At 44.8% G+C, this 121896-nt stretch overlaps 1 protein-coding gene across 2 annotated transcripts; it reads left to right on the top strand.

Annotated features, from left to right (window-relative positions):
* The first annotated feature begins 32783 nt into the window (after positions 1 to 32783).
* WWC1 (WW and C2 domain containing 1) lies at positions 32784 to 114401 on the top strand. Of its 2 annotated transcripts, none has more exons than XM_003404646.3 (21): positions 32784 to 32987; positions 40841 to 40917; positions 42478 to 42557; positions 50462 to 50591; positions 52307 to 52453; positions 53721 to 53794; positions 57122 to 57364; positions 64446 to 64535; positions 65325 to 65860; positions 70411 to 70519; positions 70675 to 70755; positions 71439 to 71525; positions 73359 to 73551; positions 82860 to 83012; positions 86358 to 86449; positions 96909 to 97026; positions 98461 to 98625; positions 106172 to 106264; positions 109462 to 109734; positions 112143 to 112264; positions 113430 to 114401. In XM_003404646.3, exons 1-21 carry the CDS (start codon positions 32837 to 32839, stop codon positions 113494 to 113496), a joined length of 3081 nt encoding a protein of 1026 aa, XP_003404694.2. In that variant the 5' UTR covers positions 32784 to 32836; the 3' UTR covers positions 113497 to 114401. The 2 variants fall into 2 exon arrangements, with proteins under 2 accessions (XP_003404694.2, XP_003404693.2); XM_003404645.3 differs by having other exon boundaries at positions 109501 to 109734.
* Positions 114402 to 121896: the final 7495 nt, after the last annotated feature.

Consider the following 121896-nt stretch of genomic DNA (forward strand, 5'->3'; position numbering starts at 1 on the left):
AGAAGTAGATTGCCAGTCTTTTGTTCTGGGGCATCTCTGGGTGGACTCGAACCACCAAACTTCCTATTAGCAGTTGAGCGGGTTAACTGCACCACCAAGGGAAGGAGAGGGATTTCTGGAAATGTTGGATAACATTTTTGAAAGTCCCTGCATACTGAGTTTCTGTTTGATGAACAACTTTTGAAAATGGATGGTGGTGATGGTTGCGCAATATGGAGAGTGTAATTAATGTCACTGAATTGTACAGTTAGAAGTGGTTAAAATGCAAACTTCTCGTTATATATATTTTACAAAAAAAAAAAAAAAAAAGTCCCTGCAGTTTTGAGGTAGAATTCTCTCTGTATTAATAGTTCCAAAATGTGGTGCTGGGACCAGCCACATCAGCATCACATGGAGCCTGTTAGAAATGTAAATTCTTGGCCAGCCCAGAATCAGAAACCTATTGAATCAGAAATTCTGGGGGTGAGTCTGGCCATCTGTAGGTTAACAAGGCCTCCAGGGGATTCTGATGCACTGCTCAAGTTAGAGATTCAAACTTGAGTTTGTGTACAATCAGGTGTGTTCAGAGAACGGGCAAGTGTGGAGAAGGGGAACTAGGGGAAGAGCCAGGAAACCTGGGTGCCCAGGAGGAGCTACTCCTCTGTGGCCAAGTGACCTTGGACAAGTCCTTGGGACACAGTCATGAAAATTCATGATTGAAAGGCCCATTGGCAATCACTACATCTGGTCCTCTCGTGGGAGTGGGGAAATAGGAGCCCAGGCCCGGTGTCCTTGGGTATATCAGTTAATGTCACTCACTGTGCCTCAGTTTCTACATCTGTAAAATGGAACTAATAATAGTGCTTAGATTATTTTTAGTGAGCTAATATCATGTTGAATCTAGCATTTCAAAGAGTTTTTTTCCTTACGACTTTATTAAGGTATAACTAAAGTACCACAACTGTACATATTTTCATGGAATTTGATGAGTTTTGACATACACACATACCCGTTAAACCATAGCCACAGTCAATATAACAGACATTGCCATCACCCCCAATAGTTTCTTTGTGCTCCTTTGTAATACTTTTCTCCCTCTACTCCTGCCCCCAGGCAAACCCTGATATGCTTCCTGTCTCTGTAGGTTAATTTGTATTTTCTAGAATTTTATATAAAGGGAATCATACAGTATAGTCTCTTTTTCCCCTGGCTTATTGTACCCAATGTAATGTTTCTGAGATTCGTCCATGGTGTTGCGTGTATTAATAGTTCATTCCTTTTTATCGCAGAGTAGTATTCCATTGTATGGATGTACCACAATTGCCTATCTGTTCACCTATTGATGCAACGCACATTTGGATTGTTTCCACTTTGGGATTATTGCAAATAAACATAACACTTGATTTTTTTAAAGCACCATTGTTTTATGTACCACTAGGAGCCCTGGTGGTGCAGTGGTTAAGCGCTCAGCTGCTAACAGAAAGGCCAGCAATTTCTAAGTGTTGTAGGGGAAGAAACATCTCTAAGTTTAGAAAAGTAAAAAGAAAGTTTTATTCAGCATATGTGTAAAAGGACAAAAGTTGAGAAGTGGACAGAGCATGTTGCCAGAGTTTCGTCTGTTTGAGTCTAAAGAAATATTATAGAGTAAGTAAGAATGGGAAAACGGACAAGCGTGTTATCACAGCCATGTCTGTCTGAGTCTAAGGAAATGACAGAATAGACAGAAGTGGGAAAACGGACAAGCATGCTGTTACAGCCATGTTATTTCCTAAATCATTACTCACCAGTGGCTCCATGGGAGAAAGATGTGGAAGTCTGCTTCTGTGAAGATTACAGCCTTGGAAATCCTCTGGGGCAGCTCTGCTCTGCCCTGTAGGATCGCTATGAGTTGGAATCAACTCGATAGCATCAGGTTTTTTTGTTTAATTTTTTTTAAGAAAGAAAGAACTCTGCAATTAGACTATGGTCTACAGTTTTTTAATTAATTAGAAATTTTATTTTATACTTGTCGAAATAAATCTTTCAAACCTTGGTTTTTTTTTTTTTTTAACTGATCACTTTTAGGCAAATAACAATCAAAAAATGAGTATACATGCAAAATAAATTAGTTCCAGTGTTCCTAAAACATCTTCTAATCCTTGTCAACTCAGAGTTGTTGATGATGTCTGAGCTTTTAATATTGTCCTTTGGGCCCTCATGAGTGTTGGTGATGCAGTGTTGTGAAAGGGAACCACAAAGGAACTTCAGGCCTTTGGTGCTGGGCTCTGAGGCCAGCTCGGCAATTATGTAGAGTCAGCCTACTTTTGACTCCTGCTTGGGGAATGTTGCTAAACCTGTCTGTTCAACAACGCCTCCTCCGCTTCTCCCCACAACCATTTAGTTCCTAGGGGTTAAAAGTACTCCACTATTGTCTCTGGGATTTTGCTCCAGGGCTGTTATGACACCCATTCTTCCCACTGTTGCCTTTGATGTTGTACCTGCACAGGCAGTGACAGTGGTAACATACATCCCCATTACAGAGGTGTTAAATGTTTAAAAAAAAAAAAAAAAGCGTATCTTAGAATTGGTGAAATCGAGTCTACATAAAGTACCTTGGAGGGCAGTGATGGTTCAGTGGTAAAATTCTCACTTTCCATGTCGGAGACCTGGGTTTGATTCCTGGCCAGTACACTTCGTGAACAGCTACCACTTGTCGGTCAGTAGAGGCTTGCTAGTTGCTGTGATGCTGAATAGGTTTCAGCGGAGCTTCCAGACTAAGATGGACTAGGAAGAAAGGCCTGACAATTTACTTCTGAAAATCAGCCAATGAAAACCCTGTGGATCACAGTGGTGCGATCCTACTGTGCACGAGGTTGCCATGAGTTGGAATCTACCTCGACAGCAGCTAACAACAACTAGGTGCCTTGAACAGTGCCTGGTACTTTATACTCGATGAAATGTGGATGTTTTATAATTACTATTACCATTAAGCATCAGTTTCCTTGGTGGTCAACAAGGGGTGATAGTATCTGCCTCACAGAAATACTATGAAGATAAGATGGTTTATATAGAGCCCAGTACTTAGCTGGCCTTCAGTGAAAGCTGTTTAATTATATATAATTTCATTCCGTCATCATGATGCTCTCGACCTTTGGGAAGACAGATCGGATATTTGACCTGCGAAGGTTAAAACTGCAAAGGGGGCCTGAGAGATGTTGTATCCCTGTCCCTTCACTTTGCAGATGGGAAGCAAAGGCACAGAGAAGAAAGGCTGCTTGGCTGAGGGCATGGCAAGGCTGGTGGCCACACCAGGACTTGAACCCAAATCTCTTTATTCCCCTTCCAGTGGTATGTCTAAACCATACTGTAATGGGAGGGGCCCTAGGTCAGGCAGCATCTGTGAAGTCTCATAGGCCAATTCAGTTTCTAGAAGGACCAGCTTCCCCGGCCAGGTAGCTGGGGTTAGGGCCAGAGCCCCCAACTCAACGTGATTCCATGCACAACAGAACAAAACGCTGCTGCCCGGTCCTGCATCATCCACGTGATCAGTCACAGATTTGACCGTTGTGATCCATTGGGTTTTCTTTGGCTGATTTTTTGGAAGTAAGTTTCCATCTTAGTCTGGAAGCTCTGCTGAAACCTGTTCAGCATCATAGCGACACGCAAGCCTCCACTGACAAATGGGTGGTGGCTACACATGTGGCGCACTGGCCAGATTGAAACCAAGTCTCCTACATGGAAGGCGAGAATTTTACCGCTGGACCACCACTCCTCCGCTTTCAGTTTTAACATTCTTTAATATCTCTACAGAAGGCGCTTGGTTGGACAGCAATGTAAATAATAATAATTGCTCACATTTTTTGAGCACCCACTGTATGCCGAGCATATAGTCTCATGTACTATCTCAATGAATATTCAGAAACACTGTGGGGTAGGTCTGGATGGCACCTACCTGGAAGGGTTGTTCGAAGGACGAAGTGAGTATATGTGAAGTGCTTAGCACAGCTTCTGGCACATGGTGATATGTATACTTATTATTCCTGCTTTGCAGGTGGTAAAACTGGGCCACAAACAGTTTAAATATCTTGCCCAAGGTCACAAGCTAGAAAATGGCAGAGCCTGGATTCAAACCCAAGGAGTCTGGTTCCAGGGCCCTGTGCTCTTAACCACTACTCTATGCTGTCTCTTGATAGGTCAGGAGATGGGTGTAACACATTAGAGAGCTGTGGGGACTATGCACAACTAAAGAGGGCCTGTCCCCAAAGGCATGCTGATTCTGTTTTAGAAATGAAGTTTTATTGTAGTGGCCGACTTTGGCCCTCGGGTAGTCTGTTTGCCATGCCTATTCAAATCTATGATCTGGTTCTCAATGCTTCTTAAAGTCCAGCAGGGGATATACTGTGAGCACTAACAGCCCAAATTCTCCACTGGGTCAGCAAACTGTACAGTATCAGGGAATGAACAGGCATAGAGACATCGAGATGGAGGCAAAGGAAGGAAACAGGCCCAAGGCTCAGGTGTATGATCCCCAGAACTCAGCAGGGGTTAAGTGAAGACAACATCTGAGATTTGCAGAGGGAGTGAGCCACTGGCTTGTGGGGGCCCAGTGAGAAGGTGGGGGGAAGGTGGGAGGTGTCTGGAATCTTCCCTCCAGCTCTCCCTCCTCTTCTTTTCCCCATAAAAGAATTCCAGGAGTAGGAGTGACTAGGCCTGGAAAGCTGGCTAGACCAGCCCAACCAAAGTTCAGAAACGAGATCTGGGGGTCAAAAAACCAGAATGTTGAGACGGGTGTTTTGACAGTGGGGAACAGGAAGGAGGGCGTGTTGAGGAGAAAGAGAACTTGGGAATTCCTGTACAAATGCCTCCTTCGGAGAGCTGACAGAGCTTCAGCACTGACTCTCCCTCTAATTATGAGAACCAAGTCCATCTAGCTGCCATCTCCTACCTTCTCCAGTTTAATTTCCAAAAAGAAATTTCCGCTCCTCCAGCAAAGGAGGCTGATCAGCTATGTAAGCCTGGACAAGGATTTAACCTGTTCTGTTTCCCCATTATGACAACAGGGATATAAACCAAACCCATGATAATAGCTGTAATGGATTGAATTGTGTCCCCCCAAAATATGTGTCACCTTAGTTAGGCCACCTGTGGTTGTCCTCCATTTTGTGATTTTCCTATGTATTATAAATCATAATCTCTGCCTGGGGTTAAAGAGGATTAGGGTGGATGTAACACCCTTGCTCAGGCCACATCCCTGATCCAATGTAGAAGGATTTTGCTGGGGTGTGGCCTGTACCACCTTTTATCTCTCAAGAGATAAAAGGAAAGTGAAGCAAGCAGAGAGTTGGGGACCTCATACCAAGGATTTTGCTGGGGTGTGGCCTGTACCACCTTTTATCGCTCAAGAGATAAAAGGAAAGTGAAGCAAGCAGAGAGTTGGGGACCTCATACCACCAAGAAAGCAGCACCAGGAATAGAATGTGTCCTTTGGACACGGGGTCCCTGCGCCTGAGAAGCTCCTCGATCAGGGGAAGATTGAGGACAAGGAGCTTCCTCCAGAGCTGACAGAGAGAGAAAGCCTTCCCCTGGTCCCTGGTGCCCTGAATTTGGACTTGTAACCTATTAGACTGTGAGAAAATAAATTTCTCTTTCTTAAAACCATCCACTTGTGGTATTTCTGTTATGGCAGCACTAGATGACTAAGACAATAGCTAATGTTGGTTGAGCCCTAACTGTGTGCCATGTGCTCAACACAGCTCATTTTAATGAGGCAGTTACTGTGAGTGTTCCCATTTTACAGATGAATAAGCAGAGTCAGAGAGAGTTCTTGCCAGAGAGGACAGAGCTACTAAGTGACAGTACCTGTCTTGGAATGCAGATAGCTGACTCTAGAACCTGTGTGATTTAACCACTCTATCTCCTGGGGTAAAGAATGGTGGTGACGGTGGTGATGATAGCTAATATGTTGGATGCTTAAAATGAAAGGTGACATGTTTCTCACAGTGTACAGAGCACACAAGTTTCTCAGCTGCTCATGTTAATACCCACATTCATTGTGGGTTTATTATATGCCCCACTACTCGTCTGTTACTTTGTCGTACTCTGGTAACTTGTATGTTGCTACAATGCAGGAAGCTATGCCACCAGTATTTCAAATCCCAGCAGGGTCACCCATGGTGGACAGGTTTCAAAAGACCTTCCAGACTAAGACAGACTGGCAAGAAAGACTGGTGATCAACTTCTAAAAATTAGCCAGTGAGAACCCTATGGATATGGCACAGGACCGGGCGAGGTTTTGTTTTGAAGCTGGCTAGACAGCAGCTAACAACAGGGTAACAACACTATGTCCTAGGCCCTGTGCTAAGGACTTTATATGGGCTATCGCATTTGATCCCCACAACACCCTTCTGAGATAGGGACTTCTCATAAGTTTAACAGAGATGAAAACTTCTCTTAACGTGGTTACATAACACCCCCACAGTTGAGGAAGAGGCGGAACATAGATTTAAGCCCAGCATCCAATTCCTGAGCCTTGTGGGTAACATCTACCCAGCCTTCTTATTAATCATGAAACTGTTCTCTGTCTTCCTCCCTAGACTCCTTCCCTCTCCATCCTTCCCTGACTTTGATGCCTTTAGCTGCGGTACTGCTGACTTAGCACCTTATTAAATATCCCTGCAACTTCTAATTACCTGTGGTTCACAGCCTCAGGTAGCATTACAGCCACATATACTGTCATTGAACGAACGTCACAGGAATTATTCACTGTCTGTTATGCTTAAGTGCAACCCTTGTATCTCAAGCCAGACCAGCTGCTTCTTGAAGGCAGAAACAAGCTTATTCAAATGTCCGACCCCTCATTGTGCTTAGGGCAGGGCTGGGCCTGCTGTGTCCAAGCCATAAATTCTTGTTGTTTTGTGGACTGACTGAAATGAGGGGGAGAGGAGGAAAATGAGGGTGAGGCTGAGAGCCACTCCAGTCACCTTCCTCAGCACTTGGCACACAGCTGTGCACAGAGAAAGTGCTTAGAGGAACAAAATCGTTTGAGATTACTGGGGGCCCCAAAGCCCTAAAAACCTGGCCTGTGCCACTCTCTGCTTCTACCCCATCACTCACTCCTCACCCAGTGTACTGTGTTCCAGCCACACTGGCTTTCTTTTCTATTCCTTAAACTCACCAACATCATTCCTGCCCCAGGGCCTTTGTACTTGCTATTTTCATTGCCTTTCCCTCCCCATATCTTCACATGGCAGGCTGCCCCTCACCGTCCGGGCCCCCCTCAAAGATCACCTTCTCAGAGTGGCCACCCCCCCCTCCTTTAAACTTGAACCCACCAGCCTGTTTAATTTTCCTAATAATGTGAGACTCTCCGAAGTAATCATGTTGATTTACTTCCTGGATGGGGTGTGTCTCCGCCACTAGAATGTAAGGGCAGGGCCTTGTCTCTCTCGGCCACTTCTGAGCTTGGTGTTTATTAAGGATCAACTGTGTGCCATGCACCTAATCCTATTCTTAACCCTCCTAACGAATTTGTGAGGTAGATAGTTGGAGGTTGAAGTCCACCCAGGGGTGCCTTGGGAGAAAGGCTTGGCAATCTCCTTCCCCAACATCAGCGCTGAAAACCCCCTGGAGAACAGTTCTTCTCTGACACGTGGGGTCTCCATGAGTCATAGTCATGGAGCACCAGTAGGCATTTTTTTTTAAGGAACTTTAAACCCCATTGCACTTTCTTCCTGTTCACCCAGCCTTCGTGGTGGGAAGGTGAAGGAACTGCAGCAGCCCGGAGGTGAAAGAGTATAATCAGGAGGGGTTGTGAAATCTAAGCTATGGGAACTATGTGTGTGAAACACCCTGGGGCAGGAAGAACTGGCCTGTCTATTGTGCCTGGCCGGGGAGAAGTTTGCCTGAAAAGTTTGGACAGTTCTTGGCCTGGAGTCTGGAGGGCCCTTTAGAAAGTGATTCAGCCCAGCTGGCCTGCAGAGAGAGCAGCTTCAGGGGCCAGCATCCTGCTGGATGGCAATAAAGAGGTTACTGTGGGAAGCATTTGGATTGCTGGGGAAAGACTAGGAAAATGAAAGATACGCTACACGCTCTTCAGTCCCAAGAGAATCACCACCCAGTGTTAGACTTGGCAAAAGGCTTTCCGCTTCTTCTCTGGGCTGCTTCCTTAGAAAAGACGCACTGCCTGAATGCCGGATGCCAGCCGTGGCAATATGTTCCCTACCCCTTTCCCATAGGCCCATAGGAAAGCAATCATGTTGCCCAGTGATGATTTTCTCCTGAGAGGAGGGCAGGGAGCCTGTGGGAGCTTCTAGCTCCCGGGCAGGTGTACAGGGCGGTTTTCCTGGCAGAGCCCACGTACTTGCTGTAGGGTGACCCTGGCAGGACCTACCTGTCTCCAAGACGACATATCCGGGCCGATTTTCCAGGAGGGACTGTTGTGAAACATTCAGGAATGTTTGTGTTCCTCCAGAGATTTGTAATTAAGAAGAGGCAAAACTGGTTCTTGCTTGGCACCTTTCCCTCCCTTGCTCTCACCCCTCTAGAATTTGGGTCATTTGATTGCATGATTGGGGTTTTAAGCAGCTCAGGACATGGAGAGGTTGGAAGCAGGGGCTAGACCAGACTGGATTGGGGTGAATCGCTTCATCAGAGGGTGGGGGCTGGGAGTTCTAGGTGGACCCCCAAGCACTCTCGCCACCTCTGATCTGAAAGCAGATATCTCTTTCCAGCTCACATTCTTGGCACTTGTCCGAGGTGAACCATCGTAGGCTAGAGAAGCACCCACGGTTTTCCAAGGGGGGACTGCAGGAAATGTGTGTATGTATGTATACATGCTTGTGTGTGTGTGTGTGTGTGTGTTTAAATCCTTGTGCAGCTAAAAGCACTTCTTTCCATCCCAATTCTCTAAATGACACCTCTCTGCACACTGAATAATTCATCTCCCTCTTGGCATTTGTTCCAGAGAAAATCTTGCTGTCCAGATTCCTTGTAAGTTGCAGAGTCTTCCCATAGAAGCTTTCTTCTTTCCCATGGAAGAGTTTGGATTGGACTTAAATGGGAAAGGGTGTCAGGAGTTTGGCCCTCCAGCTTCCCCCCCTACCCCCGCCCTCCAGGATCACATTGAAGGGGACTCTGGATATCAAGCCCAAAGCCTTCCTTTCTCCCCTGGCTCTCCCCTTCCAGCTTTGCATCCTCTGTCTCACTATCCTTTATCCCTGTTGGAGACAATGTCTGCATTCACTGTAAGAGGGATTTAGCATCTCAGGCCCGGTAGAATAATCCGCATGTCTGTCTCATTGCTGATACTTGCAGCTCATATTTATTTGAGTTCTGACTTCTCAACATCTAAGGCTACGTCAGTCAGTGGGGTTAATGGCTTTCTGGAAAAGCGCTGCATTTTTTGATGTTTCAGCCCACTTCTCCCTCGCCCCCATTCCCAGCCTCACACACAGAGAACCTAGTGAATCACTTGCCTTGATGGTTTTTGAAACATGTTTGCCTTTTCACTGAGCAGCTGTGGATTACCCACGTATGTTGAATATCTTTACACCCAGGCATAAATAACTGAGGGTACCAACTACATTGAAGCTCAAGCGCCTTTTGCCGGGTACAGTCTTGCCTATAGTCCAGCTTCATCATTTGTACCTCCGGCATAGCTTACTCTGTTTTCTGAATTGTTCTGAGACTCATTTGGTCTTGTTCACTTTTATTAGCAAAGTTCAGGCTTAGGAATCAGACAGTGGGGCTTCAGGATCTACCTGTGGCCTTTTACCAGCTATGTGATGTTGAGCACGTTTTCTCATCTGTAAAATGGATGGGGGTGGGTAAGAGTGCCCACTACCCAGGGAAAGTACATGATATACACAGCATGCTTTCTAGGCATAGATTTAGCAATTATTATATATTTTAATTACAGTTAATATGTGAGCGTTATAGAGAAATTGGGTTTTTTTTCATAATTTTAAAAGGAAAAAATAATTAAAATCCCTGTACCCAGATAACATATTAGTGTATAGCCTTCCAGCTGCTGTTCTACACACAAATGCACACACACTGGGCAAAACATCATACTGTAACAACAGCCTGTGGCTTTTCTGCCCCCAACAAGGTAGTTTTTCTCACATACTGGGAGTATCCTTCCATGTTAGCGAAGTATAGAACACTCCATCATTATTTTTTATAGTCAGGTAATTTTTGCTTCTGTGTTTTTTATTTTTCGCATAAAGCCAAGTCCAAACATCTTAAACAGGATAGATACGTGCAGTATGTAGACCAAGGTTCATGACTATATTCCTAAACGCCAGTTTGCTGCCCTTTATGAAGTTATTAGACATTTCCATAACGACTTCATCTCTGGAACTACTTCAAGCGAATGATCAATTGATATATATGTTTTCAGGCAGGATAATAACTAGACATCTTTTTCTTTCTTTCTTTTTTAAATTGTGGAGAAACTATATAGGTAACAGAACATTTGCCATTTCTACAGGCTTCACATGTACAGTTCGGTGACATTAAATTACCTTCATTATGTTGTTTAATCATCACCATTAACTGTTCCCGAATTTCTCCATCATCCTAAACAGGCACTTCATTATTTTTTCATCCCTCATCTTCATTGGTGGAGCCAATGGCAAAGTGGTTAAGAGTTATGGTTGCTAACCAAGATGTCGGCAGTTTGAATCCACCAGCTGCTCCTTGGAAACCCTATGGGACAGTTCTACTCTGTCCTATAGGGGCACTGTCAGTCAGAATCGACTCGATGGCAACAGGTTCAATGGGTTACATCTTCACTATTGTATTAACCTACTCCACAAATATTTATTGAGCACCAATTGTTCAGGGCATCGGATTCCATTGTTTGGATACACCATTGATTAAAATGGTTTAATTAATCCCCAGTGAGAGAACTTGTCTTGGTTTTTCTGGGCTGCAAACTGTATATTCTGAGATTCTCTGCAGCCAGTCTGACCGGAGGCACTTCTCCAGGCAGAGTGCAGGGAGAGGAATGCACTAGAAAGAGAATCTCTCTGTGATGGTCCGAGTGTACATGTTCTCTCATAAATTTTTCAGTCATCGGTAATACGGTAACTCACCATGGAGGGGTATGCCTGTGTGTGGAGCTTTTTTTCAGAGACCCTTTCAAAGATTTGCTGGGTAAAATGATATTGGACAAGATTTGGCTATTGGTCTCTGGTCTCCATTCTCCACAAGGAAGAAGGAATGAACCACTTAGAGAAGTTTGAGGAAGGGGAGGCCCTAAGGGAAGTGCCCTTTTGTTTCTGAATCAGTCTAAGTGGGGTGTGGTAGTGGTGGGGTGGGCTGAAGATGGCTTTGCCAAAATTAACCCAGACTGTCTAGTGCTGGTGCTCTTGAATGAAGAGCATTTTGAGCTGGTATGCGGAATGTTCCCATCATCCTTTTCTTCCCCATTTTTCCCTCCTTTTACTCCAAGTTAGTAGTTTTTGGTAATCTTCCAAGGGCTCAGGAGATATGTTGAAGATGTCAACTTTTAAGAGAAACTAGTAGCTCCCAGCGGGGGGTCTGGAGACAGACCTCCTTTGGTATGATTCCAGTCCTGTCGCTTTCTAGATACAAGACGTTGAGTTTGTTATTTAGTCTTTCTTAGTCTTGGTTTCCCCTTCTGGGAAGTGGATACAATAATGAATTTGTTTTTTAGTGCTTCACACCAGAATTTGTGTTAAATGTTCTTACAAACATGATCTTGTTTAACCTAGCCAGCGACCTGGAAAGTTATTATTATGCCCATTTTACAGGTAAAAATATTGAGGCCCAGGGAGGTTAAGTTATTTGCTAAAACAGCACAGCTAATAAGTGATGTTTATTGACTCCTCCTTTTTTAGTTATTAGTCTGTTCATGAAACTAGCCAACTCCCACAATGCAGCAGTAAGTACTGGCTAACAGAAATTTTGGGGCTATCCATCCATTCAGTCAATAGATATTTTTAACAGCCTACCAGACCCTGGATATGCAGTGGTACATGAGACACACTAACTTCTATCCACCAGGGGCTCTTTTTCAGGGTTTCTTTTTTCCCTGTCTATGTTTTTTAAAGTTTGATTTAGAATGGATTCAAGAGGGAAGGAGATTATACAGCATAAAAGAGAGGATAGTTTCCTGTGGCTTGGAAGGAAGTTCATGGTCAGGAATTCTAGACTTCATCCCAGTCATCTTTCTTCCTGTTCCGTTGTGCTTCAGTTTGCCAGCCTTTATAAAGGGTGGTGAAGCAAAGCCCATGTGGACTTCCAGAAGTGGGAGGGGGTAGGGAACAGAGATGGACTTAAACATACCAATGATCATGAAATGGCACAGGACCAGGCAATGTTTCATTTGGTTATATATAAGGTTGCCAGGAGCCATAGCTGACTCAATGGCAACTAATAACAGCAGGAAACCTAGAGAAGTGGGAGAATATTAGCATGTGTATTTTAGGCAGAGGGAGCAATGGGGAGAAACCAAATGGCTCCCTGGATGGGCAACTGAGGCTGACTCTCATGTACCTAGATTTCTGACTCCCCATACACAAAAAAAAAAAAAAAAAAAACCCCACACAACCAAACCCATTGCCATTGAGTCAATTCCAACTCAAAACAACCCTATAGGACAGAGTAGAACTGCCCCCCCCATAGGGTTTCCAAGGCTGTAAATCTTTACAGAAGTAGACTGCCACATCTTTCTCTCAAAGAGCATCTGGTAAGTTTAAACCATCAACCTTTTGGTTAGCAGCTGGGCACTTAACCACTGCACCACCAGGGCTCCTTTTGCTCCCCATACACAGGCTAAAATACTTGCCATATAGTTTGTGATCTATTTCTCCAACTTGACAAGCTTTGGTAATCTAGCTAGATGATTTAATCATTTGTTTGATTAATTTAGCTGCCAAGGCTGGGTGATTACCACTACTTTACCCTCCCCCTGGACTGGAGATCTAGGGGTGGTTATTACTAAGAGGCCAGTTTGGCCTGGATGGTCTAGGGGAGGACAACAGTGGGCACAAGCATTTGGGAACGAGCTCGGGAGGCAAATAAATATTGCTTATTGGCCAAATTCACAGGATGGGACATCTGTTATTCTAAACGTTATAGTTAGCCAGCTTTCCAAAGGGGAAGTGGGCATGACAAGCAGGGAATAGAGCCAGGAGGAAGATTGAGGGGTGAGTAGACAAGTAGTAGGGAAGCCAGAGAGGGCTGGAGTCAGAGTCAAGGAGGAAGAATGGAGCTTAGAGCCCTTTCCTGTAAACCCATCACCTAGGGATGCAGAAACAGAGGCCCAGAGGAAAGTGATTTCCTCAATCACTGTCAAGTTCATGGCAAAGTTGGGACTGGACTTCAGATTCTCTGCCTCCCTCCTGGGGTGATCTCATCCTGCTGCTGCCATGTGTCTGCCTTCCCAGGGATAACGGGGACAGCCAGAGCTGGAGTTACAGGGCCGGCAGGGAGGAGCCGACAGGACAAGAGAAGCAGCGAGTCTTAGGGGCTTGGCAACTGTGGGCTGATAGAGTCTGTCTCTCCTCTCCTTTGCCAGGTATACCAAACCACTCACCTTTGCTGACTGCATTAGTGATGAGCTGCCACTGGGATGGGAAGAGGCGTATGATCCACAGGTTGGAGATTACTTCATTGACCACAACACCAGTAAGTGCCTGTCTGACCTACGTTTCCAATTCCCCACTTCACCCCTCCGAGTCTGGAAGAACTACCTGCAGGGGCTCTTAAAGCCAGATTGTATTTTGTTTTGTATAGATTTAGATAGAGACATCATGTGTGTTCATATAAAAATAAACTTCCAGCTTTACAAAGGAAACCATGCTAACAATTTCTCATGTCATTCCAGAAATTTCCCTATGATGTGTGTTTGTGCATGAATGTATATAACCCATTGCCATCAGTCGATCCCGACTCATAGCAACTTTACAGGACAGAGTAGAACTGCCCCATAGGGTTTCCAAGGAGCAGCTGGTAGATTTGAACTGCCTACCTTTTGGTTAGCAGCCAAGCTCTTAACCACTGCACCACCAGGGCTCCAATGAATGTGTGCATATATTCTCTTTTACATATATTGATTTCTCCGTGTATTTCTTTTTTTTTTCCATAAAAGGCAGACTTAGCATTGTCATTTCCAGGACATTTTGAGCAGCCAGAGCCACAGCACAGCACCATGTATGTGTCTTTGTCCATAGTGTGGAGTTGTTGATTCAAATGTGTGTGTTTCTGGCCCACCCTCACTTCATATCTGCCATCCGAGTAGCCTAATCCGGAACAAAGGGTCCTAGTGGCTTTGTCTCTGAGACTATGATGGCAGAATCAGTTGGGAACGGGGAAGCATGTGGCCTGACAGGTGCAGGAGCCCAGGTAGCAGAGCCGCTTCTGGGGAGAATTGATATGTGTTGGGGCCTCACCCACTGTGCCTCCTCTTGGCTAAGCCCATGTCTGTCTTTGGCAATTTGCTGCCCCATTTGTCCGTGTCTGCAGAAGAAAGATCTTTCTGACTCCCATTCAACCTTAGGAACTATAGGATTTCCTCTACCCTTTCAGGCGGGAGGAGGAAGGGAATGTAAGGGGAAGTCTCTGGCAAAGTCTGAAGGCTGAGAATATGGCAGCAAGTCCTAACAGCCCCTGTTAACTGAGCACACACTCTGTGCTTGGTGCTTGATATGCGTTATCTCATTTAATCCTCCCGGCTGCCCTGTGGGGTGTGCCATCGGTGGGGGCAGTGGTGATTCAGAGGTAGAATTCTCGCCTTACGTGCGGGAGGCACAGGTTTGATTTCAGGTCAGCACACCTCATCATACACAGCCACCATCTGTCTGTCAGTGGAGGCTTGTGGTTGGCTGTTATGCTGAATAGGTTTCAGCAGAGCTTCCAGACAAAAGGCAAACTAGGAAGAAAGGCCTAGTGATCTACTTCCAAATATCAGCCAATGGAAACCCTGTGGATGACAACAGTCCAATCTACAACCAATCATCGGGATGGTGCAGGACTGGGCAGTATTTTGTTCTATGTTTTGTTCTGTTGTGCAGGGGTTCGCCATGACTTAGGGGCCAACTCCATGACAGGTAACGACAATGACTAACTACTCAAGACTCAGAGCTAAAACGTGGCAGAACTGGGATTTGGACTGCCATGGAGGAGCAAATTTGTTCTCTGACCACTTCCTCCTCTGGGTGTCAGTAACGCTCCGGCCATACTTATGTTGTGCACCTCATCACTCTGTTATAACCGTTTACCCATTGTTGTGAGTTCATCTAGAGTAATGACTGTGTCTAATGCATTTCTCGAATCCCAACCCTTTGCTTGGCAAGGCACATAGTAGGTGTGCACTTAACCTTTGCTAAATGAAAAAGGGCATACGTGCATGAATGCATGGCTAAATGGATTAATGAGCGAACTGTTGTTGGCACCAAAGCATAGAAGAGCTTCTGAGAGACAGCTAATGGCGTTAATTGCATTGTCGGGGGTGGCAAAGGTTTTTATTAGCACTCGTGATTGCTTATTGGATAATGAGAAGTAAATATGCCTAATTGAGTGTGTATGGGGAATGAGGTTAATGCTTGGATGGTTGCATGGGATGCTGGGTTAAACACTGATGTACAGGAACCCTAATCAGTCTTTCCCTGTGTCTAATTGCTGAGGGCATCCCCTTCGTTAAAATCTGATGGGGGTAGAGGGATTCTAAGGTGCTGCTGGGAGTTGTTAGAGAAATAGGAGGGAGGAAGGGCTTGCAGACAGTGGCAGAAGTTTATTCTTGAGGGTCTGATGGCAGAACTAGGCTATATGGGGAGTGAGTAAATGGAGCCACAGCAAGAAGCATTCTAGCTGGTAATGACTGGTGGTTTCACCGGCTAGCAAGCTGCTGATTTCCTCTGGATTGGAAGGTGGCCTCATTGGATGAAGGGCACCACCACTCCAGATGGAACCAGTGAGACAAATACAATATGAATGTGGCCACCAAGTCCTGGATATTCAGCCCCATGGACTCAGACTAGTTTCATGTGTGTGTATTGGTCATTATCTGAAATCCCTCATCCAAAGTTATAGACACACTACCGCTGAACACCAAACTGCTCATAAATCCATCATTAACATTCCTTCCACCAATAAATATTTACCTTCTGTGTTCCAGGCACTGTTCTAGGGGATTGTGATACATGAGAGCATGAAACAGCACAGATCTTTGCCCTTATAGAGCTTTCATTTTGGCAAGGGAGACAGACAATAAACAAGATAAGTAGATTGTAGAGTATGTTAGGAAATGATCAGCTCTTTGGGAAAAGAGAAAGCAGAGTGTGGGGCTGAGGTAGGCTGGGGTGTGTTTGAGGGTGGTGGGGGAGGAGTGGTGGCAGGTTGCAATATTAAATATGGTCACTGGGAAGAAGACCTTATTGAGAAAATGAGATTTAAGCTAAGACTTGAAGGAGATGAGAGAGCATTTCAAGGAGAGAGGTTAGAGAGAGCAAAAGCACTCAGCTGGGATTATATTTAGTTTGTGCAATAATATGAAGGAAGCGTAGTTCAGTGAGTAGTGACTGATACCTTAAAAGCTTGCGAGTAGCCACCCAAGATACAATGATTGGTCTCTGTTCACCTGAAATAGCAGAGGAAGAAAAAGATTCAGGAATCAGGGAAGTAAATAAACATCAGGTTTAATTGCCTCCATAAACTATTGCCTCCAATACCATGAGTTCAGAAGAAATGGATGGTACCTGGCTATCATTACTGAACATTTTGATCCAGGACCCAATAGATGGATCCTAATCAATAGGAGGAAAAACATGGAACAGAACTTCATATGGAAACCAAACTTACCAGATCCACTGAGACTGGGGGAGCCCCCAAATCTAATGCCCAGAAATAATCTTTAAACCTTGAACCAAAACTATCCCATAAAGCTCTCCTTAGCCCAATTAATAAAGAATGTTTGCCTCGAGTATAGCACTTTTATAAAAAAAATTATCCATATGGAGCCATGGTGGTGTAGCAGTTAAGCATTTTGCTGCTAACTGAAAGGTCAACAGGTCGAAACCACCAGCCACTCCTTAGAAACCCTGTGGGGCAGTTCTACTCTGTCCTACAGGGTCATTCTGAGTTGGAATCGACTCGACGGCAGTGGGTTTGGTTTTTTTGGTTTTATATGAGTGTAAACTGACAACAGTTAATCTAAAGCACAGATAAGAACTTTTAAGGGGCAGAGAGCCTAAATTAATGGTGATGAAACAATATGGGTAGAGATAGAAGGGTGAGGCAATGTGAAGTATATAACCAGTATAGAACTGTTCATGTAGAAATTGTGAATGGTTATGTATAGTTATGTATTTGCCACCAAAAATAAATAAATAAAATATTAGTTTAAAAAAAAAAAGAATATCAAGCAGGCAAATGTGCATATAGAAGAACGAGTGAAGGGAAGGGAGAAGGACACCAGGCCAGAGGGCAGCAGGGCATAGATTGAGTAGGAGCCGGTAGTCTCTCTTAAGGCTTTGGCTTTTACACTGCATCAGATGGGAGCCATTGGAGAGTTTTAAACAGATGGTTGACATGATCTGACTTACATCTTAAAAGGATCTCTCTGGCTTCTGTGCTGATAATAGACCTGTGAGAGACCACTGCAGTGGTCTAGGTGACAGACAACGGTGCGCCAGCCCAGGGTGGTAGCAGTGGAGGTAATGAGAAGTGGATGTGTTTTCAAGGTAAAGCCAATAGGCTTTTCCAATAGATTGCATGTGAGGTGTAAAAGAAAGAGGAAAGAGTGACACTTATTTGGCCCGAGCAGTTAGAAGAATGGAGTTTCCATCAATTGAAATGGAGAAAACGGTGGGAGGAGTAGGTTTGAGAAGGAAGAGCAGGAGGAGTTCATTTGGACATGTTGACTTTGAGATGCCTATTATACATCCAAGAGAAGATGTCACTGGTCAGTTTAATATAGGAGCCTGGAGTGGGGAAAGAGATCTGGGCTGAAGATATGTATTTGACAGTTGTTGGCACGTGGATAGTATTTAAAGACATGAAGCTGGATGAGATCATCAAAGGTATAATTAAAGACCAAGGAGAGAAGAGGACTACGGAATGAGCCATGGGTGTCTGGGCATTAAGGCAACGAGAGAAGAAGAAAACCAGAAAGGACTCCGAGAAGGAGCAACGAGAAAGGTGGGAGGAAAGCCAAGAGTGCCAAGAAGCCACCAGGTGAAGGAAGCATGTCAAGAAGAAGAGAGTCACCACCTATGTCAAAAGCTTATGACAGATCAAGTGCAATGAGGACTGAGAAATGACCAATAGATTTAGCAACATGGGTGACACCGGTGACCCAGCTTTGGAGGAGGACTGGAGAGCAAAAGCCTGACTAGAGTGAGTTTAAAATAAAATGGGACGGAAACCTTAAATCAAAAATATCCCTGAAGTCTTCTTAAAACCAAACAATGGTTTAGCTTAGCTAGTAAAAAATGTCTATGTGGTGCAGTGAATTATTTAATATGGCCCGTCTAGCCATAGTCTTTGTAATCCCCACCAAACAACTGGGTAAGACTATGCAAATGAGGTGCTTGTAGCTCACTAAGGGGATTGGATAGCTTACTGATGATGTAAATAAGGTACCATTTTGGGGGTGGGACCATGCAAATAAAGTATATGAAACCCTAACAAAGGGATTGGTCAGTTTTGCCATCCCGCTAGGCTTAAAACGAGCCATCCCAGAGGTGGAAAAGGGGGACCACACTACCACCAAAAAGAAGAGATGGGAGCGGAGCACATCCTTTGGACCTGTGATTGATCCCTGCACTGAGAACCTCCTAGATCCAGGAGACGGAGAGAGAGAGCTGTAACACCAGATGGCACAAGATGGTGAAAAGCAGCAGCAGAGAAACGGCAGCAGCAGAACCAGAGACTGGCAAGAGACATTGCAGTGAGCTACCCAGCCCACAGAGCAAAGCGGTTACAGTGGATGTGCCAACCCACTCAACGAGAGAGCTGAGCGCCTTCAGGCCAAGGCTTACTGGCGAGTGGAGTGCCTCCAAACACTTACTGACAGAGCTAAAGAGCTTTGTAACACTTGCCCGAGCAGGGAACAGGCCAGGCCGAGGGGCCAAGGGCCGAAGAGAAGTGTACCCATGAAAACAGCTGAGCAGAGGCTGTCCTGATCAAAGAACTGCAATGCATTACTGAATTGTAACCTGTTAACTTCCCTAATAAACCCGTAACTGTGAGTACAGTCTGTGAGTTCTGTGTGGCCATTGCAACGAATTATCGAATGCAGCAGAGAGGTAGAGGGTGCTGTGGGAGGGTCGGCTGGTGTCAGAATTGGTAAATAGTTTGGAGAGAGGAGGTATGGCTGACCTCTGCCTCATAGGAATCAGCTTGGGCTGTTGATCTTGATTCACCTTCCCCCTTGTGAAGTTAGAGCAGGTCTGATGCGTCCACCACACCATTTTTACAGCTGGTGTCAAAAGGAGGAAGATGAAGGCATGAAGGTCTGACTCACAAGCCTTCACAAGTGTATGCTCACACTTGACATGAGGGGGCAAAGTGAAGATCAACACTAGACAGATTCCTGTGCTTCTCTGGGGGTCCTGGGGAAACGGAGATGGGGAGGACCCTAGTGACACTCTACAGTCTTTCTCCGCATCATCTAAAGTTGATTTTTTTCCCACCAGATGCTGCAATCCCAGGAACAAGGATGCATCTGCAGGTGCTAGAAGCAGGGGTGATCCCTAAGCAAGAGACTATAGCTTTAACCCTGAACCTGTGTGCCAGAATTCCCAAGGGCCTGATGAGATGGATTGTACCTTTCCCCATCCGGCAAAATTGAGGATGACAGTGAATATGGCTGTATTGCCTAGTGGTGGAAATAGCCCGCTAGTGTTGTATCTATGTAGCCCTACCCAACGTGAGTGGAAATGGACTGAGGGGGAAGCACTTGCTAGACTGGTCTTACTACCAGCAATCTGGACTGGCTGCTGTTGCAGTAAGTTTGGTCAAAAATAAATGACAAATGGAAGGAAGGAGAAATAATAGCTGAAGGTAAAGGAACGAATAAATGGGTTATGTAGCGGGAGAAATCTAGTATTATGCTGATACCTCGAGAGAGATTCAGAGCAAGGTAATAAGCTTTTCCCAGTTAAATTCTATCAGAGGCCAGAGGGTGAAGCCAAGACCACTTTTGGAGAACCTGACCAGATCAGATAGATACCTGCAGCAGATGTGAGTGGTTGGTACCTGAATAACTTCACCCTGAGGACTCTTTGCCCTACTGAAGGATTAATTGTTAATAACTGTTTCGAACTGGTAAAATGATTGGGAAGGGGAAATTAACTCTTCAAGGATGAAAGGGCCAATAGCTAGAAGGGCCAGGGGGTATCCCGCAGTGCAGTGAATTACTTAATATGACCCTTCTAGCCATAGCTAACACCACAATTCAAAGGCGTCAGTTCTTCTTCAGTCTTCCTTATTCATTGTCCAGCTTTCACATGCATATGATGCAATTGAAAATATCATGGCTTGGGTCAGGCGCATCTTAGTCTTCAAGGTGACATCCTTGCTTTCCAAAACTTTAAAGAGGTCCTTTGCAGCAGATTTGCCCAATGCAATGCGTCTTTAAATTTCTTGACTGGGTGTTGATTGTGGATCCAAGTAAAATGAAATCCTTGACAGCTTCAATCTTTTCCTGTTTATCATGATGTTGCTTATTGGTCCAGTTGTTAGGATTTTTGTTTTCTTAATGTTGAGGTGTAATTCATACTGAAGGCTGTGGTCTTTGATCTTCACCAGTAAGTGCTTCAAGTCCTCTTTGCTTTCCGCAAACAAGGTTGTATCATCTGCAATATCAAAGGTTGTTAATGAGTCTTCCCCCAATCCTGATGCCCCATTCTTCATATAGTCCAGCTTCTTGGGTTACTTGCACAGCCTACAGATTGAGTAAGTATGGTGAAAGGATACAACCCTGCCCCACACCTTTTCTGATTTTAAACCACACAATATCATCTTGTTCTGGTCGAACGACTGCCTCTTAGTCTATGTACAGGTTCCACATGAGCACAATTAAGTGTTCTGGAATTCCCATTCTTCACAATGTTATTCATAATTTGTTATGATCCACACAGTCGAATGCCTTTGCATAGTCAATAAAACACAGGTAAACATCTTTCTGGTATTCTCTGCTTTTGGCCAAGATCCATCTGACATCAGCAATGATACCCCTGGTTCCATGTCCTCTTCTGAATCCGGGTTGAATTTCGGGCAGTTCCCTATGGATGTACTGCTGCAATCATATCTGAATGATCTTCAGCAGAATTTTACTTGGGTGTGATATTAATGATATTATTCAATAATTTCTGCATTCTGTTGGATTTCCTTTCTTTAGAATGAGCACAAATAGGAATCTCTTCCAGTCCGTTGGCCAGGTGTTCCAAATTTCTTGCCATAGACAAGTGAGCTCTTCCAGCATTGCATCTGTTTGTTGAAACATCTCAGTTGGTATTCCGTCAATTCCTGGAGCCTTGTTTTTCACCATTGCCTTCAATGTAGCTTGGACCTCTTCAGTACCATTGGTTCTTGATCATATGCTACCTATTGAAATGGTCGAACATCAACCAATTCTTTCAGTACAGTGACTCTGTGTATTCCTTCCATCTTCTTTTGATGCTTCCTGCATTGTTCAATATTTTGCTCATAGAATCCTTCAATATTGTAACTCAGGGCTTGAATTTTTTTTCTTCAATTCTTTCAGCTTGAGAAATGCTGGGCATGCTCTTCCTTTTGGTTTTCTAACTCCAGGTCTTTGCACATTTCATTATAAAAATGGCTTGGTGGCAGTGTCTGAACTCCTCTAACTTCACAAGGGGAAAGGAGAATCAAGACCAACAGCCCAAAGCTGATTCCTATGAGGCAGAGGTCAGATGTGCCCCCTCTCTCCACCGTCTTTACCAATTCTGACACCAACTGTCCTTCCCACGACACACTCTGCTTTTCTGCTGGATTCGATAATTCATTGCAGTGGCCACGCTGAGCTCACAGACCATACTCACAGTTATGGGGTTTATTAGGGAAGTAACAAGTTATAATTCAGGCTCAGGAACACTCAAGGATACAGTTCTTCATCAGGACAGCCTCTTCCCAGCTGTGCTCACAGGAACACATCTCCCTGGCCCTAGACCTCTGCCCAAAGGCACTCAGCTTTTTTTCTCTGTGAGTTGGGAAGCCCACTGAGCCATCTCCTTCCTGTGGGGTCTCTGCCGCCACTTCTCGCCATCTTCAGGGTTACAGCTCATTCTCTCTCTCCTGGGTCCAGGAGCTTCTCAGCTCAGTGATCCTGGGTCCAAAAGACATGCTGGCTCCTGGCTCTTCTTCCTTGGTAGTGGTGGGGTCTTCTCTTTATTGCCTCTGGGGTGGCTCATTTCAAGCCCAGCGGCATGGCAAAACTGACCAGTCCCTTTGGTGGGCCACGAGTACCATATCTGCACAGTCCTGCCCAGTCATTCGGTTGGAAGTTACAAGACCCATGGTGAGAAAGGACACTCAAAAGCGATCCATGGCACCGCAGGCCATCCCCTGGCTTTTCTAGCCATGGTTCTTTCATACTTGGAAGATAACTTCCTCCTCCCAATCATTTTACCAGTACAAAATAGTCATTAACAATTAGTCCTGCAATAGGGCAAAGAGTTCACAGGGTGAGGTTACTCAGGTACTAGCCACTCAGGTCTGCTGCAGGTTTCCATCTAATCTGGTCAGGTTCTCCAAGAGTCATCTCATCTTCACCCTTTTTGGTGCCTGATAAAATTTAACTGAGAGAAATTATTCCCTTGTTCAGAGCCTCACGGGCTATCAGCATAGCAAAAACTTTAAGGGACCTTAGGTGCAGCCACTATATTCCAGTCCAGCAGTGCCTCCACTTTAGTCCACTCTTTCACACACAGTTACAGCCAATTACAGTTTTTACAATCACAATTAAGCCTGTTAACAAGCAACACTCACAAGTGAAACATATAATCCTATCAGCATCTTCCCTCACCCTTTCTTCCACGGACCTATCAGGAAAAGAGGAATCTATTCAGTGGGGGTCCTCCCATGCCCCTCTCATTTAAAGTAAGCACACTCATGAAGCATGTAATCCAGCCCCTTCACGCCTTTATCTCCCTCCGTTTTAGATAGCCAATGTTTAAATTGTCCCAAACTGGTACTCTGAGGAGACAAGCTTTTTCCTTGGTCTTGAAAAATCTTCTGTTTAGGTTGGAACTTTGAGCATCTCCATCCAAAAGCACAGTCCAGCCCAGAGCAAGCCATCAAACTGCGCAATCTACACTGGTGGCATAGTGGTTAGGAGCTACACCTGCTAACCAAAAGGTTGGCAGTTCGAATCCACCAGGCACTCCTTGGGAACTGTGTGGGGCAGTTCTGCTCTGTCCTATAGGGTCGCTATGAGTCGGAATTGACTCGAAGGCAATGGATTTTTTTTTTTAATACCAGCTCATGATGTCAAACATCTTTCTCTTCATTTGGTTGGGTTCTGGTCAGCTCTTCCCTAGCCATCCAAGCTAGATCACAATGGATAGCAGCCTTAGGCTCAAGAGTTCAGGGACATCTCCTGGTACTTCATACAGCCCATTTACACTCATCACTAGCCCTTGGGCTAGGTCAGTGGGTTCCACCTGTAAAATCAGGAGCCCAACAACTCCTTTTACTTCTGATTAGCCAGCCCATCCTCTCACTCTCTCATCCCTAGCCCGCATGGACTGGGTCAACAGGTGTCAACGGGACATGTCCAAACTCAGCCAGTCTCTTCATTGCTACACTTCCCCCACTTCCACTCATTGAATGGACCTAGGTGGTCACCACAGCTGTCTACTTGCCAGCTCCCTTTAACTTTCAGTCCTGAAAGGGGGTTCCTTCTGATGGGCACTGACTTTTCTTGCCTCGGTGCATTCAACAGCAAACCATTCGCTCAAAATTCAAAAAGCAAACAGACACTTTTTGTTTTCCTTCTGAAGGCCCTGCCTTCAAATGCAATTCTCCAATTCTAGCATTTCTAGGCGGTTCTGCATCTCTTTTCAAATGCACAACTGGGTGGGGCTCAGGTTTTTCAACATCAGCCCCCACTCTATACGCAGAGCCACTCCACTGAAACAGCCTGTGTTTCCCTCCACAAATCCTAGTTCCTCTTGTAGCATAGCCAATCAAGTATTGGCTGAAGGTAGAGTTACACTCTCTTTGTAATCTGTAATAAAGAAAAAAAAAACTTACACCCAATATTTATTTTGACCATACATTTATGTCTGCTTTACAACACTAGGAAACCCTGGTGGCATAGTGGTTAAGTGCTACGGGTGCTAACCAAAGGGTCAGCAGTTCGAATCTGCCAGGTGCTCCTTGGAAACTCTATGGGGCAGTTCTACTCTGTCCTACAGGGTAGCTATGAGTTGGAATCGACTCGATGGCACTGGGTTTGGTTTGTTTTTGGTTTTACAACACTAGGTAGGAGAAACATTCAATATCCATAGTACACTGAATTAAACACATAATCCTAAACACGTAACCCTTTTTTAAAACATTCAGGTTGCATCTTTTCTTCTCCACACCTTAACTATCTTCCCATTCACATGCATATGGCCTTGGGGCTCTGGCTGGGTGGAACCAGTCAACCCTGTCCCCCTATCAGTCATCCTGCTTATCTGACCTGGCTTTGGCTCCATGCTTTTCTCCCTTCAGGTACAGCAGAACATTCCTTTCAGCCATGAAAGGTAACAAAAATAAAAGCAACCATCTAGGAATCAAAAGTTTCACTTCCGAAGCCCCTTCGTTCTTTCTCTTACAAAGTTCCATGCTTCCATGAGTCTGGAGCCATTGCAAAGAATCCCACACCTGATACCAACTGTAAAAACAGCGTGGAGGATACTGTCTGATCTCCTCTAATTTCACAACGGGAAAAGAGAATCAAGATCAACAGCCCAAGGCTGATTTCTATGAGGCAGAGGTCAGATATGCCTCCTCTCACCACCGTCTTTACCAGTTCTGATACCATCCATTCCTCCCACAACACTCTCTACTTCTCTGGATTTGATAATTCATTGCAATGGCCATACAGAACTCACAGACTGTATTCCCGGTTATGGGGTTTACTAGGGAAGTGGCAGGTTACAATGCAGCCTCAGGAACAGTCAAGGATACAGTTCTTCCATCAGGACAGCCTCTTCCCAGCTGTGCTCTCAGGGATGCCTCTCCCTGGCCCTAGGCCTCTGCCAACAGACACTCAGCTTTCTCTCTCCATGGGCTGGGAAGCCCATTTTGCTGTCTCCTGCTGCCAGGTATCTGCTGCCGGTTCTCTGCTGCTGGGTCTCTACTGCCAGGTCTCTGCTGCCAGTTCTGTCTTCAGGGTTACAGCTCACTATCTTCTGGATCTAGGAGCTTCTAAGCACAGGAATCCCCCGTCTAAAACACGTGCTGGCTCCTGGCTGTTTTTCATTGGTCGTGGTGGGGTCTTCTCTTTACCACCTCTGGCATGGCTCATTTCAATCCCAGCAAGATGGCAAAACTAACCAATTCCTTTGATGGGCCACAATTACCATATCTACACAGTCCTGCCCAATCACTTGGGTGGAAGTTACAAGACCATGGCTAGAAAGGCTGTACAAATACGATCCATGGCACCACAATTACAGTACTTTGTCTTCTTGAGCTGCCCTTTGAAATCTTCTGTTTAGCTCTTTTACTTCATCATTTCTTCCATCACGTTAGCTACTCTACTTTCAAGAGCAAGTTTCAGAGTCTCTTCTGACATTCGTTTTGGTCTTTTCTTTCTTTCCTGTCTTTTTAATGACCTTTTGCTCTCTTCATGTATGATGACCTCAATGTCATTCCACAGCTCATCAGGTCTTCAGTCTTTAGCGTTCAACACATCAAATCTATTCTTGAGGTGGTCTCTAAATTCAGGTAGGATATATTCAAGGTCGTACTTTGGCTCTCGTGGACTTATTTTAATTTTCTGCAGCTTCAACTTGAACTTGCATATGAGCAATGGATGGTTTGTTGAGCAGTTGGCCCCTGGCCTGGTCCTGACTAATGATTTTGAGCTTCTCCAATTACAGAATTATGGAGTCCAAAGACAGGAGGGAGAGTACTGAGGGGAGTATTGAGGGGAGAGGGAGTAGTTGATGTTAGAGATGATGAAGTGGTATAGCAGTTTGGAAAAGCTGGATATTTGGGACACCTTTAACCGCTGCCACATAGGAACCAGCTTTGTGCTGATCCTTATAAAAAGAAATTATTCATTTAGTCTGCCTTGAGCATTATGCTCTTTTAAGAACTATATGGGATCAAATTGACAACAGCAACTTGAAAGATTAGGTAGAAACCATAGGGGCCAGTAAGTTTATGTGAATGGGGGAGGAATAACTCAGAAAAGGAGGGTTAGAATGATTGCACGACTGGAAGAATGTAATCAGTATCACTGAATTATTCATTGAGAACTGTTGAATTGGTGTATGCTTTGTTGTATATATTCTCACCAACAACAAAGTAGATTAAATTAAGAAAAAATAAAATTGGAAAGTGAGGAATTGGAAACAGCAAATATAGACAACTCTTCGTAGCATATAATCATTTTTATTATTTCAAATGTCAGTGTTAAATATTCCCACTGAGTGTTCACAGGCATCATAATTATATGGTTTTAATCAGTGCTCAAGTTATGTGTTCTGCTTTGTTCTTTTAATACTATGTCATGAGTATTGGAGGGATGCTACATAATTTTCACATTTTTAATACAGCAAATAGATGAATAAATACATTTTAACACATACAATGAATGTACCATAATGCCCTTATTAGTGACTTTTTGGGTTATTTCCATTTAGTATTTCATTCTGTATATAAATAACACAGTGAGGAAATTCTTTAGGCATATTGATTTTTCTTTCTTTGATAATGCCTGAAGATAAAAATATTCCAAATGTAGGATCACTGGGTCAAATGTTATGAACACTCTTGAGGCTTTGGTACATGTTCCCAGACTGATGAGTATGTCTAAAGGATTGTATCAGTCTGTATGGCCACAAGCAATAAGGGTACCATTTTTCCCATACCTTTATCAATATAGAACTATTTTCATTTGTTTTTATTTTTGCTAGAGTCATAGGTTTAAAATGGTACTTCACTGTTTTTAATTTGTGTTCCTTTGCATAGTATGAAGGTTGAATGTTCTCCAGATGTCTAGCTATTTTTAAGACAATTGCTTTTTGTTGTTGTTGTTAAAACTGTTGGAAAATACAGTATTGTTAGCCATGGGGTGTGTAAAAGCAGGTGTGTGGTGTATACAGGAGGCGGGGTGTGGAATGTATAGAGAGTGTATGAGTGTGGTGAGCCTCTATGCTATAATGAGGATGTATGTGGGACGTGTTTGTAGGCAGAGGTTTAGAGTGTATGGGGAAGGCAAAGGAAGTATGGAGAAGGGGAACTCAACCATGGCTGCACTAAATCAGCTAAAAATGTTGAAAGTGGCTGCCTTTTGGGAAGGAGAACTTGGGGGAGAATGAGGCGGGGAATATTTTGTGTGGCAAACTTGGTAATATGCTTAACTATTAAACTATGTCCGTGTGTCACTTTAATAAAAACGAGAGCTGAAAAATGCTGGCCAAGGTAATCTTTAAGGTGTAAGCTAGGAATAATGTTGTCTATTTTGTTGAGATGGACTTGTGGAAGAGTGGGGTCAGCAGAAGCGTTGGGCTGTGGGCTGACCATCTCAGAGTAGGACTAGTTTAGAAAAAACAGCACTTAACACATCACCTTAGAGCCACTTAATACATCACTTTTAAGGAGCCCTCGTGATGTAGTGGAAACCCTGGTGGCGTAGCAGTTAAGAGCTACAGCTGCTAACCAGAAGGTCGGCAGTTCAAATCCGCCAGGCACTCCTTGGAAACCGTATCAGGCAGTTCTAATCTGTCCTTTAGGGTCGCTATGAGTCGGAATCGACTCGAGGCAGTGGGTTTTTGGTTTTTGGTGGTGCAGTGGCTAAGTGCTGGGCTGCTATCTGAAAAGTTGGTAGTTCGAACCCACCAGCTGCTCCACAGGAGAAAGATGTGGCAGTCTGTCTTTGTAAAAGATTACTCTGTAAAGTAATCTCTGTAAAGGATACTCTGTAAAGCAGTTCTGGTCTGTCCTATAGGGTTGCTATGAGTAGGAATCGACTCGATAGAAGAGCGTTTAGGGAGCTTGACGCCTGAAGGATCATGCTTTCAACAAATTTTGGTGGTACAACTGGTATCCCTAAGGAAAAAAAATAAATAGACCTCGGCTCCTACTCCTGCTGTCACCGTATGCAGAGATAAACTCAGAATGAACCATAGACCTAAACATAAAAGCTGAAACTATGAAACTTCTAGAAGAAAGCATAGGAGAAAGTTTTCAAGGTTTTAGGGTAAGGAAAAGTACTAAAGGAAGTTCAAGCTGCACCAAAGGCATTGGTGAAAAACAAGTCTATGGGAATTGACGGACTACCAACTGCGATGTTTCAACAAAGGGAAGCAGCGCTGGAAGTACTCACTCATCTATGCCGAGAAATTTGGAAGACAGCTACCTGGCCAACTGACTGGAAGAGATTCATATTTATGCCTATTCCCAAGGAAGGAGATCCAACAGAATATGGAAATTATCGAACAGTATCATTAATATTGTATGCAAGTAAATTTTGCTGAAGATCATTCAAAAATGGTTGTAGCAGTATATCAACAGGGAACTGCCAGAAATTCAAGCTGGAATCAGAAGAGGACATGGAACGAGGGATTTCATTGCTGATGCCAGATGGATCTTGGCCGAAAGCAGAGAATACCAGAAAGATGTTTACCTTTGTTTTATTGACTATGCAAAGGCATTCGACTGTGTGGATCATAACAAATTATGAATAACATTGTGAAGAATGGGAATTCCAGAACACTTAATTGTGCTCCTGTGGAACTTATACATAGACCAAGAGGCAGTCGTTCAAACAGGACAAGGGAATACTGCGTCTTTAAAATTAGAAAAGGTGTGGGGCTGAGTTGTACCCTTTAACCATACTTGTTCAATCTGTAGGCTGTGCAAGTAATTGAGAAGCTGGACTATATGAAGAAGAATGGGGCATCAGGATTGGAGGAAGACTCATTAACAACCTGCATTATGCAGATGACACAACCTTGCTTGCTGAAAGTGAAGAGGACTTGAAGCATTTACTGATGAAGATCAAAGACCACGGCCTTCAGTAGGGCCTGCACCTCAACATAAAGAAAACTAAAAGCATCACAACTGGACCAAGGAGCAACATCATGATAAATAAAGATTGAAGTTGTTAAGGATTTCATTTTACTTGGATCCACAATTAACACCCATGTAAGCAGCAGTCAGGAAATCAAAGATGCATTGCACTGGGCAAATAGGTTGCAAAAGACCCTTTTTAAAATGTTGAAAAGCAAAGATGTCACCTTGAAGACTAAGGTGTGCCTGACCCAAGCCATGGTGTTCTCAATCGCTTCATATGCGTGAGAAAGCTGGACAATGAATAAGGAAGACCGAAGAAGAATTGACACCTTTGAATTGTGGTATTGGCAAAGAATGTTGAATATACCGTGGACTGCCAAAAGAATGAACAAATATGTCTTGGAAGACGTACAGCCATAGTGCTCCTTAGAAGCAAGAATGACGAGACTATGTCTCACATACTTTGGACATGTTATCAGGAGGGGTCAGTCCCTAGAAAAGAACATCATGCTTGGTCAAATAGAGGATCAGTGAAAAGAGGAAGACCCTCGATGCGGTGGACTGACAGTGGCTGCAACAATGGGCTCAAGCATAGCAACAATGGCGAGGATGGTGCAGGACCAGGCAGTGTTTTCGTTCTGTTGTTCATAGGGTCGCTATGAGTCAGAACCGACTCGACGACACCTAACGACAACAAAGATTTTTAAGACAAGACACGAAAAGCTCTAACCACAAAAGAAAAATTGATAAATTGGGCTTCATCATATGAAAAACTTCAAAAGACACCAGTAAGAAACTGAAAAGGGGGCTGTTTTTCCTCTTCTCACAATGGTGAGTTTATGGTGTATACATTTGTCAAACCGTATCGAGCTACATATGCATTTTATTTAAATGAATGCATTTTTTAATTTAAATGCTGCTGATCTAAATTAAATAAGTAATGGCCCGGATCATCCTGTAGCCCAGTTAAGTTGAAATCTCTACGATAATTCCAATAAGCAGCCAGGTTGAGAATCAGTGTTGCAGTGTGGGGGGTGTGTGTTGTGCTTATCTGTTTGTCCATCCATCTGTCTATGTTGATTCATACTATAAAGAGGAGCGTGGGCCACCAGAAATGGGGAATCTTTACCTGCTGAAGGGAGTTGGACCCCACAGCAGCTGTCCTTCATCCAACTTTATAGTTTCTCCCTTCCCTTTTTTTTTAATTTTATTGTATAAACTATAACAAAATGTATATATTAACCATTTTTAACTGTATAATTTAGTGATATTAATTACATCCACCTGTTGTGCAGCCTTTACCACTATCCATTTCTAAAACCTTTTTATCACCCCAAACAGAGATTCAGTACCCATGAAGCAATAACCCCGCATTCTCCCCTTCTCTGGGAACCTCTAATCTACTTCCTGTCTCTATGCCTTTGTCTGTTCGAGATACATCTTACAAGTGTGATCATACAATGTTTGTCTTTTTGTGTCTGACATTTCACTCAGTATGTTTTCAAGGTTTATCCCTGGGGAAGATCTCTTAAATGAGGAACTATTGGGCCACAGGTTATACACATTTTAAATTTTAATAGATACTACCACATTACCTTCCATGTTGTAGCATGTATCATGACTTCATCTCTATTTATGTCTGAATAATACTCCATTCCCCTCTTTATTTATTTATTTATCCTTCTCTTGCAAATATTCCTCCCTTGTATTTGGTTGAAGCAATTTTGTGCCGTTAGCATTATTTAGACCTTGTTTCCTTTCCCACAAGAAGGGAGGAGAAAGGGCTTGAATAATTGCTATTCTCAGACAATTTAAAAACTGGTCTTAATCAATCATTTGGGTTTACTTTTACCATCATTTGTTTACTTTACCCGGACATATGTACTTCACAGCTTCCTGGAAGGCAGTAAGGCAGGGCTCAGTATTCCCTTTTATAGATGCAGAAGAAGACTCAGAGAGGTTAAGTGACATGCCTATTGTAGAACAGCAATTATTGGCAGGGATAAGAAGAACTTGGCTCTGCTGCCTCTTAAGTCATTCTTCCCCCCACCCCCATACCCCATTTGAGATGCTCATTTGGACCTATTTAGGAGGAATGAGAGGTAAAGGGCTTAATTCAGGAAGTACAAACTCAGATGTTCACATGGCATAAATGCGTGAAGCTAACCAACAGTACTGGAGTCTGTGGCATATTGATTCACTTTTCCAGGCATGTGGACCCAAGGCGGGTAAATCTTCTGAATGATCAAAAAAAGCCAGAAATCAAGATTTTAATGGCTAATTCTCCCTATTTTTATATCCCAGTAATCAATTCAAAATTAATAAAACACTTTGGGCTATGCAAAACCTGTCTACAGGGTAGACCTTCCACATGGCCATAGTTAATTATATGACTTCTGGCTTGTCTATCACCCCTACCTTCACCCACCAACTGGGAGGTGACCAAGGAGTAGACAGTTCATGGGCATTGACTCTTTGGCATTGCTTTGACTTCCTCCATGTCTGCTCAGCTGCCAGGTGCCTTTTCTAAAATGTCTCTCTCTTTTTTTTTTTTCCCCAAATTATTACTGAACATGTTTATTATACACATAACTGAAAAAACAAATTTAAAAAAATGAAAAAACAGTATCTGGACACCGTGAAATAACTACTGTTTATATCTTGCTAAATTTTCTCCCAGTCTTATTGAGAATGTACATGTTTATTTTGATTTATGTAGCAAAATTATTTATGCAGAATCACACCCTGCATTTTTACCCACAACTATATCATAAGCACCTCTCTATTTTATTATTTTTTCTTCAAGGACGTATTTTAATGGCTAAATAATAGTGTATTGTATAAATATCATTAAACCAGTTACTTTCTGTGTGACTTGAAGCAAGTTACTTCACCTCTGTATTCCTCAGTTTTCTCTTTGGTACAGATGGGGATGATAATAGAGTCTACTTTGTAGAGTTAGTATAAGAATTAAAGGAGTAAATAATATAAAGTACTTAAAACAGTTCTTGGCATACAGTAAAGATTAAATAAGCTATTATTATTATTATTATTATGGTTTTTATAGAAACGCACCTTTGCCTGCACTTAAAAAATTTTTTATAATAAATTAGTACAGGAATTATTGGTAAAGGGGTATTACCATTTGAAGGCTCTTAATATGCATCGTCAGATTGCCCTCCAGGAAGGCTGTTGCAGTTTACACTTCCAGCATATGTATAGGGTAAGTATTTTGCTACATTCTTCAAAACATTAATTTATTTTCCTTTACTCTTCACCAAAAGAAATGACCCTGGACACCTATAATGTCCTCAGGACATTCTGTCTACATTAGAACTCAAATATGTTCCTTCTCCTGGGTGTCCTTAGACAGAGATTGACTTTGGGTTTAGAAATTTACTCTGGTTTATTTTTGTTTGTATGCTTAATCTAAAATGGAGCATCTCTGTTGTTTAATAAGTGGTTTTTACTCATTTACATTTATTGTTTTTTTTCTATTTATCATGCTTTTTGTTTTCTGTTAGTGGATTCCACAGGCTATCAACCCAACAGATATTTGAGAAGTGCTCACCTAAGGTCTCTGGGGTCTGTTTCAGAAACCACTCAGATTGAGGATCCTCGGGTACAGTGGCGGCGGGAGCAGGAGCACATGCTGAAGGATTACCTGGTGGTGGCCCAGGAGGCCCTGAGTGCACAAAAGGAAATCTACCAGGTGAAGCAGCAACGCCTGGAGCTTGCACAGCAGGAGTATCAGCAGCTGCATGCCGTCTGGGAGCACAAGCTGGGCTCCCAGGTCAGCTGTGAGTACCTTCCCTTGCCAGTACCCCTACCACCACTATCGCAGGGAACAGGGAATGGGTGCCTTTAGTCCTACCAATGTTGTCTCTCAGTACTTCTCAAACTTGCCTGTTTTCCTCCATCTCTACCCCTGGTTCAAACCACCATCCTCTCTGCTGTTGTTCTTATTTCTACCCATGCCCTGAAATAATTCATGTGCCATTTTCATTTATTTCATTTCATTTCATTTGAGATATCTCAGAATACCAAACAGATCACATATCCCCTTATTGAAAACCCTTCAGTGGCTTCCTGTTGCTCTTTTCCATGGTCTGCACAGCCCTGTGTGATCAGACCCCCATCTGCTGCTCCTGCCTCATCTCACGGTGGTCTCACTCTCTATACTCCTGACACACTGAGCCCCCATTCTGCTCCTCTAGCATACCCTGCTCTTTTCCACCTCAGGGCCTTTGCACTTGCTGTTCTCCCTTCCTAGAATGCCTCTCTGTCCCATCAGTTTGCATGACTGGTTCCTTCACACCTTCAAGTCTCTTCCTCATGTCATCTCCTCTGAGATATTTTCTTCTGTCAACACTATCAAAAGCCTCTCTTCCCCAACGTTAGCCTCTGTCACGCCTCTGTTTATGTCCTGCGTAGCACACATCACAATACATCTGTTTGTTTAACAGCATTTCTCCACTAGAATATAAACTTCATAAGGGCAGGGCTCCTATCTTCCGTGTTTACCCTGTGTCCACAGGATGAGAACAGATTTGCCAGAGTCCCCAGTCCTTTATTCCCAGTGCAAATGTGGTGTTGGGTCAGTAGATCTCATTGCACACCCTGACCTTTTCAAATGTGTTGAAGTTTTTTGTCTTTTACCGTCATTTCTACTAACTGATCCTTTCTTGCATTTATTGAGTGCTTACTATATATCACGCACTCTGCTAGGCTCTGAATATGTTATTTCAGTTGCTCTTTCTAACAATTCTATGGGGCAAGTACAAATTAATATCCCTGGCACAGTGGTTGAAGCACTCAGCTGCTAACCAAAAGGTTGGTGGTTATAACCCACCAGCCGATCTGCGGAAGAAAGATGTGGCAGTCTGCTTCTGTAAGGATTACGGCCCTGGAAACCCTATGCGACAATTCTGTTCTGTCCTGTAGGGTCACTATGAGTCAGAATCAACTTAATGGCAATGGCTTTGGGTTTTTTGGGTTTTACAGATAAGGAAATTGAGGCTTAGCAAGGATCAATCAATCCTATGCCCAGAGTCTTACAGCTGGTGAACGGTTAGAAATCAGATACAAACCGAGTTCTGTCTATCCCCCCATCATTTTCACTGAAGGCCGGGGACCAGCATCAGATCATGGTGTCAGCATGGCTGTGGCTTGATTGAGTCACCTGACACTCATAACGTGTGAAGCCTTCACTGTGAGAAGGTCAGTCTGTGAGCAGGACGGGGCAAACCCTGCTGGGCCGCTCACTGTCCCCGCCCCTGCCCCTGCCCTTTTTCTTGGCGACTCAGGAAAACCCCAGAATCCCAGGGACTGTAGAAAAGAACCAGATTACATTCCTTAGCTATTTCTGTGTGTCAGACACTGTTCTAGAGACTGCTTTGAGGGTTTTAGGACTAATCCTTACCACAGCCTTGGAAGAGAGATATTATCTCTGTTGAAACTCAGGTTCAAAGAGGTAGAAGGTTTTGAGGCCTTCTTGTTTGTTTGTTTTTGTTTTCTTTCCTCTGAAGTCCCACAAGGGAGCCCTGGTAGCACAGTGGTTAACCACCTGGCTGCTAACCGAAAGGTCAGGGGTTCTAGCCCACCAGCTGCTCCCTGGGAGAAATATGTGGCAGTCTGCTTCTATAGAGATTATAGCCTTGAAAACCCTATGGGGCAGCTCTGCTCTGTCCTATAGGGTCACTATGAGTCAGAATTGACTCGGTGGCAATGGGTTTGTTTATTTTAGTTTTAAAGTCCCACAGTCCAAAAAAGTAGTAGAAATAAATGTATGTAAAACAAACCTTGCTATTTTTAGGAACAGGATTGTTATAGGGGCTTCAGTATCACCCCACAAATAACTTACTAATTTCAAAGGGTAAAATATACATTTGCGAGATCTGAAGTCACTTCCTTACACGGGTGATAAAATTAGCATCACCAATAAGGAGATGAACTGATACCATGTCCCTTCTGATGTGATGCACTAAAACATGGAGTAAGATGCTTGACAAAATGTTTAATCTGAATCTAATCCTGAAGAGACCATGTAGGATATTCTGCAAGATAACTGGCCTGGACTCTTCAAGAAAAATCAATTTCAAGAAAAAGCAAAAAGAAAGGGAACCGTTCTAGATGAAAAAAGCCTAAGGAGGTACAACCACCAAATTGTCTTGTGCCTTTTTTGTACTTTGACTAGATCCTGGATTGGGGAAAAGAGGAGCCATGAAAGACGTTCTCAGACACTTGGAGAGTTTTCTCAGGTGTAATAATGACGTGGTTATGTTAGAGAACGTCCTTGTTCTTAGGTACTTAAGCATTTACAGATGAAGTGGCATCAGGTATGCAGCTTAATTCTGTAAAAGGTCTGGGAGGGGGGAAGGAAGGGAAATAAAAACTGTGGTCCCAGGCCAAATGAGCAGATCAGTAGATTGTGATGAACACGTTGATGGCTTTTGGTGTGGTATCTTTTACCACCATTTAAAATAATTATTTATTGAAAGTTTACTAGGAACCAGATACCCCAATGGGAGAGAGAATGTGGGAACCTTCAGAGAACAAAAAAAGAGCCGTTAAAATATGATCCTATAAATGAAAACTACGTGGAAAAACTGAAAGATAAAACTCAGGAAAGCTTCCAAAAAGTATGGCAAAGATACAATGAGAAAATGAGAGCACTAGGCCAGGAAATCTACTCACTGAGTAATAAAAGTTCCAGACAGATAGAGCTGAGGAAACAGAGAGCAGTATCAATGAACGAATTCAGAGATATCTCTCTGAACTGAAGGAGATGAGTGTTCAGAATTGGAAGGGCTCACTGAGGGCCCTTGGATGACAATTGACTCACACCAAAACCTATCATTGTGAAATTTCAAACACTGGGGACAAGTCAAGATCCTCGAAGGTTTCAGAAAGAAAAACCAGGTCACTCACAAAAATTATCAGGACTGAGAATAATTAGACTTCTCAACAGAACACTAGAATCCTAAAAGTGATGTAATACCTTTATTATTTGAAGGAAAAGCATTTCCCACCTAGAACCCTATATCCAGTGAAGCTACCTTTAATCAAGTATAAGATAAAATAGGAGTCCATGCCAGGCCCAAGCCCAAGCCCAGTGCCTTCGAGTTGATTCCAACTCATAGCGACCCTATAGGACAGAGTAGAACTGCCCCCATAGAATTTCCAAGGAGCGCCTGGCAGATTGGAACTGCTGACCGTTTGGTTAGCAGCCATAGCACTTAACCACTACGCCACCAGGGTTTCTGGGAGTCCATGGGAGTTGCAAATAGTTAACAAATTATCTGAAACATTGGAGGTTCAAGTCCGCCCAGAGATGCCTCGGAAGAAAGGCCTGGCAATCTGTGAAAAATCAGCCATTGAAAACCCTATGGAGCACAGTTCTACTCAGACACACATGGGGTCACCATGAGTTGTAGGCAACTCAATGGCAACTAGTTAGGATAGAATAAAGATATTTTTATATATGCAAAGTTTCAAAAAGTTAATTTTCTTCATGCTTCCTTTCCCCGGAAGCTAGTGGAGATTGTATTCTATCAGAATGAGGGGTAGACCAAAAAGAAGCAGACATGATATTCAGGAGAGAGGCAGGGAGGATACCCAGACTGTGCAGGGGGATCATAGGAGGGCAGCCATGTGTGAGGGCAACTGCTCACACTGAGGCAGGTTAGAGGCCTGGGTGAAATAGATCCAAAAAAAGGAAATGGGCAGAACGCCTCCTGGTCTGGACCCCACAAGAGGAGACTTAGGTAACTGGCAAAGTGCATAGTTGAATTTGTGATAAGTCTGTAGAAACTAAGCAAACACAAAAATGACAATTATTAACCTTAGAAGAAAAAAAGCATGCTGGAATGGAAAAGTAATCAAAGTCGACTGCATAACTTCGCTGCAAATAGTGTTTACAGAGTCAAAATAATGCAAACATTGAATATTACTTCCACCGAAATTATGCAATATCTCTTAGAAGGATGGAGAGACGAGAGGATGCAGTGTGTGGTGTAGGGGCTGGGGAAAGAAGGGCAGCTGAATTCTCATCCTCCATAAAGGGATGTGAATAAATAATGCCTACAACTGAAAAAAATCAAGCAGCAGCAAAAAACACGTATTTTTAGAGACCTGCAGATAGACACCCAACAAAATGGTTGAACAAGTTGGAAGTGGTTCCTCTTTTGGGGTATAAGATGTAGGGGCAAGTGCTGGGGAATGCTGTTTTTTATAGCAAACCTTATACTGTGTTGGAGCCCTGGTGGTGCTGTGGTTAAGAACTCGGCTGCTAACCAAAAGGTCAGCAGTTCGACTCCACCAGCTGTTCCTTGGAAACCTTATGGGGCAGTTCTACTCTGTCCTACAGGGACCTTGAGTCAGAATTGACTCGATGGCAAGGGGTTTTTATACTATGTTGGACTATTCAACTGTATTCACATATAAAGCTAATAAAAACAAAAATTAAACACTATAAAAAAGTGGGATAAAGCAGTCTTTAACATCCTATCCAGATATAAAATTCTTTTGGTAGGATGGGCTTGAGGGAGGGTGGTGTCAGCAGAAGGGATGGGCTGTGGGCTGATCACCTCAGGGTTCAACTATGTTGTTGGATTGAATTGTGTCCCCCCAGAACCATGTTTAAGTCTTAATCCCTGTGCCTATGAATGTGACCTTGTTTGGGAATAGAGTTTTTTGTTTTTTTTTTTTTTAATCAGTTAAGTTAAACACGGCCATACTGATTAGAGTGAGTCCTGATCTAATCCCTTCTGAGTGGTGTCTTATAAAACGGGAGAACAGACGTGTGAACACAGTCATACACAGGGGAAGACAGCACGTGAAGATCCATTTACAAGCAAAAGAACGCCACAGATTGCTGGCAGCCACCAGAAACTAGAAGAGAGGCCTACAGAAGGAACTGACATAGTCAATATCCTGATTTGGATGTCTAGCCTCCAGAAACTATAAGACAATAAATTTCTGTTGTTTAAAGCCAACCACTTTGTGGTATTTTGTTACAGCAGCCCTAGGAAACTAAGACAAACTGAAACAAACAGCACTCATACAGCCCAACATTTAGTCACTCACAGTCATGTGCCACAGTATATATCTGACCTGTCATTACATTTGTTTCTTTCATTTATTTTCCACCTCTCTTTCCCACATTCCTGGCATCCTGAACAAATTGCCCTTTCCTGAAAAGAACAAATAACCCGTGCCTTTTGCACTTGCTGGTGACTCAGCCTAGAATGTCATTCATCTGGCGAACTCCTACTTATCCATGAATGCCCAATTCAAATGTTCCCTCCTCCAGAACACTTTCTGTGGCTCTCTGTACTTACATGCGCATTGATCAGCCCACGTTAAATTATCTGTTTTCTTGTTCAGCTCTCCTGCCACACACAAGCATATTAATCTCTAAACTGGAAGGCAAGGACAGGGTTTTATATATCTTTGTATCCACAACACTTGGCACTTGTTCCTGACAGGTAATGGTAGCTGACACTTACTGAGAGGTTACTGTGTGTGATTGCAATCATTGTCATTTACACAGTCCAATAACCCTGTGAGGTAGCTGTTATCATCCCCATTTCACAGATGAGAAAAATGGCTCTCAGAAAGGTTAAAGAACATACTACTAAAGTCAGTAGCTAGTGTATTAGTTACCTAGGGCTGCAGTAACAAATTACCACAAAGTGATACACAACAGAAATTTATTCTCTCACAGTACTGGGTACTAGAAGTCTGAACTCAGGGTGTTGGCAGGGCTTTTTACTTTTTGCCTTCATTTTTGTAAGTCTTAAGGTCCTTTTCTCAGGACATCAATTAGCAAATTTTAAAAATAAATGCAATAAGGCTACAACCATATGTAGAACTGTGGATAAACATTGGAAGGCAACCTGGGGAAGTGATAATTGTGCTCGGGTTATAGGATTATGGGTAATTTTTTTCCTTTTCAAATGTACATTAATACTGTAAAACAGAATAAATCTTGTTTAGTATTTTCTTCTGGTTATAAAAAGACATGTTCATGTTAGCAAATGTGGAAAGGATAGAAAAATACAAAGGGGAACATTAATATCATTCATATCTAGCTTTCTAGATACCAGTGCTACCACTTTGATATACTTCTTTACAGTCGTTTTTAAATGCTTATGTGTGCATATAAAATCTATCTTTTCTAATTTAAATTATTCTTTACAATTTTTGTAAACCATTTTTTCTTTACAATTTTCATAAACATGATGAGTGAGTGAAATAAGTCAGTCACAAAAGGACCAATATTGTATGACCTCACTTATATAAAAAGACAAGAACAGCGATGCATAGAGACCAAAGTTTATTAGTGGTTTGAGGGGGGGAGGTCTAGGGAGGGAGAGAGGGAAAGGAAGTGGCAGAATTATTGCTTATGAAGTATGAAGTACTGAGTTTTGGTTTATGGTGATAGAAAAATCACATTGATTAAGGGTAGGGTTGTACCCCTGATTAATAATACATTTGCCTTCAATAAGTTGTACACCAGTAAAAAGCTGAATTGGTGAAAGCTGTGTGATAGGTATATTTACAACAATGACAAAAACAGAGTAGACTGAGGATGCTTATGTACAGCGAAACGCCTCATGGGATTTGGTTCCTTGGTTTGGAGGTTAGGGTCATGGCTTCATGGGACATCTCAGAATTGGCCTACTAACGTATTTAGTGCTTCTGTTCTACATCCTAGTTGGTTGTATAGTGCCTGGGGTCTTAAAAGTTTGCAAGAGGCATCCAAGGCATAACAATTGGTCTGTATTCACCTGAAGCAGCAGAGGAAGAAGGAGAGGCAGGAACAGGAGAAGGGAATGGATGTGTGGATAATTGCCTCCATGAACAACTGCCTCCTTTGTCATGAGACCAGAAGAGCTGGAGGGTGCCTGGCTACCATTACTGAAGATTTTGATCAAAGATTCTAGAGAAGAATCCTGATCAAAAGGGAGAAAATGCAGAACAGAATTTCAAATTCTCACGGAATTCAGGTTTTCTGGAGCCAGGGAGGCTGAATGAACCCCTGAAATTATTGCCTAAGATAATCTTTAAACCTTAAACCAAAAATATCCCCTGAAGTCGTCTTAAAAGTGAACAATAGTTTAACTTAACTAGTAACGAGTATTTGCCTTGAGCATTTTTCTTTTTTAAGATCTATCTATATGGGATCAAACTGTCAACAGTAACTCAAAAGATTAGATAGGAACCGCAGAGGCAGTGAGTTTATGTTAATGGGGGAGAACAGCTCAGAAAAGGAGGGCGAGAATGGTTGTACAACTTGAAGAATGTAATCAGTGCCACTGAATTGTACATGTAGGAACTTGGTGTACATTTTTGCTGTGTATATTCTCAACAGCAATAAAAAATAAATTATTAAAAAAGAAAACGTTTGGGACATTTTCCTCTGTCATCAAATATCCTTCCGCGCCATCATTTTAAATCACATGCCTTGCGTAGTCTCCATGTTTTTCATCTACCGCATTTATTTTACAAATCCCCCTTGGTTGGACATTTTGGTTGTTCACAATTAGTCAGTACTTTGTGAGTTTACATAGATAGCCAAATAAGCCATCTTTGCCAAAATGTGTTTCTTCTACTCAAATATCTTTTTTTTTTTTCTTTCTCATTACAGTGGTTTCTGGTTCGTCATCCAGTTCTAAATATGACCCTGAGATCCTGAAAGCTGAAATTGCCACTGCAAAATCCCGGGTATGGCCTCTTCACCTGTGCCATTAATGGGTTCAGTGAGGTAGCCTCAGGCCACTAACCCTTCTGGAACGTCACGATAGGTGCTTCAGCCGGTCATGGCATCCAGTGCTGGTAACAAGACCCTAAATATTAACAATTATCAGGGACACATTACCAAATAAGCAAGGCACACACTCATGTGAAGTTATACACTACAGATTAGCAAGCAAACACAAGTAGGCCAGCGCGTACCTTGCTTACTGGTTAATCCGCCCCTGACAATAGTAACAGCAGTAGTAGAAGCAGTAGTAATAGTAACAGCAGCTACCATTTCATAAGCAATCACCATATACCGTGCTAAATGCGTCATGTGTATTATCTCATGTCTTTGCAATAACCCCATGAAGTAGCTATCATTATCTGCATTTTAAAGATGAGGAAACAGGCTTAGAGAAGCTAAATAATTTGCTCAAGGACACAAGGACACAAGGGACTGAAGCCTAACTCCAACGTTCTTAACATAGTGTGCTGTCTTTCTCAAATATAGTATGCTGTCTTTCTAGCTATTGCTTATTCTACATTATCGTATTTAATCCCCCTGATTACCTTGAGGGATAGACATTAGTCCCATTTTACTTATATGTAAACTAAAGCACAATAGTAAAGCCACTTGCTCAAGGTACAATCAGTATTTTGAATGCTGGTTTAATTAAACTCCAAGTAAGAGCCATAAACTCAGATGCCTGCAAAGAAAACATTATTATGGGGAGTGGCTTGGGTGTGAGGCAGTAGGGAGTAGGGGGGACTGTGTAACCTAGCGAGATGTGCCCTGTCTAAATGGGTAGCTGAATTCAGCTCTAATCTCTTGTGCTCATGCTGGAATGTAGCCCCAGTATTGCCAGACTTTCAGATTTTTTCTTTTTGAGAGGAACTGTACATGTGGGCTCATTACATGAAATCTCTCAATATTTAATTATTAGCAAACTATTAATTTAAAACAAATAACATGATACAGGCCAAATAAATCATTCTTGCAGACTGGATCTGGCTCCTGGGCCATCTTTGGGAAAACTTCTTCCTAGCCCTCGTCTTGCCTTTAAAGTTACCATATTGCTTCTCACCTGTAGGCAAAGCACTCCCATACCCATTATCTGCTTTAAGCAATACACGACCCTAGGGATGCAGTCATCCTTAATCAGTCAGAACAGGAAAGGAGGGCTCAGAGAAGCAAGATAGCTTGAGAGAGGTCACACAGCTAGGAAATGGGAAGGCCAAGCTCTATCCCAGGTTAGTCAGCTCCCTTCCACTTCCTGTTTCCCTGGAGTGATGACTGGCTGCGAGGACCTGCAGGAAAGTTGAGCTGGGTTGCTGACTGAATGGGAAGCTGTAGAGAGAGGCCAAGGCCATCATTGGTGAGGGCTGGGGTGTTGTGACCAGTGTGGTCCAAAGTATTATCCCTGTATTATCCAGGGGGCGTGGGGGACTCTGGGTTTGTGGCTTACCTGCTCCTTTGGGAGAAGGCAGCCTGCAGCTCGACTTTGGCATTAGATCCAGCCCCGTGTGTGATCTTCTTCCATCTAGGTCAACAAGCTGAAGAGAGAGATGGTTCACCTTCAGCAGGAGCTACAGTTCAAGGAGCGTGGTTTTCAGACCCTGCAGAAGTAAGTCTGTTTGCCCGGTGGAGCAGCCCATGTTCCCCTCCTACCCTCTCTGTCCTTTGCTTCTCTGTCTCCCGCTCCTTCAACCCCCTTCCTCCTTCCTCCCCTCTGGAAACGTGGTTCTCTAATTGTTCAATTCCAGTTCTTTTCCACTGACATTTACTGAAGACATAGTCATCCAAGGTTGGGGTTTGAAAAGAGAAAAGAGGAGGATCATTTCCAACCATGGAGTTCTCACCTCCTCTGAACTTCTCAAGCCCTTAGGGTCTGTTCTACCCGGTTGAGTTTTTCTTTCCATTCATAGACAAATACAGTTGAGCATTTCTGTGTACCTGTCTCCTTAAGTAGATCCAGTGGAGTCTCATACATACAAAAAAAAAAAACAAAAACCCTTTTTTCCCATGGCCCATAAAAATGAACAACTACTTCATCTAGTGCTCCCCTGAAGGAACACAATGATCTATTGCACGAACAAGTAAATTACTGGATAAGAATGCACAATGCCGTATACATTGTACTTTGTGGGTGACTTATGGAGTTTCCAGGATAACGTTAATCAAATGTAATTTTCACTTTCAGAAGCTGACTTGCAGGCAAGTAAGATACAGTCCTACTCTTTCCTGAGAACCGAAGTATTCATTGTCATTGTTGTGATAATACCAGCTAGGATTTGTTGAGCGGGTTTCTGAGCCAGTGTTTCTACATGGGTATTCTCATTTGGTCTTCAAAGGAACTCTATGAGGAAAGTTCTTTTTTTTTAACTGTGGTAAAAATATATGTAACAAAACATTTGCCATTTTAACCTCTTTTACGTGTACAATCCAGTGATGTTAATTACATTCACCATGTTGTGCCACGATCACCACTATTTCCAAATTATTCCATCACCCTTCACAAAAACTCAGCGCTCTTTCAGCAGTAACTTCCCCCTCCCACGCCCACCCACGCTTGGTAACCTCTAATAAGTTTTTCTCATACAATATTTGTCCTTTTGTGACTGACTTATTTTACTCAGCGTAATGTTTTTAACGTTCATCCACGTTATACCATGTATCGGGACTTCATTTCTTTTTATGGCTCAGTGGTTAAGAGCTCAGCTGCTAACCAAAAGGTTGGCACTTCGAATCCATCAGCCATTCCTTTGAAACTTTATGGGGGTAGTTCTACTCTGTCCTGTAGGGTCACTGTGAGTCGGAATTGACTTGATGGCAATGGGTTTGGGACATTTTTTTATGTGTGTCTATCACTTTTTTTATCCATTCCTCTACTGATGGACAGTTGGGGTGTTTCTGCCTTCTGGCTCTTGTGGATAGTACTGCAATGAACATTGATGTACTTGTGTCCAGTAGCGTAGTTGCTTTCAAGTCTTTTGGGTATTGTCTTAGTTTCTTAGTGCTGCTAATAAAATACCACAAGGGGGTGACTTTAATGAACAGAAATTTACTTTTTCAGCTGGCACATTGGAAGTCCAAATTGAGGCCACCAGAACTAGGGGAAGGATTTATGTCTCTGCTAGCTCTGGGAGAAGGTCCTTGTATCTTTTCAGCTTCCGTTCCTCAGTTCTTGGTGATCTTTATGTGGTGTGGCATCTCTCTTCCCCATCTGTGCCTAATCTGCTCTTTTTATATCTCAAAAGCATTGGCTTAAGACACACCCTACACTGATATGGCCTCACTGACATAACAAAGAAAGCCCTATTCCAAAATGGGATTACATCCACAGGTATAGGGTTTACAACACATGTTTTGGGGGGACACAATTCAATCCATAACAGGTATCTATATCTAGGAGTGGAATTACTGGGTCATATGGTAATTAAGTCGGAATCGACTGGATGGCAGTGGGTTTTTTGGGTTTTTTTTTTTATGGTAATTCTGTTTACCTTCTTAAGAAATGTTTTTAACTACCCTGGTGGCGTAGTAGTTAAGAGCGTGCCTGCTAACCAGGTGATCAGTAGTTCCAATCCATCAGGAGCTCCTTGGAAACTCTATGGGGCAGTTCTACTCTGTCCTATAGGGTCTCTATGAGTCGGAATTGACTTGACAGCAATGGGTTTGGTTTTTTTTTTTTTTTTAATTTATTTTATAGATAAAGAAACCGAGGCACATAGTAAGTGCTCTATAAATACTAGCTTGTTGTTATTAACCATGAGATATAGCTGAGACTTGTTCGGTGAGTCTGTGTTCAGTATTTCTGATGTGCTCTCATTGGATGACCATTACAAAGGTCACCTAGTAGGCATCTCAGAAGCTCCAGGGAGGACACCCACTGGATTTCTCTGTTCCAAGAGTATTTTTGCTTAGATTCTCAGGTTTCTATAGTCACTGGCTTTTTCTCTCCCTGACTGTACCTTTTCCACATCCCCTGAACTACAAATCCACTCCTCCACTCAGTGGCCACAGCCCTAAGTCTTTGGATATCTATCACCAGCCTCTATAAATTGAGGGAACAATGGCCATCTGTCGAGGAGACAATTGGGTCTTATTCACGTCATCCCACATGCCCCATTGCCTGGGGTAGGTACCATGAATCCAACACAACACACAGCATAAGAAATTATGGCTTTATATCTTTATATTATAAATTGTGTGTAATAATTTTTTGTATTACAAATTATGGCTTTATATATGTTTATATATATATATATATCTCCACTACCTGTCTGTCAGTTTGTTGTACTGTGGTGGCTGCCAACGTTGCTGTGATTCTGAAAGCTATACCACTGATTGATATTTCAAATAACAGCAGGGTCACCCAACACGTTTCAGCAGTGTCCAGACTAAGACAGACTAGAAAGAAAGGCCTAGCGATCTACTTCTGAAAATTAGCCAGTGAAAACCCTATGGATCACAACAGAATATTGCTGATATAATGCTGGAAGATGAGCTCCCTAGGTTGGAGAACAGTTAAAATACACAGTGGCCACAACAATGGACCTGAACATACCAACAATAATGAAGATGAATAGCATCTAACAACAACGTTACATATGTGTGTGTATGTATAATGATTCTAAACTCCCTAAGAGCAGGGACTATGTTTTATGCTTCTTAGCAATCTTCAGTAGCTCCAAGGACTACTCAGGGCAATAGTGTAAGCTTAGAAAATTCCTATTTCTGACCTGTAAAGCAATAGTCTGAGTCCTCCACTTCCTGCTAATGGAACAGCTTCTGAGCACATAGTTGAAGGGCAACTCACTGCCCACGTATGTTCCCTCCCTTTACCCGCCTCCTGAAACTCTCAAGAACTTCTGGTTAGAACACTTCCCATTATTCTCAGAGCCACCGCAAACCTGTTTTACCACTTTGTCACCCTGTAGTAGCATTGAAAATTCTTGTCCTTTGGTAAGCCGATGCTAAAATCCCAAAGACAAGCCTCCTTTTTTCTCCCTCTGCCCATGTTTGATATCAGGCCCAGATAAGACTCCATCGCAGCTCTGGCAGCCCACGCACCTTAGCCCTTAGCCGGAAGCCTGGCTGTGAGTTTAGGGTGGAAGAAGGTGTCTGCTTGAGTGCAAACCTGTGGCACAAAGAGTTAAGAATGTGGCTTCAAGAGGCAAGAGGGCCTAGGTTCAAATCCCAATTCTCTGGGACCATAAAAAGGTGATTACACCTCTGAGCTTCAGTTTTTTGATCTGAAAAATAAGTGTTTGTAAAGACTAAACTGGAAAATCCATGTCAAGTTGTAAAAATGGCATGGGGTCAGCATCTGACCTCCTCTAACTTCACAAGGGGGGAGGACAATCAAGAGCCAACAGCCCAAGGCTGATTCCTAAGAGGCCTATATGCCTCCTTTCTCGGCCATTTTACCAATTCTGACACCAATTATCCCTCCCACGACACTCTCTACTTCTCTGCTGGGTTTGATAATTCATTGCAATGGCCTCACAGATCATATTCACTATTATGGGGCTTATTAGGGAAGTAACAGTTCACAAGTCAGGCTCAGAAACACTCAAGGATACAGTTCTTCCATCAAACAGCCTCTTCCCAGCCGTGCTTGTAGGCATGCCTCTCCCTGGCCCTTAGTCTCTGCCCAGAGACACTCAGCTTTCTCGCTTCATGGGCCGGGGAGCCCACTGCACCATCTCCTGTGGGTCTCTCCCCCCGTCTCTCTTTTCTGGGTGGTGGTAGGCTCTTCTCTTTCCCGCCTCTGTGTGGCTCATTTCAAGCCCAGCAGGATGGCAAAAACTGACCAATCCCTTTGGTGGGCCACAATTACCCTATAACACAGTCCTGCCCAATCACTTGGATGGGAGTCACAAGACCATGGCTAGAAAGGCCACACAAAAGCGATCCATCGTACCACACAAGTGTGTGACAGTACCTGGCACATAATAAGAGATTTAGTAAGTGAAGGGTGGAGTGATGATGACCTCTAGCTAGTTGCTTGCTTGGACTTGGGAAGGGAACTCAAATGAACTATACATCCCCCCTGGGCTAGACACTGTGTTGGGTAAAGACTTACTTCAGTCCCCTCATTTCACCCTCTTTATCCCCTTATGAGAAGTTTATGTTCTGCCCCATTTTATAGATGAGGATACTGACAGGGTCAAAAAAACACCCAAGGCTACCCAGCTAGCACATGTCAGAGCTGGGATTGGAACCCAGAACTGGTGAATTTTGAAATTCATGCTCTAACGCCCGCTTCCTGGCATCATGCAGACAACACCCTTTCCCATTCCCAGAAAACATAAGGCAACTTTCCATCTCCCTTGGGATCCTTCCTTTTCAGGGTGTGAATCGGAAGTGACTCGACAGCAATGAGTTGGAAACCTTGGTGGCATAGTGGTTACGAGTTATGTATGGTGACCAAAAGGTTGGCAGTTCAAATCCACCAGGCACTCCTTGGAAACTCTACGGGGCAGCTCTACTCTGTCGTATAGGGTCGCTATGAGTCGGAATCAACTGGACAGCAACGAGATGATGATAATGATGAGTGGGGGATGATCTAGTCACTCCTACTTCTCTTTGCAGAACACTGAGAGGGGGTGGGGGGGGCTCATTCACTTATTCTATTCTTGGCCAGTAATCCTAGCTTTAAGAAGGGAAGAAAGGGAAAGGAAAGGAAGGAAGGAAGGGAGAAACATTAATGAGAATTGAAGGATAGCTCTTAGAAGAGACTGGAAAGAAAAATCAACACAAAAGTTTTAGGCCTTTGTCCTGTCAGCATTGTTGAGCCCTTGTAAATAGGAAAGAGTTGAGACTTGATGTCTTGTCACAGTGGGAGATGCAGTGCAGCATCTTTGTACATACCCCCTTACCCAGGTAAGAGCTGTTTGGACAAGACAAACAGGAGCTGCTGCTTTCAGAGCCTCTGCCCTGCTTCTCTGGCTGTCCTGTGGTGGCTGGGTGTGTGGATCTCCCAAGTTCTGAGAGAAAGGACAGCTGCGTGATTTGGAAATCCTGAAATACATGCATCTCCCCTCCTCCTCCCTACACACACACAAGTATTCTTTCCCTTAAAAAAAAAAAAAAAAAGATTCATTCACTGAACACATAATGGTGACCCTTTGTTTTCTCTCCCCGCTCCAGCCCAAGAGTGTTCCCTCTCCAAGCTGCTCTCTGGAGCCAAATTCCAGAGCCTGGTTGCTAAGGCCCCTGAGAGAAATCAGGTAGAGGCTGGTGGACAAGCCCGGGGCCCAGCAGACAAACTGCTTCTGTCCCATCCTGTTGGCAGAGGACAGCCGGGCACAGCCCCCAGCCCCTGGACATGATCAAGCAAATGGCATCTCCCCCTTCTCACCACTTGGGGCCAGGCCACCTTCTGTCCGGGACACTCGCTGTGGGGGAGCCTTGTTTCCACACAGCATCTTCGGCAAGACTCTGACAGGAAAAACTCTGATTAGACTAATTTCTCAGACTAAATCTGAGACCCGTCTCAGCTAACCTGGCAGGCGTGCCCAGGCCCACGTCCTCAAAGGGAATAGACAGACTATTTTTAGTGGGAAGACATAAGTGGGGCTTTGTTTTCTCTCCACAGAGGCTGAAATAACGGAAGGGGGAGGGCCATGTGGAGACCGTGCTCCCTCCATCTCTCCTCTGTTCAGAGGCATGGACAATGAGACCATGATGAAAATCCGTCCTCCTCCTCCCAGAGATTCCCCACTCAGGTTATTTTTAGCCCAGGACAATTGGGCCTGTAGCACAAAACCAGAAAGGAATGCCTGTGAGGGGTTTATCATCCTTAAATAATAGGTTTGTGGTGTTCCCTCAGACTGTAAAGCTTCCTTTCTTCACCACGGACTCAAACTTCAGGCCTAGCCTTTGGCAAAAATGTGAAGCAGTTAAAATTGATCTCTGCCCTCAGAACCTTTTCCACACCACGGCCCTCCCTTCTCAGGGGCTCAGGGTCCTCCCTTCCCCACTATCTCTGGGTTGGTCTGACCTTCAGAAAACTTCACCAAGACCCTTCACTCTTTTTTACCCTTTTTTCCCATCAAAATGAACCTGTATGTATTCTTCTGTTGTGGTTTGCTGCCTTTAAGTAGGCCCCTGAATCATGGTAACCCTATGCACAATGGAACAAAATGCTGCCTGTTCTAAGCCTTTCTTCTTAGCCTATTTTAGCCTGCAAGCTCCACCAAAACCTGTTCAGCATCGTATCATTGATAAATGGGCGGTGGCTGCGCGTGAGGTGCATTGGCTGGAAATCGAACCAGGTCTCCTGCATGGAGGCCAAGAACTCTACCACTGAACCACCAATGCCCCTGAACCTGTGTATAGAACCTGGATAAGCCGATAAACTCTCCAGTCTAGAATTATTTGAATCCCTTATGTTTGTGCCATCCTTCTGCACTGACCACACGATTTCCCATCCTTTATCCGTGGACATAGGCAGGGGAGATGACATGATCCCAGTTTTTTAGAGGGAGAAACTAAGGTGCCTGTGGTTGAGAGTCATGCCCAAGGTCTCACTATTAATAATTAGTAGGGGTGGGATTTTTTCCATCCTTTTAACTTTCTCTTCCTTGTGTCCATTAATTCAACAATACTTATTAAAGATAGTGGTTTGCAACCAGGGGTGGTTTTGCCCACCATGGGACATTTGTCAATGTGTGGAGACATTTTTGGTGTCATAATGAGGTGGAGGAAGGGTGTTGCTGGCATCAGGTAGGTAGAGGACAGGGATGCTGCTACGTACCCTGCAATGCACAGGACAGCCCCCCACCACCATGAAGAATGATCCAGCCCAAAATGTCAATAGTGCTGAAGCTGAGAAACCCACGGTTAAAGACTATTCTGTGTCAGATACAAAAATTACTCAGACTTAAACAACCCCGCCCCTGCCTGTTCCCAAGCTTGCCTGAGTCAAATCAGGGATAAACCTGTTGCCATCAAGTCGATTCCGACTCATAGTGACCCTATAGGACAGAGTAAAACTGCCCCATAGGGTTTCCAAGGCTGCAGTCTTTACAGGACAGACTGCCACATCTTTCTCCCGAAGAGCAGCTGGTGGATTCGAACCACTGAACGTTTGGTTAGCAGCCGAGTACTTGACCACTGTGCCACTGGGGCTCCTTAAATCAGAGAAACTACCAGAAAAACTGTTAATTTTCACACCAGGTAATGAGCGCAGTGTCTCAGCTATGTGCAATGCATCATAGGAACCCCCAGCCATACCGGGAAGACAGAGAGGTGACCAGGGAAGGCTTCCTATAAGAGCTAACATTGCAAAAACCCTGGACTTCAACAGCTGTGTTACTGCTGCAGCTATACACTATGGCGCATTCGCAATTTAACGGGGACCTTCTGTGCTTTTTTTCACAGGAGGGAGCTGGGTAGGGGGAGGGCGTGCAGGACAGAGAAAGGAATGGAATCAAAATGCTATGCTCTGTGCTTTGCCCCTGGGGAAACCCCATCCCTGGCCATGTCTTTGTGTGACCTTTCCCCTTACCTGTCTCTTAGAATCGATAAGAAAATGTCTGATGCTCAGGGCAGCTACAAACTGGATGAAGCTCAGGCTGTCTTGAAAGAAACAAAAGCCATCAAAAAGGCCATCACCTGTGGAGAAAAAGAAAAGCAAGATCTCATTAAGGTAAACACATTCCTGGTAAGGTGGGCCTGTCTCTACGGGCTTGATTTCCCCCATGTGCCAGGGCTTATATGGGCTATTTCGATGTGCTTCATAGGTTGCTGAGTTCTCATTGCTAGTCTCCTTGGGCTTTTGGTCTTGTTTTATAGAGGAGAAAATGGAGGCTCAGAAGCAGTAAGTAACTTGCCTAAGGTCACACAGCTGGTATTAATGGTGGAATTGGAACAGGAGCTATCTAACCTAGTCCAAAGGCTCTACCCTTGCCTCTAGCTCTAGTCAACTGACTTATTTTTCAAAGAACCAAAGGGATGAAGGTGGCTTCAACATCGCTAACCTTGACATGGAAATATAGCATCTTTATAAGCATTTAATAGCATGTACTGACTCTGTCCACCCCCTGTCTGTCAGTTTGTCATACTGTGGTAGCTTGCATGTTGCTGTGATACTGGAAGCCATGCCACCAATACCTCAAATACCAGCAGAGTCACCCATGGTGGACAGGTTTCAGCAGAGCTTCCAGACTAAGAAAGACTAGGAAGGAAAGTCTGGAGATCTACTTTTGAAAATTAGCCAGTGAATACTCAATGGATTACAACAGAATGTTGCCTGATCTAATGCTAGAAGATGAGCCCCGTAGATTGGAAGACACTCACAATACATGGCCACAACCAGGGACTTGAGAATACCAACGATCATGAAGATGGCACAGAACCAGGCAATGTTTCATTCTGTTGTATATGGGGCCTCCATGAGTTGGAGCCGACTCAACGCTGGTGGGAACTAAACAAATAATCGTAGGTATTATTTAATGTGCCAGGCAGGCAATGGGGCCAAGGACTTTGCATGCATCATGTCTCATATATCCCCAATATAAAGATAAAGATGTAAAACTCAGAGAGTGAGTGGTGGAGTCACAATTCAAACCCAAGAACATCTGACTTATAAGCCCATTCTCTTCACCCAGTACGTACCACCTTCCCACACAGGAACTGCCCTGACCTCTGAGATATTTTGTTATTGCTCCCACCTGCAGATGAGGAGCCTGACACTCAGAGGCTGTAATTGACTTCGTGAAGGGTGCTTTATGCTCCATGACACACTTTAGACAAGGCACTAGTGGACAGTGAGGCATGTCCCTATTACGATGTAGTGGTTAAGAGCAGGAGTCTTCAGTCAGATAGACCAGGTCTGAATCCCGACTCTGTCAGTTGCCAGCTTTTCCACGTAACAATTCCCTCGTCAATAAAATGGGGATAACCATAGGTTATTCTTTGCAGGCTTGTTGTCAGGATTCAGTAAGATAATATAAAGCTGACAGTTACTGAATATTGGCTGTACTAGCGCTTTACACTTGTCATCTCATTTAATCAATATCATAGCCTCTGAGGTAGGACCTATGATTATTCCCATTGTTCAGGAGAGACAGCTGAGGCACAGATCATATCATACAACAAGGAAGCAGCAGCGTAGGGGTTCCAACTCCAGCAGTATGGCTCCAGAACCAGTGTCCATACCAGTCTGTCCCATGTAAAGGGCCTGGCACAGTGCCTGGTGCATAGTGAGTTATCCCTTGCTGCTCGGTCTTTATCACAGGTGAAAATGAGTAGCATGAGTTTCTAAATCAGGAAAGGTGACAAGGAGAGCAAGTGGAGGGTGGCAGACCCAGAACCTCCCCCTCAAGACAGGTGCCTTGCTAACCCTGCCCTCCCCTTCTTCAGAGCCTCGCCATGCTGAAGGATGGCTTCCATACTGACAGAGGGTCCCACTCAGACCTGTGGTCCAGCAGCAGCTCCCTGGAGAGTTCTGGCTTCCCACTGCCGAAACAGTACCTGGACGTGAGCTCCCAGACAGACATCTCAGGAAATGTGAGTAGGCAACCGGTGCTCCTGGGAGCCTCCTTGGGGTAGCATCTGGGAGGCTGCTGTAATCCCATTAAACAGATGTCTGGGAAATGACTATCGATACCTCCTCTTTGCTCACCCAAGGAGCTGCCAGTGGCTGTCTGTGGGGCTGGCAGCTAACTCTGGGGCTCTGCTCCCTGCAGACCTCCTGGCCCCGCGATGATATGAGATAATGGTGCAGGGGAAGAGTCAGTACTGGCTCCATGGTCTCGAGTATTGCTGCCCAAGTCCTTGCATCCCTAGATGTTGCACAGAAAACATTTTTGAAGGTCAGCGTGTCTTTCTCTGGTTTCTTTCATACTACTGTGCAGCTCCATTCTGTTTTCTTTTCACCAGCTGGAAGGCAGAGGATATTTTCCTCCTGTAAGTCCCAAAACAATGCATGCAAGCTTTCAGACAGCTGCTTGACTCCAGTTCAAAAGCTCCATCTGGTAATAGTAATGAATAGCGAAAGCGCCGTCGAGCCGCCCGCAGCTCATGAACACATCAGCCAGAGCAGGGGTGATCCATGGCAATCTATAACTTTGGAAAGCTTTTGTTTCTGTAGAGCAGGCGACTTTGAACAAACCCTCCTCCCAGCCTCCATGGCTAAATCCTGTTCCTATCTGATTTCTGTAGCCGTGTTCCCAGTTGCAAAGAGAAGCTATGTCAGTGTGTGATCGGCTGAGCCTTGTAGCTTCTTGGTACTCTTGACAGACTAGCACAGTGAACTGGGCTGGTCCCTGCTCCCCTACTCTGCCTGCAGGGCTGGAGTGTTTGTGAAGAAGCTGTGTACCTCCTTCCAAGCTCCAAAACTTTCTCCCTACTCACCTAGTGTTTCATGACTAATTGCAGCCTCTCTGAGTTTCTGGTTGTCCCTCTCCCCAGTGTCCCCAGAATAGCTTTCTTGTTTATTGGCTGCCCTTGTTTCCTCCTCACCAACTGTCCCCTACACTTCTGTGATTTGAATTGGCTTCAAGCCATTTGGGGCGACAAGTTGATATTTTGGGCCCTTGGTTTCTCTCCTAGAAGCGAGAGATGTCTGAGTTTGAGATTCTTCCCATGACCTAAAGGAAAGAAAATATTTTGTTTAACTAGCTTCCCTGAGATCTCTACAACCAGCCCAGTAGTTGGGGGCTATTCTTAGCTGCTTCTCCCACACAAGCTGCCAAGTCTCTCGTGAGCTCTGGAAACCCAATTCAGCACCGGCCACAATAGCCATATAATTCCAGACTTTGTTCTTCTCCTCCAGTTCGGCACCAGCAGCAACAATCAGTTGGCAGAGAAGGTCAGATTGCGCCTTCGATATGAAGAGGCCAAGAGAAGGTAATTGGAGGCTGGGCATTGGGGGTGGGTGCATCCAATAATAATGACTGTTACTGTAGAGTGTTTGCCCTGTGCCTGGCTTTCCACACACCTCATCTTACTTAATCCTCACAAGGATTAGGAAAAATCGGTATTAGAACCCTCGTATTTTAAACCTCTCTGAAGCTCACAGAGGCCATGACTAGCCCAGGGACTCCTAGCTAAATAAGGGGTAGCACTGTGCTTTGAACTCAGATTTGTGTGCCCTCAAAGCCTAATTACCTTTCCACTTCCCTGCTCCTGTTTCTAGAATCATGGTTTTCCCAGCGATCCTGTAAACTGTTAATTGGTTTTTATTGTGGTAAATATATATATAACCAAACATTTGCTGTTTCAACGTTCGTCACATGTACAATTTAGTGTCATTAATTGTATTCACCATGTTGAGCAACTATCACCATTATTCGTTTCTAACTGAAGCTTGGTTTGAAGGGGCACAAGTTTTAGCAACAGGCTAAAAAAGACTATGGAAACTTCCTGCTTTGGTGTCTCTTGTGCTTCTAAAAAGTGTAGACCCCAGTGATGTTAGATGTTTCCTGGCTTCACAGAACCCTAGGTATTGACTTCTACTGCCGTACGTGAAATTAAAATAATAATAAAAGCCGTCATTTTTAGGGCAACTATTATGAGCCAGGCATTGTGCTAAAACATTCGTACATACATCATCTCATTTAATTTTAAAAGCAACTTTGTAACATAAGTTATGTCTTATTATCTCCATGGTAGAGAGGAAAAGGTAAGCTCCAAGATTTTCTGTGACTTTTCCACATGGTGGAGTCAGCATTCGAACCCCGGATGATCTGGCTATAAGTCCATGATCTTCCTATACGCTAAGCCAGCCTTGCTGGGAAAGAACCCCCAGGCATTGTGGTGGTGAATGAAGCCAACCTTACTGTATCCATCCCTCCTTAGTCTAAGTTGCCTGGATCATGGACCTTCTCAGCCAGGCTGGGTAGAACGTGGCAGTGCCAGCTCTACCACTCTGCCAACTCTGTGTGAGCAGCAGAACTCATTGTAGCAATGACAGAAATCTTATAAAAAGCAGAGGAATCAAAAAAGGGAATTTGTGACTTATAGAACTCCAAAAAAAGTCCTAGAGTAACCAGCTTCAGGCACAGCTGGATCCAGGACTCAAATGATAGTCCGTATATTCAGTCTCTTTCCTTTTCACCAAACTGCTTGGTTTGTGTTTGCTTCATTCTCAAGCAGGCTTTCCCGTCAAAGTGGCAAGATGACCCCCAGAAATTCTAGGCTTTATACTACCAGATTAGAAAACCTAGTTTCCCAACAGTTTTAGCAAGTCTTAGGTTTGAGACTCACTGACCTTCCTGGGCGAACCAGTTGGTGCTGGAGGGTAGGGATTAGGGGAATTAGATTTCTCTGAAGATCCAGGCATGGGTCATGTGCTCTAATTTTGGGAAGGGTATTGAGGTCAGCTTTGTGGGAACCAAGTGATTTGAAAGTATAGGAGAAGTGGTTCCCCAAAGAAAAATTGGAATATTGTCAGTGGAAAGAGGAATTGGATTCTGGGTGGGCAGGGAGGAGGAGAAAACAAGACAAAACAAAAAACCGGATGTCCTATACCCTATTTCAACTCCCCCTAGGTGTCCAAGGATCCCTGGTGGAACAGTGGTTAAGTGCTCGGCTGCTAACCAAAAGATCGGCAGTTCAAACCTACCAGCCGCTGCACGAGACAAAGATGTGGCAGTCTGCTCCTGTAAAGATTACAGCCTCAGAAAGCCTATGGGGCAGTTCTGCTCTGTCCTGTAGGCACTACGAATCAAAATTGACTTGATGGCAATGGGTTTTAGGGTTCTAGAGATTTCTTAGTTTGCACAGCTGCATATTTTCTCTGTGAACCTCTCTGGACATCTGTCCAGTGTGGTTACAGACTCTAGTCTTATCCACCCTTTAGAGATGGGATAAAAAAATCACATCATGATTGTTTTTAGATATGTACAGCAATGCTCTTAGTTATATGTGAATCTTATTTTGGTCTAATGATAATAATACCTAACAGCCTTGTAACACTTATTGTAGTTGTTAGGTGCCATGGAGTCAATTCCGACTCATAGCAACCCCATGTGACAGGTTAGAACTGCCCCATAGTGTTTTCTAGGCTGTGATCTTTACTGGAGCGGATCTCTGGGTCTTTCTTCCGCAGAGCCTCCAAGTGGGTTCAAACCACCAACTTTTTGGTTAGTAACCAAGTGCTTAACCATTGCACAACCAGGTCTCCATATAACACTTGGCAATCTATAAAGAGCTCTTAACAATATGTTCTCCTTAGGTCTTCATAACACACCCCCTCAGTACCATTATTCTCCCCATACTACAGATGAGGACACCGGGTCTCAGAGAAGCTAAGGGATAGGGCTCCCAGCTCCTTCCTTTAACATTTATTAAGTGACTGCAGTGTACCAGGTACTGTAATAGGTATTTGTGATGCCAAGCTCATTTCTTAAGAAATGGTCCCTTTTACCAAGAAAGCCAAAGCCAGGACTCCAGTTCAAGACCTTTGACCCCAAAACCCCAGTTCACATCATGCCACTGCCACTCTCTGAATGGAGGACACCTGGTTAGTAATTATAGCATTTTTTGTAGTTGTGGGTCCAAGACAGCTGTTGATTCAACACCTGTCACGTGCCAGACAGTCTGAATATATTATTGCCAATTTTCACCACAATTCCAAAGGGTAATTGCTTTCTTGTCTAAAGGCTCAGGGAATTTGCCCAGTGTTTAAAAAAAAAAAAATTTTTTTTAAATGGTCAAACTAGGTAATAATGGCAGTTGTAGCAGAAACATTTGTTGACTATTGATTGATTGATTGTCTTACTACATGCCAAATACTGTGCTTGGGGAGTTTATGAATTGTGTCCTAAAGCCCTCAACCACAACCTCATAGGAAGGAGCCTTTCTTATTCCCACCAGAGAGATGAAGTGACGTGCCAAGGTCACGTAGCTAATCAATAAGTGGTTATTGCCTGGTATGGAATCCAGGACTCTCTATGGTGCCAGGCTGTGTCCCTCAGGGCAAGGTCCATGTCTTGTTCATTCTGTGCCCCCATCCCTACAGAGCCTACTTCACTGCCTGGCCCATGGTCAGCTCTCACACATGTCTGTTAGATAAAGATATGTTCCTTGATCAAAAGGAGAACAGTAACTGTCAAGGATTGCCCTGAGGATGGCATAGTTCCTTGTACCCTAGAACCTTGGAAAGGCAATCTGATACCATATGCTTGCTCTGTTTGTGGGCATACCAATCATTCTCCCCTTCTCCGACCCCAGGATTGCCAACCTGAAGATACAGTTGGCCAAGCTCGACAGTGAGGCCTGGCCTGGAGTGTTGGACTCCGAGAGGGACCGGCTGATCCTCATCAATGAGAAGGAGGAGCTGCTGAAGGAGATGCGCTTCATCAGCCCCCGGAAGTGGACGCAGGGGGAGGTGGAAAAGCTGGAGATGGCCCGGAAACGGCTAGAGAAAGACCTGCAGGCAGCCCGGGACACCCAGAGCAAGGCGCTGACGGAGAGGTGGGGCTGGGTTGGGGCACATGGAACCTCCCTCACTGACTGTCTGTCCCCCAGCCCCTGGTGTGGGGAGGGAAGAAGTGAGAGAGACAGCCTGGCTCACCTGAGCTTCGCATAGAGCTATCTCAGCTTTCCAAAGTAGCATGTCAGGGGAAGATGATTTACCACCCAGAGCACCAGCTATCCTGGGAAATGAGTTATCAAAACATCTTTTTAGGTTCAGGTTTTCAGAAATGTATATTCTGACTAAAGGAAGACACGTTGATGTTGTTAGCTGTCGTCGACGATTCCAACTCATGATGACCCCATGTGTGCAAAACAGAACTACTCCATAGGGTTTTCAAGGCTGTGACCTTTCCGAAGCAGATCACCAGGCCTGTATTTTGAGGCGGTTCTGGGTGGTTTCGAACCACCAACCTTTTGGCCAGTAGTCGAGCACTTAACCATTTGTGCCACCCACAAACTCTGCATAATTTAGAGCAGTGGTTTTCCAACTTGGTGGCAGTGACTCATATTTTATATTGTGACCCAAGATACAAAAGTTTCACAAAATAGTACGTTCACTTTCTACATGTGATAGTCCTCTGATATTTTCTCTCACATTGCATATCTTTTAATGCTGATCATAACCCACTAAATTGATTGTGCCACATGATAAGGGCTGGCCATTTTCAGTTTGAAAAGCTCCGACTTATATGGGGAGTTGCAAAGAGAAATGCTTGTGAGGCCAAGCAGGTAACATAAATGCTGGAGGTGAGTATCTTTATTTTCTTCAGTGTCTCCACCAACATCCACATGCACATTGCACTGAGCACAACACTGTAGGTCCTACAATTCCCAGCTTCACATTCATTCATCCATTCATTCCATCAGTCAGTCATTTGCCATGCACATTTTGTGGCAGCTTTTCTGTGTGCAAGGAAGTTTGGGGTATTCAGAAATTAATAAGACATGGTTCCTGCCCCTGATGACCTTCAAATCTAGTTATTGTCTATTTTTTTGGCAGCAGATTTTATGAGCAGAGTCCCTGCCTTCAAAGAGCTTAGAATTAAAGCTAGTGATTTTCAAACATATGTGTGTGCTGGGGGTAGGGATGAGCAAAGGAATTTCTCTTTCCCGTGAAATAGGAGACAGAAGTCCAATTTATAAAGCACATAAGCATGGTTGAAGCAGGGCAGGGTTTCTACGTGCCCAGCTATGTTTTCTCTACATCACTCATCATAGGTCCAAAGACTTCAGGAAAACTTTCAGCTGTAAGGAACCCAGCTTGCATACCACCCTATGATTTGGTCAGTCCCATCTGCACATTGCAGGGTTCCAGGTGTGCCCAGTTACCCAGCCTCTGCCTGGTCTCTGGTGACTTACATCAAAGAATCCATTGACTGGTCAATGGTAGGGCATCTCCCCCCACCAAGCCCTTTATCAGAACTGCTAACAGTGACACCCGAAGTGTGGTTGTTGCTTTTGTTTCCTCCAACCTCTACTGAAAGGAATGTCTGATTAGCCCTGTCCCTCCAACAAGTAAAACGAGAAAGAGAAAGATCAAAAAAAACCAAACCCAGTGCTGTCGAGTCAATTTCGACTCGTAGCGACCCTATAGGACAGAGTAGAACTGCCCCATAGGGTTTCCAAGGAGTGCCTGGCAGATTTGAACTGCCGACCCTTTGGTTAGCAGCTATAGCACTTAGCCACTACGCCACCAGGGCTTCCAAGAGAAAGATAGAGCTTGAATAATTGGTGTTTAGCAGCTGTTTGCATCTGGCTCCATGATTCTCTGTCTGCGTTCAACCCTCTGACTCTGCTATTCTCTGTTTCCTTTCTCAGTCCTTTAGCGCTGAGACCCTCCGTCCTCCTTTCCCTGGGGCTAGGCATGTTGGGGACAAGGCGTGCATCTGGATTCCTTGGGGCTTTTAGAGTTAGTTGAAAGAATACATGGTTAGCTGGCCTGTACAGACCCTTACGGGGCTTTTGCATGCATTTCCTGACCTCTGTAGGTTTGGGGTTTTTTTTGTTTATAGCAGTCCCCTCAGTCTCTCACTTGCTCCCAGATCCTGCAGCTGCCATTGGGAAGTCCTTAGCTGTTTCATCATCCTCACAGCCAGCAGGTGAACGTGACAGATTCATGGCAGCCTTATCCCTTGTCGGGTTAAAGAGACACCCTTCCCACCCACTTGCAAAGGCACATTGAGCAAGTCATTATGGGCTTCAGTTGCCTAACAGGGAAAAAGAGGGTCATATCCTTAAATACCTAGATAGTGTGAGGCAGGCGTTGGGGCCAGATTGTGAACTGAGGCTTTTCCCTGCTGTAACAATTTTGTTTTTTTGAAACTAGGATTGGAGGTTCTTTTAGAGACCCACTTAGAGATGCTACATCGAAAAGCTTCCATCGTATGCCAGACCCTTTAACCTGTAGCACCACATTCAACCTCCCAGCAATCCGAGGTTAACCCTAATATTTCACAGATGAGGGAACTGAGGCTGGCCCAGTATTACGCAGTAGCAGAGCTGGGGTTAGAATCCAGGCTTGCTGACTCCAGAGCCCATGCTTGCTATAGGCGGCTGCCCACTCAGAAGGGCTTTTATTATTGCTTCAACCCCATCTTTCAAAGTCTGATTGCTCTCTTAGGGTAGTGAGTTCACACAGCCAGTTCAGGGAGCCAGAATCTCCTCCATTCCTCAGCAATAACTGAGCAGGCCACTCGGAGGTCCTGGAGGGCAGGGTCCTCACAGGTGGGGGGAGGGGAGAATGCAATAGTAGGCAAGCCAGAGGGCGTGGGGGCAGGCAGTAAGGGCGCCCTAAGAGAAGCCTGAAGGGAGAGCCTGCGGGAAGGGTAAGGACATCGCTGTCCTGTGAGCCTCCTTCAGGAGAGAGGAGAAAGGTGTCCTGGGGTCTTTGTGTCTGCAGCTGTTTGCGTCTGGCTCCATGATTCTCTGACTGCATTCAGCCCTCTGACTCTGCTGTTCTGTCTTTTTGCTTTCTCTCTCTGAATCTCTTTTTCTCCTTTGTTCCTGTGTATATGTGTGTCAGTCTGGGTCTGTCTGTCTCGCTCGGGCATGCTCTCTCAGAATGCGATTATTATGCTTCTCACCTTCACGCAAAGTGTTCTCCCATCCAAGGTGCCTTGGAGAAGGACAGAAATGGCTACACCCAAGAAAGGCAGACCACAGGGCTGTCAAACTCACATCCCGAATGAGGTCAGGATCACAGATAGCCGGATATCCATCACCCTGCCCCCGGCTTTCCTCTCCAACCCCACGGCCCCCTTCCCTCTGCTTCTCAAAGTTGGTGTACGGACAGGATACTTCTGAGAGCAAAGACCCCAGCTCTACCCCAGGTGCCAATTCCTCAGGCTTGACGTGAAGCCCAGCCTCTTCATTTTTAACTAGCATTCCAGGTGCAGAATTACAGCTTTTGGGGAATTCCAGCCCCACCTTCTGGAACCTCTGGCTGCTTCCACACTTGATGTGTTCTTGGCCACCCAGCCTGTGCAGGGCATCCCACAAGTATGCCATATGGCAGGCTAAGCCCAGCACTGCCTGGAGGAGGGCTCGCCACCTGTGAGGTGCTGCTGGTAGCTACACCTCAGGCTCAGAGCATCGGGGCAGCCCAAACCCTAGTTCCCCCAGCATCTTACCAGGGCTCCAAAAAGGCATTAACTCTGTGTTGACTCCCAGACTATGCCTCTGGGTTTTCCCCCACAAAGAAGAGGAAAAGAAAGGTGGAAATGGCAGCCCTAACTGCTCTCTCACCCCAGACCTCACATGCTTTCAGAGCACTGCTCTTATGGACAGTTGACGGGTTTCACAGCCTGGTACATCCCACTAAGAGTCAAGGATGTTGTTCATTAAGGGCTCCATCTGCCAGGCCTGCTGCAGTCCTGCCAGGCCCAGGTGGGATTCTATGAGAGCATCACCAGGATGGAGCTGGCCAAGAGCCATTCCACGGCTGCTTCGGCTGGTGCTCCCGCTGCCTTGTCTGGAATTTCATGGGTGAAGTTGCCCAGGGACAGACCCCATGGTCCCTCACTGGTTTTCAATGTGTTTAGAGCAAGCACCAAGGAACCCTGGTGGCATAATAATTAAATGCTCACCTGCTAAACGAGAGGTTGGTGGTTCAAACCCACCTGGCGGCTCTGTGGGAGAAAGACCTGGCAACCTACTCCTGTAAAGACTATAGCTGAGAAAAACCCTATGGGGCAATTCCACTCTGTCACATGGGATGCTATGAGTTGGAATCTTCTCAACAGCACCCAACAACAATAACAACAGAGCAAGCTCCAGTCTTCATTGCCGGACCTGCCTTCAGACCTGGTCGTGTTGGTGGAGGGATAGTGTGGTTTGGTTTTTCTGTGGAAACTAAACCCTACTCCATGTTCCTGCCTGGGTTGGCTGTGCTCTAAGGTACACCCCCCAATCCATGGAGCAACAGGGTCAGAGAGTTCCTCTCCAGCAAGATGGCACAGAGGATAAGGGGCCAACAGTAGACTGCATCTGTCCATGGCGGATTTAATGTCCAGGTCCTTCAGAAAAGCAGGTGAACTTTGGCTACTTCAACTGGCGAGAATCATCCATTCAGCAAATAATTTGTTGAGCACGTTTATATAGTGGACACCATGCTAGGTGCTGGGTGAGCAAGGCACAACCCCTGCCTTTTTGCAATCCCCCATCAGTGCTGCAGCTCAGAAACCTTAGTGTGCCTAAAAATCACCTGTAATGCTTAATAAAGATGCAGATTCCTGAGAGCTGTCCCTAGACATTCTGATTCAGTGAGTCTAAGTAGAACCCAGGAATATGCATTTTAATTCCCCTTTTCTGATACAGGTGTTCTGTGGATAACACACTGACAATCTCCGATCTAGTAGATACACAAGATTAGTCCAAGTCATGAGTTTATGAAGGCACACGCTTGCTTGATGGGCCTTTTCCTTATGAGATCCTGGGACCTTGGGGTGGGCTCACTCCAAGGGTAAAAGGGAGCAACATTATCCGTGGACCTACCCAAGCTGTCCTCTGTGGGGGATTTTGGGAGAAACTGGGGTCTGAAAGATGGGCTTGTATCCAGAGTTCTCTTCCAAATGCAAGTGCTTTGCTTCCAGGAGGGTAGTTTTTGAGTTGGGTGCTAGTATCAGACATGGCTGGGTGCAGATCTTTGCTCTCAGGTTCTGTGATGTTCCATCGTACTAAGCTAGCTTCTCTGGGCTCTCTGGTTCCATTCTCTCAGGCTCCTTTGCTGACAGTTGCTAGCCCATTCAACCTTTGAATGTTGTATATACTCAGAGCTCGGTCCCAGCCCCACCTTTAGTTTACCTCTATATTTCACCCAAAAGTAGTATTCTCGTTCATGTGGTGATCCACGTAATGGCGACCCCCAGCTTTTCAACTGCTCACCTGTTCCACCTTCATGTCCACATATACACCATGGAACTCTTCTCTCCCCCCAACCTTCCCATTTCAGTAAGTGCCATCTCCATCCATTCACTCGTTCATGGTAGTAACTTCATAGCCTTCCTCATTTATTCCCTTCACCTCACCCCCCACATCCAGTCTATCCACTCTTCTCTATCTCTTCCAGTACCACCCTATTCCAGACCTTCTCAATTACACCACTGAAGCCACCCTAACTCTGCTCCCTCCAGTGTCTGTAGCTGCCTGTCCATTCTCCTCACAGCAGCCGTGGTGATCTTAAAATGAAAAATTCTCTTAAACTCCCTGCTTGGAATGCTCTTTCCCTTGCGCTTTTCCTGGCCAACTCCTGTTCGTCCGCTAGATCAGCTTAAATTTCTCTACTAGGCAGAGCAAGCTAACCGCTGCAAGAAACAACGCCAAAAATCACAGTGTCTTAACACAATAGAAGTTATTTTGTGCCTACATAGCATCCCATTGGCAGGCTCTTCCCATCTTGTGGCACTTCCTCTTTTAGGCATTAAGAGTCCTTCCAACGGACCATGGGGTAGGCACACCCACTTCTCTTAACCACTTTGTACTGATGCACAGTGCTTCTGCTCACATCCCATTGGCCAGACCTTGGTCACGTGCCCCACCCTATCTACTTACAAGGGAGCCTGGGAAAGGTGGTCTAGCTGTGAGCTGGTGAGCTGAAGAAAGCACAGACATCGGTGAGCACAGCAGTCTCAGCCACAAAGTCACCTCCTCAGAGAGGTTCACGTGCCAGTCTAAATGAGTTCTTTCTACTTAACGTTCTTTTCTACCATCCTGTACTTTTTTTCTCATGGACCTTGTACCACAGTGTTTTCATTAAATACTTGTTTGTCTATTTAATACCTATCCCTCGTACCTTTCCCAGTAGAATATAAACTACACAAGAGCAGAAGCAAGTTGTTTTGCTCACTACTTTATCCCCAGTGCCAAGGACAGTAGGCACTCAGTAAATAATAGTTCAAGGATGAATGGATGTATGGAATGGTAGATGGACGGATGGGTGGAATGGTGGATAGACAGATGCAGGGGTAAATGGAAGGAAGGGAAGAAAAGAGGGAGAAAGGAAAGAAAGGAACTTTGAATGGAGTCCCAATTCTGCAACTAATTCTGTGGCATTAATTATTTAACTCTCAGAGCCTCAATTTCCTCATATGGAGAGCCATAAAAATCATTCCTACCATGCAGGGTTATTTTGAGAATGGTTTAAGGCAATGTAGTAAGGTTCCTAAAAAAAAAAAAAGGTTCCTAGCATAAAAAAAACCAAAGCCCCTGCCATCAAGTCAATTCTAACTCACAGCAACCCTCTAGAACAAAGTAGGGTTTCCAAGGCTGTAAATCGTTAAGGAAGCAGACTGCCACATCTTTCTCCCATGGAGTGGTTGGTGAGTTCAAACCACCAACCTTTTGGTTAGCAGCAGGCACTTAAACCACTGTGCCACCAGGGCTCCTTAGGTTAGTATGTAGTATATAGTAGGTGATGAATATAGCAATTACTGTAGGTTTTTTTTTATATATATGCACTCAAACACCCTGGTAAAATGCTCCCAGAAGTTCTTGGTTATGTACCTGTGGGTCTGTGTTTCTTTGGGGCAGGGAGAGGGCTAGAATGCCTTGAGGCATCCCCCTCATGCTTCTCTCCCCTCAGGTTAAAGTTGAACGGTAAGAGGAACCAGCTGGTGAGAGAACTGGAGGAAGCCACTCGGCAGGTAGCAACTCTGCACTCTCAGCTGAAAAGGTGAGTGGTGGGCAGTGGGGTGTTTACTCCCTGGAGATGACCACACGTAGGCATCTGAGGTGGACTGTCCCGGCTCTGTCCTCCTCTTGTCCTTTGTGGCTTGAATGTGGACATTTAGAAGCACAGCAGGTGTCTAGTCTAGCTGACTTGGGCTTAGATCAGTACAGCCAGGAGCAGGGTCCTCAGCCTCCTCATTTCTTCTGATAACACAGAAGAGAAGGTCCCAGCTGGGTGCTAGTGTGTCTTAGATACTCTCTAATACCTGCCAACTCACCTGTATGAAACAGAGAGGGTAGGCCTCAGGCCTGCGCCTTGGCAGACAACAGTACGCAGCGGAGCCTAATAACATTTTGTTTTCATTGGATTTTTTAATGGTTTCCTTCTATTTGTAGTAAAGTGACACTGCTTTTCAAAATACACTTAAAATGTTAAGTTTCCTTTTAAAATAAATGTTTTAAAGTATATAAAGTGAGTTGATTGGAAGAAAATATTGGTTCAGTTTGTATTCAGATATGGAAAACAGCCACAAAAATGAAATGTAGCCCATAGAAGTTGGGAAAATTTAGAGGAAGAAGTTTCTTTTAAGATAGCCAATTGGACTCAATTCCCAGCTCTGCCACTTTCTGATTATAGGGCTTTCTCAGGGTGGTAGTGTCCTCTTCAGTGAAGATGGGGGTATGTTATCCATTCTGGAGGCTGTAGTGAGAGTCCAGTGCCCAGGCGCTTTTCAGAGCCAGGAAGGAAGTCCCAGGTGTGGAAACTTCACCTCCATCTCCCCCTGTCCCCCAGCCTCTCCAGCAGCATGCAGTCCCTGTCCTCAGGCAGCAGCCCTGGCTCCCTCACATCCAGCCGGGGCTCCCTGGCTGCCTCCAGCCTGGACTCCTCCACCTCAGCCAGCTTCACCGACCTCTACTACGACCCCTTTGAGCAGTTGGACTCGGAGCTGCAGAGCAAGGTGGAGCTCCTGCTCCTGGAGGGGGCCACGGGCTTCCGGCCCTCAGGCTGCATCACCACCATCCATGAGGACGAGGTGGCCAAGACCCAGAAGGCAGAGGCGGGTGGCCGCCTGCAGGCCCTGCGCTCCCTGTCTGGCACCCCGAAGTCCATGACCTCCCTGTCTCCCCGCTCCTCCCTGTCCTCCCCATCCCCGCCTTGCTCCCCTCTAATCTCTGACCCCCTCCTGGCTGGAGACGCCTTCCTGAGCCCGCTGGACTTTGAAGACGCAGAGCTGAGTGCCACTCTTTGCGAACTGAGCCTTGACAGTGGCACCGGGGAGAGGTACCGGCTGGAGGAGCCAGGAGCGGATGGCAAACGGTTGGGCCAAGGTAGACAGCACCACATCTGGGGTTGGGAGACCAGGAGGAGGGGAAGAGAGGCTCTGTGCTGAGGCCTGAGCAAGGACCCCCGCTGATAATTATGGTCAACATTTGTTGACTGCTTTTTAGGTACCAGATTCATTTATTTACTCATTCAGTAGATATTTATTTAGTTCTTACTATGGGCTATGGAGAGTCCTGGTGGTTCACTGGTTAAGAGCTCAGCTGCCAACGAAAAGGTCAGCAGTCCAAATCTACCAGCCGCTCCTTGGAAACTCTACAGGGCAGTTCTTCTCTGTCCTGTAGGGTCACTATGAGTTGGAATCGACTCGATGGCAATGGGTTGTTTTTTGTTTGATGTGCTATGGGGGTCCCTGGGTAGCACAGATGGTTTGTGCTCAGCTACTAACCTAAAGGTTGGCAGCTCAAACCCACCTAGTAGTGCTGCAGAACAAGGCCTGGCAATCTGCCTTCATAAAGATTCCAGCCACGAAAACCCTATGGAGCACACTTCTACTCTGCAACACATGGGTTTGCCATGAGTCAAAGTTGACTCAACAGCAACAGGTTTGGTTTTTTGTTTTTATGTGCTATGGGGACATTGGTGGTACAGTGGTAGAATTCTCTCACCTTTCCATGCAGAAGAGCCTGATTCAATTCCTGGCCAATGTACCTTATGCACAGCTGCCACCCATGTGTCAGTGAAGGCTTGCATGTTACTATGATACTAAACAGGTTTCAGCAGAGCTTCTAGACTAGGAAGAAGCACATGGCAATTTACTTCTGAAAATCAGCCAGTGAAAATCCTGTGAGTTACAACAGTCAGATTTGCAGGTAATTGTGGGGATGCCCAGCCCCGGGCAACATGTCATTCCGCTGTGCACGGGGCCACCATGAGTCAGGGGCTGACTCTGTGGCAGCTAACAGCAACAACGTGGGCTAGGTCCTGCGCTAAGTGGTTTTCATCGTAGATTCATTCATTCAACAGATATTAAGTACCTACTAAAGCTACCAGGTCTTGTGCTCAGAGATGTACATGGATTCATTCATTCAACAGACATGTCATGTGCCAGATCCTCAGTTAGTCCCTAGGGATGCAGTGTTGTAGACAGACAAGGCCCCTGTTCCCAGGAAGCTTAGGTTCAAGCGGAGCAGCAGGCAGTGAGCATACAACCAGATCAATATAAGCACAATAAAGGAAGTCAAGTGGGAAAGGGGATGGAATCTTTCATGTCGGGGATGGGGCTGCCAGTTCAGATTGGGTTGTGAGGGAAGGTGACTTCTGAGGTCAAGCTTGAATGGTGAGAAGGAGACCACCTTGTGAAAAGCTGGCCTTGTGAAAGAGGTGCAGGGCAGTCGTGAGTCAGAAGTGGGGTTCACCCAACAAAGCTGGAGAATGGGCAGAGTCTCGGCCATGGAAGGCCCGGTAGCCTTGGAGGGGGCTTGGGTTTTGTTCTAATTGCAGAACAATGTGATCTGACTCACATTCTGCTTGGAGTCAGAAAGAACATTCTTACTTTGATATTCAAGTTGGAGTCTTCAAAATAAAACATGATGCTAATGAGGACAGCTGAGATTCATTGGGGAATAGTTCTTCATCTTTAGCAGCAATCACATAATAAATCATGATATTTACTGGGGAGGCATTATGTGTTGGGCAATGGTTCAAGTGCTTTATATGGTCAGATAGTTACTACTTCTATTATGCCCATTTCACAGATGAGGAAACAGAGGTTCATCATTTGCCCTAGGTGACCAAGCCAGCAAGAGGGAACCAGGGATTGGAGCTCAAATTTTTCTAACAGCAGAGCCCAACCCCTTTATCATCACGCACTCCTCTCAGGATGAGAGGAAGCTCAGTGTGTTCACTCCTGAGACTCACCATGCTTGCTAGCCCTTCCAAGCCCATCTGGCCTCAGGAGTGGAGGTCAGGGCTGAGTAGAGTACTTGGCAAACTCACCTGGGGTCCCCTTGGTCTTCCTGGCACCTCTGAGAACAACAATAGTTGTGATTTATTAAGTACACATGTACAAGATGCAGGTACTGTTACCTGTTAATTCATTTAAGCCTCACCACAACCCTGTGAGGTAGGTGCTATTTTTATCCTCATCTTACAGATGAAGAAAGCGAGGCACAGTGAGGTTAAATGACTTGTCCAAGGTCAGCCCCATAGCTATGAAGTAACAGAGCCAGGATCAGTACCAGGACAGCCTACCTCAGAACTCACGCTGTGACATGTGCCAGGCTGTGTCTGCAAAGGTCCTGGCTCCATTGAGGCCACCATCATATCCTTAAGGCAGACCCATCATATCCTTATTAAGGCTCTAGGAATGGGCAGGAGCATTGCTGCTGTGCCCCGAATTATCTGTTCCTGTGCAAGGGTCAGCGGGCGGAAGGGGGTGGTGAGCTTTCCTGGTTAATTAAAGGCTCTGCGGAGTGAGTAGCAGTGATTTCCTTAGCAGAGGAGTCAGGGAGACCCCTGGAGTTCCCTCATTAAGAAGGAAGTCTATGGCTGAGTGTTCTCAGATGAAAATAAAAACAGGCTTCCTACTACAGCAGGTGGCAAGCTTCAGGAAGTTGTTCCCCAGAGAGAGGGGAGGTGCAGGTGGAAAATCTAATGAGGTTCAAGAAGGGTTCAGGATACTGCGTGTCTAGAGGCAGTTAAGCCAAGTCAGGGACACTCAGCCCCAGCTTCCTCCTGAAGAGAGACCCCCTCCAGTCCCCCACAGTGTACTTGGGGCTTGTGGACAGAGACTGGACATCGGGCTGGACCCAGCACGGGCCTCAGGGTGGCATCTCCTTCCTGCAGTCTTCAGAAGCCTTTGCTGCCAGTGAGCAGTGCCCGGCTGAGCGCTGGTGTTAAGCAGGTGAAGCGATTAGTGCCGTTGTTCAGAAAGCAGACAAATTAATCTCCTTAAGTGGTTTAGTGGAGGGTAGAACTACGTGGATCGGCAGGCGGGAGGCCTCGGTGTTGCTCAGCAGGCGGGCGTGGGGCTCAGACTGAGAAAGCTGCTCCCATATGGCCACTCAGCTTCCCTGCAGCGAGCATGGCCTTCTCCCAGCTCGCTTTTGCCAGCCTGCCACAGCCCAGGGGCTCTGTGCACCTCCACCCCAAGAGCTCTTGTCCTCCGCCAATCTGTCCCCAGTGCGTGGTGCTCAGCAGTGCCTGCATGTGTTTGCTGCAAGGGTGAAAGGCCTGAATCTGCTCTTCCCCTCTGCACAGGGGCAGGAGCTGGCTTATTCACCGTTGTAACTTGATCCTGCAATAAAAGGCCATTAGGTGCTCTACTGTTGTTCTCAGGTGCCATCAAGTTGATTCTGACTCATAGCGACCCCATGTGACAGTGTGGAACTGTCCCATAGGGTTTCCTACACTGTAATCTTTATGGGAGCAGATCGCCAGGTCTCTTCTCCCTCGGAGTGGCTAATGGGTCAGTGGCTAACCGCTGACCTTTCCATTAGCTGAAATGCTTAACCATTGCACTACTGGGGCTCCTTAGGTGCCCTGCTCATTACTTGGGGAAGAACAAAGGAATGAGTGACATGTGCCCCATGCCCAGCTAGGAGCCCCGGGCAGAGGCTTTCAAGGGCCTCCGTTAAGGGCAGGGAAGAGGAAGAGCTGAATTAGGGGTGGGATAGGATAGGCTGAGTGGGAGAGCAAATGCTTACAGCTTCTCCTTTTCTCCCCTTGCCCAATAAGTGTAGGGTTGGATCTAGAAGGTTATCATCCTAGTGATGGACATGATAGTAATAAGAAGAATCCAGTTCCGACTGCCATTGAATTGACTCTGAATCATGGTGAACCCATGTAGGTCAGAGTTGAACCAAGCTGCGTAGGATTTTCAGTGCTAGTTTTTCAAAAGTAGATTGCCAGATGTTTCTTCTGAGGCACCTCTGGGGAGACTTGAACCCTCCAACCTTTCAGTTAGCAGCAGAATGTGTTAACCATTTGCATCACCCAGGGACTCCATAGTAAGGATCAAACCGTTGCCCTCAAGTCAATTCCGACTCATAGCGACCCTATAAGACAGGGCAGAACTGCCCCATAGGGTTTCCAAGGAGTGCCTGGTGGATTCAAACTGCTGACCTTTAGGTTGGCAGCTGTAGCACTTAACCACTACGCCACCAGGGTTTCCCTAGTAAGGATAGTGGTAATGAATTTTGTACGGCACATGTGCGGCACCAATCTTATATGAAGACTTCACCTATAAGGTCTCACTTGGTCCTCCCAATAGTCCTGTAAGGTAGGCTTTATTATCCCCATTGTACAGATAAGGAATCTAGGATTAAAAACTTCCAATCAGCTTCCCAAGGTCATAAAGCAGCAAGTGGTAGAATTGAGAATTGAACCCAAGAAGTTCGACCACAGAGTTTGGGATGTTAACCACAAATCATATGCAACACCTCCACCGCCCCAAAGCAAAGCAGGACCTGGCCTTAGAGTTTCGAAGGGTGGTTGGAATTTCACGGGAGGGTGAATAGACAGTGTGTTGCAAAGACACCGTCATGGTTACTGAACCCCATCTTTCCATTCTTCCTTTTTCCTCCTCCTTCTCCAGCTGTGAATGTAGCCCAAGGGTGTGGCCTCAAAGTGGCCTGTGTCTCGGCTGCAGTGTCAGACGAGTCTGTGGCTGGTGACAGTGGTGTTTATGAGGCTTCCGTGCAGAGGTGGGTGCTGGCTCCGGGTCCACGTAGGCTGGGAACTCTGAATACACCAAGCCCGCCTATGGGATTGCTGGGATGTCAGACCGCTCGAGTGTGGGGAGGGGCCCCTGGGAGACCACTCCTGAGCCCCGCTGCCCATTTCTCCTGTTGCCTTTCAGATTGGGTGCTCCAGAAGCGGCTGTTTGCGACAGTGATGAATCAGAGGCAGTGGGTGCAAGCCGAGTTCAGATTGCCCTGAAGTAAGAGACGGAGGAGGGAGGGTGAGCAGAGAGGAGGGCCTTCTGGCCAGTGTCCCCTCTTGGTGGCCACCATTTTACCAGCACTTACCTTCATGGCCGCCCAGTAAGGGAGGCAGAACCAGCAGGGCTTGCTGGCAGTCGTGGGCTTCTAGCTGAAGGAATACCAACTCCTTCCTACCTCTGAGCTCCCCATTACACAGATGACAAAAATGAGATTTTGGAAGAAATGATGGCTTGCCTCAGTATACCAAGTAGAACCAGCACTAAGACCTCCCGACTTCTTCTAGTTATTCTTTATTGCTGTGGCATTTGTGTTCTCCCATCCCTGTCCAGGTCTCAGTGACATGAGCAGAAGTTGTCCTCTGGGAATTGCAGCCCAGATTTGGTGGCTAGGCAAATGTGTGTGTGTGTGTGTGTGTGTGTGTGTGTGTGTGTGTGTGTGTTTCTTTTGACAGAGAATGGTTTAAATGTTTATAAATTTCTAACTTCCCTTTAAAAATGCAGACGAGTGACCTCCCTGGGCCTGCACTCTTGCTGGGCATTGATGCACTGAGCTATGCTCTCTGCTCAGCACAGTCCCCAGAGCAGCCAACAGCCACATCTTTTGATGATTAAAAAAGAGACACAGCATGAGAGAGAAATGGGTTACTAATGGGTGTTCCATATGCCTGTTTTCATTTCAGGTATGATGAGAAGAATAAGCAATTTGCAATATTAATCATCCAACTGAGTAACCTTTCTGCCCTGTTGCTGCAACAAGACCAGAAAGTGTGAGTATGTTGCTGCATGGGCTGTGTAGTATCCTCTCACTCTCCGCCTGTCATCCACGGGGAGCACGTACTTGCGCTGTTCTGTTTTGGCAGTGACCTACTGTGGGTATTTAGTGCGTATTACCAGGATTGAAGTTGTCAAGGATTTCTTCCACTAGATCAACAATCAACCTCCATGGAAGCAGCAGTCAAGACTTCAAACGATGTAGTGCATTGGGCACATCTGCTGCAAAAGACCTCTGTAAAGTTTTAAAAAGCAAAGATGTCACCTTGATGACTAAGGTGTGTCTACCCATTTGCCTCCTTTACATGCAAAAGTTGCATAATAAAAAAGAAAGAAGAATCGATGCATTTGAACTGTGGTGCTGGCGAAGGATATTGCCAGAAGAACAAACAAATCAGTCTTAGAAGAAATACAACCAGAACGTTCCTTAGAAGTGAGGATGAGGAGACTTTGACTCCATTACTTTGGTCATCAGGAAAGACCAATCACTAGAAAAGGACATGATGTTAGGTCAAGTAGAGGATCAGGGAAAATGAGGGAAGCCCTCAATAACATGAATTGATGCAATAGCCATAACAATAGACCCAAATATACCAATGATCGTGAAGGTGGTGCGGAACTGGGCAGCCTTTCATTTTGTTATACATAAGGCTGCCATGTCTCAGAGCCAACTTGACAGCAACTAACACCACTACCACCACTACCCACCACTATGATGTAAAATGTCGATGTTCCTAATGTGGACCCGGGCACGATGACAGAAATGCTGGTTATGAAGAGAAGCACTCTGTGGACAGTTTCACTTTCTTCATAAATGTGTCCTGAGCCCCTACGACAGACCAGCACTAAGAACAAGGTGATGAGCAAAGCCTTCATGGACCCTGTCCTCATGAACTTCAAGCCTCATGCAAAAGAATGGTCAGGGCTCCTTTTGTCTACAAAGAGTCAGATTCTGTCATTTTCAAGGGTTAAGTCCAATCACTGTGCTTCTCCTACCTTGAGGTCAATAGTATGGCAAACACCTGCATGGTCCGCATGCTGGTTCTTCCCATTGTAGTCTGGTGTCATGTTTTATTGCACTCATCTGTATGCCTACAGGTTTTCTCCTCCAAATCTCAGTGGTACTTACACAAGGGTATCTGTGGGATGGTGTTTAGAAGTGAGACATAACTAAACCATAAGGTCTTGAGGGCAGCGACAGGAACTTATATTTTTGTGGTCTGCACCCAACAAGTGACTGGGGGTGCAACATGGGGAAAGAAGGAAGACAGGAACACAGGCAAAGCAGAAGGAAGACAGATTGGACCCTTGGGTTGTTTTCAGTGCCAGAATGAAGAACCTTCTCCACATCTCAGTGGTACTTGTGCAAGGGTATCTGTGGGATAGTGTCTAGAAGTGAGATGTCTGAGTTAAGGGGCAAATGCATTTGTAATTTTCTTAGAATTAGCTAGTTGCCCTCTGCAGGGACTGCAGCATTTTGCCCTTCCGCCAGCAGCATATGAGGGGCCAGCTTCGCTCAGTGAACACTGAGTCCTCGATGTTAACAAGGAACTTTGGTGATCCTTTTCCACACTGAAGTTTGCACACCATTGGCCTCAGGCTCCAAGTGCTTTGAGATTCTAAGGTTTGGTAGGATTTAGGGGAAGGAAGAGCAAGGTGTTATCCTTAGGACGCTTCCTACCTCCCTCACAAATATTGATGTAACTTGAGAAATTCTACAACGCTCATTCACTGTAGTTTTCTTGGAGATTTTCAGCATCTGCTTAACCCAACACATTAGCCCCCAGCCCGGGCTGACCCAAGCTCCTGCGTTTCTTGTCTCCCTCTAGGAACGTTCGCGTGGCTATCCTTCCTTGCTCTGAAAGCACAACCTGCCTGTTCCGGACCCGGCCCCTGGACGCCTCAGACTCCCTCGTGTTCAATGAGGTATTCTGGGTGTCTGTGTCCTACCCAGCCCTTCACCAGAAGACCTTAAGAGTCGATGTCTGTACCACTGACAGGAGCCATCTGGAGGAGTGCCTGGTAAGGACCATGTCTGTCTATCTGCCTACCTGTCCATCCACCTGTCTGCCCATCCTTCTGGGGACTGGTTCACCCTGAGCTTCAGTGAGGCGGTGTGAAGAGGACACAAGCTGTAGCATCAGTCAAGGTCATCTTAGGTCCCAGGGAGAGACTCCTCCACAGGTGAACACTGTTCTCAGACTTATCTCAGCAGTGTGGGGTGGGGGGGCACCTTTCCTGGGAGGAAGAGTATTAGACCTGAAGGTGCTTCTTAAACTGCCAAACCCTGGAAGATGACAGCCACATACGACAGCTTTACTCTAGAGCATTTGAGGTTGACAAGAAGCACAGGATAATAAGAACAAACACACAGGCGTTCAAATTCCACCTTTACCACTTTCTACGTAGCTCGGTAACCTTGAGCACGTTACTTAACCTCTCTAATTCCCAGTTTTCTCATCTGTAAAGTGGGAACGATAATGGCTACCTGATGCCCACTAGAAGAGTTGTTACAAGGATTAAGTGAAACAGTACATGTAAAGTACCTACTCTCATGCCTGACACATAGTAGGTGCTTACTGAATGGGCGATTGCTAGTCCCCTTCTTGGAACTGAGCTGCGCCGACTTCTTCCTCCTCGCCCCATTGGCAGGGGTCAGGATAGGAGGGAAAGCAGCCCTGGGAACAGTCATGTCCTGAGAAAGCTGTGCCCTTAGAGTCACACAGACCCGAATACAGGTTCCTGCTCTACCACTTACTCATAGTCTGGCCTTGGGCATGTGGCTCAGGTTTCTCGTCTGTAACATGGGGATATGTAGCTAACTCAGGAGCTTGTTGTGACCTACAGATGAGTCCAAAGAAGTGATGGGCTTTGTTAGCCCTCATACCGTTTAGTTGTCAGGGATAAGTATTTTCATTGTGGGCACAGAGGAGTCAGCACAGTGCCCCCTGGGAGCACACAGAGATCTTAGTCAGCAGTTAGGTAGGGTGGTGACTTGAAGGGTTTGGCAAGCGTGAACATTGAATGACAGAGCAGAATGCTTTTCCAAACCCAGCTTCCCTGGTGAAGCGTTTCCCCAGCCCTGGGTATTCCTAAACGAGAAGAGAATCAATCCTGTTTTCTTCTCCTAATTGGATGCCTTTTATTCCTCCTTCTTAATTGAAGTCTGACCATTGCTGGTTGCCATGGTAGCAGCCAAAGCACTCATCGGGCTGTGGCTAGTCTCCATCTGTGACCAATGGGAAACCTACTTTCCTGTATCCTGTGGGGACACAGAGTGTCAGGCTGTTGTGTTTTAGTGGCTGGAGGAGGAAAGGAAGTGAGACAGGAGGAGAAAGGGCTTGTCTGATCCATGCAGAGTCTCCCCTGCACTGCCGGGCTTGTGGAATCCCATGTCTATTTTAAACCATTTAATCAGCCAGGCAACAATAGTACCAGTGTTGAGAGTTTTTATATGTCTAGTGCTGGGTTAAGAACTCTGCATGCAATATCTCATTTAATCTTCACGACATCCCCAGGAAGAAGTACGAGTATTCCCTTCATTTACAGACAAGGGATCAAGACTAAGTAATCTGCCCAGGTCGCCCAGCTCATCAGTGGAGAAGCCTGGATATGAACACAGATTCCAACTTCCTTATGTGCAACCACTCCACTATAGTTCCTCTCAGGGGGTTACCATGAGCATCTCTCATGTCCCCAGGCCTAGATAATGGGTTTTGGGAACACATGATCTGTCTTGACCAGTGTTACAGACAACAGTTCTTCCAAGTGTTTCAGCATGGCATAACAAGGATCATGAGCTTTCTAGCGGGCCCTTGGTGCTAAGGCAGCCCCCTTGCCCAGGTTCTACTTATATTCCTAGTCAATCATTGCAACGCCTCCCTCCCATGCTCCCTTACTCCCCTGTCTCTTTCTCATTCTCTTGGCAGAGCCCCAACCCTGACAGAGTGAACCGCCCACCTCCTCTCCACTGTGCAATTAGACAGAAACACACACAGCCATGCTGTGGACTCTTGTTTTGAGATGATCACTACCCTCAAATGATTCCTTAATGCTGCCCAGCAATTATATTCCCTTCCCTAGACCATTTACCCTCCCGGTCTTCAAGATGATTAATTCACATCTTCTCCTCTGTCCTAAAAACTCCAGTAATTCTTCCTCCATCCTTACTCTCCGCCAATGACCTTACTTCTCTCTCCATGAGAGAATAGAAGGAATCAGAAGAGAGCTCTTATAGGTTCTGCCATTTTTCCAGTTTCTAAGGATGGGCCTTCCCCACTCCTCTCTAAAACCAATCTCTCCATCCCTCCTCAAGAACATCACTTCAACAGTTATTCTTTTGCTCTCTCCTCTGGCTTCAATTTTCCCTCCTCAGTTGGATCTAGCCCATCAATATACCAAAACCAATAAAACACTAGTTACCATCGAGTTATCTCCAACTCACAACAGCCCCATGTGTGTCCGAGTGAAACTGTGCTCCATAGGGTTTTCAGTGGCTGATTTTTTTAAAATGGATTGCCAGACCTTTCTTCCAAGGTGCCTCTGAGCAGAATCAGACCACCAACCTTTCGGTCAGCATCCTAGCATGATAACTGTTTGCACCACCCAGGAACTCCATCAATATACCAATATGCTGTCATTGCTCCCATGCTTAACAAATAAACCTCTTTACACCATTTCCACCTCCATCTACTAAATTGCTTCTTTCCTTTTCCTTATAACAAGACTTGAAAGACCTGTTTACCATTCTGTCTTGAATCCTTTCCAACTGGGCTTTCACCTTCATCAAGGTGTTCTTCAAGGTCATCAGTGACCTCTTTGTTGCTAAATCCAGTGACCATTTCTCCATCCTAACCTTTCTCAGCCTGTCAACTGTGTTTGGCTTGATTGTCCATTCCATCTTCCTCAACGACCTTTGTCCTGACTTGTGTTCCTGGACACCTCACTCTGCAGCTTTCTTCCCACATCACTGGCTTCTCTCTTTTTTCTCCTTTGCTGATTCCTCCTCATTTGCCTGACCCCAGTATGTCAGAGTGCCCCAGGGCTCAGTTCTTGGTCCTCTCCCCTTCAGTATGTACATTCACTCTCTTGGTGGTCTCATCCTCTCACATCTTCAAAACCATCCCAGTATATATCTCTCAGGCCTCTCTGCTCATCTCGCGACTCCTATGTCCAGCTGCCTATTCAACATCTTCTCTTGCATGTCTAATAGGCTTCTCAAACTAACATGTCCACGAGAACACCCTGATCTTTCCTCCTGTGTCTTCACCATCTGAGGTGATGGCAACCTCATCTTCTATCACTCAGGTCAGAGACCTTGGAATCCTGAATGACCCCTCTCTTTCTCTCATACCCTGCACCCAACCCTAACTGCTCTTAGCTCCACCTTCAAAAGATGCCCAGATGCTAACCACTTCTCACCAATTCCTCTGATCCAAGGCACTATCATCTCACACATTGGTTATTGCATTAATCTCCCTGCTTCTGCACTTCATCTTTCTCAGCACACTAGCAGTAGTGACCCTATGAAAACAGAAATCAGTGCATACCACTCCTCTGCTTAAAACCTTACAATGGCTCTGTCTCCTCTAGAGTCAACACTTGAGTCCTTTGACTGGCCTCCAAGGCCCTAAGGACCTGATCCCTTGCTATCTCTTGGATTTCATCTCCAAAACTCTTTCTCCAGCCTCCTTGTGTTCCTTAAATTCACTAGCACACCCCCTCCCCTTTGCATTTGCTATTCCCTCTGATTGGCATTCTCTTCACCCAGATATCAATGGGCAAGACTCACTCCCCTGCTTTATTCTGGGCTTTACCCAAACATCACCTTCTCAGTGAGGTCGTCTTTACCCTATTTAAAATTGTGCTCCCCATCCACTCCCATATCCCCTGTTATCCCCTTTCCCTGTATTATTTTTCTCTCAGCACCTTTCATCATCTAACAAATATTCCACTGTATCTTGTAGATTGAGGATACAATTTTTTTCACATTTTACCATCTCAGAAATCAAGATGGCTGGTCATCATTTAATTGGCAACTGTTTTTCTCTCTTAAAAAAAAACCAAACCAAACCCATTTCTGTCAAGTCATTTCTGACTCGTAGCAACCCTATAAGACAGAGTAGAACTGCCCCATAGAGTTTCCAAGGAGCACCTGGTGAATTTGAACTGCCAACCTTTTGGTTAGCAGTCGTAGCTCTTAACTAGTACACCACCAGGGTTTCCAGTGATCCTATAGTGGGGCCTAAAATTAATAGTACACTTTGTAATTGATGGAATCTTAAATTCAATGAAACACAAGATTTAGTTCACTTACTGATTTGTTTATCTGTTTCCCCCAGACTCAAATGGAAGCTCATGGGAGTAAAGGCATTGATCTGCCCTAACCCTGTTGTATTTCCAGCATGTAGAACAGTGCCTGGCACATAAACACTACTAAGGAAATGTACATTTGATGAATAAATGGTGAATGAGTGAATACGCCAATGCCCTCAGTGCATCCAGTCTCAAGTTACTAGTTACCATCAAACTGACCCTGATTCATGGCGACCCCTTGTGTGTCAGGGTAGAACTGTGCTCCAGAGGGTTTTCAATGGCTGATTTTTCAGAAGTAGATCACCAGGCCTTTCTGCCAAGGTGCCTCTGAGTGGACTTGAACCTCCAACCTCCGTGTTAACAGCTGAGCATGTTAACCATTTGTACCACCCCGAGACCCAGTCTATCTAGGTAGACAACATTCATACCTTTGAGCCAGCTCAAAATAGACACGGTATCTGATTGGAATTCAGTATAATCTAATGGAGGTGTTACTCTTCAAAGCTGTGATTGTGTTCACCTCTCTTTGCACCTTAGACATAGCCTGCTGTATTCTGAATTGTAATGTCTGTGGTATTTGCTCCCCCTCCCAGGAAACTGTGAGCCCTTGGAGGCAGAATCATGTCTCAAGTATTTCCACAGCCCCAGTGTCTGAGAGGGACTCGGAATATTTATTGAATGAATAAATGAATGATACGCATGTATTTGTATATATTTACATATATTCTAGCTACTTAAAATGTGCCACTTTATACCTGAATTGACTGTAGTTGCCACTACAGCCCCACAGGTAAGAGGTATTTTTCCCCATTTTAGGGAAGCTGGTGCTGGACAAGTAAAGTGTCAACATTATTATTTCCTCCATTTACTCACTGCTTGTCTTAGTCATCTAGTGCTGCCGTTAACAGAAATACCACAAGTAGATAGCTTTAACAAAGAGAAATTTATTTTCTCACAGTCTAGTAGGTTACAAATCCAAATTCAGGGCGTCGGCTCCAGGGGAAGGCTTTCTCTCTCTGTCAGCTCTGGAGGAAAGTCTTCGTCCTCAATCTTCCTGTGGTCAAGGAGCTTCTCAGGTGCAGCGACCCTGTATCCAAAGGACGCACTCTGCTCTTGGTGCTGCTTTCGTGCTGGTTTCCCACAGCAACCCTATGTGAGAGAGTAGAACTGCCCCATAGGGTTTTCTAGGCTATAATCTTTACTGAAGCAGATCACCAGGTCCTTCTACCCCAGAGTCGCTGGGTGGGTTCAAATTGCCAACCTTTCAGTCAGCAGCCAAGCTTTTAACTGTAGTGCTACCAGGGCTCCCTAAAGAGGGCATATGGAAATAATAAAGCCTCTGAAGAATGATTAAGATTATTTTGTAGGTCTTTCTGCTAAGAATGTATGGTAAAAATATAGTAAAAATATTAAATCACTTGAAATAAATCCTTTATCTATGAGGTTATACTCAGTGAGGTTAATTTGTTTCAGTTTGTTTCCATCTTAAGGGACACATTTACATGATTCAGAGAAAATAGACAGGTTTAATAAAGAAAAATCCTGCCTCCCCCAGTCCACTTCATCACCTCCTCTCCAGTCCCTGTATAAAGAACCACATTGATTAGTTTCTTCCATATCTTTCCATTATGTTGTTACAGATATGGTCATATGATCATGTTTACTGTCCCTTGCACCTCAAAATTGGTGAGATATATATATATATTCTTGTACCTCCTGTCTTAGTTATCTAGTGCTACTTTAACAGAAATACCACAAGTGGATGGCTTTAACAAAGAGAAATTTATTTTCTCACAGTCTAGTAGGTTACAAATCCAAATCCAGGGTGTCGGCTCTAGGGGAAGGCTTTCTCTCTCTGTCGGCTCTGGAAGAAGGTCCTTGTCCTCAATCTTCCCCTGGTGGAGGAGTTTCTCAGGCACAGGGACCCCATGTCCAAAGGACGCACTACGCTCCTGGTGCTGCTTTCTTGGTGGTATAAGGTCCCCAACTCTCTGCTTGCTTTCCTTTCATCTCTTGAGAGATGAAAAGTGCAGGCCACACCCAGGGAAAATCCTTTTACATTGGATCAAGAATGTGGCCCGAACAAGGGTGTTACATCCCACCCTAACCCTCTTTAACCACAGGCAGAGATTATGATTTATAAGACATAGGAAAATCACAAAATGGAGGACAACCACACTTGGCCTAACCAAGTTGACACATATTTTTGGGGGGATACAATTCAATCTATGACACCTCCCTTAGTTTTTTTGTACAAAAAGTAGCAAAAAACAACAAAGTCCAAGCTGCCCTGAAGGCATTGGTGAAAAGCAAGGCTCCAGGAATTGACGAAATACCAATTGAGATGTTTCAACAAATGGATGCAGCACTGGAAGTGCTCACTCATCTGTGCAGAGAAATTTGTAAAACAGCTACCTGGCCAGCCGACTGCAAGAGATCCATATTTATGCCTATTCCAAGAAAAATGGTCCAATTGAATGCGGAAATTATCAAACAGTATCATTAATATCACACACAAGTAAAATTTTGCTGAAGATCATTCAAAAGCAGCTGCAGCAGTGTATCAACAGGTAACTGCCAGAAATTCAAGCCAGATTCAGAAGAGGACATGGAACCAGGGATATCATTGCTGAAGTCAGGTGAATCCTGTGTTTTATCGATCAGGCAAAGGCATTTGACTGTGTGAATCATAGCAAATTGTAGATAACATTTGTGAAGAATGAGAACTCCAGAACACTTAATTGTGCTCATGAAGAACCTGTACATGGATCAAGAGGCAAGTGTTGGAACAGAACAAGGGGATACTGCATAGTTTAAAGTCAGGAATTGTGTGCATCAAGGTTGTATCCTTTCACCATACTTATTCAATCTGTATGCTGAAAAAATAATCCAAGAAGCTGGACCATGTGAAGAAGAACGTGGCTTTAGGATTGGAGGAAGACTCACAAACAACCTGTATTATGCAGATTACAAAACCTTGTTTGCTGAAAGTGAAGAGAACTTGAAGCATTTACTGATGAAGATCAAAGATCACAGCCTTCAGTACGGATTACACCGCAACATTAAGAAAACAAAAATCCTCACAACTGAACCAATAAGCAACATCATGATAAGTAAAGAAAAGATTGAAGTTGTCAAGGATTTCAATTTTACGTGGATCTACAATCAACACCCATGGAAGCAACAGTCAAGAAACCAAAAGATGCATTGCATTGGGCAAATCTGCTGCAAAAGACCTATTTAAAGTGTTAAAAAGCAAAGATGTCACCTTGAAGACTAAGGTGCACCTGACCCAGACCATGGTGTTTTCAGTCGCCTCACATGCTTGCAAAAGCTGGACAATGAATAAGGAAGACTAAAGAAGAACTGACACCTTTGAATTGTGGTGTTGGCAAAGAATATTGAATATACAGAAAGAATGAACAAGTCTGTCTTGGAAGAAGTACAACCAGCATGTTCCTTAGAAGCAATAATGGTGAGACTACATCTTATGTATTCTGGACATGTTATCAGGAGGGACCAGTCCCTGGAGAAGGATATCACGCGTGGAAAAGTAGAGGGTCAGAGAAAAAGAGGAAGACCCATAACGAGATGGATTGATGCGGTGACTCCAACAGTGGGCTCAAGCATAACAGCGATTGTGTGGATGGCACAGGACTGGGCAGTGTTTTGTTCTGTTGTACGTAGGGTCACCATGAGTCAGAACCAACTCAGCAGCACGTAACAACACAACAATGTATTCTGTTCTGCACCATGCTATTTTTCCCCTTGTATAGCCTGGAGATCTTTTCACATTAGTACATAGAGATCTTCCTCTTTTTTTTTTTTTTTCATTTGTTGTTGTTAGCTGCCATTGAGTCAACTCCAACTCATGGTGACCTTATATACAGCAGAATGAAACGCTGCCTAATCCTCAGGATCGCCAGCATATTCAGGTCCACCATAGTGGCTGCTGTGCCAATCCGTCTCACCAAGGGTCTCCCATGCCCTTTTTGGCCCTGTACTTCACCTAAGATGATGTCCTCCTTCCATTGCATTATAATTTATTCAGCCAGTCCCCTATTATTGGACCTTGAGTAGTTTAAAATCTTTTGCTATTACAAAGAGGGCCAGAAGGAATAACCTTGTTCATGGGTCATTTTGTACTTGAGCAGGTCTACCTGTGCAATGCACACACACCCATGGGATTGCTGGCTCAAAGGATAAAATGCATCCATAATTTTACTAGATATTACCACATTTCTTACATAGAGTTTCTGGATTTTGCATTCCACTAGCAAGATGAGAGAATGGCCTATCTCCCCATCACCTCACCAACAACAGAATGTAATATCAAATTATTGAATTTTTGTGAATTTGCTCGAGGAGAAATGATATATCACTATGGTTTTTCTCTCTCTTATTATGGATAAGGTCAAGCAATTTTTATCTGACTCATAGTGAATTACTTTTTCAATGTCTGAGTTCCTTGGGAGACTGTTAGCTCTAAGAAGGTGGGACCATGTGGGGACCATCATTTATCCCTAGTACCTAGCAATGAACCTGGTACTCAGTGTGATTAACACAGGATAGGTATTCAATAAAGATTTGGTGAGTGAGTGAGTCAGTGAATGGGTACATGTGTAAGTGAGTGAAGGAGTAAGCTGTTGGAGGTGGTTAGCGACTAGCCCTTTCTTCCTCCCAGAAAACCTCCGTCTCACCTTTTTTTATTAATTGCTTTTGAGTGGATCCTGATTCATGGCAACCCCATGTGTGTCACAATAGAACTGTGCTCCATAGGGTTTTCAATGACTGATTTTTCAGAAGCCGATCACCAGGCCTTTTTTCCGAGGCATGAATGGGTGGCTTCAAACCGCCAACCTTTTGGTTAGTAGCCAAATGTGTTAACTGCTTACACCACCCAGGCACTTCCCATCTCACCTAGAGTGGCGTTTTCCATACTTTCTCCAGGAGCCAAATTCCCCAGAACACCTTGTCTTCCCTGCTGATATTCTCCATTTTTCCATCCTTGACAGGGAGGCGCCCAGATCAGCCTGGCTGAGGTCTGCCGGTCTGGGGAGAGGTCAACTCGCTGGTACAACCTCCTGAGCTACAAATACTTGAAGAAACAAAACAGAGAGCCTAAACCAGTGGGAGCTACTAGACCTTCCCCGGGACCTGAAAACACGGTGAGCTTGGACCCAGCTCTGCTCCTTCCTCCCACACATCCAGCCCCTAGATGCAGGAATGGGGAAGTTTCTCCCAGGACTGGAGATGGTTGGGCACCCGAGTTTGGGAAATGGAATAGAGGGTGGTCTAGGGGTGAGGGAGGGGAGGACAGGGAAGGAGTGAGCTCTGCTAAAGGACAGGTGGCTCCCCTTATACGCTTTGTTTCCTTCAGTACTTTGCTTGTAGCCTTGGGCTTTTCCTAACTGAACTTGCCTGATGAAAACCCTAACTTAGGATTTTTTTAATGAACTGGAGATGTAGGGAGAAGCCTATGAAAAATAGAAAATTAACCTTAATTGAAAACCTACTACGTGCAAGATATATTGTTTGTTATTGTTGTTGTTAGCTGCCGTCAAGTAAGCCCCCAACTCATGGCAACCTCATGCACAACAGAACAAAATGATGCCTGGTCCTGCACCATCCCTATGATCAGTTGAGGATCAGACCGTTGAGATCCATAGGGTTTTCATTAGCTGATTTTTCAGTAGTAGATCTCCAGGCCTTTCTTCCTAGTCTGTCTTAGTCTGGAAGCTCCACTGAAATCTGTTCAGCATCACAGCAACACAAGCTTCCACTGACAGCCAGGTGGTGGCTGTGCATGAGGTTCATTGGCCAGGAATCAAAGCCAAGTCTCCCACGTGGAAGGTGAGAATTCTACCACTGAACCACCACTGTCGCTTGCGAGATACATACCCATTCTAACCCGTTGCCATCGAGTGGATTCCAACTCATAGTGACCCGTAGGACAGAGTAGAGCTGCCCCAAAGGGTTTCCAATTCTGTAATATTTACAGAAGCAGACTGCCACATCTTTCTCTCGCAGAGCAGATGGTGGTTTTGAACCACCAGCCTTTCGGTTAGCAGCCAAGAGCTTAACCACTGTGCCACCAGGACTTCTGCAAGATACAGTGGGGTCTTATATAAGAGGCAGCAGGAAGTCATGGGAAAGACAAGGCCTTAGAGTCAAAAGATCTGGGTGTGTTAGGTGGATGGCAGGGGTCACTCATTTCACTTCTCTGTACCTCTGTTTTTATATCTAATATGAGCCTAGAATGATCATTAGGAAGATATGAAAAAAATACATGTAAAGACCACTTGGTCAGTGCATGATAAATGTTAATTGTTCATCTCACATTTGCCTATTTTTGGTTAAAAATATGTATTGTTTTCATTTGGTTGCAGTACCTTTTAACCTATTAAAATATCCTTAAACTATTTCCTCTATCTGCTGGCCAAGTAGACTAGCCAGATCTCAGCTGAACAGTGAAGTTGCCTTGGGCATAGAGTATCGCAGAGTACAGGGTCCTATTCCTGGGTCCAGGCCGTATCAAAAAGCCAAATAGAATGTGTTTGGAATCCAGGTTGTCTTGCTATTCTCTGTAGTGCTTCTTCCCTCTGTCAGTACTTGTTTACTTTGCACAGTCACTGCCTAGGATTTCAATGGAGGGGATAGGCTGGGCCACATGGGTAAGGATGAGGGGTAAGGATTAAGTCTATGATTTTCCTCCTCCTTTTCTTCCTCCTCATGCAGCATTGTCATTATCATTTTCTGCATTTCCTTTCATGTTAGACACTGTCCTATTTATTACACGCAGTTTACCAAGGCTCGAAAAGGTTAACATGTAATCTAAGGACATACATGTAATAAGCAACAAAGATAGGTCTCAAACCTAGGTCTTTCTCACTCCAAAAAGGAGACAGTGAGCCGTCAAAGCTGACAAAGCTCAGGAAAGCAGACTCCCCACTTACTAATGCCAGATCTTGGGTAAGTAGCATCATCCCCAGGCACCTTAGTTTCCTCATTCCATTTCTCAAGGGAATACTGACTCCTATGTCTTAGTTATCTAGTGCTACTATAACAGAAATAACCGCAAGTGGATGGCTTTAATAAACAGAAATTTATTCTCTCACAGTCTGGAGGCTAGAAGTCCAAATTCAGGGAGCCAGCTCCAAGGGAAGGCTTTCTCTCTCTGTCGGCATTGGGGGAAGGGCCTTGTCATCAATCGTCCCCTGGGTCTAGGAGTTTCTTTGTGCAGGAACCCCAAGTCCAAAGGACATGCTTTGCTCCTGGCTCTTCTTTCTTGGTGGTAGGAGGTCCCTCCTTCTCTGCTTGCTTCTCTCTGCTTTTATCTCTTGTAAGATAAAAGATGATGCAGGCCACACCCCAGGGAAACTCTTCTTACATAGGATCAGTACTGTGACCTGAGTAAGGGTGTTACATTCCACCCTAAACCTCATTAACATGACCTCTTCTTGCCTCATTAATATAACAAACAGTTCACTCCCAAATGGGATCATAACCACAGGCATAGAGGCTAGAATTTACAACACATCACAAAATGGAGGATATCAGATCACAAAATGGAGGACAACCACACAATCCTGGGGATTATGGCCTAGCCAAGTTGACACATTTTGGGGGGGACACGGTTCAATCCGTGACACCCTACTCTCAGGATGACTGCAAAAATTAAATAAGATACTACATGTAAGCCATGGAAAACTACCTGGCAAATTCCAGGCCTTCAATCAATTTCAATTCATTTTTTCCTTCCCCTGAAGAAAATTTCAAGAATTATCCAGACTCTGGCCCACACTACCAAGGAAAATTGCAAGTTAACCATGTGCTCAGAAATTTACAGGATCCCGTTTTTGCTTCACTATTAGCTGCCGTTTATTGAGTGCAAATTTCATGCTAGGTACTCTTCTGGATACCTTTTATACGTATTTTCAATTAATCTTCATAACCTTTTGTAGTAGCTTTTAGAAGAAACTGAGTCTCAGAGTGGTTAAACAACTCCCTCAAGTCACAGACTTCCTACTGCAAGTCTCTTTCAATGGAGATATTCTTCCTCCAGGAAGGCTTTCCAGAATGCAACAACCAAGCTGACTTTGCCACTGCACCTCTGTCCCCATATATCTGATGCTTATCTCTCTCATCACCCTTATCACATTGTTTTGTTAGTGATAACTCACGTGCTGGTCTCCCTGACTACACTATGATCTCCTTATATCCAGAGGTCTATAATTCTGTCTCACTTAACTACTAAACTTTGCTGTCTTCTAAAATTCTGCTGAGTAGGTCTATATATACAGCGGTTAGTCCCTGGAGAACTGCCAGTTTGAAGAGCTAAAGGCAGGATTTCTGATTTATAAGTGATCTTGGGCAAGACACTTAACCACTCTGGTCTTCAGTTTTACCCTTAGTTCATGGGGAGAGTCACAGCTCTGAGAAACCCTGATTCCTGCCAGATAGGACAGAGTTCATGGTACACCAGATGAACCCATCGGCCTTTGTCTCTACAGGATGCTGTATCTGCTCTGTTGGCACAGACAGCAGTGGAGCTGGAAAAGAGACAGGAGGAAAGGAGCAGCACGCGGACCCTGGAAGACAGCTGGTGAGCGAGGCTTCCCTTGGGCTTCAGGAACTGGCCTGGCTTGGACCTGAGCCCAGGAATGAGATCCCTGTACACCAGGGCAATCAAGAGAAGGATTCCCCTGGGAAAACTGAGAACTGCTCTACAGGCAACCAGGCAGTATATAGCCTGGTACAGTGGTTCCCATGTAACCTTATGTAACATTTCACATTAATCTTTGCCTTGATGCTCTTACATTTATTTTTATTTTTAAAAATTTAAGAAACTTTATATTACGATAAATGGAAGTTAAGTGTAATTTGCAACAAATTATAGTTGTCTTGGTAAGGAATTGCATTTGATGGGCAGGAATATAGAAATAACAGACTTAAATAAGATGGAAGTTTATTTATTTTTTGCATAAAAAGAATAGAAGGAGGTAATCCAAGGCTCATTTGCTAGCTCCATGGTGTTCTAGGAACCAAGTCACCTTCCCTCTTTCTGTTTACTCTCTTTTCCTTACTGTGTGACTCCATCATCAAGGCTGCCTTATAGCCCAAGATGGCTGCTGGGTCACCAGGCATCAGGAAAGAGGAAGGACAAAAGGGTGTGCCTATGTACCTCTAACAAAGGAGTAGTCCTGAAAGTTCTCACCCAGCAACTTCATGTTTCTCATTGGCCAAGCTTAGCCTCATGGCTTACCTAACTTGCAAGGGAGTCTGGGAAATAAGGTCTGTTAGGTACATAAATCAGGGTTCTGTTAGTAAGAAAGAAATTAGGAATGGATATTGGGTTCACAGTAAGCCAAATCTGCCTCAGAAGGTAACTAAAAAATTAAATGAATGAAAACAAAGCAATATTATTGAAGTCCAATTAGATATATTATTTGCTAAGGCACTAAGCCCTGAGATCTTCTCTCCCGCTATTCAAAAGGAAGTGTTTCACCAATGTTAAACATATACCACGGCCAAAGCAAGACTTTCTCCTCGATGGAATAGAAGGAGGCAATCCAAGGCTCATTTGGTAGCTCCACTGATCTAGAATCAGGTTCAAATCCTGACTTCTTCATACTTTGTGTAACTTTAGGCAAAGCATTTTTTAACTTTTTGTTGAAGTACTTTTTTTTTTTTTATAACATATATGCAGAAAAGTCGACATAGTAGACAGTTCAATGAATAATTAGAGACCAGACTACCCATGTAACCAACAAGTAAATCATGAGTGGGAGCCATACCAGCATTCTGGAAGCACACACCACTCTCCTTTCCAGTCACTCCCTTCCCCCTCAAGGGAAACCAATGTCCTGACTTCCCACATTAGACAGGTCATTCTAACCTTCTCTGAGCCTCAAATGGAAAATGGGGAAATGATACCAACTTATAAGGTCATGGGGGTTGGGGGGAACAACTAAGTTTAAAGCCACTAATGAAAATTAGAGTCCCTGGGTGGTGCAAAAGGTTAACACACTCAGCTACTGACTAAAAGTCTGGCAGTTTGAATCCACCCAGAGGCATCTTGGAAGAAAGTCCCAATGATCTGCTTCCAAAAAATCAGCCATTGAAAACCCTGTAGAGCACAGTTCTACGGTGACACCCATGGGTTCACCACGAGCCAGAATCGACTTGACGGCAACTGGTTTGTTTTTTTGGTTTAACGAAGGTTAAGTGCAAAGTACATAGCAGACACTCAATAGTAGAATAATAGTAGTAATAATAGTAGAAACTATTATCAGGAAAAAAAGGAAGGATCATTGCTACCTTGTAAGGGAGAGGGTAAAAACCATCTAGAGGAAATGGCCACGGCCTATGAATCTTGCCATTGGGGAGGAAGTATAGTTTGGGCTCAAGTGGGTATGCTTTGAAATCAGAAAGATGTGAAGTCCGAGTCTAGCTTAATCAATTTACTGTGGAATCTGAGGTCTGGGTGTGGCCTGAGCATCGGTATGTTTTCAAAGCTCCCTGGGTTATTCTAATGTGCAGCCTGGGCTGAGATTGCTGCTGTAAGCCTCCAGTTCCTCCCCTGTGAAATAGAGATTGAAAAAATAGTCACTACATCATGGGATGTTTAGCAGATTAAATAAAATTACACATGATGAGCATTTAACACAGCCCTTGACGCAGAGAGAGCACTCAGTAACTCTTCTGTTATTATTCTAAGGAGCCCTGGTGGTGAAACTGTTAAATGCCTGGCAGTTAACTGAAAGGTTGCCGGTTCAAACCCACCCAGCAGTTCTTCGGAAGACCTGATGATCTGCTCCCGTAAAGATTACAGCCTAGGAAACCCTATGGGCTATTTCTACTCTGTCACATGGGGTCAAAATCGACTCAACAGCACTTAACGACGACAGTGTTATTTATCTAGTACAGCCCAAAACTTAGACATTTGGTCTCAGGAGTTCTTCCCTGATATCTTTCACTCCAGGGGTCAGCAAATGTTTTCTGTAAAGGGCTAGATGGTAAATGCTTTCTGCTTTCTGGGGTCACACAGACTCTGCCGCAGCCGCTCACTCTGCCATCGTGGAGTGAAAGCAGCCAAAGACCTGTGCAAATGAGTGACCACGTCTGCATTCCAGCGAAACCGGAGCTTGAATTTCATATTATTTGCACATCCTGAAATACTATTCTCCTTTTGATTTTCTTTCAGCCATTTTAGAAATATAAAACCTATTCATAGCTTTTGGGCTGTCCAAACACAAGCGGCGGGCTGGGTTTGGCCCACAGGCTGTAGCTTGACGGCCCATTTTACTGTCCTTCGCTATTCTGTTATGATAAAGAGTATGGCGAGATTTCTGGAATTTTTGTATGTTGTTTTAGGGTTCTCTCTAATTGTCTCAATTTCTATCTTTCCTTCTCTCCCTGCCTCAGCCCCTCAATCTCTCTCTCTCTGCCTTTCTCTCACTCTCTCTCCTCCTCTGTCCCCTCCTCTCTCTGCCTCTTTCTCTTTCTCGCTCTCTCCCTTCCTTTACCCTCCTCGCCTTCTCTTTCTTCCTCTCTATTTTTTTACCCTCTTCTCTCTTGCTATCTCCCTCTCTCTCTCTCTGCCTCTGTCTCTAGCTCTCTTACTCTTTCTCACTTTGCTCCTCCTCTCTTTCTTTCATTTTTTCCCTCTATTTCCCTTGGCCTTTCTCTCCCCCCATCTTCCTCTCTCATCTCTCTTCCTCTCTCTCTGCCTCTGTTTCTCTATCCCTCTTTCTTTCTGCCTCTCTCTCCTCCACCTCACTCTGTCTCCCTTTCTCATCTCTCTGGCTTACTGCTGTGCTCAGCTGTGCCGAGATTCACACAGGCGAAGGTCTGATGCCGGAAATAGGCCCAGGACCTGTCTCCCAAAACCCTGGCACAAGATCAGTGGTTTCCGCCAAATTCCAAGCTTGTGTTGAGACTTTTCATGCCAACTCCTAGCAACTGCCTTCTGTTCTCTCTCCTTTTGTGGCCCCCTCTCTCTCCACCCCTTGCCATTCAAACTTCTCCAGACACTGACTTACAAAGAGAGCTGGGGATCCCAGAGCCTCTGTACTGGGGTAAATCCATCTGCAGTCCCCTCCCCCAGACTGGAGGCTTCTTTTGGTCCTGGAATGTTAACTAGCCTTGCGGTGCCTGCTCAGTGCTGGGGTCACGTGTGGAGGTCTCTAAAAGACTGGCCCCTGTTCTAATTTATACTTCTTCTCCCTCAGTACCCAGGGCCCTGTATACCGCTTTTGGTCCCTTCTTTTATTTATTTTTTTTTTCAGTCTATTTACTGCATGTAATCAGAAGACTGGATTCTGCTTAAGATTTGTAAGCAAAACAAAACTCTAAGCATATGAGAAAATACAGGAGACTATAATCACAAGGGTAGAGTGAAAATCCTTATGTTTGCTTGGAAACTTGTGTGTTTGTTTGCTTAAGGCAGATACTGAGGACAGGAATTTCTGAGTCCTAGACTGTGTGCGTTTCATAGTTTAACAGGCATTGCAGACTAGTTCTCAATAAGGTTGTACTAGTAAATGCTCTACCAACAAGGGTTGAGAGAGCTTCTTAAATAGCTGCCATAGAGTTGACTCCGATTCACAGCGACCCCACATGTGTCAGAGTAAAACTGTGCTCCATAGGGTTTTTAATGGCTGATCTTTTGGAAGTGGATTGCGAAGCCTTTCTTCCAAGTCATGTCAGGGTGGACTTGAACCTCCAGCCTTTCAGTTAGCAGTCGAGCATGTCCATCACCCAGGGACACCGCTTAAATTATCCTACACCCTCTCTAATACTCAACATAATCAAATTACTATACTTAATCTAGAATTTGTACTTTTTATCCTAACAGATACAGATAAATTGACTTCAGCTCTAACTTATACTTCCCACAGGGGTATGCCTATTTACTGTACCTTCACCAGCACTTGATTGTATCCCTTTTTTTTTTTCAGACCATGCCAATGGATGAAAAGAGATTGTCTATTTTAATTTGTCTTTTTGTCCCTTTACAATTGAGATTGGTTTTTCCCCCTTTACTGAAATATTTAGATTAAATTCACAGTCAAAAAAAATTGACTCCATAGAGGTTGAGCATTTAGTGGAATTGCGCAAACCTGAATTGGAATCCTGGCTCTATTACTTAGCATCCTGGTGACATTGAACAAGGCAGGACAGCTCTGTGAGCCTCAGTTTTCCCATCTGTGAAATGGAGATATTCTCTTTTGGCAATGTGGTGAGGCCTCAGCATAGCACCGGAACATATCAAGCCCTCAATAAGTGCTGATTAATGCGGCTCTGCAGGATTCCTTTGTGGGGTTGCTCCCTGCGTAATCACATGTTTAATGGTTCTTTATTGGTAGATAGCAAGGCTATCTACCAATAGACAATACCAAAAAGAGAGCAAAAACCCCGCCATCCAAGAAGTTCCATCTAAGTGCAGGGGAGGTTTAAATCACAACATTGGGAGTAGAGATCCAAGATCTAGTTTCCCTGTTGAGCAAATCCTAAGGGAATTAGTGTGCTTATCCACAGTCACACTGAGGTAGATAACTGGAAGCCAAAGTCTTTGCCTTTGGCTAGAATTCTATTCTCTCAGTGTGGTAATGCCGTCTCATACCGATCACAAGACTGACAGTTATGAACGTTGTTGAGAAATAAAGATGGGAATAGAGATAAATTACTACTTAAAAATCAGCTGCCTACAAGTTGACTCCACTGACCCCATATGTGTCAGAGTAGAGCTGTGCTCCATAAGGTTTCCAATGGCTGATTTTTTGGAAGTAGATCACCCAGCCTTTCTTTTGAGTTGTCTCTGAGTGGACTCAAACTTTCAACCTTTCAGTCAGCAGCCAAGCACATTAACCATTCCTGCCACCCGGGACTCCACTATTAACAAATATAGTCCAATGGCCACATCAATATGTCCAACCCTAGAGTCCATGGGGAAATGATAATTATGAGAGAGTACTGCCTAAAGTAAAGTCTCTTCAACAGATGGTGCTGGAACAATTGGATATCTAAATGGAAAAAAATAAACATTGACCCTTATCTTACACCATGTATAAAAATTAATCTACAATGCATCATACAGCTAAGGGTAAAAGCTGAAACTATAAAAATTCCTAAATAGAGGAGAAGTTCTTTGCAGCCTTGGGGTAGGCAAAGATTTCTTAGAACATTAAAAGCAGAAGACATAAAAGAAAAAAAAATAATAAATTGGATTTTTTCAAAATTAACCTTTGTTCCTTGGAAAATACCATAAAGAAAATAAAAAGTCAAGCCACAGGCCTACAGAAAATATTGCAATATGTACATATGCCAAAGGACTTATATCCAGAATATGTTAAGAACTCTTACAATTCAATAATACAAAGACAGCACATTTTTTTAAATGGGCTGAAGATTGTAACAGATATTTCACAAAAGGAAGTATATGAATGGTCAATAAGCACATGAAAAGATCCCCACAGAGAAATGCTAATTAAAACCACAAAGAAATACCAGTACAGACCCAGTAGAATGACTAAATTTAAAGACTGACAATACCAAGTCTAAGTGAGGAGCTGGAATACTCATACCATTGCTAATAGAAATGTAAAATGGCACAACCACTTTGGAAAAAGCTTATCAGTTTCTTAAAAAGATAAATTTATACTTAGGCACCACCACTTATCTGACTGTCTTACTGTGGTGGCTTGGTTGTTGCTATGAGGCTGAAAGCTAAAAAAAAAAAAAAAGCTATGCCACTGGTATTTCAAATACCAAGAGAGTCACCCACAGCGGACAGGTTTCAGCAGCGCTTCCAGACTAAGACAGACTGGAAGGAAGGACCTGGCAGTTTACTTCAAAAAAATTGGCCAGTTAAAACCTTATGGATAGCAGCAGAACATTGTCTGATACGGTGCCAGAAGATGAGCCCCGCAGGTTGGAAGGCACTCAAAATATAACTGGGGAAAAGCTGCCTCCTGAAGGCAGAGTTAACCTTAATGACATAGGTGGAGTAAAGCTTTCAGGACCTCCATTCGCTGATGTGACACACTTCAAAATGAGAAGAAACAGCTGTAAACATCCATTAATAGTTGGAACCTGGAATGTATAAAGTGTGAATCTAGGAAAACTGGAAGTCATCAAAAATGAAATGGAATGCGTAAAGACCAATATCCTAGGCGTTGTTGTGTTATGTGCCGTCAAGTTGATGCTGACTCATAGCAACCCTATAGGACAGAGTAGAACTGCCCCACAGGGTTTCCAAGGAGCGACTGGTGGATTTGAACTGCGTACCTTTTGGTTAGCAGCCTGAGCTCTTAACCACTTCACCACCAGGGCTCCCTATCCTAGGCATTAGTGACCTGAAATGGACTGATATTAGCCATTTCGAATCTGACAGTCATATAATCTACTGCACCAGGAATGACAAATTGAAGAGGAACGGCATCGCATTCATTGTCAAAAGAACATTTCAAGATCTATCCTGAAATACAACACTGTCAGCAATGGGGTAATATCCATATGCCTACAAGGAAGACCAGTTAATAAGACTATTACTCAAATTTATGCACCAACCAATAATGCCAAAATTGAAGACTTTTACCAACTTCTGCAGTCTGAAATTGATCAAACATGCAATCAAGATTCATTGATAATTACTGGTAATTGGAATGGGAAAGTTGGAAACAAGAAGGATCAGTGTTTAGAAAGTATGGCCTTGGTGATAGCAATGACACCGAAAATCACACGATAGAATTTTGCAAGACCAACAACCTATTCATTGGAAATACCTCTTTTCAGCAACATAAATGGTGACTGTATGCATGGACCTCACCAGATGGAATACTCAGGAATCAAATCGCCTGTATCTGTGGAAAGAGACAATGGAGATGCTCAATATCATCAGTCAGAGCAAGGCCAGGGGCCAACAGCAGAACAGACCATCCATTGCTCATATGTAAATTCAGGTTGAAGCTGAAGAAAATTAGAACGAGTCCACATGAGCCGAAGTACGACCTTGAGTCTATCTCACTTGAATTTAGAGACCATCTCAAGAATAGATTTGACACATTGAAAACTAATGACCAAAGACGAGACAAGTTGTGGGATGACATCATGTATGAAGAAAGCAAAAGGTCATTAAAAAAAAAAAAACAAGAAAGAAAGAAAAGACCAAAATGAATGTCAGAAGAAACTCTGAAATCTGCTCTTGAACATAGAGTAGCTAAAGTGAATGGAAGGAAATGATCACATAAAAGAACTGAACAGATTTCAAAGGGCAGCTCGAGAAGACAAGGAAAAGTATTATAATGAAATGTGCAAAGACCTGGAGTTAGAACACCGAAAGGGAAGAACATGCTCAGCATTTCTCAAGCTGAAAGAACTGAAGAAAAAATTCAAGGAATACACAGTCACTGAACCAAAAAGATGTCCAACCATTTCAGGAGGGTAGTATATGATCGAGAACAGACGATAGTGAGGGAAGAAGTTCAAACTGCACTGAAGGCATTGGTGAAAAACAAGGCTCCAAGTATTGACGGAATACCAATTAAGACGTTTTCAACAAAAGGATACCATGCTGGAAGCACTCACTCATCTATGCCCAGAAATTTGGAAGACAGCTACCTGGCAAACTGCCTGGAAGAGATCCATATTTGTGCCCATTTCAAAGAAAGGTGATCCAACAGAATGCAAAAATTATCAAACAATATCATTAATATCACACACAAGTAAAATTTTGCTGAAGTTAATTAAAAAACAGTTGCAGGGGTACATAGACAGAGAACTGCCAGAAATTCAAGTTGATTTCAGAAGAGGATGTGGAACAAAGGATATCATTGCTGATGTCAGATGGATCGTGGCTGAAGGCAGAGAATACCAGAAAGATGTTTACCTGTGTTTTATTGACTATGCAAAGGCATTTGACTGTGTGGATCATAATAAATTATGGATAACTTTGCAAAGAATGAGAATTCCTGGACACTTAATTGTGCTCACGTGCAACCTGTACATAGACCCAAGAGACAGTTGTTCAAACAGAACAATAGGATACTGGGTGGTTTAAAATCAGGAAAGGTGTTCATCAGGGTTGTATCCTTTCACCATACTTATTCAATCTGTATGCTGAGCAGATAATCTAAGAAGCTGAACTATACAAAGAACATAGCACAGGATTGGAGGAAGACTCATTAACAGCCTGCGATATGCAGATGACACAACCTTGCTTGCTGAAAGTGATGAGGTCTTGAAGCACTTACTGATGAAGATCAAAGACTACAGCCTTCAGTATGGATTGTACCTCAACATAAAACAAAAATCCTCACAACTGGACCAATAAGCAACATCATGATAAATGGAGAAAATACTAAAGTTGTGGAGGATTTCGTTTTTACTTGGATTCACAATTCATACCCATGGAATGAAAGCAGCTGTCAAGAAATCAAACGATGTATTACATTGGGCAAATCTGCTGCAAACGGCCTCTTTAAAGTGTTAAAAAGCAAAGATGTCCCTTTGAGGGCTAAGGTCTGCCTGACCCAAGCCATGGTCTTTTCAATTGCCTCATAGGCACGCAAAAGCTAGACAATGAGTACAGAAGACCAAAGAATTCATGTAATCGAATTACAGTGTTGGCGAAGAATATTGAATGTGCTGTGGACTGCCAGAAGAATGAACAAATCTGTCTTGGAAGAAGTACTGCTGGAATGCTCTTTAGAAGTGACGATGGCAAGACCTTGTCTCATGTGCTTTGGACATGTTATCAGGAGGGACCAGTTCCTATAGAAGGACATCATGCTTGGAAGAGAGTGAGCAAAAAAGAGGAAGACTCTCGACAAGGTGGATTGACCCAGTGGCTGCAACAATGGGCTGAAACATGGGAACAATTGGGAGGATGGCAAAGGACCAAATAGTATTTCTTTCTGTTGTACATAGGTTCACTATGAGCCAGAGCCAACTTAACAGCACCTAACAACAACAACGTACTTACATATGACCCAGCAATTCCACTCTTAAGTATATGCCTAAGAGAAATGAAAACATACCTACACAAGTATTCATAGGAGCTTTATTCATAATGGCTAAAAAGTGGGAATGGTCTAAATCTTTATGTACTGAAGAATGGCCAAACAAATTGTGGTATATCCATCCAATGAAATATTACCAGTTTCCACGGAGTTAGTTCCGACTCATGGCAACCCATGGGTCAGAGTAGAGCTGTGCTGATTTTTCAGAAGTAGATCACCAAGCCTCCTGAGATACCTCTAGGTAGACTCGAACCACCAACCTTTTGATTAGCAGCCTAGCATGTTAACCATTTGCACCACCCAGGGAGTCCCAGTGAAATACTACTCAGCTACAAAAAAGAAGAAACTATTGACACAAGCAGCAACATGGATGAATCTCAAAAATATGCTAGTGAAAGAAGCCAGACACAAAAGAGCACATACTGCTTCATTTCATGGGTTTGAAACTGTAGAAAAAGCAAATCTATAGTGACAGAACACAGATCAGCAGCTACCTGGGCTGGAGGTTGGGGCTGGGAAGATTAAGTGGGAAAGGATACAAGGAAAGCTTTTGGGGTGATGGAAATATTCTGTATCTTGATTGTGGTAGTGGTTTCACAGGTGAATACATTGGTCAAAATGCAAGAAACCGTACGCTAAAAATAGATGCATTTTATTGTACAGTGAAACCTGCAAAAGTCGGAACCTATGTAAGGAGAAACCCGTCAGAGAAGAAAAACTCAAATACTTTTCACTTATAGAAAGTGATAGAAAAGTGGTAAGACTGCATCCTGTCAAAGGTGGAGAACTTGCAAGACCTGGAAAAACAAGGCAGTACTGTCAAGTTCCGGCTCTCACAGGTTTCACTGTATATAAATTATACCCAAAAAATTGTTTGCTGTCAAGCGGGTTCCAACTTACAGCAGCCCTAAAATGGATTTTTTCAAAACTATGTCCTGAGTCTTGAAAAGGCTTGGAAACCTGGCCTTTGACTCACTTAAAGGCAGGTCAGCAGAGGCAGAGTGATCTCTGAGTGGGTGGCAAACCCCTTTGTCATCACAGGAGGTATGATGAGGAGACCAGTGAGAATGAGGCAGAGGAGGATGAGGGGGATGAAGACGAAGATGTGTTTACTGAGAAGGCTTCCCTGGATGTGGACGAGTGCCCAGCAGCATTAAAGGTAGGGAGGACAGGGAGCTGGGGTGGGAGGTGCTATCTTAGGGAAGTAGTCCTCAAGCCTTGGAGCCTGAGTAGTCAATAGAGATTTGGGGCTAGATCCCATCTTCCAGAGTCAGGGAGCAGGCCTTAAATGGGGCAGCCTGTAGAAGGCTGTATGGGAGTGTCCCTGCCTGTTCATTGGATCATTTCAGTGACAGTAAACCAGGAGAGGCAGGCTTGCCCCTGTCATCTCTCCTGCCCTCTGCAGTCCCCTGTTTCTCTGGACAGAGCCCAAGCTTTGCAATCAGATGGGTCTGAGTTCAAATCCTGGCTCCGCTATTCCCTGACGGTATAATCTTAGGGAGATCAATTCATCCCTCAAGCTGAACCCACCAGCCTCTCCATGGAAGAGAGATGTGGCAGTCTGCTTCCATGAAGTTTACAGCCTTGGGAACCCTATGAGGCAGCTGTACTCTGCCCTCAAGGGTCACTGTGAGTCACAGCCGACTCAACAGCAACAGGTTAAAATGGGCACAATAATGCCCACCTTGCAGATGGGTTCTAAGGCTTCGAAGGGATGTATTTCTTCATTTGAGCCTGCCCAAGTGCAATAGGAAAAGGGATTCCAATCAACTTCCCTTTGCCTCCTGCTTCCCTGCTGCACTAGGGTTACATGTTGTAACAGGATTCATTCCCCATAAAGATCTCTGTGTTCCTCCCACCTGCTGGACTCCTAAAAGAGAAGAGCACCTGTTATATTTAAGCAAGGCACCTGGGGGTGGAGGTACAGGCTATGCACTGCACAGAGGTGCCTGGCAAAGCACCTGGAGGAGAACCTGGGGCCTTTTAACTGCTCCATACAAAGTGAGCATTGTTTCTGCAATTTCTCCAGCCAGAAGGGAGCACCTTTTTCACAAAGGCTCTATTTAGACTAACGGAAGCCTAGCGTTTTGCTGTGTTTATTTATCTTTTCCTGGTTGACTGGGGTGAAAGGAAAATGGAAAATCTTTCCTTTCTAATAAAAACTATACTTGCTGATTGCCTACATAATTACAAGAAAACATTCTGCAATTCCTTGGCGGGGTAGTTGAGGCATTGGGTGTAATTCTACCAAAATTTGGTTGGCACACAGGTCTTTAGGATGTGAAGTCCAGGGCATCCGTACATAAGTTACCTCCACTGCTCACGTGGTTTTGATTGGGGCGACACATGCTCCCACTAGCTCCAACTCACAGGTGTCATTGGGAATGCAGGCCGAGCCTTCAGTGCCATTCTGGCTGGGCTGGGCTGAACTGAATTAATCAAGCAAGGCTAGAGCTGAGGAAGCCCCTGGCTCTGTAGGCCAAAGGTGAGGGACAGGAGCAGAGAGGAGCTGGGAGTGTGCCCCGTGGCTCTGGGGCAAGTGGCTGAGGACTTGGGGAGATTGGTGGCCTCAAAGTTGTGACTTCTTCTTCAGGTGGACAAAGAGACCAACACAGAGACTCCAGTCCCATCCCCCACTGTGGTGCGGCCCAAGGACCGGCGGGTGGGCACCCCATCCACAGGGCCATTTCTTCGAGGGAGCACCATCATCCGCTCTAAGACTTTCTCCCCTGGACCCCAGAGCCAGTATGTGTGCCGGGTAAGCAAGTGTGTGATACTGTCCTCCTCCCAGGGCACTGCTTCTCTGGGGGCACCGGAGAGGCCTCAGTCTCACACAGTTCTGGGTACAAACCCCAATTCCTCTCACCCTCATCGTTGTCGGGCATCCACTGAGGCTCAGTTTCCTCATCTAGAGTTAATAGACTGACTTCACAGGGTTGTTTTAAGGCTTGAGTTAAAGTCTGTAAGGACCTAGTAACCAGTCCGTGGTCAATGTTATTATTCCAAGGGACTCTCCACCTCCTCCTTCTTCACACCCTGCGCTTCCTTCCCACTTGCTGAGATCAGACTGACCACTCACTGTTCCTGAACAGACATTGCTTTCCCACCTCCAGAGAGTTTCTTGTGTGCAGCCTGAGGTTGCAAAATAGCAACAGACATGTCTTATTTGGTCATAGGTTTTTGTTTTTTTCAATTGAATTAGTTGCCAATATTTAAAAATTAGGAAAGGCAGTTAACAATAAATTAGTTGCCAACATTTAAAAATTAGGAGGGGCAGTTAACAACATTAAAATTGGATTTCACATGAAATTCTACCTTTTCTTAGAAGAAAGGGGACTCCCTGGCATCATGGGTCACACATCCTCCTGTGGCCACACTTGACTGGGGCTGAGCAGTGGTGGTGGCTGCCACAGATCGATGGAGGGAGAGGAGACGCTTTCCATTTCACCCTGGCCTCCCCCTGGTCAACTTTACCTAAGTAAGGTCCCCACCTGCTCCTACAGGCACCATTGGTGTTCACAGACCCTGCTCTAGGCCTCTGCTCCTTCACACCTTCACCTTGTAATTCAATTCTTCTACCCAAGCCTAAGCCAGTGCACTTTCCTTCGTTCCACAGTGAATGGAGGGTTTGAACACTTACCAAGTATGAGAGTACCATGCTGGTTGCTGGGGACACATGGAAGGTCCCCACCTTCCATGAGGATGGTGCAGGAAAGATATGCATGCATTACCTGAGTCTTGGGCTTAAGTGATATGTCTGTCAACATACTTCCTTCCCCTCCACCATAAAGAGCCATTAATTCAAAGCATAAAGAGCATTCCAATAAGTCGCCATAGAAGTTGATATTAAAAAGACCTGTGGAACCTTACCTGTATCAACCTTACCTATATTACCTGTCTGTTGTTATGTGGGAGAGGGGGTTCTCAATAACTGAGTAGTCAGTATCCAAGGCCTACAATTATAATATTGAGTAGAGAAGCTAATTTCTTCGTGACATGAAAATTTTTACTAATTTATTAGCTACGTATCAAATTGTTGTTGTTAGCTGCTGTCAGGTCAGCCCCCAACTCATGACAACCCCGTATACCATGGAACAGAATGCTGCCTCATCCTGCGCCATCCCCATGATTGGTTACAGATTGGATTGTTGCGATCCATGGGTTTTTCATCAGCCAATTTTCGGAAGCAGATCACCAGGCCTTTCTTCCTAGTCCATCCTCGTCTGGAAGCCCCACTGAAACCTATTCAGCACCATAGCAAACGACAAGCCTCCACTGACAGACAGCTGGTGGCTGTGTACGAGGTGCATTGGCCGGGATTGAACTCGGGTCTCCCGCATGGAAGGGAAGAATTACACCACTGAACCACCACTGTACCTCTCTTAAAAAAAAAAAAAAAAGCTATTGCCATCAAGTTGATTCCAACTCATAGCAACCCTGTAAGATAGAGTAGAACTGCCCTGTAGGGTCTTCAAGGAATAGCTAGTGGATTTGAACTGCCGACCTTTTGGTTAGCAGCCAAGTTCTTTACCATCATGCCACCAGGGCTCTGCACCTCTCTAGTCCCCACTGAAATATTCCCTGCAGTCCCTCCTAGTAATAAGCTAAGCCTCTCCCTTCCGGGTCAAGCCTTTAGTTAACCGTACTTGTAAGCATCAGCAGAGAATGCCAATGCAGTATGTGTTGGCTGTAGATCTTGTAAAAGGCACAGGATTTCCTGAAATCGTTGAATGTGATGCTGGGGACTTCATGAATCACAGGTGAAGGATCTTGCAATTAAGCTAGCTCACAACTGAAGAAGAGAAAAAATCCAGTCAGTGCTTCAAAAGTGAATAATTTGAAGGGTTTAGAAAAGCCCTTAGGATACTTTCGCAAAAATTATCACCTTTATGAACGTGCAGTGGAAATCGGGTACAAGGTATAGAACGTCACTGGTCAGGAAAATCACACCTGAAGAAATCAGTGTTTGATTCATTCTTTTTTATCAGAATTAGAGTGTGATAGTAATTTTGTTAAATAGAAAATATAAAATCAGGTAACTTTTGTAAAGTGTTTTTCTCTTCAAAGGCCAATCAGACTCTTCTCCCTAATATTTACTAAAAAAATTCTGGTCCCCTGTTTGAATGGATTCACTTTAAGTGGCCCTTTCCGGAATTGCATCCTGGGATAACAAGGAGCTCCAGTCCTGTTTATTAAGCATCTATCACACACCTAGGTCTATACTGGGCACCTCCCATGTTTTATTATCTGTATCAGCTGAGATAATGAGACACCGGTAGCTCAGCAGTAGGATTCTCACTTTCCGTGTGAGAGACCCAGGCTCAACTCCCAGCCGAGGCACCTCAAGCGCAGCCACCACCCACCTGTCGGGAGGCGTGTGTGTTGCCATGATGCTGAGCGGGCTTCAGCAGAGCTTCCAGGCTAAGACAGACTAGAAAAAAAGCCTGGCCATCTGCTTCTGAAAATCAGCTAGTGAAAACGCTGTGGATCACAACAGTCCAACCTGCAGCCAAGCGCAGAGGTGGCACAGGACCAGACGGCATTTTGATCCATTGTGTATGGGGTCCCCATGAGTCGGGGGCTGACTTCATGGCAACCGATAACAACATCAGTTAAGATACTTTCTTTTTCCCAACGCTGCAAGGCTGCAGATTAAGAGATGCCCAATCAAGGTGGATCACATGCCACAGGCAGAAAGGGCCTTTGTTAGCAAAGCCATATTTTTTCCTTCTTTGCTTTCTGACTGGCCCACTGCAACCCAAGCTTTCTTAGAAAGCTTTACTAAAGGCTGCAAGAAGAAACCAACAGTTAAACTTCCTGATTTTTTTCCTATCATTTTCCCCTAAAACTCCATAGGCATGCAGTCTGTCTCTAGAGGTACCAAACCCACTGCCATCGTGTTGATTCCGATTCCTAGTGACCCCATAGGGTTTCCAAGGTTGTAAATCTTTATAGAAGCAGACCGCTGCATCTTTCTCCCACGGAGCCACTGGTGGTTTCGAACTGCCGACCTTTCGGTTAGCAGTCGAGTGCTTTAACCACTGCGCCGCCAGGCTTTTTTCCCAAGGTACAACAGGTAACAATTAACCCTCTGTTTTGCACCCACAAATTGAGGGTCATCAAATTCTCAACCAGGAATATTAGGCCTGTGCTGCACCTAGCCTTACCTCTACTGGTCATCCAGCTCCATGTGTCCCACCCAGTCTGTTACTTACAGCACTCCACTTCCTAAAGCCAAATCCTGCACTGGTCAGGGCTCTTAATTGCCAGCAACAGAAACAGACTCTGAGCAGTAGAAGCAGAAAAGAAATTCTTGGAAAGGAAATTGATACCCACATATTCACCAGAAGGCTTCAGAGACAGTGTCAGAAATCACAGAGGAACAAGGCAGGCCAGAGCCCAGCCAGAATTATACCAAAGAGACATTCGGGTGAGGACACCGCCAATGCTGTGCAGAACCTAGCATCCAGCTTGTCCCGCTCCTGCCTCAGGAGCTCCATACTAGATGCCTCCACCGGGCTTCTGTTATTGTTGTCACAGAGACTGGCGACTGCTTGTTTGGACACTACTTGCCACTCAGGACTTCTCCCTGAGATACTGACAAACGTGGCGTGTTCATGCAACAAGGAGAGTGGCCTGGTTAAATCAGAGAGGCACAGTAACAGCAAATCTGGTTCAACCAACCAAGTCGTGATTCAAAGTCTGGACAGTTGCATTCAGTTGGCAGAGCCCAGTTCCAGAGCCCCTAGCTGCAAGGGAGGCTGTGACAGCTGCAAGGCTCCAGTGACTGCAGCCTCTTTGGTGGGAGGAGGGCTTTACCTTTCACCAAGACTCAGAAGATGGGGATTTTCCCACCCACAGGATACCGTTTCAAATCCTAACCAGCAGCTACACACGTACACACAGATATTTTCTGTGTCACATAATCCTCGAAACAATACTTCAGGTCATGTTGTATTAACCCATTTCGTAGATACAGAAGCTAAGACTCAGAAAGTGAAAGCACTTTGCTGTAGGTCACACAGCTAATCAATGGCAAAGCAGGAGTCTGACCCCAAAGCCTGCAATCATGCTCCTACTCAGAGCCCCCTCTTCAGGGGCTTCCTTTGGCCTCCTAGAGCTTGAATGAGAGGAGCCCCTTCCACTCACCTGATGACACACCTTTGCAAACCATGTGAACTCTGCTGGGGCATCTCCCTTCTCTGGAATTCAGCATGGCCTGTGTCACTTGGTTAGTGTCCTGGCTTGGTCTTCCCTGCTGGACTTTAAGTCCATACCAAAAAAAAAAAAAAACCCTGTTGCTGTCGAGTCAATTCTGACTCATGGTGACCCTATAGGACAGAGTAGAACTACCCCCATAGAGTTTCCAAGAAGCACCTGGTAGATTCAAACTACCAACCTTTTGGTTAGCAGCTGTAGCACTTAACCACTGTGCCACCAGGGTTTCCTTAAGTCCATAAGGGTGGGGTTAATAATGTATGACACTCCCTAAAACTCTCCCACAACACCTGTGTATTTAACAGCAATGCTGTTACGTTTGTTGGTTTACTTCCTGATAAATACAGCCCTTGAGTTGTAGGCCTTCTTTGTCCTAAACTAGCTAGTTTTCCTAGCTATTAAATGGAAATAACAAAGCAACAGTTTCTACCATGTCTGAGATCAAATGCTTTAAAATATCTTTACAAGGACTTATTGCAGCTTTCAAAGCTCTTTTATAACACGTAAACTAAAATGTAAGGAGCAATTGTCCTATATATATTTTGTGCTGGTATGACCCTATTCAAGAAGCCCTGGTGACACAGTGGTTAAAGCACTCAGCGGCTCACAGAAAGGTTGGCGGTTCAAGACTTGGCGATCTGCCTCCATAAAGATTGTAGCCAAGAAAACCCTATAGGGCAGTTCTACTGAAATCAACTCAAAGGCATCTAACAACATGACATACTCTACAAGTGCTACCTTTGAATGAGAACAATGTAGGATAAGCCCTTTCTGGCAGGGTAGGCAGCCAGTCCTTTTATCTGAAGCCACCCAGTTGTCAGGATGGCCCATCCCTCAGTCTGCTCATTAGTTTTATCTCTGAATCCTGGGTGCAGCCTTCAGGCCAGGAAAGGGCATGGCCTTGGAGCCAGACAGACTGGATCTTGAACTCTTGTTCTGATGCTCACCTGCTGAACGATTATCAAGGCTTCTGACTCTCTCTCTGGGCCTCAGCTCCCTCATGTGTTACTATGTCTGAGAAACTTCAAGAAAGCACCTGGCCCATCATAGGTGCTCAGTCCCTGTGGCTGTGATTATTGTCACTGTCATTCTACTTCTTATTGAGGCGCTAGCTAGCACAGTAGCTGTTTCATCAGTGAACTCCGTGGGGTTACTGTGTTCATCAACTTAGCAGGACTGTTTATACCATTATCATTAATGATTATTGATAACCACAAAAATGATGCCACTAACAGCTTCTCAGGAGACACCTGCAGCAGTGAGCTGACAGCTGGCAGAACAGGCTTTGTGACATTGGTCTGTGGCCACTGCACCAACGTGGGACCCTGACTCTAGAAAGAGGCCCCCTCCCCACCCCCACCTCCAAGGATGAGCTGTCCTCCTCCTCCTCCTCCTCCCCCTCCTCCTCCTCCTCCTCTCCTGTCGTCCTTTAGGGGACACACTCAGTAGAAGGGCAGTGCCATCTTGACACAGCCCTGGCCTCTGACTGTGGGTGGGGAATATAAGTGGAAATAACTGGAGGGATTCTGAAGGGAAAAGAGGCGTGTTCTGCAAGACCCTTGAAAACCCTGTCTGCCTCGTCTTCTCCAAAGAGATGGTCCCTGAGGCTTTGCCTTAAGGCTACTTTTTTTCTTTAGCTTTTTTAAAATTACGATAAAATACATACAACATGAAGTTTCTCATTTTAAGTATATAATTCAGGGGCATTAATTATATTCACCGTGTTGTGCGACTATCACCACTCCTCATTCTCCCCTCCCCACTTGCCTTCTTTTTTTTTTTAATCAATCTTGACAGTGGCTCCATGGAGCCAGTAAAGGCTCTGTAGGCAGACAGGGAAGAGTCGATGCAAATAGGCCTTCGCGTCCAAACCTGTTGCCGTCAAGTGTATTCCAACTCATAGAGACCCTATAAGACAGGGTAGAACTGCCCCATAGGGTTTCTAAGGCTGTAATCTTTAGGGAAGCAGACTGTCACATCTTTCTCCCACAGAGTGGCTGCTGGGTTCCAACCTGACCTTTCAGTTAGCAGCCAAACGCTTAAGCACTGCACCACTAGGGCTCTTGGCCTTTGCATTGTAGGCCCAAAAATTGTTGCCGTCGAGTCGCTTCCAACTCATGGTGACCCCGGGTGTTACAAAGTAGAATTGCTTATGGGGTTTTCTTGGCTATAATATTTATGGAAGCAGATTGCTGGGCCTTTCTTCTGCGGTGCTGCTGGGTGGGTTCAAACTGCCAATATTTAGGTTAGTGGACGAGTGCAAAACATTCACACCACCCAGGGCCCTTTGTAGTATGTCCAGAGGTTAATATATCCTGGTAATCTCTGGTACCGGCCCGAGAGTCACACTACCTGATGTCAAGCCCCAGCTGTGCTGCTTTGTTGTTGTTAGGTGCCATCGAGTCGATTAACCATTGCACCACGAGGGCGCCTTCCGTGCAGCTGTCTAACCTTGGGCGGCTTCTGTAATCCCTAAGCCTCTGTCTCCTCATTTGTAAAGTCATGATGTTTCTATCGCGTGAGGTTGTTGTAAGGATTGAATGAAGCATTTCGGGTATGACGTGTAGCAGCATGCATCACAGATAAAACCAAACCAAACTCGTTGCCATTGATTCTGACTCCTGATGACCCTATAGGACAGAGCAGAACTGCCCCACAGGGTTTTCAAGGTTGTAATCTTTCAGAGAGCAGACTGCCACATCTTTTTCCCACAGAGCAGCTGGTGGGTTCAAACCACTGACCTTTTGGTTAGCAGCCGAGTGCTTAAACAGTGCACCTCCGGGGCTCCTTGCATCACATATAAATAACCAAACCCATTGCCTTCGAGTCAATTCTGACTCATAGCGACCCTTTAGGACAGAGTAGAACTGTCCCACAGGGTTTCCTGCATCACACATAAAACCTGCTAAACAAATATCTACTTAGAGAGAAAAGGAAGGTCAGAATGAAACCTGCATCCTGCAACGTTTGCACAAGGAGAGAAGGATTGGGCTGAGGGGGGAACCCGACCTCCCTCCTGGCCCAGTGCACCTTCCAGAATGTACTCTGGCTGTGCTGCTTAACTTCCCACGACTTTTCTCTTCCAGCTGAATCGGAGCGATAGTGACAGCTCGACTCTGTCCAAAAAGCCCCCTTTCGTTCGTAACTCTCTCGAGCGGCGCAGCGTCCGAATGAAGCGGGTAAGAGTGTCGCCTCAAAGTTATTTGTATGTCTTCTGCTCCCGAGTGCCCCCATCCCACACACACCCCCTGATGTCTGACCGTTTCTCTTCAGTCACTGGTTTGGAGAATGTTGCTCTTGCAAGTGTGGTAGTATTTGCAAATGGAAGTTTGTGAACTGTAAGGCCTATCTATGCAGGCTCTGGGGAAGGTGACAAAGGGTAAGTGTAACATTATTACCATGACAAATAAGAGACATTAGGAGTGTGAAAACTTGGCCTTGTCTTCCTGAGTAGAAATCAGAGTCACTGAGAACTAACCAACCAAAACAGCACAGTCACCAATCAGAGAGTGTGCTTTGATGGGAGCCCACCTCCTGTGAGGTTCTGCTCAGAGTCATCCAGCTGACTGGCCTTTACAGGTTCTGACAGCCCTTCATGCCACAGAGGACCTGGGTACCTCACGGCACCTTGTGAAGCAGGGAGGTGTGAATGGGCTTCTCCAGGACCAGCTGGAAACACACAGGGACGAGGCTACCAGCTGCAGAGAAGCCTGGCGTTTCCTTGTGGAGACTATGCTGAGGGATCTGGGGGATCCCTGGGAGGGGGTAGCATTAGGCAAAGGACCAACTCCTGATTCTGTCTTTTACCAGTCAGAGCTGCAGGATATGCTGAGTTGGGCTTTCAGCACAGACTTTAAAGCAGGCTAGTGAGTTTGCAGAACCAGAAGCAACTCAGGGGCCAGAGAGTCAGAAAGCAAAGGCGTAGAGAGCAAGAGAGAAGGGAGGGGGTGCCAAAAGGGGGAGGCCCCCCTGCAGACCTCTGCCTGCTGACAGAATCAGGAGTTGATCCTTTGCCTAACACTATCTAGTGTTCCCTCTCCTCAGGCAAGTCTCCAGAAGGAACTAAGGAGAGCAGAAGGGAGAACGCAGAGCAGAAGGGAGTGGCGGTAGGGGAATGTGGACATGACCTCAGGTGACAGGCTGCCTACTCCAGGTCCCCACCCCACCCCATCTGCTGTAGCTGGCTGGTACTACAGAGTCCCTGCAACACCAGATGTCCCTCGGGTTGTTGGCAGAATTCATTTCCTTATGTTTTCTTGCTAGGTACTGGGGCCACTTTTGGCTCCTAGAGGCCACTCTCAGGTCCTTGCCACATAGCCCTCTCCCTGACATGACAGTTTGCTTCTTCAAGGACATCAGGAAAATCTCTGTCTCTAGAAAGGACCCTGTCCCTCATTTAAGGGCTTTCCTGATCAGGTCAGACCCACCCAAGGTAATCTCCCTTTTGATTAACTCAAAGTCAGCCAATGTGTAACCTCGTCAGGGGCGTGACTATCATATTCACAATTCACATATTCACAAGTCCCACCCATACTCAAGGGGAGGGGATTACACAGGGCCTATATACCCAAACCAAAACCAAACTGCACTGCCATCCAGTTGATTCTGACTCAATGATGCTACAGGACAGAGTAGAACTGCCCCATAGGGCTTCCAAGGCTCTAAATCTTTACAGAAGAAGACTAGCACATCTTCCTCCTGAGGAGTGGCCAGTGGGTTCAAACCACTGACCTTTCGGTTAGCAGCCAAGCACTTTAACCGCTGCACCACCAGGGCTCCAATGATATATATACCAGGGGTGGAAATCTTGAGGGAACCAGGTTAGACTTCTGCCTCCAATAGTCATTTAGTTATTGTTTTTAAATCATTACTATTTATTGGTAGAAACAGGGGAGTTGTTGATTATATTAATCAGGACCTTTTACATACAAGTAACTGAAGACACTAACTCCAATATAGCTTAAAAATAAAAGAGGGAACTTATTGGCTCATTTAATGGGAAAATCCAGGATGTTGGACTAGCTTCAGGCGTGGATTGATCCAGGGGTTAAACAATGTCATCAGGCTTCAATCTCCCTCTCGTAGCCCTGCTCCTTCCATATAGCTTAATTCTTAAACAGGGTCACCCTATATAATGGTAAAGACCATTATCAGTTCCAGGTTTGTTTCTTGCTGACTTAGCAACCTCTGTGTAAAGAAATTGCCTTTTTTCCAAGTAGTTCAGCAAAACTGTGTATTATTGACTGGGCCTGGATAACATACACACCCCTGAACCATCACTGAGATTCTGATTGGCCAGGATTGGGTCATGACATTCCCATCCTTGAGACCCCACACATACTGTGGGGATTGAGAGTAGAAGAGAAGTGGGTCCCCGAAGGAAGATGAGGGCACCGTTACTAAAAGAATGGAGATGTGAAAGCTGGGCAGGAGAAAATACCAGATGCCCATTACAAAAACACAAAACCCAGAAGACGTGACTTCTACCCGCATGGAGGACAGACCACCACTTAGTATACAATTTCAGAGCAGGATAGTGACAAGAGTCCGTTAATAGAGAGTGTACACGCTAAAGGCATTGAGTAGGGAAGCTGGCACAGGGTACTGGAGCCGACTGACCTGGTTGGAATCTCAGCTTTCCCGTGTATTCTCTATGTGACTAACCTCTGTGAGCCTCCCTCATCTGTGCAATTAGGATGGGAACTCATAGAGTTATTGTGAAAAAGAAATGAGGTCATGACTGCTCTGACAGGGATCACAATAGAGGGTCCCCGACAGAGCTGGAAAAAATGTAGAACAAAATTCTAACTCAAAAAGAAAGACCAGATTTCCTGGCCTGACAGAGACTGGAGAAACCCTGAGAGTATGGCCCCCGGACACCCTTTCAGCTCAGTAATGAGGTCAGTCCTGGGGTTCACCAATCAGCCAAAGACTGAACAGGCCCATGGAACAAAAACAAAGCTAAAGGGGCACACCAGCCCTGGGCAGGGACTGGAAGGCAAGAGGGGACAGGAAAGCTGCTAATAGGGAACCCAGGGCTGAGAGGGGAGAGTGTTGATATGTCGTGGGGTTGTTAACCAATGTCACAGAACAATGTGTGTACTGTTTGAGGAGAAACTAGTTTGTTCTGTAAACATTCATCTAAATTACAATAAAAAAGAAAGTAAGGAAATGAGATCAACAAAGGAAAGCTCTTAGGACCATGCCTGGGACATGATAAATACCCAGTAAATGCTGAGCTATGTAATTTGGAGAAATCAAGACCGGCTTTCACGGGAAGGGTGAACCCCGTTTCTGAAGGAGCGGGAGCCTGCAGATTAATGGAGGGCATTTGCAGTCTCAGAGAAAAGGGTAGTGTAGGCTCACGTGACTGGAGGCCTCTTGTAACGGGCCAGTGTTGTTACCACCCTCACAGCCTTCATCCATCAAATCTCTGCGCACTGAGCGCCTGATCCGCACCTCACTGGACCTCGAGCTGGACCTGCAGGCGACGAGGACCTGGCACAGCCAGCTGACTCAGGAGATCTCGGTGCTGAAGGAGCTCAAGAAGCAGCTTGAACAAGCCAAGAGCCACGGGGAGAAGGAGCTGCCTCAGTGGTTACGTGAGGACGAGCGCTTCCGGCTGCTGCTAAGGATGCTGGAAAAGCGGGTGAGTAGCTGCCCCAAAAGACAAGGGAGTCAGGCATGTTCTGCTCTTGGAGGGGACCCCTGCCATGAGGAAGAGAGGCCAGAGCTTTAACTGGTCCTAGAATTCTGTGGCCCACTGAGTGTGTTCCAGGGCCCCTCATTCCACACTTTGCTCAGTAAACCTTATTAACTCTTAATCTGACTGCAAGACCCTCTTGCTGTACTTACATGTTCATGTGTGCAAGCCCTTAGTATGTACGGTTTGTTCATTCATGCGGTCCTTCATCAAACACATGTTCTAACAGAGTCAAGATAGGACTCTGCCCCGTCCTGGTGCCTGTACATGCAGTCCCACAGAGCAGGCATTTCCAAAGGGGAGAGGAGCCCAGCATGCCAAGGGCTTTGTGCTGACCAGAACACCCAGGAGTGTAAGCCTGCTCTCGTCTCTGCCTTGGTACTCCCAATTACCACCCATGCGAGGAATGACAGGCCTTTGCTAGATCTCTCTGCACACTGCCAGGCCTCGCGCAGAGCATTTTACAGAGGGTGTCAGCCTGGTTTATTGTGAGTGCCCCTCAGCTGCCTTCCAACCTGACGTCCTAGATCTTGATGCAGGCAGTGATATCTTAGGGCAAGAAGGGCAAGGTGGCCCTGGTCTTCAGCCTGTGCTAGTATGGGAGCTGCAACTTGACTCTGGCGATTCAGAAGTTTCGAAAATGTTTACTTCTTTCTAATTTATTATTTATACCTTGTATACTTATAAACAGAGTTATAAGAGCCTTAAGGGAAGGTAGAGATGTGGAAAGCTTTAAGGGGAAGAAGGAATTAAATATACCCCAAACCTAAAGTAACCTAATTATACTTGGGCATTAACTTTATCTTTGAGCTTCCCGGTGGCGAAGGCAAAAAGAGATAAGAAACCAAGTACATACGTGCCCTGGTTTTAAAAAAAAAAAAATGAACTACAAAAATTTGACTGTATGATGACCTTCTACTAAAAAAAAAAAAAAAGAACCATTTAAATGACGACTTTGTTTACCACAATTCTTTGTGCGAGCAATGTCTTCTAGTGTTAGGTTTGCCTGTGGTTTGTTCTCAGAAATGCGTATGTAAGTTTGCATCGAGAGAAAGGTGTTTAATGTCATATATAAGGTTCTTGTGCCCAATTCCATGACTTAGGATTGGGTTTCTACCATTTCTTAGTTGTTTGACATTAAAGCAATTCCTTAACATGCCTGAGCCTCAGTTTCCTCACCTATAAAATAGAAGATATTGTTTTAAACCAGCTACCTGGTTAGCCCTGTGGATTAGATAAGGCCATACACGTTTCTCTGGGCAGCCCTCATCTCCTTATTTCTGATCCACGCAGTCATTCGGTTCCCTGTCCCCAAAAATATGGCCAGTCGGACAGATGACATGCTCACTTCCCCTGATCATTCTGAATAAAGCGGATCCCACAGTGGAACAGGAAGAGGGAAGGTGCCTGTTGTGTGAGCTTCAGACTTTTTTTTTATTATTATCTTATAGTGGTAGAATATACACAACAAAAAAAAATAGTCATTTTAACCATTGAGTGGCATTGATTATATTCACCATGCTCTGCAACCATCATAGCTGTCCATTTCCAAAAGGTTTTCATCGCTCCAAACAGAAGCTCAGTGCCCCTTCAGCAGTAACTCCCCATTTCCCCCTCCCTCTAAAACCCGCTGCCATCAGTCAATTGCAACTCATAGCAACCCTGTAGGACAGAGTAGAGCTGCCCCATAGGGTTCCCAAGGCTGTCAATCTTTATGGAAGCAAACTGCCACATGTTTCTCCTGTGGAGCAGCTGGTGAGTTCAAACTGCTAACCTTTCAGTTAGCGGCCGAGTGCTTAACCACTGCGCCACCAGGGCTCCTATCCGCCTCCCCCTAGCCCCAGGTAACCACAAATCTACTTTCTGTCTGCATTTGCCTATTCTAGATATTCCATATAACCCATTGCTGTCGAGTCGATTCCGACTCATAGCGACCCTATAGGACAGAGTAGAACTGCCCCATAGGTTTCCAAGGAGCAGCTGGTGGCTTCAAACTGCTGACCTTTTAGTTAACAGCCAAATGCTTAAGCGCAGGGCCCCATTCCATGTAAGTGGGATCATATAATATTTGTACCTGACTTGTTTCACTCAGCGTAATGTTTTCAAGGTTCATCCATGCTGTAGCATGAATCAGAATTTCATTTCTATTTACGGCTGAATAATGTACTGTTTATCCATTCCTCTGTTGATGGACACGGGTTGTTTTCACTTTTGGGCCATTGTGAATCATACTCAATGAACACTAGTGTCCAAGTGACCCTCAGACCTTTTGACTATGATAGACTCCTCATTTGTGATAGAAAGTTCTCCCTGGGCTCTCTACTATTCATGGCCTTGCTTACTTGGCCCTACAGATGGACCGAGCCGAGCACAAGGGTGAGTTGCAGACAGACAAGATGATGAGGGCAGCTGCCAAGGACGTCCACAGGCTTCGAGGCCAAAGCTGTAAGGAGCCCCCAGAAGTGCAGTCTTTCAGGTAAGGCAGTTCGGCACCTGGCCACCCCCCCTTTCCCTTCCCCACCAACCTCTGTCTCCTTCTCGAGGTGTCACTGTTCTCCATCCACTGTTCCCGTTCAGCAGAGCATCAGCTCTCTCTGTAACAGATGTGTATCCTCTGCTAAGCCATCCCTGGTGATCTGTGAGCTCTGCAGTGTCTTCCCTCGGCTGTCATTATCAGTCCCCACACAACTCCAGCTAATTTGTTAGATCCTCTTGTTTAATGAATGAGCCACCTGCTCTGGCCTTTCCTCTGAACATTTCCATCACTGGTAATTGTGGAGGGTTGGCTGAATAATAAAAAAGCCTGGGGGTGACGGGTGCTTGCTGGGCCTCCTGGCTTTGCGTGCTGCCTGCCAGCATCTCAGGGAGGTGCTTTTTGTCGTACCAGACCCAGGCATATCACAGGAGGGCCCCGAAGACCATTTGGCTTGGGCCTCCTATTCACAGGGGGTCTGGCTTTGAGACTGTGATGTTCTCAAGTAAGGTACATGTGTTGTGCAGGTGCTAAAACAAATTCCTTTGTGAAATATAAACTTAAAATATGCTGTAATTTTTATAACCATGTTTGGAATATCTCTTAACTTTTTAACAAATTGGGAATCTAAAACAGCCAAATGCTGGAAGTGGCCCAGTTGACGTCAAGTCAGTTCTAAATCATGGAGACAAAGTGTGTCTCGGTAGAACTGTGTTCCATATGGTTTTCAATGACTGGTTTATTAGAAGTAGATCACCAAACCTTTCTTCCAAGGTGCCTCTGAGTGGACTTGAACCTCCAACCTTTTGGTTAGTAGCCAAACATATTAACCATCTACTCCACCTAGGGACTCCAGAAGTAGCACATGGACCCTTTTAAACTCTGAGAACCACCCCCGAAGGGGGCTGTTCAAGCTAATAGGTTCCCTAAAAGTGGTTCTCAACCAAGGATAATTTTGCCTCCCAGAGTGCATTTGGCGATGTCTGGAGACATTGTTTATTGCCATGACTGTGGGAGGTTTTACTGGCATCTAGGGGGTAGAGGCCAGGGATGCTGCTAAACATTCTACAATGCACAGGACAGTCCCCCAAAACCAAGCCTAATTTATCCCAAATGTCCAGAGAGGAAGGTTGAAAAATCTGGCTCTAATGGATGGTGTCTTTTATAGGGAGAAGATGGCATTTTTCACCCGGCCACGAATGAATATCCCAACCCTCTCTGCAGATGACGTCTAATCACCAGAAAAGTATTTCTTTTGTTCCACTGACCACGCTGTGAACACTTTGACTGTGGCTAAAGTTATTTATGTGGTGTTATATGAAGGTGTTGAGTCACGCGTCCTCTAGCGCTCTTGTTGGTTTGAAGACGAACAGATTTTTTTAGTTTGGGTCCTCTTGTTATTATTAAAAAACAAAAACAAAACAAACAAAAAAAAAAAAACCAGCATTAAAATGTCCAGATTGTATAGTTTGTATATTTAGGAATGTATTTTTGGGAAAGAAAACTTAAATGAACTAAAGCAGTGTTAAGTTGCTGCTCTTCTTAAAATTGTTTAGTTTTTTTTTTGTTTGTTTGTTTGTTTGTTTTTTTGTACAGCTCTATCTTTTAGAGATTTTACTGCAATAAGTATGCGTGGGGGATGCTAATCCTAACAGGACGTCCTGCAGCTATCACAGCACAGCTGACCTTTCCTAGTTAACATATTTTGTACAATATTATTAAAAAAAAAAAAAAAAATGTGCAGGAACCATTTGGAGGATTCCAAGGTGCACCCATGAATTTTTATGAGCTGTGATGTGTTTGTACTTGGCCGCCTGACTCGGAGCAGGCAGGGCAGAGCTGGCTGAGCACCTCACACCTGTGTTGGCGACAGGCCTGCCCACTCTGGCCCCAAATGCCCAGTGAAGCCACTGAAGTGAGGGGAGGGCTGTGGAGAACTCCATGCAGTTTTATCTTCATCAATAAAGTGGCCTTTCTGAAAGAATTTCTCTCTCTCTTTTCTGTCCCCATCCCTTACCTCATCTGTGTTTTCTAATGTTTTTGTAACTGAATGAGTGTTCTCACCCTGTCCTATGAGCCCATCGAAATAAGACAGATGCCACACGAGCAGTTTTAAGGGAAACAGAAAGTGGAAATTTATTGTTTGCGCAAACAAGGAGCAAGGTGGGGCCTAGCAGCAGAAAGACCATGAGCTCCCAGCCCCAGGGGAGCTTGGAGCTTTTTGCCTTCCAGTCCCTAGGGGGCAGGATTGGCACCCAAAATCTGACACCTCTATCTCTCCTATGTCCATATTTGGAGATCCAGGTGCTGAGTCATTTGTAAAGGAAGGGAACTTTCACTTTACAAATGGGCATGGATGCAGCCGTGTGCTGGAGAACATCTGCCTCTCTGGCAAAGTTCAGGTCTGGGGTCAAGTTCTGGGCCATGGCTTTTCAGGTCCTGTGCATTAGCCAAGGTCTTGGTTTGCTCGTGTGCGGGATTTCAGTGCCAAATTCAAACCACGGTTAGGGCTCGAAGCAGGGTTGGACCAAACCACAGTTAGAAACCAGTTTGGCAGGCTGCAAGGTGGGGGGAACTGCAGTGGAATAGGGGAAGCCTCAGCAGTGGCTTCATTTTGACTCCCCTTTTCCAATCATCCCCTTCCCACCCATGTCCATTCCTGGTAATGTTTTTTATTTTGTTGTTTTTTCACTTGTGCCCACTCTGCTCATTTGCTCAGTGAATTAAAATGCCTGCTTAGCTGGGGCTGCTGCAGACAGCTGGAAGTTAGCCTTTAATGAACAAATAGCAAGAACAACATCCCCTCCTCCTTTCTTTCTCTCAAATTATCCTGTGCAACTTTTCTCAAAGTATGTTGCACAGCCAGCTACATCAGAATCATGTGGGAAAGCTTGTTAACAATGCAGATCCTGGACCCCTCCCTAGACCCACTGAAGGTCCTGCTCTGGGTTGGGCCCGGAGACCTGTACTGTAAGCACATGTCCACTGTAAGCCTGATGCACACTGCAATTTGAGTGACCCAGTGGTATAATGTGCATGAAGCCCAGGCAGAGATGAAGGCAGAATGGTTAGGCTTATACCCTATGGTGAGTCACATGGGGAGCACCAATATGTGTGGCCACTCCAGGCCACAGGGGTGGCGGGTGATCAAGGGAGTGGAGCCCCCTTAACTGCTGACTCTCCTCACCCACCCTACGCCTACATTTCCTACATGGCAGTTCCTCTTCAAGTAGAAGGAACCTACAATGGCCTAGAACCCACCACTTTTCCTTACATGGTTTCCAGAACCCTCAATAGTCAGGCCTCTCTCCAACTGTCCAATCCAGCTTCTCAACACTGGCCCCGGAGCCTTCCCCTCCATGGCTTCACATCTCAGAACACACTAGTCTCCAATGCTCTCTCTCACCTTCCTTGAAATGCCACCCCACACATTGAGAGTATGTGTCACAGTTTCTCCATATGAGTGTTAATGTTCACACAGATTGTCTTATGCTGCTCTTGTGGCCCCTTAATGCCCAGCACAGCTCAGTACTTCAAAGAAACTGCTGTCTTTGCTGACCCTACAGCCTTTTCTGTTCTTCTGTTGAAGGCAATGGCCACAGCAATGGGCAGATGACCCAGGCTGGATAGTCATAGTAGTCTACCCCATTGGGTACCATGGTTAGACCAGGAATGGGCATGTGACCCCAGCTGAGCCAATCAATCAGAGTCCTTCTCTAGCATTTTCACCTGAAGGTTAAAAACCAAACCCATTGCCATCAAATCAATTCCAACTCATAATGACCCCATGTGTTACGGAGTAGAACTGCATAGGGTTCCCTGGCTGTAATCTTTACAAGGAGTCCCCAGATGGCACAAATGGTTAAGCGCTGGACTACTCACTGAAAGGTTGGCAGTTCAAACCCACCCGGAGGTGCCTTGTAAGGTAGGCCTGGCAATCTGTTTCCGAATGGTCTCAGCCTTGGAAACCCTATGGAGCAGTTCTACTCTGCACACATGGGGTCGCCATGAGTTGGAAGCAGTTGACTCAACAGCAACTAACAATAACAACAATCTTTATGAAAGCAAATTGCCAGACCTTTCTTCTGTGGTGCCACTGAGTAGGCTCAAACCCAACATTTAGGTTAATACACAAACCAAACCATTTGCACCACCTAGGGACTTTACCTGAGGGTTGTTGGTGTTGTTGTTAGGTGCCGTAAAGTCGATTTCAATTCACAGTGACTGCATGTGACACATTAGAACTGGCCCATAGGGTTTTCTAAGTTGTAATCTTTATGGGAGCAGATCACCTGGTCTACATTTTTCTCTTCCCAAAGCTACCTGTAGCCACAGCTCTGGCTTTATGGGGCCAACAGCCTAGAAAAACAAAGCCAACCTGCAGAGAAGCAGATGCAGGAGGCAGGGAAAGAAGGGGTTGTCCTGGGGGTGTTTGGGGCCTGAATTCATTGACATCAGATGTCAGCAACACTCTAGCCCTATTTGTAGTGGGTTTGGTGAATCTAGTCAGGGAGTCCTGATCAGAACAATGCATGGTAAAAACTTGAAGGACAAGTGATAGATTGTTTTCCTCTCAGTCACAACTTCATGCTTGTTCAGCTGTCCCAACAAGGATCAGGCCCTAGCAGCCCTGCGGTCTCTGCTGCTAGGAAGCAGAGCTCTGAACATGCTATGTGTACCTGGGAAAAGCTAAGTGGAGCAACTTCTGCCAGAAGAAGTGTGCCTCGGTGTCCTCCAGCTGACGGAGCATTCATAGGGAGGAGACTACCTCTGAGGAAGGCAGAAAGCCCCTTCTGGTCGTGACATTCAGTTCTCTATAAACAGCTCACTGGCAAACCACCACTATATTTAGTTATTGTTTGCCTTTAATTTAAAAAAAAAATTAAAGACTAAATTAAAATTCATTTCTACTTGTAATCGTGCATGTGTCTTCTCCAGAATCTTCGGGAAACAAAAACCCAGAACTGTGAAATGACCTGCTCAAGGTCACTCAGAGAAGCAGCAGCTAGAGCTAGGATACACATCCATTCCAACTCTACAATCTCCATTCTTTTTCTACTTCAGTTTCTGTTTCACAGCATCACCACATCACTTGAGGTCCTAATTATAGGGACTTTGAACTTTGGTTCTGAAGAATGAAGTCATGAAATCCTGTGGCTTGTCTGCATGGGGGTAGGGAGAAGTGCGGGGTGACTAGAATACAAGTCTGAAGAAAGATGCTCAGCAAACCTTGCTGGGTCTGACTGCCAGGTGCATAAGGCCAGCGGTTGATTGCCTGTTTGATGACAGATCTTTTGTAATACAAACACTGGCAGTCGTTGTGTTTCTGCCCTCCTAAGATAGCTAAGATTCTTCTAGTTGACTGTCCCCTTGCTAGCCAGACTCCAGCTTTTTCATTCTTCATTCCCACCACAGTTCTAGTCCCTTCTGCTGGTACACTCATACCGTCTTCATACAGCTCACCATTCAGATCTCAGCTCAAGCCTCACCTCCTTGGAGAAACCCCCAACCTGGACGTCCATCCAATGTCGCCTCCCCGCAACCAGTCACTCTCTGACACAGTAACCTGATTTGTTTGCTTCGGAGCACGTCCCTCTCTGTAATAATCTTGTTACATCCTCATCACCTGTCTCTTCCCTCCAGAATGTAAGCTCTTAAAGTAGGGACCTTGTCTGTCTTGTTTTTTGTTGTCAGATGCAGAGTAAGTCCTTAACAAATATTTTTGGAATGGATGAATGAATGTCATGAAAAATTTGCCTCCAAAGTATGTTTAGTTCCTTTTCCTTTGTCATCCCTAATCAGGAAGCAAGGAAAGTTCCAGATGGAACAGAAGTACTGAAGACTGTTCTTGCCAGTGCCGGTGTACAGACCCTTCCCTGGTCCAGTGCAGCCCTCTCACCCCAAAGACACACACACAGTGCTCTACAGCACAAAGAAGCAGAGTGATTGGGAGTTCCAACCCACATACAATGTTTAAATTCTTCTGGAGAAAAAGTGTTATTTACCCCGAAATCCATCTTGTATTTTTTACCCTTGTATTCTTGTAATAAGTAGTTTCATTATTTTAATAACCAATATTTGCATACTAACTAAAACTCAAAGCGTAAACAGAGCAGATCCTTCCCCCTGCTACGTCCCCAGGAACTGTTTAACCTCTTCATAACTAGGTACAGGTTTACTTATTTTTAACTCACTTGTTTTCACAATAGCCTTATGAGGTAGATACAATTATCATCCCTATTTTGTAGTTGAGAAAACTGTGGCACAGGGAGGTGAAATTACTTGCCCAGTGTCACACACCCTCCCCGCCATGTGTCTGTCAGTTTGTCGTACTATGGGGGCTTATACGTTGCTGTGATGCTGAAAGCTATACCACCGGTATTCGGATACCAGCAGGGTCACCCACGGAGGACAGGTTTCAGCTGAACTTCCAGACTAAGACTAGGAAGAAGGACCCAGCAGTCTACTTGTGAAAGTTGCTCTCAAACGTCAAGCAGCTAAAGCAAAAGGAAGAAATGATGAAGTAAAAGAACTGGACAGAAGATTTCAATGGGTGGCTCGAGAAGACAAAATAAAGTATTATAATGGCATTTGCAAAGAGCTGGAGATAGAAAACCAAAAGGGAAGAACACGCTCGGCGTTTTTCAAGCTGAAAGAACTGAAGAAAAAATTCAAGCCTCGAGTTGTAGCAGTGAAGGATTCTATAGGGAAAATATTAAACGACGCAGGAAGCATCAAAAGAAGATGGAAGGAATACACACAGTCATTATACGAAGAAGAATTAGTCAATGTTCAACCATTTCAGGAGGTAGCAAATTATTAGGAACTGAATGTACTGAAGGAAGAAGTCCAAGCTGCTCTGAAGGCGTTGGCAAAAACAAGGCTCCAGGAATTGACGGAATATCAGTTGAGATGTTTCAATAAGCAGATGCAGGGCTGGAAGTACTCACTCGTCTATGCCAAGAAATTCGGAAGACAGCTTCCTGGCCAACCAACTGAAAGATTCATATTTATGCCTATTCCGAAGGTGATCCAACTGAATGCAGAAATTATAGAACAATACCATTAATATCACATGCAAGCAAAATTTTGCTGAAGATCTTTCAAAAGTGGCTGCAGCAGTATATTGACAGGGAACTGTCAGAAATTCAGGCTGGATTCAGAAGAGGACATGGGACCAGGGATATCATTGCTGATGTCAGATGGATCCTGGCTGAAAGTAGAGAACACCAGAAGGATGTTTGCCTGTGCTTTATGGACTATGCAAAGGCATTCGACTGTGTGGATCAAAACAATTTATGGATAACATTGCAAAGAGTGGGAATTCCAGAACACTTAATTGTGCTCATGGAGAACCTGTACATAGATCAAGAGGCAGTTGTTCAGACAGAACAAGGGGATATTGCGTGGTTAAAGCTGGGAAAGGTATTTATTAGGGTTGTATCCTCTCACCATACCTATTCAATCTGTATGCTGAGCAAATAATCTGAGAAGCTGGACTGTAGGAAGAAGAACGGGCATCAAGATTGGAGGAAGACTCATTAACAACCTGTGTTATGCAGATGACACAATCTTGCTTGCTGAAAGTGAAGAGGACTTGAACTAGTTACAAATGAAGATCAAAGACCACAGCCTTCAGTATGGATTACGCTTCAGCATAAAGAAAACAAAAATCCTCACAACTGGACCAATAAGCCACATCATGATAAAAGGAGAAAAGATTGAAGTTGTCAAGGATTTCATTTTACGTGGATCTACAGTCAACACCCATGGAAGCAGCAGTCAAGAAATCAAAAGATGCATTGCATTGGGCAAACCTGTTGGAAAGAGCCTCTTTAAGGTGTTGAAAAGCAAAGATGTCACCTTGAAGACTAAGGTGCACCTGACCCAAGCCATGGTATTTTCAATCGTGTCATATGCATGTGAAAGCTGGACAATGAATAAGGAAGACTGAAGAAGAATTGATATCTTTGAATTGTGGTATTGGTGAAAAATATTGAATATACCATGGACTGACAAAAGAACAAACAAATATGTCTTGGAAGAAGTGTGGCCAGAATGCTCCTCAGAGGCAAGGATGGCGAGACTGCGTCTTATATACTTTGGACGTGTTGTCAGGAGGGACCAGTCCCTTTATCATGCTTGGTAAAGTAGAGGGTCAGCGGAAAAGAGGAAGACCCTCAACAAGATGGATTGACACAGTGGCTGCAACAATGGGCTCGAGGATAACAATGATTGTATGGATGGTGCAGGACCAGGCAGAGTTTCGTTCTGTGGTACATAGGGTTGCGATGAGTCGGAACCAACTCAACAGCACCTAACAACAACAACGTCACACTGCAGATATGTGGGAGAACTGGGATTAAACCCAGCGTGTGCCCTGGAGCCATCTCACTACAGTGACAACTAAGTGTTCCCACTTCTGTCCCCCACCCATTCAGTTCCCACCCTAAAAACATCCTGCATTGCCAGTTTCTTCCGTGTCCTTCCAGAGATGGGTGTTGTATATATTGTCTTATGTTGTGGTTAACTACCATCAAGTCAGCCCCCAACTCATGGCAACCCCATGCACAACGAAACAAAATACTGCCTGGTTCTGCACCATCCCCATGATCAGTTGGGGATCAGGCTGTCATGATTCATAGAGTTTTCATTAGCAGATTTTTGGAAGTAGATCACCAGGCCTTTCTTCCTGGTCTGTCTTAGCCTGGGAGCTCTGCTGAAACCTGTTCAAGCCTTCACTGACAGGCAGGTGCTGGCTGCACATGAGGTGCATCGGTCAAGAATCAAATCTAGGTCTCCGGCATGGAAGGCAAGAACTTCACCACTGAACCACCACCGTCTCCGTATTATCTTATACATGCATATAAGCTATTTCTTTTTCACCTAAAAAGAAAGGTGAAAGATACTGTCCTGCCCTTTGCCTTTGCTCACGTAATCAGACACCATTCTTTTTACCAACCACGAACGGATGTACCACACATTCATCGTGGACGTTTGTGCTGTATCCAGTCTCTTGCTCTTACAAACATTGCTCTAATTTCTCTTTTTGTCCAGACCTTCTTTTGCACATTTTGAGTGCACCTGTAGAATAAACTACTGCCCATGTTTTAAAAATGTATTGTCAGCGCTCAGTGTAAATCAGTAAAAGTGCCTCTCAGACATTTCTTGTCAGCATGCTTGCTGTCTCTACTGCTTTAGGGCCACTGTGGGGTGCAGTAGAAAAAGACAAGGTTTTAGAGCCCAAGAGTCCTGAGCTCCATGTCCAGGCTCCACCTACTTCTAGCTCTGGGATTTTTGGCAAAGATGCCTGAATTTCTCTGTCCTGGCAAGAGAGGGGTGGTGAAAATAATGATACACTCTTCTTTATTTAATGGTGTGACGATTCGCTAGGTACCGAACAGATGTTAAATTGTTAATGAATGGAGAAGTTGTTATATTCTAGGGTATATTCTGGGAATAACAACTAAGGCTTCTTCCAGAGCACTTGGACCTTAGCAAATTTATTTAAGAGAACATGGTAAGTCATAAATTTACAACCAACCAGACAGCACCTGATAAATATACATGAAGCTAATCAGAAAAGCAACAAAAGAACACAAGGTTGGCATTGCAGTACTTTCTGCCACTTGCAT

This window comes from Loxodonta africana, chromosome 2, assembly GCF_030014295.1.
Source record: "Loxodonta africana isolate mLoxAfr1 chromosome 2, mLoxAfr1.hap2, whole genome shotgun sequence".
Classification (NCBI taxonomy): Eukaryota; Metazoa; Chordata; class Mammalia; order Proboscidea; family Elephantidae; genus Loxodonta; species Loxodonta africana.

Coding starts and splice junctions, on each gene's coding strand:
- WWC1 (XM_003404646.3), top strand. CDS start 32,837: ATGCTGAAGGATTACCTGGTGGTGGCCCAGGAGGCCCTGAGTGCACAA. Junction 73,552..82,859: donor GCCATCTGGAGGAGTGCCTG/GTAAGGACCATG, acceptor CATCCTTGACAG/GGAGGCGCCCAGATCAGCCT. Junction 86,450..96,908: donor CGGACCCTGGAAGACAGCTG/GTGAGCGAGGCT, acceptor TTGTCATCACAG/GAGGTATGATGAGGAGACCA.